Raw genomic sequence first — 144,179 nt, forward strand, 5'->3', positions numbered from 1 at the left:
AAGATGTTAAAGAGAAGCTATGAGCTATCAGCTGCATTCATTACTTTTAAGTTCATGTCTCACAAGTAATCACTCTCTCCTGCTGTGCATGCAGTGTGTGTTGGGAAAGGGCATAGGGTTGGACAAAGGGTTGTTTACTTTTGTTGTCTAAGTGTTTGCCTTCTATTATTTCTGTGGTGTATTTTTAAAGTTGTTATAGGGTGGTGTAAACACTTCAGCAGGAGGTAGCTGGTAAACATTACTGTTACAGTAGCCATTATTTGCTGAAAATGATAAATGAGATGGCCACTTTTATACCTGCTCAGTTGTAACAATAGTATCCTGTAATATAAAAGAGGAAGATGCAATGTTTTTGGTATCTTATATAGAGGCTTAGAAGGATGGGGGGAGAGGAGTGGCCTAGAGGTGGAATCAGGTCAGACCTCTTGGACCAATTTTGCATTAGACTTGGGCTAAACCGTAAATAGGGAAGTTACCATTGCTTTACATGCTGAAGTTTGCTCATGACAGTATATTTTATTCCGCTGTACATAGAAAAGGTCAACGCATGTTGAACCGGTAAGAGCCGCACATAGCGAGATGTGCCAGAGATCCAAAATCTGCTCTGACGTGTGGCAGGGGAAAGACCTGTTGCAAAATTGAGAGAATTGACTTAAAGCCACCTTTTCCCCTTTCCCCACCCCCAGCAAAGTTGTACCAAGTGTTTCTTGACTTTACCTTCAGGCAGTTTGTGTCCTTTATGCCATTCTTATGTAATTTTAATACGGATTTTTCTTGTTCCTCCTTCATGGGTTAGTGAGTATGCCCGGAGTGCTCCTATAACATTCCCTGCTTAAATGGGGAGTGGGGGGGAAGGGTGGTTATTAGCTCTGCTGTATCAGAAGAATTGGCATGCGCATCACTGAGTGGTGAAAACACAGCTGCACTCTTTTCAGCTGGAGAGTCTCTTTAGTTATTTATGTCAGCACACTTTCTTCTTAGGCACATTGCTTTAGTGAATCTCATTATTAAGGATACTTACCCTGCTTGCTTCAGGTAACTAACAGAATAGCTGGGGTTATTTTTGGTTTTGTTTCCTCCCTCTCCCCCATTCCCTTCCAATGAGTATTACAGCAGTTAAGTGAGCTGATAGCACAAAAGATTATTCTCTTGGAACAGGGCAGAGAAGACATAATGAGGGACATGGCTAGTTGTTGTTTTTTAAAGAAATAAACAAGTTAATTGTGTTCCTGTAGCTGACCAACACTTGCTGCATCCCCTCTGACTCCCTGGGTAGGGTGACCAGATGTTCCTGATTTTATAGGGACAGTCCCAATATTTGGACTTTGTCTTATATAGGCACCTATTACCCCCCACCCCCATCCCGATTTTTCACACTTGCTGTCTGGTCACCCTATCCCTGGGCCACTTCCTCTGTTCCCCGTGGCCCCAGCACCCTCTTTGCCCTTGCCTCATGGCCTCAGCCTGCAGATCCCTGCAGCCCACCAGGAGCTACCTTTAGCATCCCAGGTTTCTGCCTGCAGCACTGCTCTATCTCAGGGTGCTTGCTGTCATCAGCCTACAAGGCAGCCAGTCCCCCTCAAGCTCCAGGGAGTGATTAAAGCTAAGCTGCTCTGCTCTCCTCTACAGCCCTTTTTATATGGGCCAGCCGGTCCCTGACTGGCTGCTCCTCACAGCTCCTCTCTGATTGGCTGCCTCCTGCACAGGCTCGCAAGGGTTCTTAACCCCTTACAGCCCAGTGTGGCATAGGCATCCCATCACATGGATACTCAGAATAACCTACCCCAGAATGATCAAAAATCACATCTTTTTTTGTCTGTTTTTAAATCTGCTTTCTGATTTGAGTCTTTAGGGTTCACACTTTCAGGATTTTTTCCACAACCATGAAGGTTTGAAACTTCTATTTCAAATAAAAAATGCTGAAATTTTCATATATTCACATTACTTCAGGAATTGGGGCTTTAAGAAAAACACCAAATATTGTAAATCAGGGCAGAGTTAAGATGGTAGGGGCAACTTATCTTAATTGTTAATTTCCATGGGTCACTTGCAGGGTTAATCTTAACTCTTAAGTTCCTGGCTTTTTAATGGTGGTTGTACAGCTATCACCTCTCCTTAATAACCCCTGAAGTTAATGGTAGCATTATTTTGCCCAGTACAGGGAAAAAAGGGCCTCTCCATCTATAGTTCAGAAATAGGCATATTTTTCCATTAATTATTTAATCCATTTGTTTTCCTTCTTGTGTTTGGTAGCCTGCAATTTTACATGAAAGCTTTGGCATTTTACATACGTCAGTTGATTTTTGCCATACTTGACATTTTCTATTATCAGAACAATTTTTACCCTTTTAACAAAATTGGTACCATTTTCATTTTTCTAACAGGCTTGATTCATTAGAAAAATGCATTCCCAAGGAAAGAATGGTAATAATGGAAGTCTGAAAAGGAAATTGTGAAATCTGCTCTTGTAAAGTATTAACAGAACACACAAGACACACGAAAGAACATAAAGTATAACATAAGTAGGCCCATAATGGAGACTCATAAAATATGGGTCTCACAAAATATGGGGCTGCTTTCTTAGTTGATCTATAGATGGAAAAAGTACAATTCTGTCTGCCTTCACTCATAGATCTGATGAAGATGTTGCCTGTTCTCATTCCTACTAGAAGCCAACAAATCCAAAACTCATGCCAGTGTCATGTCATCTAGTCTTTGGGGCATTCAGCAGGTAGATAAGAGTAAGGATGTCCAATGTGATGAGGGACACTTGAAAGTGCCTTCTCAATGTACCTGGCATGAGATCCTGCCTAAGTGAGAGGGAGCTGTTTTAGGAATACTTGATGTAAGTTGGATGTGTCAAAAATAAAAAGTGGCCATAAGGGCAGCTTAGCTGTTGGAAGTGCAGTAAGATAGGAAGAATGCAATTTGTCATTTTCCTACATCTTCCTTAAGACAGAGAGCTCTAGTGAGTACTCACGGTTTTTATATTGGGAAGGTTAAAAAACAAACACCCTCTAATAAATGAGATATAACCTTGCAGTAAATTGCAGAGTACTTTGCATAAATAAAGGTAAAGATCTGTGAGTGAGTATGTGTATACACCTTAGTGTTTTAGTCTTGGCTGAGAAACTGTGTGACATCCAAGTAGTCCCAATCAAGTAAGTGCTGTTTATTAGACTGAGGAAAGGAGAACCCTTTCTACATGTGTTTTCATATTATATTAGTAGTTCTGATGGCCTAAGGAAGTGATTCCTGTAAGATAAGTGTCTGAGCCTGTACTGTAGCCCCATCTGCTGGGTGCTGTTAAAGCACAGCTCCTTACACCCTGAGGTTCAGGAAAAAATAAACAGTATACCAGTCAAAGTCACAGACACTTCACTACATGGAGAATGATTGATTCTGTGCTATCATATGTTGTGGAAACCGGCAGCTGTAAATCTTATAATGGAATGAATAGATGACAACTAAAAAGCAAAATACCAACATCTATACTATTATATAAAATATAACATTTACCTCATTAAAATCCAGATTTAACCCACACTGAGAGTAGCCTAGCATTTCTACAAAGATGTTAATTAATTCACTTTTTAGCTACTAAAGGATCACAACATTTTGTACTTTACTGCAGCTGAGCCAAAAGTTGTAGCATGAACTGTTGACTTGGGTGCTGTTAGAATCAGTATGACGTTCTGCCATGTCTCCACCATAGCTATGCCATATCTAGCTGTAAACGGGCTACTCACCGCCGCGGCGCCTCCCGCTGGTTTTTCCGGGGAATTAGCTCTTTTTCAGCCCAGAGCGCCCTCCGCTGGTCTGCCTGTTTTCCTCTCGGCCCCGGGTCCCTCCCAGGATCCCGGTGCCCCTTTAACTGGGTTTCCCCCTCCCCGGGGAACCCCCACCCTGCTTTCCCTGCTTCGCCTTAGAATGGCTACTGCCCAGTCGTGCTCTAGCCCCAGCTCCTGGGACAGACTGCAGTATCCGCCTTCTCATCACAGGCAAAGTTGGGTTTGGACCTGCTGCCTTGGCCTACCCCTAGGTTGCCCCCTGCAACCACCAGTACCTATTGGCCCATTTCTAGGCCGCAGCCTGGGGCTTTCTAGGCTGGAGCTCCCCAGCTCCTCAGCCTTCCCCAGCCCTGCTTCACTGAGGTACCTGGTCTCTGTTTCCCAGCAGCTAGGCCCATCTCTCTCTATAGCCAGAGAGAGACTGTCTGGGCTCTGGCTTCCCTGCCTTCTTATAAGCCCCAGGGCTTCAGTTTGGGGCATGGCCCCAGCTGCGGCCACTTCCTTACTCAGCCCAGCTTCCAGAGCCACCCCTCTCAAGCCCTGGCAGGCAGCTTTTCAAGCTCCTCTGGGCAGGAGCAGGGTCCACCCTGCTACACTAGCCTATAGGGTAGATGTACCTATAGTAACGGAAGGGGTATTTCTGTTGCTGTAGGAACACCACCTCCCTGGCAATGGTTACACTGGGGGTTAGGTTGGCATATCTACAACAGCGGCTCTCGATCTTTCCAAACTACCGTACCCCTTTCAGGAGTCTGAATTGTCTTGCGTACCCCCAAGTTAGCCTCACTTAAAAATGACTTGCTTAAAAATCAGACATAAAAATACAAAAGTATCACAACACAGTTACTGAAAATTGCTTACTTTCTCATTTTTGCCCAATAAAAATACAATAAATCAATTGGAATATAAATATTGTACTTACATTTCAGTGTATAGTATATAGACCAGTATAAACAAGTCATTGTCTGTATGAAATTTTAGTTTGTACTGACTTTGCTAGTGCTTTTTCTGTAGCCTGTTGTAAAACTAGGAGAATATCTAGATGAGTTGATGTACCCTATGGAAGACCTCTGCGTACCCCCAGGGATACGACACTCAGAGATGAGCAGCATAGCTAGGTTGATCTAAATTTTAAGTGTAGATCAGGCCTTATTTAATGCCTTCGCTCATGCTCATGAAAAAAGGGTTAGCTGTATATTGATGAAATTCAAAAGTTGGGCAACAATTCACAATTTGTTCAGTTAATTTAACCTTTTTTTTTTCTGTTTATGAACTATCCACGAGCCACTCATTCTCTCCTTGAATTTACTCAAGAGTCAAAATCAGTAACTCAGTAAACAAATTATACTTGGTCTTCCATTTCTATCCCAATCACACAGCCAGTTTCAGGGCCTGCTTGAGACTGAGAAGCCACCACCCTTCCCCCATCTCTGCACAGGAGTTCTTCTCCCTTCAACCCCTTTATTCCTTCTTCCTTGTTTTCTCTCCATGCTGGAGGTGGCATCCAGTCACTTTTGACACCCTGTCATTGCACAGTGCAGACAGCAGCATGGCACGCTGAGACACATGGTTGTTTGTGACAGAGGTAAGTGCTTTATTAGTAATAAACCAGAAGTGACACAGATATAGTTGATTAGATTTTTCTGACACACATGGGGGGAAAAAAAAGCTCAGAATTTTGCAAACATTTTCATGTTTTTTTTTCTTCATTTTCAAACTGACAGTGTTACAAGAGACCTCTCCATTGATACCCCCTTTTGACCCAAGTGGTTAGACTACAGTCAGTGTTTTAAGGGTTGTTTCCATTAAGAGGAGAAATTGATGATGGGGTCAGTATTTCTTTGATGCAATCCTGTTTATTTACAAAGAATGTATACAAAGTACTGTTTCACTGAACACAGCAGAAATCAAACAGCAGGAAACAGTTTCTTTGCTTAATATTCCAAGCCTCTTTTTCTAGCCAGTACTCTACCCAAAAAGCAATCTTAGCTTTCTCTCATGGTCATGCTACTAGTGTTTCTCTGTCTCTCCATGGTTTTCTGGTGACTTCTGTCTGCTTCTTTGGTGTTTCTGGCTGCATCTGGGTTCAAACATATACAGGTGCACCAAAACCAATGCCCAGCTAGCTCTCTGTGTTTGCATTCAGACCCAGTGAAACCACCTTGCATGTGGCCTGTGTTTTGGGTGATGGCTCCTATTGTTTCAGGTATCTAACTCCAAAAAGAGATGAACTGCTTCTTACATTTATCCTGAATGAAGAGTGGCTGTTATACCATTCAGCTTTATTGAGATTTCACTCCAACATAACTGTGTGTGTGTGTGTGTGTATGTATCTATCTAGTTATAGATAAGGTGCCAGTAAATGGTGCTCAAGCATATATAGAGTTCCTCGGTTCTGAAGGACCAATAAAACTTCTTGTGCACTACAAATGGCTTCCTTTGTACAGCACTTTACATCAGCACATAACAGTCAACACTTCATCTAGGTGTACTGAGACTTACAGCTTATTTTACTGGCCAGTTATATTAACCGAATCAAGGACATTGGACCCTGAGATCTTTTAGGATATCTATGCCATCCCCTGCCACAATTCACTGTCAGGAAGTTTATTTTATCTTAAGTTTCTTTCCATTATTGCCATCAAATGTATTTCCATTTTTTCTATGTAAATAATAGCGCTCCCTTCACCCCCGAACATCCGTAAATAAGTCCCTTCTGTCCTTAGTGTTTACACTGGCCCAGATTGTGTCAGGATCGGTGCAAAGGGACTAATGAGCACAACTGTCATACACTACACCAGACCACTGAGGTCAGTGAAGTGCAAGGATTTCTCCCTCCTAGCATCTTCAGAGGTGTAATGAATTCTTCGATGAAGGGCATGTTAAAAGATTTTAAAACACGAACGCCACATTAATGTGAAGTTCCATTTAATAGAGAGGCCCATGGATAAAACCCCCATCCAGAGGGCATGCAACATCATCAACCCCCAATCACTGCAAAATACTTTTTTGGAACTAGTGGTGCTTGTATGAAGAGGGGCAGGTTGGGAGGGGACAGAGTGGAGGAAATGCTACAGCGATGTTCTGCTCACAATTGATGATGACTAAGGCTATGATTTAATCATGGATATTTTTAGTAAAAGTCATAGACAGGTCACAGGCAAGAAACAAAAAATCACAGCCCCATGATCTGTCCATGACTTATACCGTAAATAACCTGATTGAATCTTAGGGGGTGGGGGCACGGCATCAGCAGCTGAAGGGGAGGAACTCCTGAGGGGGGCCAGTGGCAGCTCCAGCCACTGCTGTGGGGGTGGGGGGAGCCCCAGGGACAGCCACTGCTCCAGCCACCCTGGGACCCTGCCCAGGTGGTCCCCAGAGGCAATCTCATCAGCTGCTGCTTGGGTAGTCTCTACGGTCAGCTGCCCAGGGCTGCCAGAGGACAGACCAGTGTGGTGAGGGCAGGGTCACTCCAGCAGCGGCTGGTGCAGCTGGCTGCAGGGCCACCAGAGCAACTGGCTGTAGAGCCGCTTCAGCAGCAGCCTGTGTGGCTGTCCCCAGGGCTGCCTGAGCAGCTGGCCCCAGGGTCAACTGCTCGGGCAGCCCCGGTGTCAGCCAGACTGGCTGCTTCAGAAGTCACGGAGGTCGCACAGATGCCTAATAACATAGAGCCCTACTAATGACCCAATATTACCTTTTGCTTAGCCACCCTCTGAGCTGTGGAGTGTTCCCCAAAAAGAGTCAGTGGACGCACAGAGCTCAGGAGAACACACTTCCTGGTGCAAGAGTAGGGCCTAGAATCCCTTGGCAGATCCAGGAACAGCCTTTAGCCAGAAGAACATTCAGCCTGTTCCGAGATTTGAGATTTAGGCATGGTATATGTACTTTAAACATACCCATCTCTCAGGGGAGTGTGGAAGAAAAACATATCGGACTTTTAAAAAAGTCTAATTATAAAATTGGACAGGGAGAAGAGATAATTATATTCCATTTTCCAATTTAAAAAAATAAATTAAGTGGGAAAAAGTCCACATCCAGAATCATATTTTCTATTGCAGGGTACCAGTCAGAGCTGTGTAAAATTAAAGAAGGCACTTTGCCACTTGGCCTGAGTTCAGCAATTTTTGATGCAGTTTACTTTAAAAGAGAACTAACTGCCAAAAAAAAAAAGGTCTTGCTACAGCTACAGTCTTCAGAGTAAAAGAAAAAGGGCCTGTTTTAGACCTACAATTACTCTTCAGACTGCAAGAACAAGAGACTCTTGACTTTTCTCTAAGTTGCAGCCTCCTCTCTCAGATCTAGTTATTCTAGTTAGAATCTAGGAGGGGTTGGCTAACTGGTGAAATGGGGTTTAACCCCTTCCCTGTCAGAAACTGCTGGGGCTCCTTTCACCCCAACACATACATATATTATATAAACACTACAGTAACATCATCTTTATAAACAGACTTTATGCTACAGATTTAAATAATAAAGTTACAAAACTGAATCAAGCTTCTCTCCCACTTATTACTCTGGAATATTACAGGCCAGGGAGAAAAGAGGACATTTAAAACAGTGGAGAAATACATGCATGTATATTAGTACTGGATAGCTATCTACCATGCCTGGCTTCATTCCCTTGTCATGCTGCACTCAGTCACATTTACACAGAAAGGAGCCAAAACCAACATGAATTTAAACGCAAATGGAACTATCAATATTTAGACAAACTTTTCTAAATACAAACATTTAAAATATTTTTATTTGTATGTCAAAAAATAGTTGGGAAGCAGTCAGAACTGTGGTTTTCTTTCGCTAACAAAAATAATAAATAAGTGATGAACCATTTGTAAAACTCAATTTTCCTGTTTAGAGCTGACTGGAAATGTTTCATTGTATGCAATTTCTTTAACAACAAACAAATAGAAATTGCAAACATTTTCTGTAGCATTTCAACCAGCTTTAGTGCTGGTGGGAAAGTTTCTATCGTTTTGCTGAAGAGTGGACATTTATTTTTGCAAATATAAATGTGTATATTTTTTAAAAAGTCATTTTCTGACCAGCTCTATTCCTGTTAATGAAAGTAGGAATGTTACATACTTTAGGTCCTGATGCTGCAATGTGATCAGTGTGGATGCATCCCTTTGATCACTCACAGACCTTGTTAAGTTAATGGAGTTCTGGGTGGGCACAAGGGGTCCCATCCATGCAATCCCATTGTGGGTTCAGGCCAGATTTTTAAAAATTATAGTAGAATGCTTCTAAACTTGGGGTCACAATTCCAAAAGCACCCAAGTGACTGAGGAACCAAGTCCCATTGAAAGCCAATGGGACTTAGGCTTCTGCATTATTTAAGTGCTTTTGAAAGTTTTGCCCACTCTGTCAATCAGTTTTCGCTCCAGGGCTCTTTCATAACGTGCTTCTCTGCTCCACCCTTTCCACACAACACCCCCTCATGTGTGATGGGGGCCTCTGCCCAAAGCTGGTGCATCCCTTGCTGCTCCTTTGTCTCATCAGCATCCTAAAAATATAAATATTATTAAACTAACCAATAAAAGTTTTACAGTTCATGGTCATCACTTGTCAGTGCAGCAACCCAACCAGGCACCAACGTGGAGCCAGTCCAATTCCAGAAGAATTAGCTTAGCTGTAGGATTGCAATATACATGCAACCCTGTGTGAGGCCTTGTGGGGAAGGACTTAACGTGAATTAACAATAAATTGGAATAAGAAGGAGGACACCCCACTGGTGTAGTAACTGCTGAACTAGAGACTTAATAGTTAGTCCTTGTTTGATATTAACAATGTGGTCTTTAAAGCCACCTCTGTATAATTTATGGGAGAGAGAAAATTCCCAATGAACAATGCATTGTGGCTGAACTAGGATTCCAGTCAATGGGGCCTCTTTGATAGCTCTCTGCATTACCACAGGAAGGAATGACTTTTGTGGGGGAGCAAACCTCACTTGTCAGCAGCAGCAAACAGCGTCCATTTCTTCTAGAGCTGCACAGGTTAATGGCGCTGAAGAACTTATTGGGGCTGAGGTTTCCTTTCCTCTTCTGCATTTTGCATCAGGTCATTTTTATCAGAGCAAACCCATTTCAGTCAGGCCTTGCTACATTTTGTATCTAATCTACACTTTGTTTTAGAATGAAGTATAGTATAAATGGTACCTCATGCTATTATGAAATAGGCAGTCTGAATGACTGAAATTCTCAGATGTGTGTGTATAGAAGTCCTGCCATGGGTATCCAATGCTTAAAAGGCTGAATAACCACCAAGGCATATGAAAGATTCACAGGAGAACAGTGAATAAATGAGTATACTACTGTAAACCCCAAAGGATAGATTACATGATTTGTGTTATGGTGTTTTTTTATTATAAATGTACTTAGTGGTTAATGTTAGACTCTTCATAAAAAGGGAAATAGATAAACATATGATATATTTGCCTAGATGTGTGTAGTTCTAGTTCTTACTGAGAACTCTGTTTCAGGGACAGGCACATGTCGCATGAGGGCAGAGCATACAGCACAAAGCAAGTATCCAAACCCTTAATGGTAATCAGAGGAGGGTTATATCTTTTCTTAATCATTTTTCCTTTCCTTACATACCAAAAACATCTTAACACGTTACCTGTGATTTTCTGTTGAGTGTTTGCATGACTTCATCTGGAAGGTGGCTTTTCTCATCAGCATACGTTTTTTGGTCAGAATCTGGCCAGATTACAGTACAGTTACTATATGGTATAGTATATAGTATAGTATATACCTTTAGCAAATCAAAGCACATGGCCAGTGTTCAGCCAAGAGTTCTAAAATTCCATCCCCTCCTCCTCAACCATATTACTCTGCATAGGTGCAACATTTCACCCACATGCTGTTGCAGAATCAGGGAATAAGTGAGCTGAACGTTTTGGGGGGAATGCCATTGTGGTACTTCTCTGCTGGCCTCATCAGTTTCTCACCTTTGGAAGCAAAGGCAAGTTTCTGAATTCAAAGTGACACAAGACTTAAAGTCTTCCCATAGATAGTCCGAAATAGCAGTGCCAACAGAAGTGTGAATTTCCCCATCCATTCCCCCATTTATGGTATTAACTATCAAGTCAGATAATTATTTTGCAGCCTAATGACAATTTAAGGTTCTATCTCCCCTGTAAAAACTTCCATTTTTGAGGAACCTCATTACAATACTGTAGTGTCACAAGCACATTTGGGTCTTGAAAGTGTAAAAGACACAAACCAATGTTTTTACTGTGTTCCCAAATTATGCTATAGCCTTGAGTTTTACAGGCCGATTCAGGAACTGGGTTAAAATACATGTAACCTTGGTTGTTTCATGCTCCTAGTACCTTGCAGCATAATAAATCTTAAGTGTCTTGTTATAACCAAAAATATGCTAAATGCCTTTGGCTTCACTGATAAACATGTCATACGATCCCTAAAATTAATGGGCTCAGAACAGTTCAGTTCTTTTGAATTAAAAGGAAGCTTTCTCACCTGTCAAGGTTAAATATGGACAATGTTTGCTAATCCAGTCTGGGATTTCCCCCTTTTGGATGCAATCCAATGCAATCTTCTCTGTTTCAGCATATTCTAATTCAGACTTTGCATTCACAAGATTTCTGGAAAGCTTCACTGAAAACTGTTCCCTTTAAATTATTCAGAAAGTCAAGAGGTCATTAGGAATGGTTTACTTCTTTGTTGTGTTTCTAGTAGTCAGCACAGAGTGTACTGGAGGAAGGATTTTGGAAAAGAAGTGGCAGAAAAGTATTGGGAGGCTGTAGATTCCTTCCAGTTTATATTTCTATGAATATATAGCATGAACTAGCTAAATAGGCTTATTTCAGCAATGTTTGCTCTTTGTATATTTTAGGTTCTATAAAATACCAGATGAAAACTATTCAAGCCAGCTACCAAGCTGTGAGTCTATTTGCTGTATTTTTATTGCTGGTTCTTTGCTAAGCTCTCAGACCCACTTTTACATGAAACATCCAGGGAGATAGTCTCTACTTTTATTTTTCCATATTAAACTTGGAAGCTTATTTTGATCTGAGAAATAAACACCCCCTAAGCAAGGGCTGGACATGAAAAATCCATAGACAAGAATGTCTGGTCTTGACCTTATGGACCATAAAAAAGGCCCCTAAATACAGATTTAGAACACAATAAAGCACCCAATGAAACTATTGACATATCCACATTGGGTCTCCAAAACATATTTATAAAATATACGGTAATCATCTAATTCTTCCATGGTATCACATGGAATGTTATCAGTGTGAATTATGGTATGTATAGAGTATACATAATATACTATAATACCTAAGCATTCAGAGCAAGGGAAAGGACAGTTATCCTTAACATTGAATTACTTTGCTTTTGACAGTTTATAAAATATGACACAATACGTTCTATTTAAACTTCCTTTTTGTGTGTGTTAGTATGAAAACAACCCAGTATTCTCTATATTGTGTTTATGTCCTGCTTTACTAAATATCCCACATACCTTTTGTAATCCATAGGTTTATTTCCATAAATAACTTTATAGGACAGGATGTCAGCCTGCGCATTATTAAATTCTTCTTTCCGATCAGCCCTTTCAGCATCATTCTTCTCAATAAGCTGATTAATGCATTGTTGTGCCTCAGGTACATCACAATATATAGTGTGGACCTAGTATGGATTAAAAATTGGATTTTTTTCATATTTCCCTTAAATCTGGAGCACTTATTTGCCATTTGTGTGGTTCAGATGCATTTTTTTCTGCTCCTCCAATGTTATTTTTTCCATGCAGTTGATCTCTCATTTGACAAAATTGGCAATGAAAAGAATACCAATGAAAGGCTTTAACTGAATTCCTGATGCAATCAGTTTCCTTGGGAGTTACCATTTACCTCTGTATGGTGAATTTCCGTGGGGTTCAGGTGCTTTACTCCCTTGAAAATCCCAGCTGTAATCATTATATAGAACATAAATTTACAAACACACACATAAAATGAATATATAAAACCTACATGCAGTATAATATTTTTCTTGTTTTAATCTATAAAAATCTTGAATAAATTCATATATTTTCTAGTCTTAGAAAACCCCATCTTAGAAAACTCAACAAATATTTTCCACGGATCTAATTAAGATTTACCTTGCTCACAAGAGTTTTTAGTAATGTTGTAACTGTGAGTTGAGGTTTCATTGTTTCATTGTGTCCACTCTCACTTTGTAGAAGTTCAGCTACCTCTCTCTCTCGTTTGTATAAGGACTGCTTTGCCATTTCCAGCATGGCCTGTGCTTTCCACAGAAGTTCTTTTTGCAGCAAATGTTCATGTTCCTCCGTCTCGTCAATTACCTGAAATGTAACAAAGCATAAATCACATTCATATTCTGGGTGGAACTAGGATCTGGCCCAATAGTTGCAGAATCGCCATGATTTTAAAGGAAGAGATGGAGCAAAAATGGAAAAGAGCAGAAGAGGTCGTTAGAAATAGGAAACATTGGTTTTTATCATTGAGAACTTGGATTTGCAATTTAGGGGAGCAAACTTCAGGAGATTTTTGTACTTAGCCTTATGCTATCTAAAATTACAGAGTGGGCAAAATCAATAACACTGGGGGAGATGGCTTGTACTTTAGAAATCACAACAGGAAATCCAGGGAGTAAATGTTTATAAAGCCATAATAATGGAAAATACAGAGTGATTTCATTTAGTTTCATAAACAAATAGCTTAGAAAAGCAGCCATTATGGCATTTATAAGAATGTCTGCCTCTTTTATGCTTTATGTTATTTCACAATATAACTGAAGCATCAAACTTTTAGTGATTAATAAAAAAGATACAAAACCCAAAGCATACACAATTTAAAAAGAGCATAATGTAACTGAAAAATATGTTGAAGTACATGATTAGCAAGTTATAAATAAAGTAGGACTATAAAGTAAATTTGACAGTACTATCCTAAAAAGATTTCTGCATTAAAAATCCCCATATGCCTACATTAAGGAAATAGCGCATCTGGTATAAGAAACAGTTAAAACAAACCTTCTGCAATTGAGTCAAGCATGAAATGTTATAAATAAGTCTCAGTGTAGAGCTCAAATAATATTCAATTATGTACATTTCTCATTAATTGTAAACTAATAAATATGCATGGACAAAAACTCCATCAATAACATGAATGAACAAGATCTTTAAGTTGCCCTAATCTTTTAGAACACCTCTATATCTGTTATACAGCATTTTATAAAGTTGTAATTCACCCTAGGACACTGCTAAATGAAGCTGAATTAATCTATTCTCTGCTAACTGTGCAATAGACCATCTACATTCAAATGGAATTATCCTCAGAGATCACATGAATCAAGTATAAGGCACTGCAAAAAAAGTGAATTTTTAAAAACTTTAATTAAAGGTAAAATTGTTTCTCACCTTCAGAAAGACTTTAAATTGGGAATGAACATAATTTAAAAATAGTTAAATGTGGATAACTGAAAGGCTGAGGAATTTATAATAGTAAAAATCCTTTATTCCTAGGTCATTGATTCAAACCAACCCATGCTGGTTGTACATGAAAGCAGCTACCATTTATCCAGTGGCTATTCAGAGGCCTATATAAACTGGAACTGTGGTAACAGTGCAATTCCTAGTATATATTCACTGTACAATCTGTAATTTGCATTCCGTGGTCAGTCTTAGCAGATAGCAAGGATTGAATGGCCCATAAAGATTGAACTACCTTTTCTTTCCTAGAAGGGGTCTTCAGGCTAGTGTTGGGGTGGATGGGAAGCTTGCCCTGCTAATGCTTGTGCTGTAACTCTTCTGTGGATTTAGGGGACTATAGTCTCCAAGGGCAAAAAGCCAGCCAGCACTGAATTCATTTTTTGAACTTCCTAGGAGGAGTAAGTTGCATTGCAGGAAGCACCCTCTCTGTGATATTGTACAGCAGAATATACAGTAAATGCAGTTATAGGTCTGACTGAATAGCCCGATGTGATTTATAATAGAACATGCAAATATGAAAAAAAATCTTGTAAATATTCTGTCATCATTATGGTACTTTCCACAAAAGATTTGGAACTCAAAGCTGGTTCCGTACACTGTGATTCTTGTACTTTGACAGTAGCACAATATTTATTTACCTCCTCCACAAATCTATTTTCTACAGTTTTATCAAAGAAATAAAGCTGACTATGGCTTTTTGACATCTACTATTTCATTAAATAACAATAAAATCTATATTAACTGAACATTAGGTTGCAAGGTTCAATCACTCAAAAGTTAGGAAATCAGAGAATTGTTTGCCTATGCAACCTTTATTTACCCTCATATGTATATGCATTATGACAGTCTTTAATTACATGATCACATACTATTCTTTCCACATGACCCTGCCTCCTCATCCTCATTTTCCTCTCCTCTCTCCACCTCCCAGTCATTCCACTGGCTCCCATTTCCAGTTCCCCTCCTTGTACAGTCTCAGCCTCCCACCTATCCCTATCCTCCCCGACACCCAGTCTCCCCGCCACCAAGTTCTATGTCCTACTCCTTTGCCTGACCTTCCTCTCCCCAGCTCTGACTCTCTTCTCTACATTAGAGTCAGGTTGAATCCTCCTCCATCCTGCCCAGATGCCAGCAGCAGAAGTATAGAGACAGGGCCGGCTCCAGAGCCCAGCGGGGCAAGCACCCGCCTGGGGCAGCCCTTTCCCGGGGGGGCGGCAGGCTGGGCCGGCAGACCTGCCGCAGTCATGCCTGTGGGAGGTCCACCGGAGCCCCGGGAGCAGCGGACCTGCCGCAGGCATGACTGCGGAGGGGGCGCTCGTCTCGCGGCTCCAGTGGACCTGCCGCAGGCATGACTGCGGACGGTTCGCTGGTCCCGTGGCTCGGCTCGACCTCCCGCAGGCATGCCTGCGGCAGCTCAACCGGAGCCGCCAGACCAGCAAACCGCCCGCAGCTGCGGGAGTTCCAGCCGAGCCGCGCGACCAGCGGACCCTCCACAGTCATGCCCGCGGGAGGTCCGCTGCTCCCGCGGCTCGGGGGCACCTCCCGGGCATGACTGCTTGGGGCGGCCAAATTTGTAGAGCCGCCCCTGTATAGAGATCACAGGACAGAGTGTTTCCATGCTCTCATTTCTGGTGCCTGGCACCACAGTGACCCAGAGCAGCAACTGAAGGGTCTGTTCAGCCCCTGCAACCCTGGAATGGTGCATGCACTGTCCAATATTTAGGAGCTATGAAGTGATGGAGCATGCTCAGTGCAGACAGAATCTTCTGATAATGTAGCTGCCAAATCCTAACAAATCTCTATTGTGCATATGCAAAATGAAATTTTTCCAAGGCTTATCACCTGGCCAAATTTGGGTGAATTTTCATGGGGAAGGCAAATGGCACATCCCTGACACCATTACCAAATTTCAATCCCTGCTCCAAAGCATAGGGCACTAAACCTTCTCAATGAAACAGTTATAAGAATATTTTTAACACAAGGAAAAATGTGTTTTTCCTCAATCTCATTTTCAGAGATGGCAGAACCATTTTAGCTGAAAATTTCCAAAAAAAATTCAACCTAAGATCAGCAATTAGAGTTGAACATTTCAGCCCAAACAGTTAAAGTTTGGCAAAATTATAAACAACTGAAAAAGGAATCTTACAGTGGGAAGTGTTAGGCAACCTTAATATAGTCAATGCTACTAGCATCACATGAATAAAATTGTCCCATTATTATAGCTACTACTGTATTGGACACTAAAACCCCATATAAACATACTGCAACAATATTAGTGTAGTGCAGCGTTTGTACAGTACTTATTAGAACTGTGTGACTAGTTGGCAATGAATAATTAATCACATCAGTTTGGCCTCTTTTCTGCTCACTGAATATTCTTCAGCGGATTGTGAGTTGAACATATGCATTATTCAAAAGTATTCATTGATTTTTTTTCTTTTAAACTCAATGATGTATAGGTCATAATGGGAAGAAGCACTTGACTGTCATGTCCTTAAAGCGAGCAGTTCAGAGAGGGCATGTTTCAGTTTTCTACCTTGAAATGATGGGGTGCTGCTGGCCTACTCACACCCGAATGCCCTACTCAAAGACATGGGTCTGAGAAGCATCTTTACTCCAGGCTTAGTCTGGAGCACACTTGTTGAAAACAGCTTGTTCTTCTCCTTGCAAGGAGAAGATCAGTTAGAACATAACAGGTTTCAACTAGCAAGCACCAGTGAGGAGCTAAGGCAGAAAAGAAGGTGACAGCCACATTTTCAGAGAAGTGGAATTTCTATAGCAACAATAACATTTCCAAAAATAAATTTTGCACCTCTTTCAATAGTCATGGAACCACAACGTTCATGGAATCTAGATTACAGCTTTATTTCAACTAGTGCCCACCAATCTGTCATTCTCAAACTACACACATATTTGCATGACAACACAAGTGTAGTAAGATGAGGCCCTGAGACATGAACCCTTGGTATCAGAGGCCCGGTATGAAGCCTGAGGCCGAACTGAAGTAATGGCCAAAACATTGCTAACATAAAGCAAAGTTAGGCTGTGAGCCAGAGGCAGGCCCTGCTCACGGAAGTTGGCAAGAGGAAGGCTGCCAAAAGCACGAATGAAAAAAGCACAGGAAAGCACTAATAAAATGAATGTATGCCAGGATGGCACCAGAACAGCCTGGTACAAACACATCCCACACAGATAACAAGGACAGGCAGACCCAGCCTAAAGACAGTATAAAAGGACAATATGATGGATAGACAACATGAAAGAACAATACAATGGATAGACAATATGATGAAGAGATAATATGAAAGGACAATACGATAGATAGATAGTATGATGGATAAACTTATTTGTTTGAACCAATCTGCACCAGAAGAAAGGCAACACCCTAATGCATAGAGGGGCTGTATCTCAGTACGTTCAATGATGCGTAACCTGTTTGTACCTGTGTATAAGAATGCATCCCTGAGTGGACGTCTTTGTCTGGCCTAGGGGGCAGTGGAAAGTCCTGCCACTGACTGAGCCAGTCCATTGCCAGGGAGCACATATGTACTAGCAGAACTGTAGATATCTAATCCGGGGAGCTAGAGACTGTGTTTCTCTTTGACAATAAACCTGGTCAGGTGCCTTTGTATTTTATCAGAGTCTGTGATCATTGAGGCTTCCCTCGGGGGTCTGCTGTGTCAGCTATCTGCGCAGAGTCGGGGCAGCACACAGAGGGAACACATGCACGCAGCCAACTGATATCAGCTGGACACCTTGTTTATTTCAACATTTACCAGACTGACTGCCTTTGAAACAGCTTGAACAATTGTAAAGATGATGCTATCAGAAAACCAATTACATTTTCATTCTTCCATTTTGTGTTCAATTGTTCTGCCATAGCCTCTAGTACCCCTGAAATATCTACCTTTTCTGCTGTAACTAAGGCTTTTTGCTGAGGAAAATCCATGCATAAATTCACAATCTCTTGCACTTTTTCCATATTCAGTCTGATTCTCTGAAGTTTCTGCAGTGCTGAATTGGGGAGGAAAACAAGAAAGAAAAAATCCTAAGCATTTGCAATTCATTTCCTAATTAATAACTAATTTTAAAAGCTGTCCTTTAGTGCCAGGGTGGGGATCAGAATAAACCTTGATTTATAGGAGAAATGTGATTTTTATTCAAAAATAATTTGTTTGTAAATTTATGAAATGCTCTCTAGAAAAACACATTGTAATATGTATTTTTTAAACTTATTTTGAGACAAATATTATGGCTGGATTTGTAAAGGGTCAGCATAGTTGTATGACCCTTTCAGATGTGTAGCTTTCCATGATATAATAAGGATAATCATGCTTATCCTTGCATCAGGGAGGCATGCAAGGAATTCTCTACAACTTCAACTGCATTTATAGCCTGATCCAAAGCCCACTGCAGCCAATGGTAAGTCTCCTTGTTAACTCTGGATTAGGACATAATAAAGCTAATTAGAAGTGAGGCTACACTAACCACTGAGAGTAAAGATTAGATTAAGTATATCTATCCCATCTAAACAATCATGTGTCTGAATTATGAAACTTACTCAAAGAGTGCTGAGCATACAGATGATCTAGTTTTTGAAAGAAACTTTCTAGAATCCAAGTCTGCAAAACATGATAGAACACCAGTTAGGAACACCAGTTATTCCCAATGAAATAATAAATAATAATCAGAGTAATAAATCACAACTTAGTTTTGTTCAGATAAACAATATTACTATAAAGACTATAAAGCAATATTACATCATTATAAATAACAACAGTTAAAAACAGAATGCCAGAGCTACAATCAAGATCTTTTCTGTAGCATCTGTCTTCATCAACAGTCACGTTATACAGTATCCTTTTTATACAATAGTTGGGATACATGTACTGTATATTACAAATTATGGGCTTCTTTTGTTATTACTATTTGTAGTATTATAGCAGCACCCAGATTCTCCAAACAGGAATGGGGTCCCATTGTGTTAAACACTGTACAATCATATAGTAGGAGAAAGCCCCTGCCCCAAAATATCTTCAAACCCTTACTCACACAAGTAATCATGGAATCACTTCTTTTCTTGAAATATGATGTTACCTTTCTAGTCTTTTTATTTATGGTTGATTCTCACTGTGCATTGCTTACGGGCTGGTAGGTCTAGTGCTGACGTATTTTTATTCATCATGTATTAAATGTACATTAATTGGAGCTCTCTGCTTCACCCCTCTGAAGTTGCCCCAATTGATATGTACAGAAAAGGCACTTTTTCAGCACATTAAAAATACTAATACTCATAAAAACCAAAGAAAATCGAGCAACTTCTCTTAACCAGGAAGGAAAACAAAACCAAATTCTCCTCAATGCACAAACCCCAGCATTCAACACATCCTCCCTCCCCAAATACCTGGGGAGCAAGGTGTGGGAAGGGGAGGAATAGGCTTTGCAGTGTGCCTGGAAGATTAGCAGATATGGGCTATCGCCGACCAGGATTGTGAGGGAATGAATTTCAGAGTTTGGGGCTCCTTAAAGGGAATGTTCTCTCCAGTAGCTTGCTGACTTTTAATTGAGAAGGCTCCAGTTTGCATATCTCCCTGACAGTATTACATGGCATTTAGGTCCCAAGCAGGGCCGGCTCCAGAGCCCAGCGGGGCAAGCACCCGCCTGGGGCGGCCCTTTCCCGGGGGGGCGGCAGGCTGGGACGGCGGACCTGCCGCAGTCATGCCTGCGGGAGGTCCACCGGAGCCCCGGGAGCAGCGGACCTGCCACAGGCATGACTGCGGAGGGGGCGCTCGTCCCGCGGCTCCAGTGGACCTGCCGCAGGCATGACTGCGGACGGTTTGCTGGTCCCGCGGCTCGGCTCAACCTCCCACAGGCATGCCTGCGGCAGCTCAACCAGAGCTGCCGGACCAGCGAACCGCCCGCAGCTGCGGGAGGTCCAGCCGAGCTGCGCGACCAGCGGACCCTCCGCAGTCATGCCCGCGGGAGGTCCGCTGCTCCCGCGGCTCGGGGGCGCCTCCCGGGCATGACTGCTTGGGGCGGCCAAATTTGTAGATCCGCCCCTGGTCCCAAGCCATTTAGGGCTTCATACACCAAACGCCACACATTAAACTATCCACAAGAAGAGTTTTTGTAGTTACTTGATATAAAAAAAAAGACCAAAAATCTAATACCAAATTCTTATGAGGGAGACTGGTTGAGATGCCTGGTCTACTTATCTGAAAATTTGAATTCTTCTGAATAAATACTCATTATAGCATGGCTAGACAGCTACCTGTTCCACTATGTAGCCTCAACAGACTGTCATGTTTATTATGTCATGTACCAGACTGTACCAGATTATGTCCTGCAAGAGTAGGAAGTACTGCCCTTAAGCACTTACTGATCAGTTCATCCCTCCACCTGGCATGGCTCTTTAAGAGATTAAAGGTCCAGTTACAGAAACACAGACCTGGGAGATATGGGACAGAGGAAGCAGCCCAATGAGTAAGTTGAGCTTGGGAGAAAACCCTGCTACTGTTTCTTTAGGGGTCCCAGGCCAGGAGCCTTGCAGGAGGCAAAGCTCTGCATCTCTCCCGGGAAGGGTTGGGAGAAGGGGACCAGCATAAATGCTGCCTCCTCCCTCATGGCAGGGCAGATGGCTGCAGATGCTGAAGGAAGTAATAAGATGCCGGGGTGGAGGCTGAGTTAACAGGGAGGAGACACCAGCAGGAGAAGGCTGCCAAACTCTCTGAGCCTGAGGACTAAGTGGGGCCAGCTGAGGGATAATAATTGCTTGAATTACTCAACTCCACAAAGAAGTGGGGCTCCTGCGATGAAGAAAGGCATAAAGACCGAACCCTGTGGGGGCTGAGAACACAGCTTAGAGGTAGAGGGAAGACCTCAGAGGAACCCTGAAAGCCAAAAGCACCTTTTGTTTATTTGTTACAGTTCCTTTTGTATGAGGTTTAGTAATAAACATACCCTAAAGGGGAGTGTATCATTGAGTCAAGTATGCCTGAAGTGAAATGATTGGCTTCCTGGGAAGGTAAACTGAGGTAGGGAGCACATACAGTGTCACTTACTCACTCAGCCAGAGGTGCTACAGGGCAGGGAGGCCCATACTAAAACACAGGCATATTGGCCCAAATTTTCCCTTCTTAGGAAACTGCTTAGGGCTGCTCCTGTGCTATGGTGCCACTGCAAAGACCTAAACATGGTGAGTAAATTCCTGACTCCATTAAAGTCAATGGAGTTTTGCCATTGACTTCAGTGTGACCAGGATTTCACCCCATGTATCCAGCCACAAGCTACATCACTACCTCCCCATGGCTAACATATAGGGTACAGAGCAATGCTGGAGTTGACAATACTCTCGAGCTGCCAGTATGGCCCCAAAGGGCCATTGTCAGCTGGTGTAAATTTATAGCAGACTTCAGGTTGCTCTAATTAATAGCAAGGAATTAATCAGGTGCATATCCAGCCCAGGTTCAGGGAAGCATAAACACGGCTTAAAACAACATTTTCATCAGCTCCTTGGTCACAACTGCCTATCTGGGCTATTGTCTCCAAAGGTGTTGCAGTGGAGTATGACATTACAGCACAGCAGCTGCTGATTTCCTTGACAGTGTAAAAGCATTATCAATTCACTTCTGGGCATGACATGATAACAAATTATCTGTGTTTGCTCAAAGGAATTCTGGACACTAGACAATGGGAGATATCCTGCCTCCATTGTAGTAAGTGACAAGGCTCCAATTGACTTGAATGAAGCCAGGATTCCACTCAATATTTTGTGCCACAATTCTGTTAAATAAAATTGTGGGTATTAAAATACCCCTACTTTCTCTGTGTGGTCTGATGACTCCTGTGTTTGTGGAGTCCTGAATATTTTCTGAAAACATCCAGAGAGCCATAATTACTAGTCATATTAAATGACAAAAATATTCATGCAACTTCCCTAAAAATACATATGAAAAGATTTCTATGCAGAACAAAACCAAAAGGTGGCACTAGATCATTAACTGATCATTGATTCCTAAAACTACTTCTTGAAACATCTTGTGACATCTTACTATGGATGTTCAGTATTTTATAGACAGATACAGTAGAATTCAGTTTCAATCATTTTTTGTTGTTAGCCAAATATCCACTAACTGTATCCACAAAACTGTGAAATTCAAAATAAACTCATTGGCACAAGACAACACTGAGTCTTGGCAGCATTCCAGAAAGGACTGAGGCAGTTACCTGGATAATGAGAATATCCAGAGTTATAATAGTGTGGATTTAAAAATCAAACAAGACCATGGGTGAAATCCTGGCCCTATTATTGAAATCAATGGGAATTTCCCCACTGACTTCAGTGAGGGGTAGGCTTTCATCCCAGTAGGTTCAGAAAGGATACATGTCCTCATGTTTCAGAGCTGGAGACACCAGAAGGAGCGGACTACAGGAATTGTGAGGAGTGCGGTGCACCCAAGTCATATACGGTGCCTATGCAAAGAGATAAGTGATCTGAAGAACAGGGGACATCTATGAGCCAGGAGACCCAATACCCAAAGAAATCCTGCAGAGATAGAGCTAATCATAAAACGGAGAGGCAAAGAGTCATCTGGAGGCCAGCCCCACAGGAAGAGAGGAGACTCTGCACAGAGATAGTTTGTTAGATTTAGAGGCAGGTGATAGGGACACAGAAGGGTCATTTCCGGTGTGGTCACGTGTTAAGGAGGCCAAACTACCTCTGACTGATGGGATATGGGGTGGGGCCCTGGGCATCAATTATTTGTTTTTAATGTTTATATTAAAATGTCTGTAAATTAGGGGAAATGTATCATGATCAGTGGAACTGCAATTAGAGAGCCAATGTTTCCTGAAGGAACAGAGAATGCGAAGAGTTAGGCTGGAACCAGCTGAGCCACATGGAAAGAGCATTTCACAGGGTATAATAAAGTTCCACTTGTTCAACTTAACCTTTATTCAGCTTCACTCTTTGCTAATGAGACATGTTCCAGTCTGGAAATTCTTGTGTTTTCAGTGTAAAATGTGAACAGAAGCAAAATCTCCCCCATGCCAAAGAGAACGAGTCCTGTCATGTATTTTAGTGACAGTTCATGCTGAGAAAGCCATAATTGTCTCTGAAAGGGACTCTAAGTACTTGTCTGCAGTAAGAATTTTGGGAAAAAAATTCCCACCATTGGTAACAGTGCAGCTCCACCCATTGTAGAAATGGTGGAAGCACTAATTGTTAGAACTGTTGATACACGTTAGATGACTAGGTTTCAAAAATGCTCATGGCCACCACCAATGGAGTTGCATCTGTGTCGGTAATAGTTGGTAGTTTTTTTTGGAGAAAAAAAAAGCATAGTTTATTAGACCTGGTTGGAACATTTCTACAAAATGAAATTTCATCTAAATGTTTTGTGGAGACATATCAGGTCAGGAAGTTTTGCAAGTGAGATTCTCTGTAGTGGTGCTTAAGTCACGGCTTTGGGATATGGAAGACCACGGTTCAAACCTTTGCTCTCCCTGAATCAGTGTAATCTAGGATGAAAAAGGATAGTAGGGATTTGAACCTAGATCTCTCACATTCCAGGCTATATGCACCCATAAAACATTCCTGAATAAGAAAGTTCCAATAAAAGGCAGTCCAACAAGATTCTGTTTTTACTGAAATGTTTGCTTTCATTCTGCGTTGAAACAAAAATTTTGAAACCTTGAAAGCTGTGGAAAAACTGAATGGTTTTTCTCCAGTCAGCTCTAGAAATTGTAATGCTCTTTATCTGCAGCCCAAGTGTAACTGAAAGTACACCTTTTTTGTGTGTGCTTCTGCAATTAAACAAAACCAAAGAAAGCTAAGCCTCATTATTCTCTCACTTACACCTGTTTTTCACTGATTCAGACAACCTTGATGTTCACTGATCAATATTAGTGTTATTCAAAGACAGAAGTGGAAATGCAGTTAACTTTTTTTTATTTTAAACTATCATAATTTAGGGAATGCCATTATGACAGTGGGCATGTTTCTTTCATTGCTTTGTATGTCAGCCAATGCTTCCATACCGTGGAACACTGTAGTAATAATAATTTGGTATATAGATGTCTGAATATCCCTTTAAACATGTAGTTGCTCACTCTGCATATAAAATTGCAATAATTACTCAAGAACTTCCCCCCGCAGACCTCAAAGTCTTGGAACAAGCCATTACTCTGCATACTTTAGTAAGGGCCTGTCACGGAGTTCCCGGGCGATGCTCTGGAACTTCTCCCTACAAAGCCTGTCAGGACTCTGGTGAAGTCTCCTCTCTGTGGGCAGACTGTCTTTGGGGCAAGAAGCTCACATGGCTTCCACCTTCCTCAGCATCCTCTGCCCCTCTATGTGCTTCCCACAGCGAGTCCACCCTGGCTGGGTCCTGGGGAAGCCAGAGGGTCCTGCACCCCCACTTCGCAGTCAGATGTGACTCTTAGCCAGCCAGTAAAACAGAGGTTTATTAGATGACAGGAACACAGTCTAAAACAGAGCTTGTAGGTACAGAGAACAGGACCCCTCGGCTGGGTCCATCCTGGGGGCAGCGAGCCAGACACCCACGTCTGCACTCACTCCTCGTCCCCAGCTAGTTCCAAACTGACTCACCCTCCAGCCCCTCCTCCTTTGTTCCTTTCCTGGGCCAGGAGGTCACCTGATCTCTTTGTTCTCCAACACCTTTAGCTATCTCCTTGCTGGGGGGAAGCGCCTCGGCCATTAGTTGCCAGGAGACAGAGTGTCGGCCATTTATGTGCACTAGCCTTTTGCTCTGCAATACTCTCACCCCCTAGAGACTTAAGAAATGCATAGGGGAAACTGAGGCACCCACACACTATTCAGAGGAAACATTAAGAACAGTCCCACTTTGTCACAGGGCCAAATTGTGATATCCTCACCCATGGCAGTTAATACTTTACTTCACAAGTCCTATTGAAGTCAATGAGACTTCTTGTCAATAAGGAACTACTCAGTGTGAGTAAATGCATCATGATGTGGCTGTGAATGTTTTCATATGCTTCCATGATAAGTTGGGTTTTGGGCCTTTTTTTAAATCTACAGTCACAGTTATTATTTTGGGATTATAAAGGGTATTTGAGAAATACTGTCCCTTTAACATCTTTATATGAAATATTAATACTGGTACATTTCAAAATCTACTTTAAAACACAGAAAACTATAAAACAAAACACATTTTAGAAAATTAATGTAGTAAGAGGAGGCCCTAAGATATAAACCTTGGTATCAGAGGCCCGGTATGAGGCCTGAGGCCTGAACTAAAGTAATGGTCAAGACTTTGCTAACATAAAGTAAAGTGAAGCTGTGAGCCAGAGGCAGGCCCTGCTCACAGAAACTGGCAAGGAAAGAGCTGATACGTACCTAAAAGGTACTGAACATTCACATACTTATACATTCCACACAGATAATAAAGAACAGGTTGGCCCATCCCAATGACAGGGGCAAAAGGGTAATATGATGGATAGAGTTGTTTTGATCGAACCAACATGTGCAAGGTAGAAGGCGGTACCTTAATACGTAGAAAGGTTGTAACTTGCTACGTAGAGAGGTTGCACCTCAATACGTCAGGTGTGATGTGTAACTTGTTTGTATCTGTGTATAAGAATGCATCCCTGGGGTGGTGTCTTTGTCCGGCCGAAGGGGGAGTGGAAAGTCCCGCCACTGAGCCGGGTCCATTGCCAAGAGGCACTTTCTCATAGTATGCCCTGAATTAGGCTAAGAAACCTACAGGGAACTGCCATTGTGTCCGAGGTCGCAATAAACGTAGTCGACGTGACTTTGCATCTTACTGGACTCTGTGGTTATTGGGGGTTCTCGTCGGGTCTGCTGTGTCAGCTATCTGCGCAGAGCTGGGGCAGCACACAGAGGGAACTCACGCATGCAGCCGAGTGATATCAACATTGGAGAGAGCAGAGCACCACACCGGTACAGCTCTGACAACAATTAAGGGTCAGCTTCTGCTTTTGGCTACCTAGATGTAAATTTGGTGTAACTGAGAGCAGAATCTGTCAGTGTGTGTAATACATAGTAACATTCTGTCTTTTTCCTACAGAGCACAAGTAAATTCAGAACTAAGGCTGAAACTCCCACAGTTACAGCTGTCCTCAAAAGGCAAATGCTATTTGTGAATCAAAATGTACCTCAGCATTTATAAAGGAGAGACGAATTTTGGCTGTCCATTCATTACAATGATTGTTATGAAACTGGCACCTCAGAGTGAGCAAAATAATGTATGTGCACCAACTGAAAGAAATTTCACTACAGCATTAAATCGTGTCCAAGAGGTAAATTCATTATGAGATAACCAGGGGCGGCTCTAGGTATTTTGCCGCCCCAAGCACGGAAGGCAGGCTGCCTTCGGCGGCTTGCCTGCAGGAAGTTCCCGGTCCCGCGGACTTGGTGGCACACCTGTGGGAGGTCTGCCGAAGTCGTGGGACCAGCGGACCCTCCGCAGGCATGCTGCCGAAGGTAACCTGCCTGCCGCCCTCGCGGCGACCGGCAGAGCGCCCCCCGTGGCTTGCCGCCCCAGGCACATGCTTTGGTGTGCTGGTGCCTGGAGCCGCCCCTGGAGATAACTGAATCCATAAAGAAATAAAGATACATAGCTGTCATATTTAATTACTTTTCCTAATCACAGCATGGCTGTGCCCTGGAAAAAACAGAATAGGTAATGCCTTTTTAAGTTCACGTATTGAGCCAAACTTAGCAATGACTAACATTCAGTGCAAATTCCAGTGAGGTGGGATTGCACTGGGGGCATGCCAACGCTGAAATTGGTCTATTATTACTAAGGTTGTGAGTCTGTCATGGAGGTCACGAAAGTCACGGATTCCATGACCGCCGTGACTTTTGCAGCGGCCAATGCTGGCTCAGGGGCTTCCTGAGCTGGGCAGCTTCTGGGCCAGCAGCAGCAGTTTGGGTGTGTGGGAGGGGGCTAAGGACTGGGGAAGAGGGTTGGTACATCTGGGGCAGTGCTTACCTCGGGGTCGGGGGCTCCCTGGCTCCCACTAGCATGGTCCAGGGTGGAGGGTCCAGGGGATTCTGTGCACTGCCTGTGCCCACAGGCCCCACCTCCGCAGCTCCCATTGGCTGCGGTTCCTGGACAATGGGAGCTGCGCAGCCGGCGCTTGTGGTGGGAGCAGCATGCGGAGCCCCCTGGCTCCTCCGCCACCTAGGAGCTACAAGGACACGTGGAGTCGGATAGGGAGCTCTTGCCAGTCCCGCCAATGCCCCCCGCCAGTACCAGCAGGGGTCCTGGGATGTGGGCCGCCCTCCCTCCAGCACCATCTAACGAGGATCCCGCACCAGCCCCCACCCTGGGCACCCATGGCCCCCCACCCAAGTTTTAGTTAGGGGTATATAGTAAAAGTCATGGACAGGTCATGGGCTGTGAATTTTTGTTTGCCCCCCATGACCTGTCCATGACTTTTACTAAAAATATCCGTGAGTAAAATGTAGCCTTAATTATTATGTAACTTAGAGAGAAGCGTAAGTAGTGAAGTAATTTGAAATAAATGGATTTACACGGGTGTAAGTGCAAGAAGAATCAGGCCCATATACAATATGCATTTTCAGTAGGGTGCTCAGAGAATGATATGTGAAAATTCAGGTCACCCCATTAAAGACAATTTACATAAATCCCAGTGCTCTATTTTGAAAATAAACCTGTTGGTGGACCTTACTCTGTTCACAGTTGCATTGGTGTAAATAAGGGCTGACTCCATTGAAGTCAATGCATTTATCTCAGTATATAATTGGCGTGAAGGAAAAGAACCAGGCCCAGGGCTGTATCGCGACCTTTTGATACACTGTAATGCATTGTATTACGTTCCGAGGCTGACGTCCTTATAAACAAGATCTCCCAATAACAGAATGTAATGGAGTTGTTTCAGTCTTACAAAATACTGTGCGACTGAAGTACTTTTACCTCATGCAAACAGAGAACAATCTGATGATGACTCAGTGCAGAATAAAGTTTTAGAAAATCAAAATGGGCTGGATAATCACCTATGTCCAAGTGATGCTTGGCACAATTGAGGAGAGGTAGGAATAAAAGCATCTTTCTGCCACTTTTGTGGCTGCCCAATCCTGGCAGGTGCTAGATTTCTAGGCTCTTGGTGTAACTTGGAGCAGCCTCAGGGCTTCTTTAAATTATGTCCAGCTGTCCACAGACCCAAGGGGTTGTTCCATCAATGAGAGATTGTCCAAGCTCAGGGATGCTACAACACCTTTTCCCTGGGAACCCCCTCACCCCAAGTTGTAGGAATCCTTAGCTGGGCAGGTTTGGCAGGTTTCTGGATGCTTTGCCGCACTAGAGCAGTCCTGATCAAGTGCAATGGGCATGAAGGATCTGGTCCAATTTGTTTAATAAAAGTTATTTATGTTAATTTTTAAGGGCAATTATTGGATAAAAATCAGCATGTTTTGTGGTTTCTTATCTCTCCTGAGCAAGGGAACAGGAACAGGCAATAGTATGGCTTTATAACCAGGTACAAGAAAAAGGAAATAATGTAAGTAAAGGTATGGAATTTGCAAAAGTACCTAAGTGACTTAGGTGCACAGACTGTTTCAAAAGCCAACGAGACTCACGTTCCTGCAAATCACTTAGGCTCTTTTGAACATCCCACCCAAAAACTTGAAATAAGAAAAAAAAACTTGTTTCAGTTACCTTTTCTTCTGCCCATTTCTCATTTTGTTGCTTTATCTGGTAAAGAAGATCTTTATTATCTTGGCTCAGTTGCCTGTTTTTCTCCCTCAGACTCTGGATGCATTGGAATAGGGCAATAAGGTAGAAAGTCAAACCTTTTGTAACAGATCTTCATTTTGTAAAACAGATATTCATTTATTCCTATCCATATATTTCAATGAAATGTAAAGTGTATTGCAGACTCCTAACCTCTGTGGAACAGACACACAGGGGGACACAGGCACCTTGCAAATTTGCTATAAACACAAATAAAATGGACAGATTACTCTAAAGATACACCCTGCTTACCTAAAGCAAATATCATGCATGAACTTATTTCTTAATGGGAGAGAAGAGACAGCTCAATAACCCTGGCTATCTATCTACTGCCAACAGGAATTATACAATTTATATTAGCTGAATATCTTGGTAAGTTAGGTCTTGCTTAATAATATTAATGACTAACAGTACCTATTACCAGGTGTGTAGTTCATAAGATGTGCAATTGTGGCTAGCATGGGAGAACCATGCTCAGGGAATCCATCCCTTAAATTGGAGTGAAGATAAGCTCAGGTATGAACAAAGCCTTGGAAAATGTACAACATAAAGAACAATCCTGCTCTGGCAGGGGGATGGCCACAATGTTATGCTAGGTCTTCTCCATCACTACATTTCATGACTGGATTATTTCCATTTGATTTCCCTTCCCCTGAGAAGAACTGATGACCTAGTCTGGGAATCAGCTCCCTCCTGGTTCTGCTCCACCATGTAGGAAGCCGCTTTTTAAGCAGCTTTGTGGCTCCTAAGTTGGGGCAGATCTTATGAAGTGATAGCAAAGGCTAATCAAGACTGCATATTTAGGACAAAATAAAAAATAAAATTGAAGGGTGAAATCCTCAGTTGACATAAATCAGAATAGATACATTGACATCAAATCTATGATTCTTTACACCACCTGAGGATTAGGCTCCGAATAGCATGATTTTCTGCAATGAAAATGTACAAAAATAGGTGAAAGTATTTTGAATGAATGTCTATGAAGTTCCATGTGCTTCACTTTACAGTTGTGTCACAAACTGCCCAGTGAGCATGTCTGCAATTTTCATCCCTGTGATGAAGTTTGAAGTTCTCAGTTACCTTAGCTGTATTTTGCCATTGCTTATTTTTCTTGTCTACCAACTCTTGGTAGGCTTCTAACTGGGCTTTCAGGATCTTCATTTTTCCACTGTGATGATTCTTTAGAACAATTATGGCCTGTTCCTATACAAAGAAGGTTGATGAGAAAATAAAAAAGCTGGCCTCAAAAAGCAACTGAAAAAGAAAATCCTGAACTTTCCAAAAGTTACATTAAAAACAACACCTTGGCACCCTATTCTCATCTCTCTGTCACCCAGCAGTTTTCCCTGTGCATCATACTGACTTCTGTCAATCTTTGGATACCATCATTGGGATAAAACCTTTGAACAAGTGCTTCAGGTTTGGTGCCTTTTGTTCCTTTCTCCTTCTCAGCAGCTATCAGAAGTATATTTGTCTTTGAGAACAGATCAGAGCGAATTATGCTAAGAAGCGCACTGAGATCAAAGTACCTTAAACAAATATAGTTTTACTAGAAAATCTACAAGAGAGACTAAAATAAGTACAATCAGGAAAAAACATAGCTAGGTTTCAGTCTACATCCAGACTCACCTAAGTTGGAAAAACAAAACAACCCCCCACTCCCGCCACCCCCACACTTTTACTAGCAATAAAGGTATCAGATAATAAAGTAGCTATACAACTTTAGGGCCTCTGGGCATGATTCTGATCTCACTGGTGTAAATTAAAAGCAATCCTCTTAAAATCAGGGCAGTTATTACTGCTGTGAAACTAATGAAATTATCAGGTGCCCTGTGTTTGTATTAATCTCTTTTGGTCTATCTGTCTGTCAAAGCATGGCCACTTTCCTTTCATTGGCTGTGTCTCGGACTTGCCATCTGCCAGAGGGATACTCCCAGCTTTCTGTTTTCCTGCCCCGCTCCCACCTTCTTCACCATCTCTGTTTATACTCCTAAGAATCTATGAAGTCTCTTGAAAGTGGTAGGTGTGAGTGTTTCAATTAGATGTGAAATCATACGTGGTATTTGCATAGCTATCTGGTGTATTAAGTTAAGTAAATTCCATTCTTTACCCAGGAACAATAGTCATTTTCTGAACTCTCTCAACACTAGATCTGTAATCTTTGTTTCTTTAATTCCATTTCCCCTGGATGTTTCCAAAGCCTTTTTGAACCTGCATACGTGTCAATTTTTTTCTTTGTATACACTTTGGATAGAATAAAGTTAATTTGCATGTTAACAGTCCCATCTGTCTAGGAATTGGTTGGCTGTCTTTCCCTGGACCAGCTAGAGACTGCAAGAAAGATAGTGACCATAGTGAAGAGATATGGCTAAGGCAAAAGGTCCCAGCATGTGCTTACAGGACGGCTTACACTGGTATGGATACATGTGCATCCACATGGTCATTGTGCTAATAGAACTGTATCGGCAAGGGGTTTATGCTGCTTTGAAAAGGGAATAACAGTGCTGGCAAAAGTAGAGGCTTTTATTGGTAAGGGACAAAATTAAGTGTGGACACATGCTTAACTAAGCTGAAAAAAAGTATTGAGCTGGTAGAACTTTTTACTGTAGATCAGACCAAAGTGTCAGACAGAAGGCATCTCCTTTACAGTCCCAGTTATAATAGAAAAATGATTATGTTTCCTGATTTTACAGTAATACTATTTTGTATCAGACACGATGTCTTCAGGGATCACATCCCCTCCATCACAGTAACCATAGCAAATTCAGCTATCAAAAGAACACATCCATGCACTCCAAACAGAAGCAGGACGGGATCAGTGCACAAGGTAGAGATTGAGATGTCTATACCCCATAAAGGTGAATGCCAGGAAGTTCTTGGAGCCAAAATGCTTTTCAGTGCTCCCCGTGTGGCAGTGCAACTCGACACTACCCCTTGCATAGGGCACAATCTAGCTCAATATATATATTCTCTGACATAATTTCAGGACTTTTAGTAATAAAGTCAGTCACTAGAGGGAGGCCGCATCTGCTAAGAATGCCTGAAGCAAGTTTATAAACAAGGAAGTTGAGAAAGTTCCTGTGTATATACTGCTGCACTTAACAGTCAAATAAGAAAAAGGAAAGGAAATAAATATAGCAAATCAAGACGTGTACTCACATGATAAAAACTAAGAGCAGACTTCACTGCACCAGAGAATAAGAGTTTTTTTGTTTGTTTGTTTTTGTTTAAGGAGTTACAGGTGATATTTCTGGAGACTTAGATTGTGGAGGTGAATGAATGTAAATAAGGCAGAATTTGGCCCTTCATAGCATATTGTTGGTAAAAAAACACTAATAATCTCACCGAACACTGATGTTAATCTTACAAGAGAATTACCTGGCTATCTTTTCTTATACAGTCCAATTCTTTGATTACCTTCATGTGTCTGATTTTCATTTGTTGCATATCTTTTACAATCTGTGGAACATGGAAAAGGAGACAATCAACTCAGTGCACTCTTAACTAAGCTCAACTGCATATGAACCATCAAATAAAGAGTGTGCTACTTATAAAATGCTAATTATAGCTTTAGTACATGGGTCTAAGAGTCTGATTTTGCAAACACTTACATATGAGTAACTTGACTCAGAGAAACAGTCCATTAAATTGCAGAACTAAGCCTTAAGATGAGAACAATTATTGTTTAATATTTGAGTGCAAATGATTACATTTATTGGTTTAAAAATGGCATTTTTCTGTTCCAGCACTGGACCGCTATGATCTTTCTTTCCATTGTAACAGTACAAGTCAACTCCTTTTGGGGTTCAGACAACATGACTCAATTGGTTGAGTGGCAAGTGGCTTTATTTTAACAATATTCTCTCTGTTTCTTCAATCTTTTCCCTTTTGAATTTGGCCTAAATAGAGCAATTTCGAACAGGATCCTGAAGTAAATAGGAAGCCAGCAAAGCAGTCTGAGGCTGGAGGTGAAGTAGTTGCACTTCTTTGTACATGTGAGATGGTGACAGTGGCACTTTGCACATACTGAAGTCTGGAAAGCCAGGATTCTAACTAATGGTGGAGTTGATTGCAGAGTAAAGTTGGTGCCAAGGTTAAGAGCAAAAGAGGCAAATGGAAGGTTTGAGTGGAGAAACTGATGGAAGAGATTACAAGATGGAAGAGAAGCACTTTTGACTTTCATATATCTAGCGGAAGGAAGATGAGACAAAACCACAAGTATATCTGGTTGTGGTAAGCAAGAATGATGGATAGTGAGAGGTCATTAATGACATTAAAAGATATTTACAATACAGTATCAGCAGTGCAAATGTGTTTGTTAGGGTAGAGATAAGATGATGAAAAAGGAAAACAGAAATGAATGATCAAAGAGCAGATGGACATTTTGAGTAATGCAACTAAAGTCTGACCTCATTGCAGAGGTAGAGCCATCACCAGAAGAGGGAAAGAGCAATTTGCTAGGCAAGACTGGAACAGTGTAAGAAAGTGACTAAGAGGGATACCTGCATAGTCATAGTGGTGTTCCGAGAGAAAGACATTGTCTATGTTTAGAGCTGTACGGAGGTCCAAGGGAGTGAGGACAGAGGTAGCCAACAGCATGGAAGTGGGAAAAAAAGGAGGACAGAAGTGGCTATCATCAGTATAAGGCTGCTTTTGTTCAATGGAGGAAAATTATTTCTGTGTTAGAGGCTACATGGATACCCAGATTCAAAATGGACAAGGGCATTGTTATGTGAAAGTGATTAGAAAGTTAAGGACCAGTTAGAGTTGGCAGGAAAGTCATCCCTTAGATACAGAGATAATTGGCACTATAGCAAATCCTGTTACACCAAGTGAGTACTGTGGTGGTAGTTACTGGGAGTAAAAGGAAAAAGAATGGATAGTGCAGATGCCTATGCTCAGCTGTCCACATTGCTGGACCATGGCCACTGCAGGCTAGGATGGCACTAGCCAGCTATTGCTGTGTAGTGCAGACTGCAGTCTTACTTTCATCGTGAATTTGGAAAAAAAATGAAATGCCTCAAAATAGATATGAACACAAGGCTCTCCTTAGGCATTTGTCAGATTTGGATAAAAAACAGATGCAAACATGAAGGACTGGTGAAGTTATCTTTTTTGCTACAAAATAGTGAGTGGTTTCAGTGCAGAATAGCCCTGAACCCTCAGTAACTCAGGCTCACCCACCATACAGACACTTATGTGCTATGTCAACAACAACAGTTACAAAAGGAAAATTCCACTGACACTCTCCCATCCCAGCCCTGCTGTGTTCTCCTATTTGCTTTTTTGAGTGCCAGTTTTTAGGCACAATGCCAAATTACACAATACATTTTGTGTATTTTTATCTCATGGTGAAATGTAGCAAATAGAAAAACTGTTTAATTATACTAATAACAAGCAGAAGCAACAGAAATGTGCAGATCCCAAAGATCTGGAGCTCTCCTGCAGATTTCCTTGGTTGCAAGTTTCCATTTAAATTTAATGGAATGCAGATTCTCATATGAGTGAGCAGCTGATCCAAACTCTCTAACTAAACCTGTTGTTAGACTTGCAAACATTTGGACAACTTTGTAAAATATATTATCATTTTTACTTGCCTCAACCCTTCCTAGTTTCACCTGGGACTGGAACCAGTGTCACCTGATAACTAGGTGAAAAGCTATTTTCCTAAGGGGAGGTAACAGCAATCTTGAGAGAGAGGTCACTCTTGTGAAATTACCAGTCCAGCAACAATGAGAAATGGTCAAACCTCAAAAGCAGAGCTGTAACTAGCTATTTTTGCGCCCGAGGCAAGAATATAAAATTGCACCCTCCCCCTCCATATAATTTCATAGTAGTTACTTTGAAAAAAAAAGAAGAGAAAGGTGTCATATCTGAAGCACCTAGGGCTGGCCTCTGCCTGTGTGTGATCCACCAACCTCAGCGATCCGGCTGCTCTGCCCAGAGGTGGCCCCTGCTCTTGGTGCCCTCGCTGTGAAGGCAGGGAGAGGCAGCCTTCTCTCCAGCCATCACCCGTACCAAATCCCAGGGCCGGGGCTTGTCAGCCTGCAGCGGGTGGCTTAGCTGCTGGAAAAGGGGCCCAGACATGTGGGGGGCACCTTGTGACCAGCGACACAGACCCAGGCCACCCACCCCAGACTGGGACAGCTTGACCCTTGAGCCTCAGGCCACCCCGCTTAGGCTCCTGCTTGGAGGGTCCTGAACCCCCCCAGGCCCTGGGGGAGAGGCTGGAGGGCTCCTGGCCCCTGTGCCCCCCAACTCTGCATGGCCCTCTCCCTACACAGCAGGAATAGGAGCTCCGGCCGCTGCTATTTTCACTTTCCAGGGCAGCCCAGTGGGAGGGGCCCTGGCCCCGGCTGGGCAAACCCCACACCTGCCCCCGACTTGGGCAGATGCAGACGGCAGCGCTCAGCTGCCGAATTGGGGGGGTGGAATTGGGCCCTTTCCCACTGCCAGGCTGTGGTCCAGGCCAGCACCAGGGGCAGCACGGAGGAACCAAAAGCCACATCCTCCCAGAGGCACCCCAGGAGGAGCGCTCCAGGCAGAGGGGTCCCCTGCGCCAGGTGACAAAGGGATGCAGGCAGGGGCCATACCTGCAGGAGAAGCCGACCATGTGGCGCTCACCCATGGTGCTAGCCGGGCGGCGCAGGGCTCAGGCAGGAAACCCAGCCGCAGATAGGGGTCCGCAGCGGCGGCTCCGCTTTTCTGCCCCATGGCACTTGCTGGTTGCCTGGAGCGCAGGACCCTCCTGCAATGGGGCAAAGAGCAGCAGCGCTGGGGGGAGAGTGGGGGAGGAGCCTGAAGCGGCCTTGGGTGCAGACAGCGGGGGGCTCAGCCCAGCCGAGTGCTTGGGGCTGCCGCGCCCAGCACCTGTTCCCTGTTAATTAAAACTTAATTTGTCTTTTTCTGTGCCCCTCAGATTTGTATGCCCGAGGCAAGTGCCTCACTCACCTCGCCCTTGTTACGGCACTGCTCAAAAGGTTTAGAATTTGAGCTAAATCCTGCTCTCTGTTGAACTAGGCCACTAGAGGGAGGGGGAAATAGTGCATACAAACCCTCACCCTAATCCCTTCTTGTGGAAACCCAAGGATCATGCAGTGCACTCCCTCAGGGGCATAGTCTTAGAGGGTATATTCATCCCCCAAAGCAGGCAAGTGCATATGCTGCAGTCATCATCAAGTGCTACTCAATAATATGGCAGCTCATAGTGCTTCTGCTCAAAGGAAGGTGTATTTCATCCACTCCTTGCCTTTGAATCCTATTCTGAACAACCAAAGTTCATTAGTAGATAGAAAGGTGAGTGCTCCTTCTCACTATCTCATCATGGACAGGGTTAACTCTTAAGAATCAGTGTAGATCGGGGTAGTCAACAGGCAGGCCGCATGCCAAATCCAGACCACTAGTTGCTTCTGAATGGACCCCGAAATCTTTTTATTTACTTATTTTTTTGTATTATTTTCTCTGGAGTCTGGACCTTGACTATACCTTGACCAAGAAATTTGGACCTTGACAAAAGATAATTGACTACACCTGGTGTAGATGCATAATTAGAGACAGGGCTGCCCAGAGGATTCAGGGGGCCTGGGGCAAAGCAATTTTTGGGGCCACTTTCATAAAAAAAGTTGCAATACTATAGAATACTGTATTCTTGTGGGGGTCCCTGCGGGGCCTGGGGCAAATTGCCCCACTTGCCTCCCCTCTCTGGGTGGCCGGGCCCTAACCAAAACCAAAGATCCAAAGAGCCTCAAACTTCAGAGAGTGTGGAGAATCCAAACCTGGATACTGCATTTAGATTTAATAGATGGGCCATATGTCTGTAAGAATTGTAAATGTTTGATTTTATTACATCTGGCAATAAATGGTGCTTTCCTTAAAGCCCTGTGTCCTGGAGGCATGTAATTAGGAGAGATTCTTAGCTTTCATTTCTTTTTTTTTTTAAAGTACATTTCTAGCCCTTATGACTGCAGAATAAAGCTTAAAAATGTGATGCAAATGCACCCTACAGGCTCAATAAATAAATACATAAATAAATAAACCCAACCAGAGGACAAAGAACCCAACATTTAAACAAAAAAACTCATGATTTTTTGTGGGGGAGCGGGAGACTTGACTCTTGATTTTTAAATGCTTAGCATTAGCACTACTGCTGTAATAGGACAAGTCACACTGCAAGTATTTGCAACTGAATATTTGCACTTGTCTAATCAGGGAACAGAAATATTACCATTTGACTAATCTGACTGATCCTGGCTATCCTGAAATCGTATGGAAAATGTTACAATGTCTTTATATAAGCCATAGGCCTTCACCTAGAAAACTGCATGCAGTACTGGTTACCTCATGTCAAAAAGGATATTGCAGAATTAGCAGGAGTTCAGAGAAGAGCGACAAGTATGAATAGGGGCATGAAAAATTCCTCATATGAAGAGATTGAAAAGATAGAGTATTTACCTAAGAAAGGAAATGAATAAGAGGGGACACGATGAAAGTATGTAAAACAATGAATGGTAGAGAGAAAGACGATTAGGAGCCTCTGTTCTCCCTGTTTCATAACACTAGAACAAGGGGTAATTCAATGCAATTGGAAAGAGAGCAAATTGGAAACCGATAAAGGGAAATATTTTTTCCCACAGACATGAGGTTATATTGTGAAACTCATTGCCACAGTATGTCTGTGAGGTTAAGAACTTAGCAAGAATCAAAGAGGGATGGGTCATTTATATGGATAGAAAGAATCTCCTGAGTTACAATAGTTGATACTAACAAAAATAAAACCTAACGGTTCAGGTAAACAAATCTCTAAGTATTAGAATGAGACCTTTAAGGGGAGAAGGATCAGTATTTTCCTCACCTGTCACTGGGGCATTTCTTGCACCATTCTCTGAAGCATCTGGTAGTGGACACTGTCAGAGGCAGGATATAGTACTAAATGGAATACAGGTCGGAGCCAGTAGCTCATTCCCTACCTTAAATTTTGAGTGTTAAATATTGAAAAACTAATTAAAGTGTTTCAGCCCAAACTCTGGAGGAAAAAGTTTTTAAAAAGTCATAATAAAATTAGCTGAATAAAATTAAAATATTAGGGAAACTGCAATTTTCCTGTGATAGCCTATGAGTATAGACATACTAAATTCATTTGATAATTTCTTGTATTGTGAATTATTCATTCAACTCAACTAATATTTGAATGCTTTCTGATTTTTTTTACCTTGGTAATATATAATTTAGCTAACTTGTATGGAATATATGGTTGTTCTTCTTTTGCCATGCATCCATCCAGCTCATGCGGTCTGTGGTTGTCAGGAGAGCAAATTCCAGGAGCATTTGGAGAATCTACTGTATATTAAAAAAAACTTTAATAAGTTGAAATGCAGGACAAAAGTGTACAAATACCTAAACTCTAGCTATAGACAAGTTATGTTTTACAATTTTCATCCCAGACAAAGTACAATGTTTTAAACTCGATATTTTTGTTTTTGATAAATAAAGGAAGTTATCACCCAGGGGCTAATTTTTAGAAGTATGACTTTGAATTGCAGGCTCTGGTACAGGCAGCTAGTCAGATGTAAAACAAACTGACATGCCATTACTCAGATTGTTCCTGGAATCCATTTAATGGACCCCAAAATGCAGTTGGAAATCATGCAGGTAAAAGTGCCCTCATGTGCTGGGAAGCTGGATTTTAGCCCAACTGAAAATATGTGCCTTTAAAGTATGTTCCAGAACTACCTTTCATGGGTGTTTTATTTGTTTAAGGATTTATTTTGTTTCATCTAAATGCATTATGGAAGCATGATTGTTATTTTACCAACTTATTTGTTTTGTTCCTGACATTGCAATTCATAAGATTTTGAAGGCCAAAAGCGACCAATAAGATCATCTAGTCTGACATCCTGAATAACACATAATACAGCTTCACCCAGATGGGTAGTTCATGAAATGTGCTTGAAAGGAAAAAAGAAAAATTGCATGAGGAAGGTAACCATGTTCAGCTGTAGTTGTGTAGCGTAATATTTGTTCTGCATGACAATGTAACTCTATTTGTGTCAAAATACCTTTTTTCACTGCTGTTTTGTTTCCTTTCCACCCAATCAGGCACTTCAAAAATGCCAACTTGTTCCTGTTGATTCTAAATTTGTTCAGCCAAGATTCTCCTTGCCCAATTTCAACTGTTAACAAAAGGCAAGCACTGAAATCAGCTGAAAACCCAACACAGTAATGTATTTGCATAGTATTATAATTTAATGTCCAATATGTTCTTAAACAGAAGGATCCTGCAGTTTTAGGCATGCACTACTTCTGTTGAAACCAATGGGAGTTTTGCAAAAGTAAGGATGGCATTAAGGAGAGACAGGTTAATGGGAGTTCTGCACATGGCACAAGAGCATAATATTCAGTTGGGATCTAAATTCTTCAATCTGAATCCTAGGCCTTGTCTACACTACAAGACTATTTCGAATCAACTTAGTTCGAATTTGTGGATTCGACCTTATGAAGTCGAATTTGTGTATCCATACTAAATACACTAATTCGAATTTCTGAGTCCACATTCACGGGGCCAGCGTCGACTTTGGAAGCGGTGCACTGTGGGAAGCTATCCCACAGTTCCCGCACTCCCCGCTGCCCATTGGAATGCTGGGTAGAGCCCCCAATGCCTGCTGGGGGGAGAAATGTGTCGAGGGTGGTTTTGGGTAAGTGTCGTCATTGAACCGTCAATCACAACCTCCCTCCCTCCCTCCTTGAAAGCGCCTGCGGGCAATCTGTTCGTGCACTTTTCTGGTCAGTGACAGCGCGGACGCCACAGCACTGCAAGCATGGAGCCCGCTGCGATCATCGCCGTTTTCTCCTCCTCGCACTTTATCGTCCACCTCTTCCACAGTCAGCTGCTGAGAAATTGGGCTACTTTTCAATGGTGCTGCAAGCACTGGGGGACCATAGGGGACGTTTTACAAACATCAACGTCGGGTGGCCGGGCAAGGTTCATGATGCGTGTGTTTTCAGGAACTGTGGGCTGTTCAGACGCCTGCAGGAAGGTAGTTTCTTCCCGGACCACGAAATAACTGTTGTGGATGTGCAGATGCCTATAGTCATCCTCGGGGACCCAGCCTGCCCGCTAATGCACTTGCTCATGAAGCCCTATACAGGCGCCTGGGAAAGCGACAAGGAACTCTTCAAATACCAGCGAGCAGCGAGCAGCGTGACCTGTGACTGTTCAGTTTCTTTACAGAGAAGCTGAACCTGCCCCTGTTTCTTTACCCAGTTACTGTTGACTCTCCTCTTCGGTTACATACCCCGTTACCCCCACTTCCAGCACACGTGTAAAAATAAAATACATGTCCCATTATTACTTAACAAAGGTTTCTTTATTCATGACTTTTCGTGAAAGAGTTGAAACTGGGACGCAGACTGTGCTGGCTAGGGTGTGCGGTGATGTAAAGACCGCCTCTAAACTCAAGGAATGACAGGCTCCTGCTCCTAGAGTGGTCCGCAGTGCCGGAATGCTTCTTTCAACGGAGCCTGCCATCCCTCTTTATGTAATTCTGTGTGCGGGCGGATATGTGACCTTGTGGTGGAGGAGGACGGATACAGATTCCTCAGCTGCGTGACTCAGCGGTCCAGGACAAGGACCGCTGTATAAGATCTGTAACCGCCCTCCCCCGCTGCAAAGTCACATCTCTCCCGCCCACACAGATACTGGAAACCACCTCCCATACCGACCAGGGTGCCTACTGACTGCACCGTGTGTGTGACCCGCTGCTGATCGTACCCCTGTGTCTGTACCCTGGGAAAGGTGACTGTCCTATGCAATTAACAACCCCCTTCCCCACGCCCCCCATTCAAACACAGTCTTCTTTGAAAAAACATAACGGAAACAGTAATTAACAGCAAAGCATTTTTATTAATTAAGTAGACAGTTAGGGGATGGGACTGGGATTGGGACTACTGTGAGTCTGGAAGTGAAGGACTTCGGCAAATGTAGGGTATGAGAGCTTTTGGGTACTTGAGCACTGTGCTGTGGTGCAGTGACAGTATTCACGTCCCCGGCCGCCCCTCCTCCTGATTATTTTCGGTGAGGGGGGTATGGGACTTTGTGGCGGGGGAGTGCGGTTGCAGATCCACAAGGTGCCTGAGCGTGTCCATTTGCTCCCTCACTAGTCCAAGCAGCGTTTCAGTCGCCTGCTTCTCTTCCTCACGCCACCTCCCCTCCCGTTCGCTGTGTGAGCGCTGGCACAGAGAGACGGTCTTCCTCCACTGGCTCTGCTGGTCCGCCTCTGCTAGGTAGCAGCCCATACGTTCCTCGAACATCTTATCCCTTGTCTTTTTCTTTCGCCGCCTAATCTTCGCCAGCCTCTGCGAGGGGGATGCTGTGGCAGGTCTGGAGACAGTGGAAGCTGTGAGATGGGAAACAGGGAGTGAATTCCTTGCAAAGATACATTTTTGCGAACAATTAACTGAGTCTAGGCTGTCTCTGTGAATTCTGGGTTGAGACCCCTGTGCCTGCTGGGGCACAAATCATTTTCGCGGTGGATTCTGGGTAAATGTCGCCAGTCATTACTTCCTCCGGGAAAGCAACGGCAGACAATCATTTCAAGCCCGTTTTCCCAGAATTACCCTGGCATACGCCATAGCGTGGCAACCATGGACACTGTTTTGCCTTTTGTGTATGTCACCGTATGTGTACTAGATGCCGCTGACAGAGGCGGGCCAGCAGCGCTACACAGCAGCATGCTTTTGCTTTTGCATGACAGCAGAGATGGTTACCAGCCATATTGTACCATCTACCATACCATAAATTGGTAATAAGATGGTAATAAGATGGGCATGGTTACCTGTCCTTTTGCACTGCACCATTTGGTGCTGTCATAAGTGCCCCTGGCCGAGCAGCCAGGGGCGCAAAAGCAAAAATTGGGAATGACTCCCTGAGTCAATCCCTCCTTTTTGGTATCTAAAAATAGAATCAGTCCTGCCTAGATTATGGGCAAGTGTACTAGAGAACCACTGTATCATAGAACCAGAGAGCACAGCAGCTCTGTGTCCGATCCTGCATAAATTTGGAGCTGTATGCTATTCACAGGGGGTGCTCCTGCAACAACACCACCTGTTCATTCCGGCCTTCCCACAGCCTTCCTGGGCTACCATACCATTGTCCCACCACTTGTGTGATGAAGTAATAAAGAATGCAGGAATAAGACACAGTGACTTGTTTGTGAGAAATGAGTGGAAGGAAGCCTCCAGCTGCAATGATAGTCCAGGCAGGACATTAATTACTGTGGATGAAGGAGCCCATCATCCCTCTGCTAGTCCAGGGGCAATTCAATCTTTTCTTTACACAGGAAGGGTGGGGGCTGATGGAGCTCAGCCCCCTGTTGCAATGATGAGGACGGTTACCAGCCATACTGCACCATCTACCATGAAAAATTAGGGCCAGGCGCCCTTGATCGACCTCACAGATGCTAGTACGCATGGTTACCAGTCCTTTTGCACTGCCCCATGTGCCAATAGGCTGATGATGAGGACGGATACCAGTCTTTTTGTACCATCAGCCATCCATAGCGTGGGGGGAGCAAGGATGTTGGTGTTGAGTGCTGCACCATCGCGTCTATCTGCAGCATTCAGTAAAGATAGGGTGACATGTAAAAGAGTCAACAGAGGATTGTTTTCACTTCTGGTGGTGGGTGGGGTGTGTGCGCAAATTGCCGAACTATGCCCTGACCCACCGCAGACACTGTGTTTGACCCTAGAAGCATTTGGAGCTCATCCAAGAATGCAAATACTTTTCGGAGACAGCAGGAACTGTGGGATACCTTGCGTCCTCATTCCCCCCTCCCTCCATGAGCATCCATTATATTCTTTGGCTTTCCGTTACGCTCGTCACGCAGCTGCGTGCTGAGTCTGTGCTATGCCGTCTGTCCGTAGATTTTTTAAAAATACTTTGGACCAGGCGTAAAATTACAGTAATTACCCTAATTAGATGCAGGAGTCTCCGAGCGAGATCACCCTGAGGACGGTCACTGAAGGAGATAGAGAGCGCATGCTGCGTGAAAGCTAGCACGAACCAGGGCCCGATGCAGCCGTGCTCGGGGAGGCAGTGCTCCCTGAGTACCTCATGAAAGCCTTGCGCGGAAAAGTGTGCTACCACGGAGCACCCAATAAGGCAGCTCTCCCCAGGAACCTCCTGCTGATACTTTTCGATTAACGCAAGGAGAGCTTCGTGGAGATCTCCAAGGATGATTTCTGTTCTATCCCCATATATAGAGAGCCCTCCTTTTCACACAGTTAAGATTCCTGTTCCATTAATAATAAAAGTTTACATGGTTAAAGCACTTACCGACTGCTCCTTCCCCTGATTCAGGATCCGGGTTCATGGCCGGGGAGGGTTGGTAGGGGATCTCCGTGACGGTGATGAATAGATCCTGGCTGTCGGGGAAACCAGCGTTGTAAGCGCTCTCGCCTGCCTCGTCCTCCACAAACCTTTCCTCATCTTCCCCGTCCGCGAACATCGCCGAGGAACTGTCCGTCGACACTGTCCCATCGTCAGAGTCCACGGTCACTGGTGGGGCAGTGGTGGCAGGCTCCGTAGCGTCCGTTTGCCGCTTTGATTTTTTGGTAGCCTTGTCTGGGGTCCTTGATTTTCACGCGGCGCTGCGTTGCATCCCAGCTGTATCCTCTGTCTCTCATGGCTTTGGAGACCTTCTCGTAGGTCTTCGCATTCCCTGTTTTGGAGCGCAGCTCCGAAAGCACAGACTCCTCACCCCATACACCGATCAGATCGAAGAGTTCCCGGTCAGTCTATGCCGGGTCCCTCTTTCTATTCAGAGATTACATGAACTCCTCTGCTGGAGAGCTCTGCATCGTTGCAGGTGCTGCGGAGCTCGCCCCGATGTCCAGCCAGGACGTCAGATTCAAAGTGCCCAGACAGGAAAATGAATTCAAATTTTCCCGGGTCATTTCCTGTGTGGCTGGTCAGAGAATCCAAGCTCCGACTGCTGCCCAGAGCGTCAACAGAGTGGTGCACTGTGGGATAGCTCCCGGAGCTACTAAGTTCGATTTGCATCCACACCTAGCCTAATTCGAGCTAGCCATGTCGAATTTAGCGTTACTCCACCTGTCGGGGTGGAGTACCGAATTCGAACTAACGAGCCCTCTAGTTCGAATTAAATGGCTTCCTGGTGTGGACGGTTGAGCGGTTAGTTCGAATTAACGCTGCTAAATTCGAATTAAAGTCCTAGTGTAGACCAGGCCCTAGAGTAGAATTTTGCTGAAACTGTGGGGATTCCCCCACAGCTTTGGTTCCCCCATGGTCCATCTTGACTCCTGTCATTTCTGGATAATGTTATCAACATACCCAGAGGCTTCTAAACCAATTTTTGAAACTGCAAATGCATTTTAATCTGTTTTCCATTACAATCTCTTTTCTTTTTATTTATTTATTTAATAAGCCATGTAGAAGAAAAGATATTGGGTGAAATTCTGGCTCTACTGAAGTGGCTGGCAAAGCTCCCATTTACTTCAGTGGGGCCAGGGTGTCATCCATTATGTTCAAAAGGGGGGAAAAAATCTTGTTGCTACCCCAGATGTGTTTGATTTGTTTTTTGTCCGCAGGCACTGCGTTGTGCAGTGTTTTCTTCACGTGAATCCAAAACAAAATCAGAGCTGAGCACCACACCCAAATCTTTGGGTATGATACTAAATTTGGATCAATATCAAAACTGCACAGTTGGCTTATATGTCTGTAATGGGTCAAACCAAGTCCCATGTACACTAAAAAACTATGGTCTTTGGGAAATTTTGGATCTAGAACCAACTCTGCAGTTCAGTCCCATTTCTACATTAGAAATTCTCCCATCCCTTGTATGTGAGGCAAATACCAATAACCTAACAGTTCTAAAATATCTGAGACCAGATCCTCAGCAGGTGTTTATTGGTATAGCTTTATTGATGTCCCCAGAACTGAGCTGACTTACAGCTGAAGATCTGGCCCATAAATAATTACATTGGTTTTTATCTGGGCTATTAAAATGGAGTGCTATTTAACGAGCTACTTAGTTATATATTGGAGCCTTCACACTTCTATTCATATATCACCATGTGTCTTGTTTTCTAATAGCCAAGTTCTGGTGACAGATTTTTAAGGGATGAAAGGATTTTTTAGGGTAAAGACCAAACTTAGTTCAAATGGTTATTCTCCTAAACCATATTCTATTCTGACTTGGGGAACACTGTGATTGAATAATAACCTGGATGTAATTATGTGATTGAGGGATGCATGCAGAACTGTATGGAGCGTGAAAAATCACATTTCATGAAGGATTTCAAAATTTAAGCTTCATTTTGAATCAGAAGAAAACCCAACCACATTGAAATTTTCTGCAAAGGAAAACCTCAAAAAGTGTTTTGGAATGATCAGAACATTTTGATTTTGATTTTTTACAATTATAATGTAAATTGAAAAATATCAAAGCAAAAATTCATTCCAAAGCTAAATATCAAAACATTTTGTTCCAAAATTATTGAAATAGAACATTTTGGTGTTGTTTTTCTCCTAATACAATTTTGGCAAAATTGACACTGTTTTGTGAAGTGTTTAGAGTTTGACAGAATTGCATTTGCCAAGTGAAAATGGTTCTGTCAAAGTTTTTCTGACCAACTACAGAAGTATGGATGTAAGAGAGGGCAGAATATAGCACTAAAATCACAAAGGGATACATTTTGCCTTCACTTCTACCATGATGGAAATTCCCTTGATGTAGGACTCAATGACTGACTAATAAGCCCACTATAGTGTACTTTATACCTGGTAACATGTGGTATGTCACAGCAACCAACTGGTCAGCTAGAAATCTCTGTAAAATTTCTTTCTTGTATATTTTAAGCAGGGAATATGTAATAGTGTATAGTCTATGTGGAAATATTTTTCTGACGCTCTCTATATCATAACTACATGTCCACTCATAAGAAAGAAATTACTACAATGCATATGTAGGTCAATGGGACTTTGAAAATATACAGATGAATAATGCTTATGTAATATTTTTCTACATTGAGTTTTGATTCGAAATACATTGCTTGCACTCTGCCATTCTGTTACGTGTTATTATATGTAATCTCCTCTATGCTTGCTTGACATGGTATTTATTCTGAAGTGTATAAGAAAAGCTCAGTACAAATTTAGAAATAATCATGGCTTTACTATTTGATCATCATGATAACAAAATACCCCTTTTTCCCCATTTCTAAAACATCTCTTTCTGACACAGCTAAACTCAACCACCAGAGGAAGGTGGTAATAAATCTGCCTCCTCAAAGACAAAGTATGAAATCTTCCTAAGTAGCAGCTGTGGTTTGAGCATTGGCCTGCTAAACCCAGGGTTGTGAGTTCAATCCTTAAGGGGGCCACTTAGGGATCTGGGGCAAAATCAGTACTTGGTCCTGCTAGTGAAGGCAGGGGGCTGGACTTGATGACCTTTCAGGGTCCCTTCCAGTTCTAGGAGATTGGTATAGCTCCATATTTTTCTTTTCTCAAACTAAGAACAAAAAATGACAAAACCAAACGGTTTTCACTTTTATAACATAAAATTGCAAAGCAGCCATTGCCCTACAATGCAGCCTGGGATCTCCTCTCATCTGACTCTCATTCTCTCTCTTTCTTCATTCTTCCTGACCTCTGTGCTGCTTTTCATGCTGTCAACCATGACATCCTTCCCAACAGCTGGGGACCATTTGTTGGAGTCTCAGAGAACTGGCCTTCTTGGTTTTGCTCCCATCTATCAAAATCCTCTTTTTCTGCAGCAAGCAGCAGAGAGAAAGGCTGGCCTAGTGGATAGGGTGCTAACCCTGAATGACCTGGATTCATTTCCCTACTTCTCCCACAGACTTCCAGTATGACCTCAGACCGGTGCTGTACGGACAGAGTTTCAAAGGTTTTTATGCACCCAAAAATGCAGCTGGACATCTAGTGGGGTTTACAAAGCACCTAACCTTCTAGGCACTTTTGAACATCCCTCTAGGTGCCTAAATACTTTTGAAAATCTGGACCTTAGTCTCTCTGTGACTCAGTGCCCCTACTGTGCAATGAGGATTACAGCACTGCTTTACCTTACGGGGGGGCTGTGAGGAGAAATAGGTTAGACAATAGGTTGTGAGGCATTCAGATACTATGGTGATGGGTAACACTTCTCTTCCCTTGATTTTGGATCCTTCTTTTCATCTATCCTTCCTCTCATCTCATCTCCCTTGGCTATATTTCTTCTATGCTGATAATACTACTGTGGTGTCTCATCAACACCCCTGTGCAGAAAGATTCCTGTTTTACAGATCTAGGAACTGGAGTTCCTGGAATGCTTAAAGGCTCATTTTACAACTTCCAGATCCCTAATTTAATTTAATTTAATGTAATTATCAGTCCTTTCTAATCTTAATCACCCTGTTTATAAATAAAATACTGACTCCTTGCCCCAGGGAGACAAGCTGGGAGCAGCTGCTCTCCTCTGCAGAACTCATTACACTCAGGGCTTGTCTACACTAGCAATTTACAACACTGCAACTTTCTCGCTCAGGGGTGTGAAAAACCCCCCTGAGCACAGCAAGCTTCAGCGCTGTAAAGCACCAGTGTAGGCAGTGCACCAGCACTGGTAGCTGTGCCCATCGTGGAGGTGGTTTTTTGAGAGTGCTGGGAGAGAGCTCTGGCGCGACCACACAAGCCACGTTTAGCATTGCCAGTGTGGACTAGCCCTCAGACTGCTCATCGCCTTTGCCAGATGTCTGCAGCAAAAGCCACTCAAGCTGGGAGCCAGCCCCATCCTCCTAGTGGAGGAAACTGACCATGGGCAGGAGCCATAACTGGAGAGCCCTGGCTCCTGGAGGAGGGGCCTAGCCGTGCTGCATTGCAGTTAAGAGCTCTGCCTGGAGATGGGACATGCATGGCAAGCAGACCTCCGACACGAAACTTGCAGGGGGAGGAGAGGTGCCCCCTCGCCCTCTCTAAATGGTGCCCCCACTCTCAGGTGAGTACCTAACCACTAGGCTTTGGGATATTCTGAAGTGGGGCTCTCTCAATCTCTTCAATTGAAGCTGTTGTATGTTGGATTATTAATTAAAGAGTCACATCAGACTATTTCACATCCCAGGTGAATGCCCTGACTACTAGGCTAAAAGCCATGCCAAGCATACCTACTGGATCGGGCCTTGCACGCGAGTTAGGCAGCCAAAGGCAGCCAAACACTGGTTTGTGATTCACTCTGGGACTTAGGTAGGAGAGAGGCATCCAGGAACCCAGAATGAGGCAGCAATGTGCTTGTTCAGAGGCAGGAACATAGGCTCTTTTGGGACCTTTACTGCAAAAACGTCGGCACTGAGCGAGTTTAGGCCCCTAGAAGCACCACTGTTTCATCGTGAGTTTTGTGAATTTCAATAGATTCTAAAGTTGGGATTTAGGCACCTAAACACAGATTAGGTGTCTAAGAGTGGGGTTTAGGACTTAAATACTTTTGTGAATCTAGGCCTGACTTGCCCAGAGTCACACAGGAAACCTTTGGTGGAGCAGGCTCTTGAATCATAGAATTGTAGGGGACCTTGAGAGGTCATCTAGTCCAGTCCCCTGCACTCATGGCAGGACTAAGTATTATCTAGACCAGGGGTGGGCAAACTTTTTGGGGCGAGGGCCACATCTGGGTGAGGAAATTGTATGCAGGGCCGGGGCAGGGGGTGTGGAGTGCGGGATGTGGAGGAAGGGGCTCAGGACAAGGGATTGGGGGAGAGAAGGGGTGCAGAGTGTAAGAGGGGGCTCAGGGAAGGGGGTTGGGGTACAGGAGGGGTGCGGAGTGCAGGATGGGGCTCAGGGCAGGGAGTTGGGGTGCACGGGGTGCAGGGTGCAGCAGGGAGCTCAGGGCAGGTGGTTGGAATGCACAGGAGTGCAGAAAGGGGCTCAGGGCAGGGAGTTGAGTGCAGGAGGGGTGCGAGGTACAGGCAGAGGGCTTAGGGCAGGAAGTTGGGGGGCGGGGGGCAGGAGGGGTTTGAGCTCCAGCCCGGTGCCGCTTACCTAAAGTGGCTCCGGGGTGGCAGTGGCGCACACCAGGGCCAGGGCAGGCTCCCTGCATGCCTGCCCTGTCCCCACGCCACTCCAGGAAGTGCTGCGGCCCCTGGGGGCGGGGGGCAGAGGGCTCTGTGTGCGCACATGGAGCCCTTTGCCTCCCGGCCCGGGGGCTGCTTCTGAGAGCAGCGCCGGGCCCGCAGCACCACCAGGGGTAATCCCGCGGGCCGGATCCAAAGCCCTGAAGGGCCGGATCCGGCCCGCGGGCCATAGTTTGCCCATCCCTGATCTAGACCATCCCTGACAGGTGTTAGTCTAACCTGCTCTTAAAAACCTCCAATGATGGAGATTCCACAACCTCCCCAGGCAATTTATTCCAGTGCTTAACCACCCTGACAACCTAAATCTCCCTTGCTGCAATTTAAGCCCATTGCTTCTTGTCCTATCCTCAGAGGCAAACAATTTGCCTCCCTCCTCCTTGTAACAACTTTTTATGTACTTGAAAACTGTTCAAGGTCTCCCTAGGTCTCCATGTCTTAGGCTAGCACCCTAACTACTGGACCATCCTTCCTCTTACTTTGCTGCCTCAGGAGAGTAGCTCACCAAATGTACTAAAATAGACACAATATTTTGCAATTCAATCCTTTCCAGTGTTAAATCTTGTCCAAATCAAATCTTGTCTTCCTCTTTTCAGGATACAAACGGGCAATACAATCAAGGTTCTTCCATTTGTAGTAGTGCCATCTTCCCCTAGAATGAAACCAGATTTTTCCTCCACTACTAGCCACTCCTTTACGTCCATGGCAGTTGGGCCCTGTACTTTAATAATAAGCACCAACTGCATCAATTCTCCTGTTATTTATTCCTCTGATGGTCTAGTTCCATTTCTTGCAGACCTAGTAACAAAATTGGGTGAGAGTTTTGCTATACCTGGATAACTGAAGCCAAGCTTCTGAGGGTTCCCTAGGAGTCAGACAGGTTATATACCCTGTCACAGAAGGGAAGAGTACAGAAAACGTATTTGGCCTGGTTCTCCTCTTACACTTACTTTGTGTTTTTGTATCGCCATTGGTTTCATGGCATGGGACTTTCCATTGGAATTCATGTACAAATCTGCATAAACACGGATGGCAGAAAATAAATCTTACTGATTCTGGTAGCACTGGTACAGAGAAGCTACCCTGTTGTCATTCTGCCTTCTTTTGTGTGCACAATAATGTACAAATCCAAAGCTAGTTAGTAGTTTCTAAAACACTGGCTTACTCTGTCCAGTTTCTTCATCAATCATAATACTTTTAATAGCACATGAAGGATGGACTTGCATTTCATCCAAGTAGGCAGTAATGCTGCCCGGTAGAGGAACAGATGAGGTAATGGCTGCCTTTGATTTAGGTTCCATATCACTCCTCAGTGAATCTTCAGTTACTTGAGAGCTTGAAGGGATAACCGTTTGCACCCAAACCTCTGAAACAATAAGATTAAAGAACAACTTGTAAAGTAACAGAAGAAAATGCTCCAGGAAGATATTTCGGTCAAGGCTTAATGTCATGGGAAACTTTTGTAAAGAAACATGAAAACAGACTAAGAACCCACCCAAAACAGAGTTCTGGTTTGCTGAAAGTTTTATAAAAGTTCCCAAACATTATGGTGAACGTCAACCAAGTTTTGAGAGAACCTAGACCAAATTTTAAGCAGACTTGGGCTGAATTCAGATGTCAAGTGGCCTATGGTTTTGTGTGGAAGTCATATGGGACTCAGCAGCTTTGCATGCTTTTGCATGCAGAACTTGGTAGTTTCAGCTGGGTTTTGCTTTGACTTTTCAGGTTTATTTGAACCTGAACAAAAAGCTAAATTCAAAGAAACCCAAACAAACATTCACAATAACCCCACAAACAAAAACTGCTGAGTTTCACACAGGTCTCATCAAAACATCATTGCAATATCCCAAATACATTCATCAATGAATATTTGTTGGCCAAATTACGGCTTCCGTTACAGTAAAGGAGTATAGTTTCCATTCAGTGGCAGGCACTGACTATTTTACAAGTTCTCTCTTTTTCCAAAGCATTTCAAATAAGTTAAATGGTCTGTTCCTTGTAACTTTCAAATACTGTTATTTTTTGCCTGGCCAGGTTCACACCTTATCTGGAGAAAGACACTGCTTGATTAGTTCATCATGGTAAAGAGAGAAACCATGCATGAACAGATGCTATTAAACAAGACACATAAGAAAAACATAAAGGCCAGATTTTCAAACAATTTATGCATGTGCAAAATGTGCATGAAATTTCAGGCCTAATTTATGATGGCAATTAATGTGAATGCCTATGCAATTCTGATAAAGTGAACTCACAAATGTGCCTAATTAATTGTTTGCACTAGTTTTAAAGCGCAACAGTGATAATCATGCATGGAAATTAGCATACCTAAACTGTTTGAATATCTTGCCTTAAATACACAGATAAATACACATTACAAATGAACACATACTAGGAAGAACTAGGACCTATGCAAGATATTATTGAAAATAACATGGGTTGTTTACAACTACCAAACAAAGAAGCCATTGTATATACCACACGATGCAGTGATAATATTTTCTCATCAGTCTGAGCAAAATACAGCTTGTTTTCAATTTAATTCTGAATTAAGTGAGACCAAATTAAGCAAGTCACATGCTGTATAAGTTATGATCAAATTGAATTATTCAGTTATGTACTTTCATGTCCTGTCCAAACTGTAGAAATATTCATGTTGCAGGAACTTAGTTGCAACACAGAAGCCCTCTGATGCATTTCATAAATAGTTCACTTGTAAATAGGACAAATTGTGTGTTAACAATGATCCTGAACTGTGCTATTGCCCTACTAAGTCAGAGAGCGTAGAATGTGTTTAAAATATGATACACTGAAAGACTGAACTATGTTTTAGCTGTGCAGTGGGTTTATCCTTTTGTAATTGAGCTTCCCTACATATTGGTTTTTCACAATCTGTCCACTGGAATCAATCCATTTCACCATTAGGAAGGTATATTCATGTTGCTAATTGACCAAAAAAAATAAATCTTCACCATCGAATACATTACTTCTCTGCTTCTTAGAGAATGTTCCTTGTACCAAGTATGGGCACCATTTAGGGACAGCTTGTGACTAGCTTGTGTAGGTACTTGGCTCCACCAGCAGCCCCCCTATCGGCGCCGCCTCCTGCCTGCCAGTGGCTCCACTGATCAGCGCCTTCCCCTCCCCGCTCACCACAATCAGCTGTTCCATGGCATGCAGGAGGTGCTGGGGGGAAGGGAGGAGGAGCAAGGGCAGGGCATTCTGGGGGAGGGAGCACAACATGGCGGGGAAGAGACAGAGTGGAGTGGCACCTTGGGGAATGGGTGGTGTGGGACCGGAGAAAGTCTGTGCCTATGCTTGGGGGAGAAAGCTGCAAGAAGATTTTCCCTCCCTTGCATATTCTGCTCAAAGTTCCCTTTGTGTTCCCCCAAGATGCACACTGTCCCAAAAGGGAATGGGAGGAGGTGGGGCCATATCCCTCACCCTCCATGCCCTGGGCTACTCAAGGAGAGATTTTGCTTTCTGAGGTGCAGTCTTTGCCCTTGTGTCCCCTGAGCTACTGAGGCTCCATAATACCCACAATGGACTGTGATGGAGTGTCCACCCCACATAGGACTGGAAGGGTTAAGGTGGCCAGGTAGGCCTATTAACTTCACAGGCTGCACCTGGAGGAAGAGTCATGGAGCAGGGAACTGACTGCAAGCAAGTTCAGCTGTGCAGGAATATGTGGGGCCTATAAAGGCAGGTAGTTGGAAACAGACAGGGAGTGCTGGGAAAGAGCAGTCACTTGTTGGGAAGGAGGAGGATTGTTTGGAGGCTGTAGAAATGTGAAGGCACCAGTCACTCTGTTGGAGGAGGGTTTGGAGCTGGGAGAGAACTGGGGCTGGGAGAGGAAGTGGGGCTTGGAGAGGAAAACCCAGAACTGCTGGGTTGAAGGTCCTTTGACTGGAACCTGGAGTAGAGGGTGGGCCTGGGTTCCCCTACCAGCCACTGAAGGAGTGACACCTAAGGCAGCGAAAGGGAAGTCCGCCTAAGACTGCTGAAGGAAAGATGTTGATATACCCCGAAAGCGGAGGAAACACTGAGTGACCTGGCTGGAGGGCTGAGTCATGAAGAGGATGCTGTGGTTCCTGGAGTGAGAGAGGGGCTGCAGACCAGAGAGAGTGATGGTGTGCAACTGCGGGAATCAGTGTTGACCTGATGAGCTAATCCCCTGAGCGACCAGGAGGAGGTGCCAAACAAGCAGTGAGCGGTGTGCCACTTGACACACATGTCTAAATGACTCTGTTTTGCCTTATTAATACTTTATTAAAAGCAGCACTTTTCCCTGATGACCTCATGAGGTATTGGATTCCCTTCTACTCTTTCACTCTTCTATTTGTTTCTCTGGGCACTTTCCTCTCCACAGAATAGTCATCTGGGATGTTATCTGAAACACAGGGCACCACAGCAGCCATTAAAATACCCTGTATTTGTTATGCCAAATATCAAGGAAGTTGTCTCTTTCCTATTTTAGATATAACTAGTTGTGACTACAATTCTCCGTCATAATACAGCCTGATCCAGACAGTGAAGTCCGACTTCAATTTGAACGTGGATTTATGTTGTATTCCTGCCCTATCATGGCAGAGGCTGCAAATTTCATTTAGCTGGGCAAAATAATATATAACCTCAGTTTTGGTTATCCAAGCTGCATTGTTAGGCTATGACATTTCTGATGCCACACTTTCAGTGGAAACAAAGAACACAATAGAATAGCCAGGTTATAAAATGGAAACACACCTAAAAGTTTACCACATAAAGAAACTGAATTACATAAGTTATTGTTTCACCCATTGTCCTCCTTTTGCAGATTTGCATGAATATTTCTTTGTTATTGTAAGTGGAAGAAATCAGCCTTTTGCAAGAACTTGCTAATAATCTGTTATTGTATGCCAAAATTCCTAGTGCAAGATTTTTTCGCAATCAGGGCATCAGCACAAGATTGCATCACTGCCTTCAAAAAGACTCAGCCATGCAGTTAAATGGCTATTTTTCTCGTTCATTCTTTCAGAGCCCTTAAAGAATCACACAAAATAATCAATGAAGCATGCTTTGTTGCTCCAGTACTGTTAGAGGTCATCTTTACTGTTAATATTATTAGACTGACAGGCTCATCATAGTTTTAGCACCCTTCAGCTGACACAAGATGCTATAAAAAAAAGGTCAGAGATGTGTACCACCCCCTTCTCCAAATCTCTGAAGATTTCAAATGTTTCTTTAGGGATCTATGAATTTGTCCCCAAATTAAATTGTTCCACAGCACATACTGAACACGCAAAGCGATGATCTGTTCATTTTGAGATGATAGACCAGCCTGCAATCTTGAGTGAAAACTCATTGAAAATGGTGGGCAGAACAGCCACTTTACAGTCAGGATAAACATAAGCAGCAGTTAAGGTCTTTTTGGAGTAAGCTCAAATACTAGGAGGTGCCACCCAAAACACAGCACACATGCAAGGCTGATCACAAGCTGAGCTGCGTGGGCAGAGGGTTTTCATTGGGGGCTGAAGGCAAACCTAGGGGGCTGTGTATTTGCTTGATGGAGCTGTCTGTGTCAGAGAGGGAAGCAGCAGAAATATCACAGAAGCAGACAGAGAAAGCAGCAAGGAAGCCTGAAGCCAGCCAAAGAAATATGTATAGTGTGACCATGAGAAAAACTAAGGCCTGGTCTACACTGGTGGGGGGAAGGGGAATCGATCTAAGTTACACAACTTCAGCTGTGAATAACGTAGCTGAAGTCAACAGTCTTAGATCGACTTACCGTGGTGTCTTCACCTCAGTGAGTCGACTGCTGCCACTCCCCGTTGACTCCGCCTGAGCCTCTCGTGGAGGTGGAGTACAGGAGTTGACGGGAGAGTACTCGGGGTCGATCTGGCGGGTAGTGTAGACATATGTGGATGTATGCGATCGTCGGGTGGGGGTCGATGTATGCGGATGGTGGGCAGCAGTCGATCCAGCGGGAGTCGATTTATCGCATCTCTCCCCTTGAGTCCTGTACTCCACCTCCATGAGAGGCACAGGCAGAGTTGATGGTGGAGCGGCAGCAGTCGACTCACCGTGGCGAAGACGCCACGGTAAGTTGATCTAAGTATGTCGACTTCAGCTACCTTTTTCACGTAACTGAAGTTGCGTAACTTAGATCGATTCCCCTCCCCCTGCCTCCCAGTGTAGACCAGGCCTAAGAGAGAAAGCTGTTGGGTAGAATGTGGCTGGAAAGAGGCCTGGAACAGTGAGAAATGAATCGGTTTCCTGTCTGATTCCTACTGTGTTCAGGGATAAAGAACTTTATGTACATTCTTTGTAAATGAATAGACTGCATCAAAGAAATACTTGACTATCATCATTTTCTCTTCTTAACAAAACCAATCCACAAGATCCTGAATATTGGCTTACCATTTACGACAAAAGGGATAACAATAAGAAGCTTTGTTCATCTTGTCCAATGGTTCAGACATCTTCACTCTTGCACTCTCCTCCAATCCAAACACCTCCCATATTTATTAGGATTCAGTCTGGCTGGAAGTCAATTATGGTTGTGCCAACTAGGATGCAGTCGAGTAGCTCATAGAAAAGATCCCCTCTGTCTCATGACTGGAGATGAAACTAAATGAAAGAACCCTAGTAGTTCAAGGAATGTCTTTTCAGATTGTTAACACTTGAAGGTAGACACCGAGTCTTCTGTAAAAGAAATGCCTATGCTTGATCTTATACTCTTACAGGTTTATTGTTATTTCTGAAGAATGATCATTCAGTAAAACAGAGGGAAGACCACATTGTGGGTACTTATAGTAAACCCAGAAGAATATTTTGTTCCCCAAGTTCTTTGGGGTTTTATTTATCCTCTTAATTTCTCTATACAGTGTTTCATGCATATTAACACAGCTGCCCTTGGTATTTTTTGGATAGGCTTGCAAACTAGACCTTGCCCAGCTCACTGTCCACAAACAAACTCAATTCCTGTCCACTATTATCTAACCCCTATGCATAGTGTAGGCCTAAGGATCTAGGTAAGTCATAGTAATATGATTCTTTGGGATGCACCTCAAACTTAACAGACTTATTTATTTTACATTAAAAATGTGAAGGATTAAGTCCCCTCCCTCTCTACCCCACCCAGTCTCCTGATATAGAAGTGGATCTCAGCAGCTAGGGTTGAAGAGAACAAGCAATCAGTATATAGTGCTTTACATTATTCAGGCTGTCTATGCAAGGTAAAGGGCTAGAATGTGGGATTTTTTTTAAATGAAAGTTGGGATTTCCCTTTACAGTTTTAGTTCTTCATCATCAGAGGGGCCTGCAGTTCTGGGCTTCAGGGGATAAAAGATCTATTCAGCAAGTTTAGCATGTGGTTTTCTTTTCTCCATTCTTTCTTCTGAGTGTTAATTGGCTTTTGTACAGTAGGCAAAACTGCTGATAAATGCTTGGTAAAGAACATAACATGTATGTCAATTGCGTGACAAAGGACAATGTCTGCTCATGATGAATTATCTTTGTTCTCAGAACTGAAAGGCCAACGTGGAGCTTGAGTAGAGACCGTGGAAGTATTGAGGAAAAATTGGCTGTAAAGAGATGGGACTGTCTGACTGCAGCTTATCCTTTGTTGCTTCCATTTAATCACAACTAAGAACAGAACTAACGATGATAAAGATACAAACATATTGAGTCTGGCCTGTTTCCATGCCTCTTTGTCAGGGGCGGCTCCAGGCACGAGCACGCCAAACGCGTGCCTGGTGTGGCAAGCCATGGGGGGGGGGGCGCTCTGCTGGTCGCCGCGAGGGCAGCAGGCAGGTTGCCTTCGGCGGCATGCCTGCGGAGGGTCCGCTGGTCCCGTGGCTTTGGCGGACCTCCCACAGGTGTGCCGCCGAATCCGCGGGACCAGGGACCTCCCGCAGGCAAGCCGCCAAAGGCAGCCTGCCTGCCGTGCTTGGGGCGGCAAAATACCTAGAGCTGCCCTTGCTCTTTGTATATATGAGATAACTAATTTGGGGTTGTGTGGACATTTTGTGGGGCTCTGGGAAAGTGCTGAAGCTGCTCACTGTGTTCTTTGACTACAGTTCCTCATGTTCTTTCTCAGGCTTCTATTCTTCTGTCTTTTGCCACTATTTGTTTTGTGGAAGCACGGGACCAGCACACACAATAACTCCAAACACACATAGCCCTTCACTACAGAACAACCCCTCCTATTTGCCTCCTACACCACTCCACGCAACTCTCCCAGAACAACATAAGTCACACAGAAATCAACACAACCGCCCACACAACAACAATGAAAGGCTCACTCTGACGCCTAGAATGTCTGCTGAGTAAGTGTGACATGATGGAAACAGCTACAAGCATTTAGAATATCCCACGATTCAATCATCTCTGGTATTCATGGTCTGTTACTATTGGATTTTTAAATTCTCAGCTATTTCAGGGCCGGCTCCAGGCACCAGCTAAGGAATCAGGTGCTTGGGGCGGCCAATACAAAGGGGCGGCACTCCGTCCGCTATTGGGGTGGCACGTCTGGGTTCGGCGGGAATTTGGCGGTGGGTCCCTCAGTCCCTCTCTTCCTCTTTGAGCAGCTGCTGAAGTGGAAGAGAGGGAGTGAAGGACCCATCGCTGAACTGCCGCTGAAGAATGGAGCGGTGCGATTATTGAGCTGCCGCCGAAGTGCCGCCAATCGGCTTTTTTTTTTTTTTTTGCCGCTTGGGGCGGCAGAAAACCTGGAGCTGGCCCTAAGCCATTTTCAGCTTTTCTTACACACTACATTATAAATTATACCCATATGACAGCACAGGCATTCAACTACTGGTCTTGGACTATATCCCCAGTACCAGCACTGGTGGGCATCACAAATTCCAAAGGGTCCTGACTCCATGCCTTGAAGGTATTGTTCCAATGGGATCTGACAGCATCACCACTGGGTCTCTGCTCAGCTCATGGGGTCGTGCAATGATATCCTGCTTCTTACACACAGCTCATGACAGTTCCAAGTTGCAGTATTTGAACAACACTGAACATGAAATGAGTGATCTGTGTGCTGCAGGAATTAAAAAAAAAAGAAAAATAGGAGAGTTGCCAGGATCAAAGGATCTCAATATGATTAAAATCTATGATTTGGAAATAATGATGATTTATCATAATAAAATTGCACCACATGACTCAAAGCATAGAAACATTAAAACAATGACTGTATTACATGGGGAAAGTACATGATATCAACCACAAATAGATCAGCTGAGCATGCCAGGCTCACATGAACAGAAAAAAAATGTACAGAACAAACTGCTACTGAGCCCATAAACAACAATTCTACTTAAAACAGGTGGCGCAGTCTATTTAATAGCTAGATATGAATTTAATTTTAAGGATCCCAATTTATGTCACTCCTGGATGTTGATAGAACCTTTGCTACAGTCAGAGGCAATTATTTTTTCCTCTAAGTTTCATTGAGTTGGATACGCAAGTTGTGTAAAATCACACTTCCTAAATTATCCTATTGACTTCAGTGGGTCTATTCATATTATAAATATCAGTGGAATATAAATTAGTGAAGAGACCCAAAGCTTGAAGTGCTCTGTTTTTAAATCAGGCCACTCCCATAAATATCATGAGGAAGCTTGTCTGAGTAAGGACTGAGTAAAAATAAAGACCTCTGAACTTAGATATAGCAGCAGAAAATATGTGCAAATACTTTCTCATGAGGGTAACCTACCCACAAAATTTTCCTATCATCAAACTACTTCTGTGTAGCTTCTTCCTGTGACTTGCCTATCACAATGAAAACTTTTAGGATGCGCTTTCTAGGGGTTAAGCAGCATAAGTTCTGAGGTTTTTGTCTTGCAGCTTTATCACAGGCCACCAGGCAAAAACATTATTATCTCTCTCTGTCCCAAACCAGTGCCATGGTACAACTTCCAGTTGAACACAGAAGCAGGGGCTGCTTCAAAATACTGCTTCTTCAGGCAAATAGACAGTAGGGACTGCCTCTTCTTGGAGATGAAAGTTTCACCTTCATTGTGCTACTACCTCTTGCCATCCCAGTGAAGGAAAAATCAAAGATCTCAGAAGAATATCATCTTTTAGTCAGGTATGCCCCCCAACCCTCAAAGCCATTAGGCAAGCTATGGTGAATTTATCTGGCCAAACAGCTTAAAGAAAGACTATAGCTCCAAATGCCAAGGCAATTTACATGTAGCAAAAAAGATATTTTTTACCAATGTGAACAACAGTGAATGCAGTTAAAAGTGCCCGTAGGCAAGATATTAATAATGATTCCCTGTACCATAGTTACAAAGTAAATAATCCTAGAACTGGTAATACCTCATCTGTTGGAAAGAAGATAAAAGAAAACTTTAATTGTGCTCTCTGTAGTGAATATTTAGGGTACGTCCAGACTACCCACCCTATCGGTGGGTAGCGATCGATTTATCGGGGATCAATATATAGTGTCTCATCTAGACGCGATATATCGATCCCCGAACGCGCTCCCCATCGACTCTGGAACTCCACTGGAGCGAACGGCGGTAGCGGAGTCGACGGGGGAGCCACGGACATTAATCCCACGCCATGAGGACCCGAGGTAAATCGATCTAAGATACTTCGACTTCAGCTATGCTATTCACATAGCTGAAGTTGTGTATCTTAGATCGACACCCCGCCCCACCCAGTGTAGACCAGCCCTTAGATCCTCTCCCTCGCTTGTATTTATCCCTCTGATGTATTTATACAGAGCAATCATATCTCCCCTCAGCCTTCTATTGGTTAGGCTAAACAAGCCAAGCTCTTTGAGTCTCTCTCATAAGATAGGTTTTCCATTCCATGGATCATCCTAGTAGCCCTTCTCTGCACCTGTTCCAGTTTGAATTCATCTTTCTTAAACATGGGTGACCAGATGATGTCTCAACCAGTGTCTTATATAATGGTACTAACACTTCCCTGTCTCTATTGGAAATATCTCGCCTGATGCATCCTAGGACTGCATTAACCTTTTTCATGGCCATATCACACTGATGGCTCATAGTCATCCTGTGATCAACCAATACATCTAGGTCTTTCTCCTCCTCTCACTTCCAACTGATAGTCCCTAGCTTATAGCAAAAATTATTGTTGTTCATCCCTAAATGCATGACCTTGCACTATTAAATTTCATCCCATTTCTATTACTTCAATTTACAAGGTCATTCAGATCTTCTTGTATGATATTCCGGATCTCCTCTGTATTGACTATTCCTCCAAACTTTGTGTCATCCACACATTTTATTAGCACACACTCACTTTTTGTGCCAAGGTTAGTAATGAGGATGTTCAGCTTTTTGCAGCATCTGAGCTCTTAGATATTCATGCATACATGAACTTTAGTGGTACATTATTTCAGCTGAATAGAGCAAAAGGTGCACCCCCTGGCAGCCCAGGAAAATTTCCCTACCCTGTCTTTGAAAGTCACAGGAGGCTATGTCTTTAGGGAATAAAATATCCCTTCCTGTTGATCCCTGGTACCTCAGTACATTTTCTGCAGCTGAGATCACTGAAGTATTATGTCTCAGGGCAACCTCAAAGGGAGGGCAGGGACATATGCATTTAAATAATAAGAGCCCTTATGGCTACAAGGTTACTACAATGTTATTACTGATATTTTGCATGTTTGCATATGCTGTGTGAGTATATTCATATTCTGTACAAACACTACCAGTTAGTAGGGACCCATCTTGTTCGCCAGTAGCAACAAGTTCAACATTTGCTCTGAGTTTAGGAATGCAGCCTTACTCACTGATTCTTGTTCTCACAAGACTATAACCTTTTGTGTACGTTGCTATTATGATTGAAAGTTGCTTACAAACCGTGGGCTGGATCCTCAGCTAAAGCTGTACTGTGTGCAGCACTGGTCAGAGGGCACAGAACTGCACACTAGTACAATGGGGCTAACATGGTTGTGGCCTTTAAAGGCTACATCACTTGAAATGTTAAATAAGAACAGGTGGATTTGGTGGAACAAAAAGTAGCATAAAGTTAATATTGGTGCTAGGGCAGGTGTGGAAAAATATAATTTCATTTCATGAAACATTTTGAGGTTTTGACACTTTTATTCTGCACCAGAACAGAATCAAGACCTTTCCAATTTTTTACACAATAAAAAGTGAGAGACCCATGCTAGTATAGCCAATTGCCTGGTGGTCAGGTGACTCACCTGGGATATGGGAGAACCAGGTTAGTACCCTAACCACTGGGCTGTTAGGTTTTGAGGGGTTTGTTCTCTCACTCTCTCTCTCCTTCCCCATAGACATGAGGAAACCTTCCCAACATAAGTTGCACTCCCCTGATCTTACTGGTGCTGTTTGCAATGCTGATACCCCAGGGCATAATTAAAATAGACATGGGACTGAGTATGAAACTGGGAATTAGCATGGCATAGGGGCATGTTGGCCATGATGATCTCTCTTTTTTTCCAATCATACTTCCTTTTTTCTCCTACACACTGACAACAGAGAGCCAGCTACTCCACCTGCAATATGACACCAGAACACCCCACCTACCCTGTGGTGATCATTCTAGGACTGAACAGACCAGCCTTAGAGTCAGATTGCACCAGCAGTGCAGTGCAAAGTAGTCACACCACATGGGGGGATGCTGAATCTATATTTATACACTAGATAGGGCTAGAACCAAAATACCTGCAATCTGCTATTCCTTCCTGATGATCAGAGAACAAAGTAAAAATGGGTGAATGTTTTCACAACTCTTCATTTCTGTTTTACATCAAAATTTTCCAGTCAGATGGAACCAATACCCCCCGGCAGCTTACATACTGTACCTGCAGTTAGAACAAGCAGCCATAAGGCACTATGGAAAATAGAGCTGCCATTCAGTGTGTCAGCCAAGCAGGATTGCAACACTCAGTTGCTCCTAGAAGTTTTTATTTCCCAGGCTGTACTTTCAGGAATGTCGTTAAAGCTATGGTTGGTGCATTTAATTGGTGTTTGGAAAGAAAGAAGGTTAATGTTACCTGCTTTGCTCTGGCTTTCAGCTTCAGGAAAGACAGAATTTCTTTTCTTTTTCCAGAGCCAAGATCGTGATGCCAGTGGGATATTTTCTTCAGAAGCAAGACACAATGCTAGGCGAAAAAGAAAATGTCAAACTCTGGGGTTTTTATTTAAAGTTATAGTAAGATTTTATTTTATTTTATTGTAAAATAAGACTAGGGTTAGTTAATGTGCAAAGGAATAGAGTAAAAAGAGAGAAGTCAGAGGCATAGCATGTAATATACCTAAGATCACCTGGGCACTCCTATTTTTACAATATGTCATACTAAAAAAGCAAGGGGAACTCAGTGAAATTTAAGAAATACATTTTAAAGGTTCTTTTTATCTTTTTTACACAGCATATAATTACCTATGTAACTCACTGACAGAGAGATAGGGGAATGGTCTGAGCACAAGATGGGGAAGGAGCAACTCCTGAGTTTCAAATACAGCTTTGCCATTGCCTTCCTCTGCGGTCTTGGGCAAGTGTCTTATGTTCTCTGCCTCAAATTCTAATCTGTAACCTGGGGATAATATTTAATTCCACAGAGAGGTGACAATGTTAATTTGTTATAGTCTTTAAAATGTTTTACAGATGAAAATCACTCTAGAGTGATCATGAACAAGTCATCAGTTATCACACCGTGGCATGTATCATTTTCAGATATCACTCTAAGGTAACTCTTGGTCATTGCTGACATTTTAATACCCTTTATAAATGCTGTATATTGCTTACACTTCACAGAAATTTGAGGCAAACAGTTTGGTAAGATTGATAACAGAATAAGGGTCAAATCCCTGTCAGGTGCATGACCCAGTTAGGTGGAGAAGGGAATGTGGCCTAAAGCCAACAGATGCTCCCTGGGCTGGTTCATCCCCCTGTGTGAATTAGACCAATTTATATGGTGCTCTAATCTATGTCAGATGGTAACAGCCCCCTTACACAGCCAGGGATTGCTGGAACACAAGATGCTCTGCCTTTTTACATTGACATGCACCTAACATTTGAAGGAAGAAGTGTGTGGCAGGGAGGGAGAGGGGGTTACTTCATTCAGTCTTGATTCTGCATGTACATTGTTTAAGCTAGTTATGCACAAAACTAAATTTGTATATGAAGAGAAGCACTAGAGATGATAAACTCTAATCAGTTTCACCTCCTCTGCCAACTATGTGGATATTTAATCTGCATTGCCAAAGAAGGGAAAGGCAAACACAACTCGTTACATTTGTGTCTGTTTCCTGTTGGCATTATGTGACATCTATTGTGAGTCAATCTATAGTAGGATGAAACTTCATTAAAGTGTTTTCATGTGCATCACTGTCAAAAGTACAAACAGATATTAGTCTCTCAAACTTAACCAATCTCCTTATCTGGCAAATATTTAGTAAATCAGGAATTTGCTGAAAACAGGTCATTTCAGTTTTCTATGGGGAGAACAATTTAGGCGGGGCTGAATTAAGACAGCACAGGGCCCTAGCCACACCCCAACATCTGGGTCTTTGTAAATATTCCTCATTACCCTGCCCCACAGAAGTAGCACCATCCCCCACAAGGTGTGGTGGTGGGAGAGGCCCACAGAAACTGTCTGCAATCATGGCAGGAAATTAATCTTTGGGCAGGCTGAAGCCTCTTTCCAGTTCTGTATATGGGGCCTACAACACCACTCAATCCTATGGAAGGATGCCTCCCTCTGTTCCAAACGAGAGTTCTACAGGGAGGCCCCTCTTGCCACACGAGCAGATGGCTCTGTGTGTGTGTGTGTGTGTGTGTAGGGGGGCTCCTGTGTGCCAACTCACCAGAGAGCATATGTATGTGTGGGCTTCTGTCCTACCAACTGAACAAAGGGCTCTGCTGTGGTGGAAGTGGCAGAGCCCCCCCACCCCGAGGGCTTTGTCAGAGTAGTAGAAATGCCCCTCTCATCAAACCCTGTATTGTTTGGAGTGTTGACACAGTCCCTTGGCTGCACGAGGTGGAGACACCCAAAGCTCTTTGCTCCAGTGGTAGGACACCCACTACGCACACAGGGCCCTCCTCTCCGATGCCGAGTGGCAGCCCTGCCTCCCACAGAGGTGCTGCAGAAAATGAGGGTGGTGGGTCCCCAGCCTCAGGGTCTGCTCTGGGGGGCCTCAAAGAATGGCAGAAGTGTCCCTTAACATTGACTTGGTAGAACCACCACACTGTGACAGCAGCAGTGGCAGTGGGCTTGTCTCCTCCTCCTTGACTGCCTGAAAAATGGGGAGTCGCAGTGGCAGCTGAGGAGATTGGAGATGCTTAGTTTCTTGAGTAGAAACAGCAACAGCTGCAGTCAGTGGCTTCCTATCCCATTCCCCATTCACCCGAACAGAGGTGGCACCAGTAACCAGAGCCACATTGCTCCTCCCCCACGTGAGAAGTAAAGGAAGTGGCATTTGGTTTCCCCTACTACCATCAGCCATGATGGTTCCTCCAGCTAGTTCTCTCCATGAATGGAGTCCCAATGTGTTGTAATATGCAGCCTGGTGTGAGGAGGATTGAGCAGGGAAAGACATTTTCCCTCCTTCTTGGCTCTGGATGGAGCAGCTACTATAGTTCCTGTCTCTTGTGGAGTAGACAGCCTCATGCAGCTAGTCTGCTCCTCTGTGGTCCAGGCTGTGCATTAGCAAGCCATCAGATTAGGGTGTTAAGACATAGGGTTATTGTGCCTAGCATTTACCCAAGCCCTGACCTCTTTAGGGCATATATATATGTGCCCTAAAGAGGTCCCCACTCTCTCTGGGAACGAATGGCTGTAGATATGCCATCCTTCATCTCTTTCTTTTATACCTTGAAGTCATTTGATGATTTCCCTAATAATTCTTTCAACTGGGGGTTTGCCTCAGGGTGGATAAAAAATAGTGCTTAAAAACAAATCTGATTTATTTACATAAAAATAAACTCATTTAAAATTAAATTTGAAATTATGACAACCTATGTTCCTGCCCTACACTTACTGTAATCTATTACAATCATTTAAATTAAAGATAAATATTAAGCAGGACTTATTTGCTGCCAAAGTTTTAAAAAAAGTCAAACTGAACTGGTAGAAGTCACTGGCTAACCATCTGGAGAAACTGTTGAAGAGCTAAACCAGTTTTTGACAGCAATAGCCTCTTTTGCAAGTGCAGAGAAAATATTTTATTCATTTTATATTATTCAACTAGTTTAGTTCAATGACTAGATCATTCAAAATTGCGAAACTAGTGGGAGTAGAAGAAGCAGAAAAGCTTGTTTTCCTTTTCCAAGCTATGAATAAAAACTAGGTGTGAAAGGAAGAGATTTGTTAGTTCTAAAATCTTAAAGGACATGGTGACCAGAAATCAGTTGAATTCACTAACTGCAAATATTTGCTTTGTTTAATAAATTATTTTTAATACACAAAATACATTTTGATAAACTTGTCTCTTATATATCTAGCACATTAGGATAGTTTTATTTAACTAATAATAAAAATAAAATGCTGTTTTTGAGCATTTTAATTGAACTGAAATTTCCATCCAAATAGAGCTTGACACAAATCACAAGTAAAAACTTAATCAGCTAGTAAATAAGAAATTATCATTCACTGTTTTCTAACACAATGAAAATGTAAAAATTCAGAATCTGAATAAATGTATCTTAAGCTATATAATTGCTTATATAAATGCGTATAGATATAGCATATTCTTCTGGTTAGCAAAAAGAAGCACCAATGTAAGGATAAAAGTTGTATTTAGTTGTGATTCAACATGTTTTAATGGTTCCCAATCAATGAGAATCAGCCTTTCTTCAGGAAAATAATTAAAGTACCAATGCCAAACGTGATTAAAATCAGTTATTTAAATAAAAGTTTCCTCTTTTTGGTGGCTTAAGTCATATTAAAATTGGTGATTTAAATCACTGTGATTTCAGTCCATCCAACATGACTTGCTTACATTATCACAAACTGATCTTCACAGCTTTTTCTGGAAGGAATATTAATATATGAGAAGATCTTTGAACATAGATGTCACAATGTTCTTTCACATATCCTTTCCCCCTCACCCTCTTTCACTTTGGTCAAACCATATTTCTTCGTTGACAGTTCCTGAGCAACTCAGCCTTGAGCAACTGCCTTGCCCAACAGCTTTGCCTAATGGAATTGACTAACAATGTTGCTAACCTCATTCTTCTTAATGGCTCCTAGTCGCTGAGATTTTTCTGAGACAAATATGAGCCATTAGAGCTGACTGACTTCTTAGCCCTGTGATATTAAAACTCATTCAAGTTACAGGATCTCCCTAAATTCTCTTATAATGAGAAAGATACACAAATATAGCTAAAGTATCAATCAAAAGCCTAGTATCTACAAATAATCCTTCAGGCCATTACCTTCTCCTACTTACTTCACTTTGGCAGGGAGATGCACATAGTACTTAGCTCCAGGGAATCAAATTAAAGTTATACATATTTCTGCTGTAAACAGCAGAACCACCATAGCAGTGATGGGAAATACACAGCTCCAAACAACTTTCCTGGAAATTATATGTAGTAGTGTAATGTTATTTGGGGAATGAAAAAAACTGACTCCATTAAGATTATAACAATGCTTCACATTTATATAGTACTTTACATATTCAAAGCACTCTGAAGGCATTGAGAGCTTAATCCTCACAACCACCCTGTAAGAGAGGTGAGCAAATATTATTAATCCCAAACTTCTCATGCCTGTCTTATTTAGGTTCAGCTGCCTGAGAGTTCAAGCATGAAATAATGCATTAATACCCCGAGTGCCACTTATCTGCAATCTTTGACACATTTAGTGATATAGATACTTCTAAGCAAATTGCGTGCTCACGGATCAGTGGTATGTATCATTTTTAAAATGTTTTATTGATAGAAATGGGGAACATGTGGGTGTTGGGGTGATACAGTGTATTCACAATCTGATCTGTCTATTAGGATGGAGCAGATTGTTCCCCTCTGCGTCAGCTCACAGAGCTGGTCTGACGAACCATGGGGGAGTGGTATCATGCTTCTTCCTCCTCTTCCCTGTTCAGGATCCTGCTCCCTGGAGTGGAGCAGGTGTGAACAGACCTGCTATTGTTATAGGCTGTGGTGCAGCAATAGAAGGGAAGGGAAGGCTTCTTCCTTGGCCCTATGTGCCTGCATGCCTGTGGAAGACTCTCTGAGTCTGATTCTTTTACTTATATATTATCTTTTCCCTCAGCAACATTTGCATAAACATACACACTCAAATTTTCAAAAGTGACTAGTGATTTTGAGTGACACAGGACATATTCACGCTGCCCCACAGTTCAGTCTACGGGGTGGAAATAGAAGTGCACACCAAAATGGTGCACTGTAAGTCTCCTGTGTGGGTGCTGAGGGCACAAACTAAAACGTTCCTAGTTTGTATTAATGTAATCGTGCACTTTGGGAAGCACTGCTAATCACAGCCCAGAGTCCAAACTGTGGGGCAGTGTAGAATTGTCCTCAATTGTTGGGTGCTCAAATTGAGCCACCTTAAGTCTAGATCTTCAGAAAGTGCTGAGCACGTGCCATCTGACAAATAAGTCCCCTTTAAGGCCTCAAGATGGTCATCCAAAATCTGAAGCCCCCCCAAATTACTAGTTGCTTTTGAAAATTTGGTCAAGAACCTTTTATTTTTAAGTGTTCATATGTTGCAGAGCAAAATTTATTTAAAGAAAGTATATTTGTGAGCAGAACAAGAGCAAAGCTATGCAAACAACTGATTTTTCAGTTCACTGGCCAAACCAAAAGCATTTGTTTCAGGGCTACCTGAAAAGATTTTTTTCCCCCTAACTTTTCAGCAAAATTTTTAAAATGAAATTGAAGTTTATTTCAAACTAGAAAGTTGTTTATAATAAAAAACTGAAATATTTCATTTCCAAAATGTCAAAATGAAATTTTTCCAGAATACGTTTTGACAAAAACAAAATTCATCATGAATTCATGAAATCTTTTGATCAGCTGAAATCTATATTTTTCAGCAAAAAATTGTCTGAAAACGTTTGACCACCTCTAGACAAGATTCTTGTTTAAACCAAATATTTTTCCTACATTTTGAAGTTAATGTTTTGCATTTTTGTGTGATACATGAGCCACGTGTTATATGCTTTATGTGGAATGTTATGACGACAAGTTATAGCTTGCTAAAGGGAAACCCAGTAAAAATAACGTTTATTAAAATCAATAGAAACGTTTTTCTGCTCCTACTTCATATTCTCCTCCTGATGTCAGACCCCTCTGATAACAAAATTACTTGCCTTGCGAAAGATTATGATGTTACAAACAAGTTAATAACTTCAGGTGAGATGTACGCAGCAGCAACATAAGAACTAGTGAACAAAGCTCTAGCTTTCATGCAAATATCCCTAATAATAAAATGCATGGGAGAGATCAAGCATGGAATGTATAATATATACGCGGAATTGTTTGTAAACATAATGGGCTTCTGAAGATTTTGATGGGACATCAAGTGACACCTTGTATAGGCTTCCCAAAATCTGCACTTAAGAGCTAGGTTTTTTGTTTTATTAATTATTATTTATTAGTCTCTTCCTGCAAAGCAGAACTGCACCAGCTCCACTGCATCTTGCTTCTCCACAGACACAGAAATAGGGGACAGGATTTGCACCACACTGAAAAGTAAATGGGCTTAATTCTCCTCTTGCTTACACCTGGTGTAAATCAGGAGTAACTACACTGCTGTCATCACTGAGATCAAAATCAGGCCCAACTTTGTTTTTCTTTTATTATTCCTGCTTATTTTTTGGTTGTGTTCCTTCTTTTACCTTCCATATTCTTATTTGTTCCGTTCCTTAGTCTAATAGATGGATTTATAATTTCACTCACAAGGAGGTTTATTTTATTAGTTTATTTAAACATTTCTGTTTTCATAGACCCAGTTAGGGCATGTCTACATGGAGATTTACTGCATGGCAAGGCGGGGTGTAAATAATTCTACAGCACTCTAACTTGCTGTGTGAATCCTGCTACAATGCACTTAAAGTACTGTACTGCACTCTGATGTATCGCTGCAGAGGTCAAAGTGCACTATGAAATTTTTAGTGTAAAACAGCAGGGAACACACAATGACTTAGTGCCTAGCAGGCTAGTGCACGGCAGATTCACATCTTGTCTTGCCGTACAGAAGTTCCCATGTAGACAAGCCCTTACTCTAAATGAACAGGCCAAATTAATTCCTAACGTAAGTCTGCTTAAGTCAGTGGAGTTAGAAACCAAGGATGCCTATGTCCCATTGCGTTTAATTAATTTTTGTTACTTTTGAAAGCCTATTCTGAGCTGGGTAAAACCTTGTTATAAATTGCCTTAAAACCCGTGAGGTTCATGGCAGTGAACGCACCCTTCAATTAATATAACTGTAAACATAAGCCTTGCCTAAGACAAAAGGTGTAAACCCACCCTCTTTTTGGATGAGTATTGTTTTGGGTGTGGGTGTGTGGGGGAGAGAACACACACAGACTGAGGTCACAGACAAGAACAGGGAGAGGCAGAGGAAAAGTGGGGAAAAAGCCAAGCAGGAGCCTGTAAACACAATCTGATCCTGGAAAAAACTAGAGAGCTTTTGGGTCTGGTGTTGGCTAAAAAGGCTTGAGGCAGTAAACTAAGACACTGCTCCTTTTGTTCTTCGTCCGTTTGTGTTCAGGGACACAGGACTTTGTAAATTCTCTGTAAATAAACAAAACTGCATCAGAAAAATACCTCATTATCACCAGTTAATACTTCCAACTGGAGCATCCTCTGGACCCCAAACTTTGGCTAGTTGCTAGGTTCAAAGGAGGCATTACCTACATTTTTTTGGTAGTGCCAATTAAAAAAAAAGTCCATTAAAAGATTGTTTTCTTGTGAATGACATTGTTTTACAAATTTCTAAAGCAAACAATTAATGTTAGCTGGGGTTTTATCACTGTAACATTCAGAATATTTACCCTACATTTCCTAACCTCTCTTTTTGCAGATGTTAACAATTTGCAATTGTTAAACCACACTTTAAATATAACAGGCTTGTCTCATGGTGTGACATTGGAGTGTAGATTTCAGCATGGACTGAATAAGGAAGATGCACAATATATACTGTTATCTTTAATAAAGTCATAAAATATTTGCAAATCAAGTAGTGGCTTTATAATGGGAAATTTGAAGTAGTCATGAGATCTGGCTCTGTTTTTGTGATCTTCTCACTAGCTCGAGCTTTCTGAAAACAACACTCAACCTCTCCTCTTCCATAAGTAAAACTGTGAGCCACCAGGACAGTTATAAAAGATTAAAAACAAACATTCTTACTCTAGCAAGATTATTAGGTTTGTTGGTTCTTTCACATCTCTATCAGCAGAAACAGTTTTCAGTGCATATTTTTTTTTTTTTTGCTACACTGACAACTTATCTCTTTCTGAACCTTCCTTAAACAGCTATGAAATCTGGATCATTTTAGCTTTACTAAACTTCATTTGTAGCTGTATAGCCTAAGAAGCGAAGAGTAGGTAGTAAGTCAATTTTCAAGCTCTGCACTCAGCTTCCATGTGCAAGCAACCAAATATGTTAAATAACATTTCCTTTGCACACCCCTTGTGCTCCCAGGAAGCTGTGTACTGTAATTCTACTGAGCAAACACTTTACCACCTTTCATTAGAGAATACCCGAAAGCAAATTTACCTTCATCCATGGTAAACAATCTGCAGATTAGAGACTGGCTCCACACAAGTGAAAATTAAATCGACTATATGTCAGACTCCTGCATTAGGCACATATTGATCTAAAAAAAATGCAGGAGCCTTTCCAGGGAACAGGATACTGTTTTCAGTGGAAAGTAAGACGTGCTTTTGATGGGGATCAGGTTTCTTGTTCTGCCAATAATCACGCCATTATGGAAATGAGTGCTGATGGTTTGTCTTACCTACATTTATTTGTATAGCTACTTACACTGAAAGCTACAAATGTCTGCTTTTTCAGGGAAGTTAGTTTAACAATCAAATACAGCTCAAACCTGCTGTGCCACAGACCAGGCTAAAAGTCAAGAATACACAAGCAAACATTATATACTTCAAAGCATGTAAATCCATATAAAGGCCTAGAGTGGGGTGATTTACACACAGCTTTGTATATGGGGCAGCATATAGCACCATTGCCCTGAGGGATCAATTACAGAGACTGAGCCTTTTCCCCCAATTTCATTGGCCTACAAAAGAGGTGAACACCATTCAGATGGTGTAGATTACGCTCCTCTCCCATGTTCTGGCCCTAGTCTGGAAGTTTGTTGGAGGGGTGTGTGGAGCCATATCCTGCCCTCTTCCTGCATCCTTTCAGGCAATTTTCTCACCGACGAAAGGAGGAGTGAGCAGTCCTTGCTTATAGGAATTGCTATTGTGATTGGCCCTGTGTGGGCCATGCAAGAGTTTTTTTTAATCGCAGTTAATTTTTTTAATTAATCACTTGAGTTAACTGTGATTAGTTAGGGAGGCATCTAACATGACCACCAACCCCATGTACCTGAGGGCAGGTCTACACTAAGGGCGGGGGTCGATCTAGGGTACGCAAGTTCAGCTACGTGAATAGCGTAGCTGAACTCGAAGTACCCTAGTTCGAACTACTTACCCGTCCAGACACCGCGGGATCGAAGTCCGCGGCTCCAAGGTCGACTCCGCCACCGCCTTTTGCAGAGGTGGAGTACCGGAGTCGACCGCGGCGCTTCCGGAGTTCGAACTATCGCGTCTAGATCAGACGCGATAGTTCGAACTCCGAGAAGTCGAACTCACCGCGTCGACCCGGACGGTAAGTGTAGACTAGCCCTGAGAATGGCATATCACAATCCGGCCCTAAGAAAAGTAACAACTGAGTTGAGAATTATTTCTTTTATGTTCTTTTCTTTCTCACTTGTATATGTAGCTCTCACCCTGCCCAGATGCCAGTATACAACGCAGAGCTCTAAAGTGTGTGAAAACAATGCAAAATAAAGGATGCTCCCTAAATTCTTAGAGAAGAGGAAATTTAAACTATCAGATATTGATGAACTGTTTTGGATGCAATCAATGCAAACTGCAACCTTCACTTAAAATCAAACTCAAATCTTTTTGAGGTTTAGAAATGTTCAGCTTGCAAATATCTTCTGCAGGTCTGAGCGATCTAATTTCTGTTGAAAGAATGTGAAATATGATATTTTTGCTACAGTTCCACACCTGATGAAACCAGGAAGCATTGAATATTTCATGAGACAGCTTGTTTTCAGGTGACTTCAGGTCCAAATTTCAGATACAAAAACGTTCAGATAAATGTACAAGCTTGCACATGTTTATCTGAAATGACTTTTGAGTTTGATGTTTTTGTAATGTGTGAAATCGGTATTACATTTAGAGCAAATATCTTCCCTGTGTTGCAAAAGTGCTCTGTGTGGAAAGCGTGTACAGAGGCCTCTTGCCCTTCCCCCCAACCCCATGCATTTGACAAAGATCAGGGCAGAACGCAGACTTAGCATACTCACAAGCATCATGGTCCCAGCTAATGCACCTGACAGTGTGGTACTATGGGGGGGGGGGCATATTCAGTCATCTTGGGAAAAGACCAGGCCCAGATACTCTTTCCCTCTATATTCATACTGCTGTCCAGTAACAAGCACTGGGGCAAGCATGCATGAATTAATCCCTTCTGGAACAGCGGTAAGGAGAACTGTAAAATGTGCTGCTCCCAGCCTTTTGTGAACCATCCTAAGGCAGGGCAGGCAGAATGGCTCAAGCATCCCTAGATAGCTGCTATTGTTCTGCTGCCCCACCTTTGTGACTCAGAGGAACAAAAGCAGAAGTTTGACTTTATAACGTAATCTGAAAGAGGGTGTCTTTTTTATTGTTGAAACTGATTCATTACCATTAATTAACAGAAGAAACTTTTGATTGGAGTCTACTTACAAGTTAATACACGATACAACTCACAAGACCATTCCATTAGCACAATGGCCTATTTCAAGTAATATCTTGTAACATCTGAATTGGGTGTGAATTGAAGGAGATATTACAATATAGGATCTGTTTGAATTTTTTCAAATGAAAACTTTTTTTTCAAACCAAAAAACAATTCTCTAAACAAATCTCTCAAACAATTTTTTCACGCATTTCACTTTTTGAAAATATCTGTGTTTTATTTTTACAAAAAAAAGTTTTCAGGTATTGATTTTCTTTTCTCCTTCCCCCTCCCCCATTTTAAGAGGCAAAATGGAAGGAAAAAGAGGGTAGGGAGGAAAAAAGGAGGGGGGAAAAAGCAGAATCAGTGAAAATTGAGTATTTGAGTAAATCAGGTCCTTTTGAAAACTACAAAACAAATATTTCTGAAATTGTCTCATTATTTTCATCTCCCCCCACCCCGAATTCTATATAACACAAGCTATTAGAGTCTTCAATCCAGTATATTTTGTAAACATTTAAGGCTCCAAAGAAAGTCACTACTGATAGGTTTTCTGGAATAATGGGCTACGCATCTCCAACTTTCCCGTTCACTCCTTTTATCTCACTTCGATTATTCTTATTGTGGTAGTGACAAACAGCCCCAGTCAGGGACCAGGCCCCCATTGTGCTAGCCACTCTCAAAACAAAATAAAAAGACTGTGCATGATAGACCTTACAAACAACTCCGTTTGTATTCTGTCCTTCCTCTCTTTCTCTTCTTCTTTGTGCTGGCCCTTATATTTGGAACAGTCTCCTTCTTTTTGTTTACCAAAAAACAAAAATCTTTCCTGAAAACGCTCCCTCTTTCATAAAGTTTTTCATTAATAATCACTTAGGTATGTTTTAAAAAATGAAAAATCAACACCAATTTGAGATTGGACATTATACTGTTTGATATATTTTGTGTCCAAACTGCACTATTCGTGTCAATTAGAAGAATGCAACCATCTTGGGTCAAGGACCTTGTCTTACTTTTGGTACAATGTTAATCACAATGATGATGTTAAAATATTAATAACAGTTCCGATAATATTTTTGAGCCCCTGGATAAATAATCCCTGGAGGGTTGATTAAGTCTAAAGTTCAGTCTGATCTGAAATACCACATTTGAACCTTTCTCCTTTGAGGAAATTAAGATCTTATTCCTGATTTGGATCTGAACTGCATGCCTTAGGCAATCTCTATTATGGGAGAAATTCCAATGCCAAATCCAAATGTGCCTGTACTATTGAGAAAATTAGATTTGGAGTTAAATCCAGATTCAAACGACCCATCTCTAGTTAAATACCCTGGTCATTTTCTCTCTTCTACATGAAATCAGTGCAACTCCTTTAATTTTTTTCTCATGAAAGACTCATATTTTTGAACCCTGGTATCACCTTTAGTGCCTTTCTTCAAAGCAAAAATATCCTTCAAGTATTCCAGTCTGGAGTAAGGATTATAAAATTATAAAACAGGAGATTTTTCTGTTATCTTGGTTGGCCTAACAACAAGCAAATTCTGTTCAATACATGAATCAAGATACATGGCAAAAGTATTCTTGATCTAACTTCTTTACTGAAGGTCAGAAGAGACCTGATATCTTAAAATTTCAAATGAGGAACAGACACTTAACCTAACATGGAGGCAGGCTGAAAATGCTGTAGTTCTACTTGTGGAATCTCTGTCTGTCTCAATTTTTATATGTCAGTCATTTTGGTGGCGTTATTGAGGGAAGTCTCCATCAAAGAAACAGGTTGTATGTTTTGTTGTGAGGTTTGAGGTTATGCTGACCTCTTCACGAAGTAAGTCCCACAATTGTGCGCTAGTTCTTGAGAAAGCTTTGTTTCCTGTGCACAAGATTTTCACTCTTGATTTTGACATTTCTGTTGCTCCAGCGGAATGTAGCTGTCACAAGAGGTCTCTTGTTTCCCAAAAGAGCCCAGTCCAGATTAGTGCCCAGTAGCAATTATTATTAGTTTTCTCTTGAAGTTTTATAAACTTGGTGTGCCTACCTGTCTAGACCCCATTTTTCAGCTGTTTCTAGAATACCTTCAGAGCAGACAATTACAAAGAAAAATGGATTGAAAACATCTGCTATAAAAAATATCCCACCTCTTCCGTTGTTTAAAGCCAGGCTCTGCTATCAATATTTCTTTTTGTCTTTGTCAGTTCTACCACTTCATATAATATTTGCTAGGGTTCCAGCAAATCATCACTCTGATTGGCAGAGTAGGCATATAATATAGTAGCATGAATAGACCTGTACATTCTGTAAATCCAGTACCTCCCTCAGTATCCAATTCTGACACCCTTATACATACTGAATGTATACATACTTACTCGTCAAGTAGTTCCATTGATTTCAAGTTCAAGGGAGAAGAACTGGGCCATACAGTGTCTGCACACCTGATCTAGAACCTCCCTCTTCTCTGGGTTGCAGTCCAGGGACCCTGTAACTGGCAGCCAAAATCTACTCCCTCAGACTCCTTGTTGCTTCCCTGGACCACTTCCTACCTCTTCTATCCCCCAGAGAGTGACTGCAGATTCTCTCCCTGCAGCACTCTTTCTTTGTCTTTGTTTACTGGTGCAGCAGCCTCCTCATATGCCTGCCACTCTCTTCATTTTTAGCCAAGAAACAGCCCCACAGCATGAGCCCGTGTCTGCTGGCATAGGCCAGCCGCAGGTTTTTCTTTGCTGTGTAGACGTACCCCAAGAGTTGTTTTTGAGGTTGATCCAAAAGTTTGGCATCCATAGTCTAAAACTGGTCTGCTCAATGCTCTATACATCATCATCATCATCACCTTTTTATCTGCACCCTGTTTCCAGCTACACTTTTATGTAAGTTCATCCTATCTTTACAGTTTTGTATGATATTGATGTGATCTTTCCAAGTTCAGTTTCCCACAGAAATTTCTCCAACTTTCTTTTTTTGGTCTTTTTGACAATTCTTTGTGCCACCATCTTATATCTTTTATAATTATTTCCGTCTTTACTATTCATTGTGTGTTTTGCATGTTGTATGTCTCATTTCTTTCCTTGTGTAGTAGAAAGAGAGAGCCTGAGACATGAGGCCTGGTGTAAGGGGCTGGCCTAAGGCCCGAAAATCAGGCCCTGCTGATATAATGCAAAGTTAGCAAGAGTTAGGCTCTGAGCAAAAGGCAGGCCCTGTTACAAAACACGCCTGCATGCAGGTTCACTGTCTGGAATATGAACTTGGCAAGAACATGGCTGGTGTTGTAAAAACACAAACATTCCTAAGAAGTGCTAGGCACTGGACATTTGCATAAGCACATTCCAGAAGGATTGTGCTGAACACCCCAGTAGTAAGTTATGGTTATAAACACACTCCCCAACGGTGGTACCGGGACCCACAGAGCCCTTTTAAAGGTAAGGTCAGGATGACAGGGTGATGGACAGAGATGTTTTGATCCAACCAACAGTACAAGGTAAAGCGTGCTGAGAAACCATATCAGAGGGGTCATCGTAACTTGTTTGTATCAGTGTATAAAAGAAGGGTCACAGAGGGGGTATCTTTGGCTGAGGGGAGAGCGGAAAGTCCTTGCTGAGCTGGTCCATTGTAATGAGGTTACATGTGTTAGTGTATCTGTAACCATTGAGCTAGGTCACTAGGATTGTGCTTCGTTAACAATAAATCTAGCCAAGCGCCTTTGCTACTGAACCAAGTCTTCTTGGGCAGTTTGATCAAGGGCTGCTGCACCTGCAGAGCTGGCACAGCGCACAGAGAGAACACACATGCAGCCAACAACAACTGACAACACCTTCATTGCTTATTTGCAATCCTTATTCCACCTGGGACCCGGATTTCTAAACTGGGGGCAGTGTGATGTTTTGTAGATGGTCAGAGCCGCTGCTGCTGTAATTCCTTTTATGATGTCGTTCTAGAATTCTCCTAGGTGGTCACTTGTGCAGTTACTACATAAACATTCATCACATTTAAAGTTGAAAAGGCCCCAATCAGCTTTTTGAAAATTCCAGCCAGGAACTCTTTTTGTGTTTTTGACATTTCCTTGGCCTTGGTACTCAATAAGCATAGGGACGTGATCGCTTCCCATTCTGTCTTCTTTATGAATTTCCCAGCTGCACTTATTAGCTATATTATTTGTTGCAATTCCCAAATCAAAAAGAACCCTTTGTGCTAGAAATTTCCTGGCTTTATAATCAGCCCCTTCTTAGCTGGGCTTCATTACAGTACTGCCAGGTATGTTAACTGGCCTATCAGGCCCACATTAACCCTTTCGGGGCATGTGTGGTGTACACACCCCATCACAATCCCACTGACTTAAACTGGGCTAGGATTTCACCTCTAGTTTCTAAGAAGATGATTGTCAATCATGTCATAGCCCATACTGTTATGGAAATGGGTGATTTTAGCTAATCATTATTAATAATTATTTATTCCTTTTAATACATGAAATTTCACTAGCATTTTGTGTGATCCTCAATGGCAAAATTATGCTTTACCATGAGACTTAGAGAACACCTTCATAGTCTTAGAAATCTAAGGTCCAGTATATATTGAATGCAACCAAGTGAATCATGAGGATTAGTGTTAATTACTGTTGTAGTGCAGTGGTTCCTTGCCCTTTTAAATAATACAGTAGTGCTGGAATATAGACAGATGAGTAAGGGGCAGTTATTCCTCTCATAAACCTGGGATAACACCTCTTTTCCATTTCACAATAACAAAGGTAGAAAGAGAAGGCATTTTTCCTCATCTCTTTGGAACTCTCACTCTTTCCCCCCTACACTCTAGTCCCACAGAAATGATTATGCATGCCAGGCAGGAGTATAGTTCCACAGAAGTTTGGTTAGAGTGAAAGATTAGCCTGCAGAGAGTAACCTATAGTTAGGATGACACCCCCTCCGCCCCCCATAATAAACGTTAAGGACTAAATTCTAACTTGGACTATATGCCTATGCAGAGTGAGAATCTCCCTCAAGTCCCTGCGAGGGCTACCTGGACCTTGGGTCTGGATATAAAATACTGAGTGTGCTGTGAACCTGCTTACTTTCTGCCCACCCCTACCTTGGAATACGTAGGCAGGAAATGGGTAGAGAGTGGGCAAGGCTGGGTGGAAAATGAATGGAACCAAGCCCCTGTCCTCCTCAACATGCTGGCCAGCAAAGATTTAGCTAGCATAGGGATGCTATAATTTGCTGCTGATATAGGCCAACAGCAACGGATCCGGCCTGTGGGCCGTAGTTTGCCCACCCCGGTCTAAAGGCACAAACTAGCAGTAGATGTGATGGAGACCTGATGTGCTATCTAGTCTTCTGTTTTCTTGTCTATAGTTACACCTGGTATCAGACGAATTTATTATTTCTAGCTACGAAGCTACCAAATTAAAGGGGCTATCTATTGCTGATTTAATTACTTACTGTGTGGAAAGTCAGCTGAATCCTGTAACCTGGGACTAATGTTCTTATTTTAAGGTTTCAGTTTATGGCTAAAACTTCTGTTTTCCAGCCTCTCCACTAGGAATGCTTTCATTGTATATTAATTATCATGGCACGTAGAGTCATTTTCAAAAGCTGAAAATCTATGTGTATCTTCTGTGTTCCCGGACCACTTTATTCTGTATTATTGAAATAAGCCAGGAATAAAACTGAATAGGCCCAGAGACACTCTGTTTATTGCTGCCATTTGATGATTAATGGAAACAATGGAGAAATATTTACTACAGGGCTGTAAGAACAGGAACTAATAGATGGGGAATATTTGATGAGGCATAAACAGGCATTTTACCAAGGCCACAATTTTTCTTTTGCTGTCAGTAATTTCATGAGTTTTTCACTTTTCCACCCAACATTTATTCCTCTTTTTTACTATAATGTCCCATCACCTTGTGTTCCTTTTTGCAGAAAGTACTGAAATCAATACAGTGGCATTTTCCTGGGCTTTTCTCTCAGTAGCTGTTTGCAATTACATCTTTTTTGTGGGTGGAGCTGTCTGACTCATCGTCTTCCTGAAATTGGAGCTGTGAGTCACCATCCCAGAACTGTACTGTACAGTCAGCACGGCCATGAAAAAATGCAATAATTTGTCTTACAGATTACTTGTTGGTTGGTTAACTGTATCATCACTCTTTTCTAGAATGAAGATGTTATAGCATGTGCAAAAGACTCCTTTTCTAGGATTGTTCATAAATTGCAATATACAGAATGAGGCATTATTGTCATGGTACAAGTTATAGAGGGAGAAACACAAATGTTCTCCCTCTCTTGTAATTTTTATCCTCATCTACTACACACACTATTCTCACGGATAATATTGGCATACAACCAAATACACAGCATTCAAAATTACACTCATTTGTGTCTAAGCTGGTGCTAAGTGATTATGATACTGAGGATTCAGTTTTGCTGCCCCACCCGGAGAAATGGGACTCCTGGAAGGGAACCAGAGCTATCTGGCATGAGTGGAATTTTCCCAAACCCTTCTGCCTACATAGTGCAGATAGGAGCAGAATGATTCACAAAAGCTCTAGGGCATTCAGTGGCAGACTTTATTTCTGCTTCAGAAATGTTGTGTTCCCTGTAGTGCCTGCTGCTGCTGCTGGAAGTCGGTATGTATACTGGGAAGAAACTCACTGAAACCTCCACTCATGGGTCCTGCCATGAAGGATTAGCAGAATTTACTCCTAAGAGTGGGCCTTTTTTGTATTCCGATACCAAAGAGTAGCCACTGGTACAATGTTTGAGATCTCTTGGGGAGGGACCGTACTGCAGCTAGCCTATGGGGACTCCAGTCATGATTGAGACTGCTGGGTCCCACTGTAACATAAATACTAAGGACTAAATTGTTGCATGAATGAACTCGCATTGCTGCTGCAGGAGCATTCTTGGTACATTGGGGTGCAGGAGTGTAATCTGTGACATCTTCATTTCTTGCCTTCTTTTGGGCAAGTTGCTCCTCAATGGGAGGAACTTGGTAGCAGCCTCTGCACTTTCCTGAGCACTGGACTGTGATTCTGTCTGGCCCTTACACAGGCCCCATAAACTGAGTGGCGGCTTTTTACTCCCTCCCCCTTCCAAGTGCACAGCCACAAAAAGGCCATTTACAGTTTTGTCCTTAGTTTTAATGACACATATAGCTCAGGATATTGCAAGCGTCTGCGATACAGAGGCAAGAATTTCCAGATGGAAATGTTTTTGCCTCCACCAATATAATACACTAAGTAGAGAAGGTCTCAAATGTTGCAGTGTTAACTTCAGAGAGACCCATGGAGAGCTCAGCAACTACTGTTGTTGCTGAAACCAGAATGCTGGGATTCCATTACATTTTTAAACCTGGAACTGCACATTGTGTGTGTGATTCCTCTATGGGTGGTCACATTTTCTTCCTTTGTTTTTAGACTGAACATGTCTCTTTCAGTAGCTCTGAAATCTTGCTCTCCTGGCTTTTCAGTGGCATGATGAAATAGAGGGGAAAAGGAAGTGGAAAAACTGACTAAACCAGTCAGTGATTATTGGGTTAGAAAAGATGTTTGCTACAAAATAGGGTTGCTGCTTTGAATTTTGAGACATTTAAAAATACCAAGGGTAGAACGTGATCACTTCCCATTCTGTCTAGAACTCGAGAAAGTAGAAATGGGACAGTCATTCACTTGCAGTAGAATGGTCTAGATGACATCTTCAATGACTGAATTTTTGATTCCTTCACCCTACATCACAGTATAAACTCTTGTTTTAGCAAATATATCCCTGTTGATTTAGTCAGAAAATCTTTGCTCCTTTCTGAAGGGTAATGCCTTCACCAAGCATATCCAGATCTTTCTTGCCACCTCTAGCACCAAAGAAAATCATGCTTCAATGGATCTCATTCAGAAGAAAACTGCACTTCACTCTAACCAACAGTTTATATTTTTATATCTCATATGCACGAGGCATTATGGATGTGGCCTGGTTTATGAGAATACAACCTAATTTTACTAACTGTTCACCTGTGTGGTTTAAAGCGTCCAATCAAGATGGAAGGCAGAAATTTATTCTTTTATTCTTAAAAAAAGAAATAAATAACGGGGGTAATCTGAACATTCCATATTAGCTTTTCTAGCTTCTGTTTTAAATTTAATTACAGTACATCTCATTTAGTTCACACCTCAGCTATCGAACCTGTTTGCCTCATTTCAGATATGAGCAAGAACTACCAATATGCAAATTGTAGATCTGGTTGCATTTCACACTTTTCCATACATTTCTTTAGGGAACATTTCAAACCGAGTCCCACTGTATTTATTTTTGCATTGCATAAATTTTTCCATTGGCTTATGTCTCCTTCTCTCTGATTGACTTACTATTAGGTAATATTTTGCTAGTGCCTTATAAAAACATTGAATCATTGTGGGTTCTATCGGAACAAAATCCCTACCCTTCCATCCTTCATGCACTTTCTTACTAAAGATGGACCCCAAAACAGAACACACCCAAATATGAAAACATTCAAACTCTTGCAAATCTGTGAAAGGGATTTGAGGTCAAAATCCAAACTTGTATATGGATTTCAAATGCATTATTATCAAGTATTTGTATTGCAGTAGGGTATAGGAGCCCCAGTCATGGACTAAGACTTGTGTTAGGTGCTGTGCAAACACAGAAAAAAAAAAGCTGGTTCCTGCATCCAAAGAGCTTATAAATAAATATAAACAAGAAACAAGTGGATACAGACAGACAGGGGATCATAAGAACATGATGAGACACTACAGGTCAGCATGATAAGCAGTAGGCACAGCACACCAATTGCCTATCAGTTGTAGCTGGTCCCTCTGTCTGTGTGCAGAACCAAATCCTTCATGCTTTGAAGTCCAGAGCTAAATCTGAATGTTACAGCTCAGGCCCATTTGTCTGTTTAAAAATACCACCTATGGCACATCTATTAAACCTGTCTGTTATCACATCTTGGTTCTCTAAAATGACCACATGCAATATTGTCACTTTTGCACCTAAGAAGATGTGAGATTGAAAAAAAATCACTATGAATACTGGCCCATTTCTGCTCTAAGATCAACCCCAGTGAAGGCAAGGTCGATGGCCACCAGTTCGCATTAAAGACATCTGCTGTTTTTATCCCTTTCTCAGACTCCCTGCTAGTTGCACTCCTCAGACTAAAGTGCTGCTGCTTTCTGTTTTGATTTTTTAGCTGTACAATCAGATGTGTCAAAACGCGAAAGGATTACGATTTTATTCAGCATTGAACTTTATTTTTCTCACACTGGTTTGAAATCTATTGACTTCAATGAACCGATCTCAGTTTACACCAGCAGAGGATCTGACCTCAGAAGTGTAAAAAAAAAATTACAGTACCAAAACATTTGTTGTTCTTTCTTTCACTCTGAAATCTGCTTTTAGTTAACTCCAGTGAATGGTTTTGCAAGGCATTTGTGTGTGTGTGTTTTGGATAGAGCCCATATTTAGCGTTCAAACAACCATCAGCCAATCATTAGAGTCCTAGAAATATTCTCTGGTTGCTAGGTGTGGTCACCCAACGTCTTTATAAAAATCACAAGCCTTAGGCTTTCCTCTTCTAGACTGCAGCTTCCAGAGAAGTAACACTTTTTTAGCTGTGTGAAGCAAAAGGTATGCATTTTTTAGTTCTTTGTGGGTCTGTGTTGATTTAGCAAACTTTAATACATATGTACTACATTTAACAAATGATTTTGTGCAGTTTTCTGCAGATTGTTTTGGTTGGCACAGGCACAATGGGTGTGGTCATTTCTTAAAGTATTGCATTTACATTCAGGGGTTGGAACTGTCACTATTTTTCTTTACTTGAGGTGCACAAGAAATCTTGAATAAATATTAAGGATTGGAGAGCACATTTGCTTGGAATTAGCTGGTTTCTGTTTTTTAATGGGTTACCATGGAAAGCTATTTTTACAGCAAAACTATGAATAACAGGAAACTAATACCTTATATGGAAATGATTTTTTAAAACTGCTTTTACTGTGACAATAGTTAGCTGCTTAAAAATAGTATTAATTGTTTCAGAAAGTTCAGTTGTAAGTGAAAAAGAAACCTTAGTCATAGTCTTAATGAGGTAGCTACGAAAATAATCTGCTTTTATAATTAAACACTAATGTAAGAGCAATTCAGTATGAGTAAGTGCTGCAGAATCTGGTTCTTGGTCTGCTCAGACTTTCCATTAATTTTTTCTCCAAGGGTGAGGCTGTTTCTCTCCTCTCTGTAGTTCTTTTGTGTCCTGAGGACAGGTTTTTCAAGCTTTTGGTACATAAGAGTGAAGCACTATTTCCTGGGTGTTGGCAGGATTGTACAGGAGGCATGGACAATAGGTACAAAACCACTTTTGATGTCTACACTAGCAAAACTTTTTGCTAATGGGGTTTAACAATGTTAATAGATTCTCTTTCAAGACCAACTTAGTGTGTCTATAAAATCTGTCATGCTGGTCCATCTAATATAGTTCCTGGAGAGGCAAACCCCCATATGAAATGTGGTATGCAAAGGTTTGGCTTGATTCCAATCTCACAGCTGTGTAAATCACAAGAAATCGCACTGAAGTCAATGGAGTGTAAAAAACAATGTAAGATCAAATTCAATCTCATTTTGTTTCCAAAGACAAAAATTAAAAAGTATTTAGCTGTTGTTTAATGTTACTACAGAGATTCAGCTTTTGGATAGTGGGACAAATTCTTGCCAGACTTCTGATAATCAGCCAAATAACTTTTCAAGTACTTATTAGAAGCAGGAAGAAATGTCTCTCTCCCCCTATGGTACCTGCAGCTTGGCCACTTTTTCCTCTCTTTCCATCTTGGTCATTTCTAGATGGTGTCCCAGGCTGAGCGTGGGAGTGGAGGGAAGTTTAGGAAAAGGCACCTCTCCTTAGTGATCCTGGCAAGAGTCCAGCCAGCTTCTCCTTTTCTCTTCATAGCAAATTCAAATCCTCTCTTACCCACTTCTCCTGCTAAATTAGGCTTCTCACTCTCAAGAGTGTGCTCAGAGACCCTGGAAGTATCTTCCTGCACTCTTGCAATCTTTTATTATCGCTTATAGTAAGCTATCATGTTGCACCAATCAATATACGTTGTTTAAACTGGGCCGATAAGGAATTTCATCATGTAGACTCACTTATTTCTTAACCCTCTGAATCAACAGATCAAACCAAAGAGCAATCAGAGTAAGGTATTTAACCCTGCCAGAGTGCTATTTACCTTGTAGAATTAAAAAAACAAACAAACCCAAAACCGCTAGTAGTTTTCTAGAACAAAATGGATGGATTTATTTGCCAAAATGTCTGTATGGAAAAGGGAAATGAGGGACTAGACTTCCTCCTGCACCAAGATCAGGCTGACAAAGGAGGGAGGGACCATAAAGGGAATCAATTAGTTATGGCTACCTGAATCTCATGCCGTGTCTACTCAGCCTCGATGGAAATTAGAGCAGCCTAGGGGTTTATAGCAACTGCCTATGGTCCTGAGTGGACCTTACACTGGCTAAAAATTTGAAGAGCAGAGCTGCACTCTAACTGTCCCCTCCTTACCTGCATCACAACCTCTAGACCAGGGTATGTGTGTATGTGTGTGTGAGGGGGGAGTGGTTGGTGTAGAAGCCATCTCCACTAGCTTTATGCCAGCTAGGAGTTCTCCTGCACTCTGAGATTTCTCAGTTGGGCAGCTGTGGCCAGATTCCAGTCCCTTTGTGCATTCAATGTTTGATACATTCCCATTTCATTTAGGGTACAGTAGAGATTACGGCTCATATCTGGGAGCACAGAGTGCAACCCAGGCAGGGCCGGCTCCAGACCCCAGCGCGCCAAGCGTGCGCTTGGGGCGGCGTCCCACGGGAGGGCGGCAGGCGGCTCCGGTGGACCTCCTGCAGACGTGCCTGCGGAGGGTCTGCTGGTCCCATGGCTTCGGTGGAGCATCCGCAGGCATGCCTGCGGGAGGTCCACCGGAGCCGCGGGACCAGCGGACCCTCTGCAGGCACGTCTGCAGGAGGTTCACCGGAGCCGTGGGACCGGCGACCGCCAGAGCGCCCCCCGCGGTGTGCCGCCCTGCTTGGGGCGGTGCAAATCCTAGAGCCACCCCTGAACCCAGGAGTGGTATTGCAAAAGTGGTTTTAAGTTACCATTGCACTTTCTTGATCATGGGCTTGCTGTGCACAGGGCAGTCACCCGAGGGACTGAGAAAGCAGCTGGGAACCACCAGCCACGCTTCTTCCCTGACCACTCCCCATATTTGAGTGACCAGGATGGGGGATGGCATAAGAGCCACTGCAGCCACTCTATTTATTATTGGTCCGGTCCTTAATTAATACCAACATTAGTGTTGCTCTACTGGCCCTCAACTCGGGTGAGGGGTGAATAAATGTGAAAGCTGTTCAGCTAGAACTGAGGCTGGGGATCATCATCTTTTTCAACCACACAAGATTTTTATGATTAAAAATTGTTTCCTTTTAGATTATTTATCCAATCAGGTATTCAGGCATTGAAATGGGCCTATGTTTTTTTTAATTGAACCATAGGACATGAATAGGACAAAAGTGTGTGTCCTACTTTCACCAACTGTAGGGTGGCATTATGCTTGTCCCATGGCCCAAGATTCCTACTGGAATAAAAGTGAGTCATGCAGGCGTCCGTAGCAAGAATGTGGCCCTAGGTTTGACACAGGATGCTAAAGCTATGAGATAATGTCGAAAAAGAAAATATTCCAAATGCAAAGCTAATAAACTATCCTTAACCTACTAGTTATTATAAATGCTTAAAATTAGCTCTGCTCGGGAATATTCTGCTCTGGTCAGGATGTGAAGGCAAAGACCATAACAGAGTTAAAAAAGAACTATAAATTTGTGGAGGATAGGTCCATCAATGGCTATTAGCCAGGATGGACATGGATGGTGTCCCTAATCTCTGTTTGCCAGAAGCTAGGAATATTGACAGGGAATGTATCACTTGATGATTACATGTTCTGTTCATTCCCTCTGGGGCACCTGACTTTGGCCACTGTTGGAAGACAAGATCCTGGGCTAGATGGACCTTTGGTCTGACGCAGTATGGCCATTACGTTCTATTCTGTAGAAATGTTTTTTTAATGGAAAATGGAACTGCTGCAAAATCAGTAATGTAGTCTGGCCAGGGAGTGAGCCCAGCCCATAGAGGAGGACAGATGTCTGAGGCACCCAAACTACTATTCCTATGATGTATCATGGCAGCTCAGGCAAACACATTTCAATATCGAATAAGGCTAGAATAAAATGTGTTGACATTGCCAAATAGAATTTTTTCTGAACTTTGTCCGTTTCATAAATATTTTTTATTTTTTTAATTGAAAATTCAAAATTTTAGAATTCTCACAAGATGGAAATTCCAACTTTTGACCAGCTCTCTTAGAATTCCTTACCTCCCAAAATCCCACATTGCTTTTCAGTCCTTTCAGTATTATACATCAATCTTAGAGCCTCGTTATACCCAAGAGATGCAATGACACAAATGTGATCCAGGTGATGGAGTTTTTAGCAAAAATCAAATCTTCAGCTTCAACAACATTATACGTTCTGTCAAAAGTTCAATTTTCAGACATCCTCTAGTCTGATTTGTTTTCCTAACATAAGTCTATAGGATACTTTATTTAGATACTATTTCTTACTGTGCTGCAGTAGGATCTGATCAAACCCTTTATTTAATATCAACAATCTGAGCTAAAATGAAGCTAGGTGTGGCTTACATACCCATCTATCCCCTCTTTTATAATATATCTGTGTTTCAAGTGCTGTGTTTTATAGTGAGTACCACCAGGGCCGCCCAGAGGGGGGGGCAAAGGGGGCAATTTGCCCCAGGCCCCGGGCTCCGCAGGGGCCCCCAAGAGAAGAGCGGAGGCTCCCGCCTCCGCCCCTCTCCTGGAGCCTCAGCGCATCAAGCGCCGAGTCTCCGGCCGAGCCCCTGAGCTCCGCCCCGATCCGAGCTGCGTGGTGAGGGGGCGGGGCTGGGAGCTCCAACAGGGCCTGAGCCCCACCCCACTCAGAGCGGCGTGGGGAGGGGGCGGGGCAGCTGCCTCCGCTCGGTGTGGAGCTCACAGCCCCGCCCCCTCACCACGTGGCTCTGAGCGGGGCGGGGCTCAGGCCCCGCCGGAGATGCACTCGGGTAAGAGGCTGAGGCGGGGGGGAAGCGGGACCCGCCTAAGCCGAAGCGCAGCCCGGTCTTCGGCGGCGGGGGGCCCCTTCTGTTCCGGGACCCGCCGCCAAAGTGCCCCGAAGGCCCGCGGCGGGGACCCCTCCCCCCGCCACCGAATTACCGCCGAAGACCGGGCTGCGCTTTGGCGGCGGGTCCCGCTTCGACGGTAATTCGGCAGCGGGGGGCTCCCGCCGCGGGTCTTCGGGGCACTTTGGCGGCAGGTCCCGGAACGGAAGGGCCCCCCGCCGCCGAAGACCCCGGGCCCCCGGAATCCTCTGGGCGGCCCTGAGTACCACACATTAATTACTCTTTGAATGTAAGCTGATCCTGAAATGGTCATTTGTCTCTATTTACTTAAAAGCAGGATTCAACCAAGCCCCATTAATGAATCCCTTATAGGCGCAATAAGGTAGGATAAGGATGGAGCCGCAGCCTTTAATTCTATTGTTTTTGTGGGTGGGAGGCTGAGAACACTAATTGTATCTTTTCCCAGTGGTTTAATACTCTCTAGCATGCTTATCTGAAATCCTGTCCATTAGTTTGTAAGACATATTACACACACACACACACACACACACACACACAGTGGAAAGTGCTCCCTCATTGAGGCACTCATGGTGCCACACAGTTAAAATCTGATAAACAACAATTCAAATCACACACAATATATAATAAAAAATCCAGTTCTAATGTACTAAAAAGCCAAACAAAAGTGAATCATGAATGTACTGCACCTCTACCCTGATATAATATGACCCAATATAACACGAATTTGGATATAACGAGGTAAAGCAGCGCTCCGGAGGGTGGGGGGGCCTGCACGCTCTGGTGGATCAAAGCAAGTTCAATATAACGCGGTTTCACCTATAACGCGGTAAGATTTTTTGGCTCCCGAGGACAGCGTTATATCGGGGTAGAGGTGTATAAAATACCACACATTCATTCTGGCCCAATACATTTTCCATTGGGAAAAAGAATAGATGAGATTTACTATTTTCCATTTTCTTCTTCTGTTGTAGAAAATACTCCCTTGTCTCAATTAAAAACTGGAGGGGATGAATAAGAGCGGTCATTACCGAATTACAGAATTAGATGTTTATATGGCTATGAAGAACCCAGCATTATAAAAGTACTTTTGAAAGGCTACAAACCCTCGAAGCCAACTTCTAACTAAATGGGGAGGTCAAGGAAGACATTTTTCTGTGGGTTTCTTGCTCTTTCCTTTGGAACTGCTGATATTGACCACTACTGGAAACAGGATGCCAAACTAGTTGGAACACTGGTCTGAGCTCTTCTGTTTCTAAAACATGTTCCAATAGCTAAGGCTGTGTGTGAGCAATTGCTTAATGCCATAAGGGCTGCCACATATACCTTACACATTCACTCACAACTCATTGTGCCTGAATTTGCAGACATTACTCAGCCTCCCACTGTAGTCAACAGGAGTATAGTGACTCCAGGATTGGGTCTCTTGCTTGCAAAATCCTTTGGGATGCCATAAGTATAAAGGTGATGAAAAACAAATGTTGTTTTCTAATAGTTCATTTTCTCTCTCCAGAAACTTGGGTCAACATGTCGATAGTGCAAGCATTTCTTAAGCAGGCCTGGTTTATGGACAATGAGGAGCAGGAGTGCATTGTAAGTACTGCAAGCTCCCAAGAGCATAACTTTCACATACAAATGATTTTAGAAACACAGTTAAAAACATCAGCACAGATTGCCAAAATGTTGGAATCAATCTGTATTTTGTTATATACTTAAGGGATGAAATCATTCTTTTTTTAAGACAATGGCAAACGTCTCATTAACTTCATTTGGGCCAGGATTTTACACTAGGTACTACTAGCATATGTCTGTGATGGCAAGTCCAGTATCAGATAACAGATATTATTCTTATTTACACACAGTAACATCTAGTTACCAGTTTGTATCCAACACCCATTTGGGACAACCATTTCAGTTACTGTAATGAAATGTCATTCTCTGTAGCCAGCCATTGATACTATAAAGAAGCAAAGCTAAAATGAGTCCATCTGCCACACAAGGGAATATGGACATCTAAGACTATCAGGATGAAATGACATTTAAAGAGGACACAGGGACTCCTAGTGCCATGAAAATTTCAAAACAAATGAACATAGGAAACCCAGAGTCTGAGACTAGTAATGTGAAGGAGGAACTGATTCAATCAAAATAAGTTCTTTGTTCTCATGCAGATATGGTATGATCTGGATAAAAAATGATTAGGGTGGGATCTCTAACAATGAGTACTGGGACCTAGTCTCATCAGTGATACCAGAAAGATTTACAAAATGGAACTGTTCTGCATCATTTAAAAAAATTCTGATGATACAGAGATATGAAACATTGTTGATACAACAAGGAGGATTCTGATAACCTAATGGATGTCAGTGTCAGTAAAAAATAAAGTGATACACCAGTGAGAAGTCACAGTATAATGGAAAGTAACATTCGGGGCAGATGGCTAAGGTGGCTTTAAACCATTTTGTGGAACCCCAGTCCTGCAGCCTTTCCATCCAGGGACTGCCTGAGCACAGCAGCCTTCTGGCCAGACTCCCTTTTCACCAGCATGGCTGCCCAGTTGCACCATTACAGCCTGGAATTCTTTTCATGAGCAGCTGCTTTGGCTCAAAAGATTCGCCATGGCAGCCAACGTAAAAATTAAATCATAGGGCATGTCTGAGACCTGGGGGCACTGAATTAGGCAGTGCCTCCTCTTAATGTGCCACATCTACCAACAATTATTGTAGAGCACATTTAATAGTATTAAGTACATGCGACTCTCTCTAGTCTAGCTTTGCCAAGTTACATGTGTATGTTAATAAACACAGATAATGATATAATTATGGAAGTAGGCCATCCACACAGTTGCTTAGTCAGATATCAGCACTTCAAGTATATTAAGTAGTTCATTTTGCCCTATGCATCACAATGTATCCGGTGCATGTACACCTTGCTTCTTGTATCGTCTTCCTTAATCATTCACTTCTGAAGTTCTTTAAAATATATCCAATAAAGAGAGAAAAGGCAGGAGATAAGACTGAAGACACAGAGAACAGATGATTAATTCTATGAAAGTTCAGATATTAGCATTTGACCCAACTAATGTAGTAGTACAGTGCGCTATCAGACCTCACACCCAAACAGATTTGAATACCAATAGTTTGCACTTATATATTTTATTTCATCCTAGGATTTCAAAGCATTTTACACATTAATTAATAAAGCTTCACAACACCTCTGTGAGCTGGGTAATTATTAATCTCACACTGACGTCAGTGGTGTTGTTCCTGGTGCACCGGCGTTGTTGGACCAAAAACAGATCCTACGTGACTTGCCCAAGGTCACACAGCAAGTCAGTGGTAGGGCTGGTAATTATATAACTAAATAGCCTTGTGCTCTACTCTTTCCCTTCTTTAATAATGGGGTTACAAAGGGATAACATTCCCTTCCTTGATAATAGTACAGAGTAGTAAGTTCTCCCAATTAGGAAACTCACATGAGCTGCTTGTTGGCATAAAATGAGTCTCTGTGAAATGACCAAATTCTGTTTCTTTTAGAAAAATTCAAAAGGTGGATCCGCAGTCCATACCTACCCTAGCTTCAATCCATCATCTGATGCTGCCGCATTGGACAAAGCTATAACTGCTAAGGGTAAGAAGAGTAAAAATATGACACACCATTATAGAATTAGGATTTTTCCCCAGGGAAATTGAGAATGAATAACCTTAAATAAAATGACAGAACCAGAGGTAACAGCATTCAGCAGAGAAAACTCATACATATCTAAAAGACTAGCAAGTTATCAGAACTACTGCATTCTGAATGTGGCACATGGGAAAAAGTGGAACGTTTTGATTTCTTAACTTTGTGTTTCAATTTCAGACTGTAACGCTGCATTAACAGTTCGTGCATTTTTTGCACAAAGGGTAGCAATATTATAAATTTAATCTTTAAAGAACTGAAGGAGAATTATTACATGCCAAGTTAATGATTTTGATTTGATTTCCATAAAATGTCCCCAAGATGAAGATGTGAATTTGCTGATACTGTGCTATGTACTCTTTCAATTACCCTTTTGTCTTTAATGAATCTCACATTGGGCAGAATATGACGTCTTTTTCAATTAGACTTACTGAAATTAAACATGAGCATGATAGCTAATAATATTTATTCTGTTTAGCTACGGCCTAGTGTGGGTACTTCACTCAGAACATTTCAGTGACTTTGTATATGACACCATAGCAAAAACGGATTTCAACAACCTTTAAGGAATCTATTTATCTGCTTTCTTGGCTATAATCACAATTTAGTAAATTAATTACTAAATTTTCTCCTTGGATAAATGTAAATGTGTCTAGCAGTGTAAACAAGACAAATTTCAGAGAATATAATATACAAATCATGATTTGTACACATAACTTAGAGATACTGGCAAGCAAAATGGAAGGATGATGAAAATGATTTACAAAGATTTGTTTTCCATCACTTTCAGGTGTGGATGAAGCAACCATCATTGATATCTTGACTAAAAGAACTAATGGACAACGCCAGCAGATCAAAGCTGCATACCAGCAGTCTAAAGGAAAGGTACAGTAAGAACAAGGCTGCTGTTAATATGCAGCTTGAGTTTTTCAATTTTTGCAGCTAGTCCTGACAGTCCATGCAGCTTTAGCTTCCCAAAACATAATATGACAGGGAATCTTCTCTATGTAGTTGCTGAAGGCTGTGGCCGGGAATGATAATGTTGTACTGCAATTACATTGCACCCTCAGATGTGCAAAGGCTATTAATCTTTTAACTTAATGGCCATCATCATCCTGAGGTAAAGTTCAAGGCTCTAATCCTGCAAATCACCAAGCACCTTAAAGCCCCAGTGGACTCATTGAGAGTCATTGGGAGTTGAGAGCTCTCACTAATATTTTGGAGGCATTTAGTACTTGGCAGGATTATGCTCCAACAAAGCATGAGAAGAGCTGATGTGTTCACTTGTTATCCTGGGTATCTATATGAATTGCCAATCTAATGGTATATAGAAAAGCAAACGTAAAGGGCAGGCTGCGGCTAGCCCTTGTGCAAGTGTACAGGGGGAAGGATGCAAGAAACCTTGTGCATCTTGCATAAGGATAAGGTTGCCAATTCTCAAGGATTGTCCTGGAGTTGCCAGGAGTTAAAGATTAATATTTAATTAAATATGTTGTGATGAAACCTCCAGGAATATGTCCAATCAAAATTGGCAACCTTACATAAGGGCCAATTCCAATCACAATATCTGTGCTTGGAGAACCAGGAGGAATTTCTCCATGTGTGCTCAGGAAGGGGTATCATTCCAAAAGGGGCAAGGAAGAGGCATGATCATGGCCCTGCCTCACTTCTACCCCAGCCCATTGAATGGGTCTGGTGCACAGTCTGCTCCATCCTAGTGGATGTTACAGACTGCACCCTTACTGCCCTCGGTGCTCAGGGGAGTTTGGGGATCATTGCATCTCCTTGAGAAGGTTGTAGCGCTGCACCTCCCTACAACAAACTCTCCAATCTAGCCCATAACTTTACTGAAATATTATTTAAACAATCGACATATCTAAATTATTGAACCTTTAAGTCACAAAGAAACCAGCAATCAAATTACTCACCCTGAAGTGGCTTGCAGGGAACCACTACGAAAACAGTTCTAAGAAAGTGCCTTTTTTTGTCTAGGTTTTCTGTCTTCCTGTTCAGCAAACCTCACTGTGGTTTACACAGCCTTACCCCGCCCCAGAGAGGAAGCCCCAGTTTTGCAATTCTTTTTTATTAAGGCCTACATTAAAACACAGTTTCAAAGTCACAAAGAGCTTTAGGATTCATCTCACCCCTTTTTAAAACTAAAATTTAATTTTCAATTTTGATAATATGAAAGATTTTTAAAATGCTAAGAGCATATTCTCTAGGGACCTATGTACTCTAGTGACTGGTGGAGTATAGGAAACTAAGCAGAATTCAGCAGATATTGACTACTGAATCTAGTGCTCCCTTAGCAACCCCACTGATTTAGGAGGTCCTAACTTGCAGAACAGAGTACCCCTGCTTGGTGTATCAGTAAAGAGGTGACAGGTTCTTAAAGCAATTATTACAGGCTTGTTTGGGGGGTGGGCATAGGGCTATAATTTTTGCACACACTGAAGTATCAAGAACTGCATTTAAGTAAGGAAGAGCTGATATATAGGATATGTGAAGATCCACTACTAATCCTAAACTTGCAATATCTCTCACATCACTTGCCAGTACTGAGCTTGTTTGAAAATCTCCATTTTAATAGGGTGGTTTCCAACTTCTTTATTCCTAACCAGGCAAACACAAAAGCCCTCGCCCCCCACCCAAATGCACTTGTAAGCAAGTCACAATCACAATAACAATATTAGCTACTTATAAGAACTGGAAAGTTTGCTTTGGTTTTATTTTTGTCTTCAGTGCAGTATGCAGGAGAGAGTACTTCTGAACACTTTGTAATAGCTAGTTAAAGAATCATCAACATGAATAAAAGGCAGACAAAGTACCCAAAGTTTAAAACATGATTCTCTATAATGGAAGGTGAATTTTTCTACCTAAGGGAGATAGAATAGGATTGCTCATTCATTTTCTGGGTGCTTCTGAACTGTGGGTCTTTAAAGCTTGCCAGCTTACAATTGTGTATCCTTCCTTGTAGTCTCTGGAAGAAGCTTTGAAAAAAGCCCTCAAAAGTCAGCTTGAAGAAGTTGTCCTGGCTCTGTTGAAAACTCCAGCCCAGCTTGATGCTGAGGAGCTCAGGGCCGCTATGAAGGTATGGCAATAAAATTTCAGCACAACTCCCAACTTAAAAAACTCTGCTGCTATCCTTGCTTATATTCTGCAATTATATTCAGATTCGAATATTGGTTGCAGTGCCAAATAAGAACACCATTAAATTCAAAGCGTCAGACAAGAGTAGACACCACCACAAAGCAGCAGAATGGACTAATTCTTCAAAGCTAAAGTTATAGTCAGGCCAAGTAAAAACTCTGATGGAGAAAATTTATTTAACACTAGACATGTGGAAATATAACCCATAAGCTAAAGTTCAGGTGGCAAATGCAGCCCTTGACAGGGGTTGAACAAATGGTGCTCTTTCACTTCTGTCATTTCCCTATAGCATTTATTAAATTACTATTTTTTTAAAAAAAGAATTTGATTTCCTTCCACCCAGTTTTCTCAGAGCAAGCCCTACCTATAAGCTGCTCAGTCTTTGTAATACCTCTCTCAGACATTAGTAGCATTAAGTATGATAAAGAGGAACTATAGTAAAAATAATTTATAGGATGGTGTGAAAAGCTTATTGTTTCTGATTTACTGGAAGGCTTGGCTTACTGTATACAGGCTCCCAGATGACATAACCTTCCAAAAACTTATGCATCTGTAATCAAGGACATTGATTTTATAGTTATCACATGTGGTTCTGTGCTTCTAGATGTTGTGTTTCCCTAGTTACATACGGTCAGACAAAATTTGCTCAACTATTTTCCAACAGGGGCTTGGAACTGATGAAGATACCTTAATTGAGATTCTGGCTTCAAGGAACAACAGGGAAATCAGAGAAATCAACAGAGTCTACAAGGAAGGTAATTCATAGGTTGTAAGATTACATGCATAGAACATATCATTGGGGAAGGAATAAAGGCATGGTCGGCCAAGCTATTTCTCTCCCTAGTGTTGGTGATTTTGAAGGATCCATGGCCAATGAGTCTGAGAAATTCCATTCCTGCCATAAAAAGTTTCACTCCAAAGCAGCGGAAGAGCCTTACTGTCCCCTGCTTCTTCTCATGTAAACCAGAATCCTTATGGAAAATGTGACTCAGGGAATTTATAAAAAGAGATGGACCTAAACCATCCTCCCCCTTCTATTCCCAAGGTTAGGTATTTGGATCAGACTCCAGACTTCACAGTTCATCTCAATTTATTAGTAAACAAATTAGAGAGGGCACATAAAAATTATTCAAATATAGCTTCCTACAAAGATAACAGTGGGACCCAAATCAAAATGACTAATTCTAATATTGATAAAAACACGTATTTAAGTAGGAGATTTGGAACTGGAAGGAATATTTCTGTAAATGAGATGAAAGAATTCTTTAAAATATCGTGGGAATTTTTTTTATTGTTTTCTTCTTTCATTGTAGAGCTTAAGAGAGATCTTTCAAAAGACATTGTCTCAGATACATCTGGAGACTTCCAAAAGGCTTTGCTTGCTCTAGCCAAGGTATGCTGTGTTCAAATACTTTCAATAAACTTTATTTTTAAGAAAGAGTTGAGTTAGATGACGTATGTACATCAGCCAGAGAAACCATGGGGGACTTGTTTGTTGCTTATTATTCTTTATTTAAAAATAAATAAATAAATAAATCTTACTATGTGGAGCAAAATTTCTCTTTAAACAAGTTGATGTTTAGAATAATATTTTCATCCTACTAGAAGTTACAAGAAAAATCCTGATTTTTACTGGCCTCTGTTTGCTTTTAAACTTTTTCACTTGATCAGAGTTTATAAGTATTTTGAAGGTAATAATAGAAGTCATAGAAATTATTGAATCTCAGATGATGGCAAGTTAAAAAGCAATGCCAAGAAATAGGAATGTAAAACTTTCCGCTATATAGCAGGAAATATTTCTTAACAGTAATATAGCTGGATAAAAGCAGAGTGAGTGGAAGGTGGACAAATTGCCCTATATGCAGATATTTAAAAGCAGATTAAATAAAACATTTATTTAGTGGGCATGGTCAGGGGCAGCTCTAGGAATTTGGCTGCCCCAAGCACGCCGGTCCCGCGGCTCCGGGGGACCTCTTGCAGTCATGCCTGCGGGAGGTCCCCCGGAGCCGCGGGACCAGCGGACCCGCCGCAGTCATGCCTGTGGCAGGTCCACCTGTCCCGTGGCTCCGGTGGACCTCCCGCAGGCATGACTGCGGAAGGTCCGCCGGAGCCACCTGCCGCCCTGCTGGCAAAATGCCGCCCCAAGCACGCGCTTGGTGGGCTGGGGTCTGGAGCTGGCCCTGGGCATGGTATATAAAATCTTTCTGTAAAGTCAACAGGTATCAGACTCCATGATTCAGGGATCTGAAGTTGTCACAATCTGAAATTTCTTGTCACAATCTGAAATTTCCCCCCGCAAAATGAAGGATTGAGATTTAAAATATCATCTTGAGATAAAATCCTTGATCAGAATGAAATGTATTAAGTCCATCTTAAAATGAGTTCAGTGTCTGAATTTCTACCTAATGGTTAGATTCTGACACCCGTTATTTTATGGCGAATAGAACCTTACTTGACAAGGAGTCTCAATGACGTTCATATGATTATTCGAGAAGTAAGGCACTACTCAGGTCTGGCCCTAAACAAAGGAAACCCAATTGGTTTGCATATGCTTTGATTTCATTCTTAGAGCAATCGATTTACCCATTGGAACTTCACCTTAGTGCTCTCAAACTTCATGCTAAAATGGCGTAATGGGAAATGGCAGTCATCCCAGGGTTATATAGACAAAATGGTAACGTGAGAAAATGAAATTTTTTAGGGTGACCGTAGTGAAGATGGCCGTGTGAATGAAGAGCTTGCTGACAATGATGCCAGGGTAAGAAAAGGCTCTGCACTCTATTTGAGAAATGTTGTGTCTTGTCTCTTTTCTTTCCATGCTCAATATAGATTGTAACAAGCACAATCACTCGAGCTGAGGACATTATATAATCTGCTGTACTGGTGTCCTCCCTAACCCACCCAAGATCCTTTATTAGTTTAGGGGTTGATGGAGTCTCTTTTCTTGGAGAAAGCTGTTAGTACATGAGCAAGTAGAGGTCAGTAGTGTGGTTGATAAGTTACCCATGATTGCTTCCTTTCATTTATAAAAACCAGTACATCTACCAATCTCTGAGAGGGGAAAGAAGCGTACATGGGTGAGAAGGACCATCTGCACCACCCTAGCCAAAGGAAACTTGTTAGCATTCCCCTTTTTAGCGGTAGCTTTAGCTTTGTAATCATAGGCCTTTCAAGATTCCATGATGCTTATTAGTATGTCATTACTTCAGATTTTAGAATCTTTTTAATGAAAGTTTAAATACCACAACCATTTCCCATAGTACAGCTTCTAGATTAGTGTGATTTTTATTATGGGCAAACACTCTGGTCAACCACACTGAAAGAGCAGCCTATCCTGACCTTTTATGCCTGTAGGTAAAATCACATCATCACTACTCTAATTCAGAGCTTCAAAATTGATATGAAGTCCAGCTGGTTGGCCTCATTGTAAAGCTCAATCCTGCAGTATGAGAGTTCAGTTTCCTAGCACATGTTTGCTTTCAGACACATATACATACACACACACACACACACACACATATGGCTGAGAGGACAGCACATTCATCTTTTAAAATGGAAGGAGTATATTACAGCATCAATAGAATCTCAATAGGTCAATTAAAGTGCATCGTTGTTGGGCTCTGAATGGAGTACTATTGGTAATTCCTTTGCTGAATGGATTTAGCCATGATAGGGGGTCCCACCCCACAGGTGATTATTGTGGGTGGAGGATGTCTGGAGAGCTGGGGAAAAGGAAGAAAGGGAAAGGGTTTAACTAATCATCATATTTGGGGTCGGGAAGGAATTTTCCTCCAGGGCAGATTGGCAGAGGCCCTGGAAGTTTTTCGCCTTCCTCTGCAGCATGGGGCATGGGTCACTCGCTGGAAAATTCTTTGCACCTTGAGGTCTTTAAACCACAATTTGAGGACTTCAATAACTCAGACATAGGTTAGGCATTTGTTACAGGAGTGGGTGGGTGAGATTCTGTGGCCTGCATTGTGCAGGAGGTCAGACTAGATGATCATAATGGTCCGTTCTGACCTTAAAGTCTATGAGTCTGAGTCTAAAATGAGTCTGGTTTTCCATTAATGGCCCTCATGGAAAGAAAAGGAAGATCTGGTGTGTAGTTTTCCCATAATTAATTTCTGTATAATTCTTATCTTCATTAATTATGCATTTGGGTCCAGCAATAGAAAGCCAGTCAGTCCTGTACTTTCCACACTGACAGCAGCATACTTCTCTCAGGAATGGTCATGTTAAAAAATGTTTGGAAATGCCAAGCACAGGTGTCTAGTGGCCTGTGAAACTATTATGACTTTAGCCAAGAATGCAGTAACAGTGGAAAAAGCTAAGAACAAAAATCGTCTGTACAAGTTTGTGACATGTGAGGCATTCTATATTATGCATGGAATGTCCTTAGTCCTTGAAGACAATGGTGCAAAGGCCTATGTTTGGTTGAGGATGAGAGCATTAGATGTGCAATATGCCAGGTCATCTCATTATAAGGATAATATATAAACTTCTGTGCTTTACAATAGGCCTTATATGAAGCAGGAGAGAAAAGAAAAGGAACAGATATCAATGTATTCATTACCATCCTCACTACGAGAAGCTTCCCACATCTTCGAAGGGGTAGGTTGAATGAAGCTTTCTGACTCAGGGAACTGTATTTTAAAAATGCACCTCTCATATATCTGAGTAACAGGTGCCAGAAGTATTGAAACAACTAAGGATGTGAACCAATGCTCACTGAAATCAAACAGTCTTTCCATTGACTTTAAAAGACATTGGACTGGGCCCCAGTTTCTAAAGTCAGATGCTATATCAGTATAAACAGATACTGTATATCCAATGAACAGAAACATGCACATGAGATGGTTATTTCAGCAAAGGCTTGAAATAAGTTATTCCTATGAAATATATTCCCAATACACACATTTTGGATGGTGGTATACAATAACCGGTGCATAAAGTTGACATTTCACATTATGGGTTGAACTGCATCCCATTTTGAGGATCTTCTAAAGTAAATGCAGTAGATGTGTATCTGTCTTAACTTGTTTTTTGGAGGACTGCTTGTGCTTCAGGGAACAATCCAATGCACTAACTGACTGAGGTTAGGAAGGCAATTCCCATATGGGCAGGTTTCATATAATTAACTATTATAGGTTTTTTTGTCACTCCCTCTGAAGTATCTGATACTAACCACTGTCAGAGACTGGCTATTGGGCTAAATGGGCCTGGTACATAACTACACTTTCTGTCATGTGATCTGGTACACCAGTTCCTGTGTCAGAAGTTGGAAACTCAAAGCTGCTGCAAGCTTTTCAAATTGTAGCTTATTTCCTACACTATATATTACTTGCTGATCTGATGACATCATCAAACTGTTAGCTGTCTACTCCAGATGGTGGACAGAGAACTTTTTAACATTAACAAAATAAAGAGAGCAAGAACATAGTATTTTCCCAGTTTTCACTAAGCTTGATATCCATGTTTAGTCTTTCAGAAATATACCAAATTCAGCCAACATGACATGACCAAGGCACTGGACCTGGAACTGAAAGGCGACATTGAGAACTGTCTGACAGCGATTGGTATGTAATCCCCCTTGCCAAGTAACTCATTGCTTCTAAACTGTGCTTCTTTCCATATTAACTATATGAATGTCAGAAGTAAACTATCTTTCATTGCCCCAGTGGGAAGGGATCCTGGTCTCCTATTGTGTTTCATTAAGAACTAGCATAGCTACTGTACATGACAGTTTGGTATCTGACACTTTGGAAAGTCTAACTGGAAAAAAATGGAGTAAACAGGAATTGTTTCAAATAAATAAAAAATATAAATTAATGTGTGAAAATGCACATTTCATAAACACATGTCTTTGTTGAAATCCACTTATAGACTCTGATTCTCATTTGTACTAAAGTCGCTTTAAAGTCGCCCTGGCTGTGTAAAAGGCCCAAAGAGCAAGCATAAAAGTAATTTTAACTCACTTTAAAGCTCTTTATTCTGCCAGAGTGGTATAAAGTTGCTCCAGTGTAAATAAAAATCAGGGCTGTAAAGTTTTTATTCTCCACACTGATTTACTTTATATTTTGATAAAATATTACAAATCATCCACCTAAGATGCGCTCAGGAGAATATCTTTGTAAAGACTCAGGGCAGATGTTTATTGTCACATGTCTGTTATGATGTCCTTTAAACTTTCTATTCACCATGCACAGTACAAATGATGGGAGACTGGGTGGAGCTACAATACTGGGAACTACCCTGTGGCTGAACAATCCTCACTTAAAACATCACACCTCAGTGGAATGAGCATGGGACTGGGAGTCAGGAGACCCGGATTCTATTTCTAACTTTGCCACTGACTCTTTGGGTGACTTTGGGCTAATTGCTGATAGACAAGGCTATCTCCTTTCTAACATCTCCTGGGCCCACATGCCACTTCAAAGGAGGGAGGGATGAGGCAGAACCATGTTCACGCCACACACACCAGCCAGTGGATCTGGCCAGTGATACAGAAGAGTTGCATTCTTACTAAGGTGTGATGAAGTGGGCGTGTCATTTGTGCACCAGAGAGCTCCAGGAGACATTGAGACTTATGGATGTAAACTGCTGCATAGGTGTGAAATATATTATTATTGTACTCCCAACCCAGCTCTCAGTGTTTGGTGCAAGCATAACACACCAATTAGTTTTATTCCTTTGCTAGATTTAGTTTGGGCAAGAAAAAAAATGGAAAAGTACTATCAGCACCCTCTAAAATACATCATGATATCAGGCATATGGTTGGTATAGTTAATTGCTCACTGCATAATGTTTCTAAGGTGGAAGAAAACTGCTTCACTTTGTCACCTGAGAACTGCAGCATATTTCTTAACCTCGTGCTTGCAAATCCCAACTCAGCACTGATGACAGTACCGTTTCCCCCACTTTGCATGTGTGCTTTACTTATGTGTCATATTTAACTCCATCACATTGTTTCATTGCAGTGAAATGTGCCACAAGCAAACCAGCTTTCTTTGCAGAAAAGCTCAACTTGGCAATGAAGGTAGAGTATGCTGAAAAACTTTTGTTTTGGGAGGGAGAACTTTTTAATATAAGATGACAAACTGGGCCAGAGCATCCTGCCATGAAAAGCCCCTCAAGAGGGAGCCAAAGGGGGGAAGAGAATTCAGTAAGTTTCCATACACTTTCCTGTCTGGTACAAGGGGCTTGGGGCTTTATCTCTATACAAACTCATCTGCATCTACCTATCTACAATGGACACAGTTAAAAAGTTAATTTGGTTTCAGTGATATTAACACTATATAAAATGGGGAATACTACTAGAACTGATAATGTCTCTACACCCAGAATGAACTTTAAGAGAATGCCAATGGACACTGTATTAATCTAGTAACTTACAAGGCCTCGTCACTGTAGAATTTTGGAGATCACATGAGACCATAAGGGCCACTATAATGAGCATGTTTCCCCATCCCAGTGGTTAGGAGTTACTCACATAACTCCCATTAGCATTAACAGGAGCTATGCATGTAAACCCAACTGTATCAAGATGAGAAGACACCTCCTCGTGTTTTTTTTTTAAAATATAAATAGAGAGCTTGTGCTTTCCCTGACATTGAAAACAAGCCAGATTTCACTTGTACCTCCACACACCAGAGGGAAATCTGCTTCTCTAGAGAACCCTCACTTTAAGGGGCAGTCGGCCAGCAGAAAGCAAAAGAGCCTTATCAGCATGTCTCCACACCGTCAGGAGGCTGAAAGGGAGGATCTGAGGGCATCAGAGGCAGTGCAGGTTCTGGGGCCTGAGACCCATGCTCATTCAGACGGGGGTGGTCAGATGAAATCACAGCTATTTTTGATTTATGTTGCAACAGTCCATTTCCCCCCAATTGTTTAACATGCAATTCCTTTTGATGTGAAAAATTATTCAGGCTGTCAAAATAAACACGTACCACTGTGATTTAAGAATAATGCTTTTTATGCCCAGGTAATCGTGATTTATTTTTAACAGGGCTCTGGGACACGCCACAAAATACTGAACAGAATCATGGTTTCACGTTCTGAGGTTGACATGAATGAGATCAAGGGCTATTATAAGAAGCTGTACGGCACACCTCTCTGCCAGGCCATCTTGGTATGTTTTTCCTTTCAGCTGAAGCTATATCAGTTACTGAATGTAAAATGTTATTGTAATTGGCTGGCTCAGGAGGCTGGTAATGGGCTTTATAGCCATCCTTTAAGTCACCAATTTTAATTTAGGCGGGGTTGAAAAATAATTACTATCTGATGTTTCTTCAGTGACTCACATGAAAATGGTGGTAGGGCTGAGTCCTTTTCTGGTGGATAAGCATGTGTCACAAAAGCCATTGCAAATGGCGATATACAGCACTTTTTGGCAGTTTCAGCCCGGTGGCCAAAAGATTGAGTGAACATAGAGACGGAACTACTCTCTCCTCCTTTTATCTGTGGCTCCACATGAGACACAGTGGGAGGGCAGGGTAGGAATGCTTACACTGCCCCATCCTTGCTGTAAGGATTCTGGGGATAGACACAGGTCTTCAGGGCTGCCAGTCTGGCACTTTTCCATTACCAATTCTACTTCTGTATGCCATGTAGATGCAGCTGTGCTGGTCCCAGGATATTAGAGAGACAAGACGAGTGAAGTAATATCTTTTATTGGACCAACTTCTGTTGAGGAGAGGGACAAGCTTTCTAGCCACAGAGTTCTGACCCGAAGAAGAGATTTGTGTGGCTAGAAAGCTTGTCCCCCTCACCAACAGAAGTTGGTCCAAGAACAGATATTACCTCATCCAACTTGTCTCTGTAAATCAGCTACTGAAATTTAAATTAAATATATACCTGTACATAGGACAAATTAATATAACATTGACAAAAGCTACATTTCCAGAGCAGTAAGTCATCCTCAGCAGAACTGAGAAGGTGACACCCTTAGCTGGTGTAAATCACTAAGCAATGCCAGCTACAGATCTGTCCCTGTGTCTCTAGGCTTACCTTTTTTAAGGCAAAACCAGACTGCACTTATGGAAAATTTAAACAATCTCCTTCTGGTAGCTCACTGATTTAAATGTACCACTGTCAAATAGCTTTTTGAGAGCTACTGAATACTCTCAATAACAAGCACAGTGATTGTAGAGGAAACTTACAGTACATGGACTAAAACACTCACATTAATCTTTGTCAGTATCTGCCATTTCACAAATAAAATACTGCAGACAGTACAATTATGCAATTTACTAGTATTCTTAAGTGTGTGTGTATATATGCATATATACACACACACACACAATTCTTTGTCTCACATGCTATCGCACTGCATCCTATCTCGATGCAAAATTACATGGCTGCATTAGAAAACTGAATCTGATATAGTACATGTCCTCTGAATCAGGCAAGGCATAGTCACCCTTGAGAAATCATGGAGCTTAATAAATTAGATGCTCATGGAAATCATTCCAAATTGTTGAATTCTGTGAGCAATTAAATATCATGACATCTAAAATTACTTCAAAAGAACCCTATGCTAATAAAAGTTAGTAATAGCCCAATCTTAATATGTATTAATTATAGTTTAAATAAACAATTCATGTTCACTGGTAAAGGGTGACTTTCCGTTTCACCCATGGTAGGAAGGTTAAGGCACTCGATCGGGACTCAGGATAGTCTCAGCTCTGCCACAGACCTACTGTATCAACTTAGGCAAATCACCTAATGACTTTGTGCTTCAGTGCCCCATCTGTAAAATGAATCCTTTCTGGCTCCCACCATTGTCTATCTTGTCTGTGTATGCTGTGATCCTGAAGACTCTCTCATGTGTTTAGTTTTATGCACCCTGAATAGTCCCCTTAACTTAGTGGGACTGTACAGAGTTGATTGAGTTAATCTTGTGTGGCCTTACTTTGGGGAAGGGACTGTCTCTCTTACATGGTGTATATCCAGTGTCCACCACAATGTGGTCTTGATCTTAGTCAGAATCTTTAGTCAGAACTGTAATAATAATTTTAGTGTTCTTAAATTGACAGGATGAAACCAAAGGAGATTACGAAACCATTCTGGTGGCTTTGTGTGGTGGTGACAACTAAGCTTCATGATGATCTGATGCATTCCAGCCTTGTCACCGAGGTTATCATTCCCTTTGTCTCAGCTGTTTACAAAATATAACATAGGCTTTAAACAGAGATGATCTCTGGTTTAGACTGTGGTCCAGACATGTGCTATCTGGAAAATGTGTAGCCTGGAAAATGTATTTTGATATTACTATGCTGTGTGGCATTATTAATCCCTTTTTTCTATTTACCCAAAGCCAAAGAGTGTACTTAAAAGTTCTTTTTGCTTTAAAAAGATTAAGCATATACAAGGTACAGTTTTTCTCTGAGCTACGCAAGTGTAACTTTACAAATAAAATTAACCTGTGAAGAGGTCTAATGTGTCCTTTATGGCTTCTCTACATTTTATGCCTGCTGTTGTTGCATATAGCATATGATAATGAACGAGAATTTAAAACAAGGAAGTGAATTCAACAGCTTCCAGCAGCATAATTAAATTCACAACTTAGGTAAAACAGAACTGAATGGGATTATATAAGTCAGCCTCAGAAGCAGAACAGAAGGTTAACTAGCAATGCAATGTATTTTTCTTAAAATGAGAGATATCAGCATCATGAAAACTAATGCTACTTCTGTCTTCCTGTCACTAATGGTGAAGGCTTTGCATGGGGAATGCTATTCAGATTCTTTTTCAAAATTCAGAATAAACATAAAATTGTGCACTGAGCAAAATTTTCACATATAAATAACTACAGTAGAATCTCAGAGTTATGAACACCAGATTACGAGCTGACTAGTCAACCACACAGCTCATTTGGAACCAGACATATGCAATCAGGCAGCAGCAGAGACAAAAAATGAACAAACACAAAAAAGAGTACAGTACTGTGTTAAATGTAAACTACTAAAAAAAAGGGAAAGCAGCATTTGTCATCTGCACAGTAAAGTTTTGAAGCTGTATTAAGTCAATGTTCAGTTGTAAACTTTTGAAAGAACAACCATTATGTTTTGTTCAGAGTTACGAACAACTGCCATTCCCGAGGTGTTCATAACTCTGAGGTACTACTGTATGTAACTCACAAAGCTGAACACAAACCCCATGAATGGCCTGATGGTTCAGTGTTAAACCAGTTTTACATTGGTATAACTCTGCAGTGGTGAAATATTTTATTTATTATTATTATTTGTATTGCAGTAGTGCTTAGGGCCATTGCCTTAGGCACTTTACAAACATAAGAAATATATAGCCGTAGATCCACAAAGGTATTTACATGTCTAACACAGACAAATCAATGGGAGGTAGACACCTAAATATCTTTGAGGATGTGGGCTTTACACTCTAAATAATAAATCCAAAGTTTTAATTGGTGGGCTTGATAGCGTCTCTCATCACCATCCCCAACGTGCACACTCAGTGCGGGTCCCGCTTTCCACCTAGAGGCCCTCAAGTCTACCAGTGGCTTAGCACAACTGGCTGTGCAGGAAAGATTTGACACTACTTTAGATATTTGTCAGTATGAAAACATTTGATGAAACTGGCCTCAGTGAGACACTGTGCCGCAACAAAGGAGCTTTTCGGACTGCTAGAAGTCATTTAGGTAATAGCCTCTGGAAGTCAGAGCTTTCCCTTCCATAAATACAGTGGTGGGGGGAGGGCATGATGCTGGGTTTTTTTTTCATTTTTAGCTTCGGGACCAAGCCTGAAAGGCCCTACTGAGATACCAGAAAGATAAGGAATTTGGGGCCTTCCAAAAACAATGGAGGAATAAACTACTAAGACTGGATCCTCCAGTCTGGTCAAGCTGCACTCATTGTGGCATTGGAGGTGGGGACAAAGGTGGCTTTCACCTGCTTTAGAGAACCCCAATTCTGGACCTGAGAAAATCCACAGGTAGCAGTTTAAGACAGAATCATGGCCCCTTTTTGGTTGCCAGTCTGGTTTCCATTAATATCTCACCACTATATAATCATAGCTTTACTGATTCTGTCCACAAAGCATCACCACCTGGACATTGTGACTGCAAGGGAACTAATATAAAAACAATGCAAATCCCAGCACTAACAGGGTCAAACTACATCTATAAAATTAAAGTACAATGTAAACGAGTATCACCATAGCTAAAGGTAAAATTCAAACAGACTAGCAATGCTATAGCTAAACTATGTGTAAAATCAACTACAGATCAGCCTGAACATAACTAACCTCCATATAAACTTAGTCATGGGTAACTTCAAATGGTTCAGAGACTGAATAATAACCCAAAACCTACTGAAGAACCCATCAAGTTCTGCAGCCCTTTGTGTGACTAGGACAATGACCCTTCAAACCCATCTGATGTTATATTTTGTAGAGGGAAGACTGGCCTGCTTGAGTCTTCCAAAATCTTTGGAGGGCATACTGTTCTCACATCTGGTGATGGTGGGTTACCTATCTAATACATTGGATGTCTGACAGGAGGTGTAGGCAGCCTTCCTTTCTTAACTACAGGAAGCAGCAATCTAAAGGTAACTCCTTGTTGCTGCTACTCTGACTGACAATTAGTCCAAATTGCTTCTCCTAGCCCTCCAGGTCACATGGAGTAGGATCAGCCAATCTGGAAACCAGAACTGATACCCTGTGACCAATCTCAGCTGACCAATGTGAAACTCAAATGTGAAGAAAATAAATGCAAAATGTAGTGGGCATGTGTGTGTGTACGTGCACACGCACGCCTTCAGTGTCCCCAGTAGCAAAACATTTTTATATGCATTTTTTGGTGAAAAAACACAACACTTCAAATATTTGCTTCCATTTGGGCAATATTTGTGCAACTTTGGAAATAAGATTAATCTAAAAAGCTTTACAGTTATTTTGCCCATCTCTAGTCCCCAGTTCCTAAGAGCCTTTTGTCATATGTTAAAGTACAGCATGACCATGGGCATGTAACAGGCACCTTTGAATCCCTCTCTTAGCTGTACTAAGTACGCCAAGACTGTAGCTGAGCTCTGGCCCAATCTCTTAAAAATGTCAGGACTAGAATAGCAGGCAGAAAAAGTGTTAAGGAAAGATGATAAATGAAGCAATGATACTCCAGAGTTTTCCCAACATGCAAAATATAGAGCTCCTAGTTTGTCCTAACTAAGCCCTTTTTGTGAACAAAATCTAGCCATGAATCCATTCCGGGTTCTCTTGCGTAAGGGGATCAGACCGAGCCAGGTATTGAGGGCAATGATTGCTGACCTCACAGAAGATCAGCTGCTGCTGACAGTAGTGCAAAGCCACAATGTCCCAGAGAGAACTCTGCGGACAGTGCCTCAGGAGGAACAAGCCTTTCCAGAGTGCTCTGGGAGGCAGGATGAGTGCACCAGCCAGCTCCACAGGCCAGTGTAAAGAAAGAGAAAAGACAACACACCTTTCCCATCCCCACTTCCTTTGTGTCCCTCCCTGCCAATGGTAGGAGGCATAGGCACTGACTCCGTGGGTGCTCTGGGGCTGGAGCAATCACAGGGAAAAATTGTTGGGTGCTCCACACCCACCGGCAGCACTCCCTCCCCCGCATCTCCCCTCCTCTGCCTCCTTTCCTGAATGCAGCATCCCCGCTACTCCTCCCAATGCTTCCCACCGTGAAACAGCTGTTTCACAGCGTAACAAGCTGTGGGAGGGATGGGGGAGGAGGGAGAATGTGGCACACTCAGGGAAGGAGGCCAGGAAAAGGCGGGGCTGGGGTGGGGATTTGGGGAAGAGGTTGGAATGGGGGCAGGGCAGGGGTGGAGTCAGGGTGGGGCATCCACTGGTGCCAGCAGAAGTTGGTGCCTATGGTAGGAGGGAGAGTCCATACAATCCCCCCACATGTAAGGACCCTGACATTGTTTGGGGGAGCAGGAGGAAGAAGTGCCCTCTCTCCCACTTGGCACCCACACAATGGTCAGCAATAACCTACTGGTCCTAAGCAATGCCGGGTTTACAATGGCACCACTGGCGCCATGGAGCGAGGCCCATGCTCAGAAGGGGGCCCGGGCCTGCTCTCTTTGCACTGTGCCCTGAGACCCCGCCAGCCTGCTGGCTCCCCCTGCTCACTCACCACTTGCTCCTCTCAGCCAGCCTGCCGGCCAGCCGAGGGCTCCTCTCCACCCCCTGCCACCACCCACTTCTCTCTGCCTCCTGGCCGGACCCCAGTGCACCTCCGGCTCCTGGCAGTCTCTGCTTCCCACCACCTGTCTCCCTGGACTGAGCTGCCTGGGACTGGTGCAGAAGCCTGGCAACTCTCAGCCAGTTGTGCGGGGTGGGAGGCTTGGCTGGGCCCTTCCAGGCAAGTGGGCCCTGAGGGAGCCTGGCTGATCGCACCACTTCCAAGGGGCTGGAGTGATTCCCTGCCCTGGGACCAGCCCTGACTGCACTGGTGGCTTAGCCTGGCAGACACAGTTGCCTCCCAGAGGGCCAGTGAGTGCGGCCGGGAGGCAGGGCATGAGGGAGTGGGTCTCTGGAGGGCCTGGGGGTGGTGCTGGGCTGTGATGGGGCAGGTAAGATATGTCTGTGTTGGGGCACCAGGGAGTGGGGCGCTGGGCAGGTGTGGTGGGGCTGTGGGCAGAGGGGCACTGGGTAGGGGTGGTGGTGTGCAGGGCACTGTGCATTTGTGACAGGGTTGGGGGGGGGCACTGGGCATAGCAGGTCCAGGGGGGCTCTGTCCATAGGGAATCAGGGGTGAGTTTTGGTGGTGGGTGGGGGAGGGATGTGTGGTGCGGCCTGGGCCCACCCCTGAGGGGAAAGGGCATGATGGCAGCACAGGCCCAGGTGGGCGATTGTGTGTCTGGTGACTGCCTGTTTGTAAATAGTGCCCTCCCCCAGGCTGGGTGGAGTGGGGCCCCTGGCCAGCCCCTTGCTCTGGAGATCGCCCCCCTCCTCCATTGCACCCATGGGAGCCCACAAAAAGGTTAATCTGGCCATGCTCCTAAGTGTTTGAGAACACTATGCTCATTTTTACAGTTTATACACACCCTGTTTAAAGTGTTGATATTTAGTTGTGAGTAGCTACAGCTCTGTTTTCATTTTCAAGTCTGTGCTTGCTAACCTGAGTAATCTAAGTGCTTGTGTCTGAATTGTCATAGCAATTAGTACTCATTACAGTGCTGCTATTATGAATTTGGGCGTGGAACTATAGACATTGCCTCTAACAAGCTGATGTTGGCTCCTTGTGATGCAGAGGGGGCACTTCCTGTCATGGTTTAGAAAACATACAATTAGTACTGTAAATAAAAAAAACAGTCATGGTGAGTCATTCCTTCTGTGCAATGTTTCAAAGTCACTGTTGCAAGCATATTCGTATTCTACTGGAATTAAATTGTATAATGGAACTGGATTTCAGCAAAGTGTGAACTGCATGTAAACAGAAACATATGGGATGAAATCCTGGCCTCATCAAAGTCAATGGCAAAACTCCAATTGACTTCAGTGGTGCCAAGAATTCCACCACATCAATTTGTGTCTGTCAGAGTGAGCACTCACCCCCTGTAACTCAGTGTGAAACCACAGTTAAATTGCTGCCTCAGGTTCCCTTAGTGCAGGGGTTCTCAAACTGGAGGTGGGGACACCTAAGGGGGGGTCACAAGGTTAGTACATGGAGGGGAGGGGAGGGGAGGTCACAAGCTGTCAGCCTCCATCCCAAACCCTGCTTTGCCTTCAGCATTTATAATGGTTTTAAATATATAAAGAGGTGTTTTTAACTGGGGGGGGGGGGCAGCAGAGGGTCACACGCAGAGGCTTGCTATATGAGAGTGGTCACCAATTCAAAAGTTTTAGAACCACTGCCTTAGTGGGCATTCAATACATTCAGTGAGGTTGTATAAAGTGAAAAATACCCCTCCCAGGATCTAGTTTATTTAATCAATCATCCAGTATGATATGTAAACAAATCTTCTTATGCTATTCTGCAGTGAATTCCCAGGCTTCTCCACTGCCTGGAGCTCTGCAGTCTCTTCCCCTGTTGAAGGAGAGAATCTCTCTCTGTCTGGACAGCTCTGCTAACTCAAAGTATCTCTTGCCCTACCTGCCTGGAAACCTTCAGTCTCTCTGGGTTCTGGGGGTAGTTCCTCTCTCCAGGATCCTCTGTTTTCCAAAGAGCAAAACTGGGAGTGGCTTCCTACCCACCTCTCAGGTAAGCTTCCTCCCTGGGTTGCAGGCCCCCTGCCTGAGCTATCATTACCCATTATAAGGTCCAGGTGTTCATTAACTAACACAGAGCCACTTAGCTATTTACTATCCACAGGTGAATCTGGGATTGCACATGTTCCTTAGCAGAGCCTGTCACAGGAAGGCTGGGTGTTTGAGCCCTCAGAGGGCTAGCCTTTGTGACACTGTCCAAAAAAATTTATTTGAAAGTGATTTATTTCCTAGGCTGCAGAGAAGCCAATATTTTGCTCTGCTGGTGAACCTTACCCTTTTCTGTAAGGTACGTAGAAGACTTTGGACTGAAATAGTTTGGGGAACAGATACAGAATATTCCTCAACATATATTCACACACACCTTGTATATATAGGGGATGGAAGCTACACATGAAAATCCCATTTGAACAAGTGGAAGTCTCCCCAAAAAGTCTGTGCACACATAAGTGTGTGTTTGCAAAGTTGCCTGATAAGTAGAAGATACCATCTTTCAAATATCAACTGCACAAATTCTTCAGGGACACATTTTGAATGTAACAGCAAACAATAGATTTATGAGTAGGAAATGTTTTGCTTAATGGACATGAAGAAATAAAGGTGGCGTTCTGGTTTTTTTCTTTTTGTTAGGCTCCTCCCACTTCCTCTCTTGCCAAACAAAATGTGTAATTTACAGTGAGCTAAGGTAGTATGATTTGTTGCCTGTTACTCAGTACTCATGTTTTGGTACATGGTCCCAAAACACCCTTGGGCACAACCATCCATACAATAAGATACAGAGGCTTAAACCAATGCAATGTATTCAGAGTTGAAACCTATATTGTCCCTTGATGCTTGAAAAGTGAAATTACACCCAATTAGACCCACATTTTGGAAACCAAGGCACAACTCAGTCTAAATACTGCGCTGGTGAAGTCTGGGGAAAGAAACCCGATTTCAACATTTGTGGTCACTTTGAAATCTCGAGGTGCAGCATTGAACAAAAATTAACAAAACAATTGTTTCAGATTAGGCTCAAGGACTGGCACAAGGGTTAGGTCTTGTTTTTATTTTATCCAGATTGGTTTCTCTATCAATAACTACTGTTGTATGCTCATATGTCAAAATAAATGTTACTTTATCTAGCTCAGCAGGGCTCAACTGTTAACAGCCCCAAAGTCTCTTTTTCATTGAGAGACACCTAAGGATTCAACTTTGAAACATAAAAAATCCAAGTAAAAACAGGTTTATTGTAAAGCAAAATTATATGAAGATGGCTTGTGAAGTCAATAGGGCTAGTGATATGAATAAGGATTTCTCACATGAGTGAGGGTTTTGCAAATGTGGAGACCAGTAGAGTAGATAATAAACATAATTACTGTGCACTAAAACAACTTTCCTAAATTTAAGACATCGTGGCAGAATTTTGCACTTACACTACTCAGTGAACAGAGTAGATGAACATAGAGTTAACCCTATTTGTGTCTGTTTTCTTCTTTCTTTCAAATTGCTGTTTTTGCTTTTGGCAGTTGTCACCTCATTATCAAGATATCACATAAGGCCTTTGCTCAAAGCCCTAAAGAAGTGATATTTATGAAGGGTTATATAGACACAGATGGCTGAAAAGTCCTGGGTTGACTGTTGGTAGTCTTCAGTTATTCCTACCAACCTTTCACTTCTATCATACAGCAGCAGATTCTGAGAAGAGGAAAATGCACATATTAGGCAAGAGCTAACTAGAACTACTGATGTATGTCTCAATAACAATACTTATTGTTAAAATAGAAAAATATACTAGTGTCAAGTTCCCAATCCCAATCCTCAATCAGACAGAGGCCAGGGAAGGGCAAAGCAAGACAGAATTTTCTGTACAAATTAACAAAACAAAATCCACCCCTAGCAGCATGATCTAGGTGGATTTTTTAAAAGGACTCTTTTTCTAAGGCGATCATTGTTGCGGGGGAATCTTTAACCCGAAGCAAACAAAAGTAATTTCAAATCCCATTCACTCCCATCTTTCCATCTGCCAATGATTTTGTAATGCTAACATCTTAAGTCTTTGCTGCAGTAGAGGGCAATTGCACCTGCATTTCCCCTCAGTGGTCCAGCAAAGGCACCAGGTTCCTGGCTTCCAGCTCCCTAGCAGTTGCTTTTCTGGATAGAGATCCATGTCTCTCTCCCTTCTGACTGAGGTATTCCCAGGCTGCACAGTTCCCTGCCTTCACTGTGTATTTTCCCAGCACAGATGGGTTACCCAAGGACATCTCCTTGCTTTCTCTTCAGAGATTGATAACAGAATGACTGTCAACAGTTATAAGTTACCATGCAGCACTTCCTATGCCAGCCTACTTTATTCTTAAGGTAAAAATCATTACAGACAAAAATATATTAAAAACAGTAACACGACCTGCATGCTAGAATTAACCCCAACCCAAACATGGATTCTGGTAATCCCAGTCCCGTCCAATACTACTTGAAGGATTGGGGCCCTTCATGGACCATGGTTCCTGTCCATTTGTTGGATCAGGAAGAAGGCAAGAGAGAGTTTAAAACCAGAGTATTTATCCAAAAACTGTTTCTTTGTCTGTCAGTCCCTGAAGAATTTAGTCTGAACTAGTATATGCAAACCTTTCCAAGAGGGTGGGTTCTCTGGAGATGTTACAACCTGAGTGAATACACCTAATCACTCCCAGCCATTGTCCTGTTTACCCTTCCCATGGAAATACATACAGTTCCACAATTACATTTTTTACCCCAAAGTATTCACCTAGTTCAATAAAGTTTAATTTAATTCAATAAAGTTCATTAAAGATATTGCAGGAAATTGTCAGACTGTCACACAGCCCTGATCCAGCAAGATGTTCAAATGTGTACTTTAACTTTAAGTATGTGTACTTCCCATAAGTCAACGTGCGAGCACGTTTTCTGCAAATAGTTTTCCCATCAATGTTATGATATTACTCTACTCTGCTATAGAAAGATTATAGCACTAAAATCAGCAAGAAGAGGAAAGCTGTTATAAAATGTCACTAGAATAAACTGTACATATTTTCTTATCTCCCTTAGGCTCAGGCAGTGAAAAAAATATGTCAATCTATGTGTTGGTGTCATGTTTACAGAGAGTCAAGAGCTAGCTAAGCCATCTGGATCAAGGTTTCGTTATTTTTGGCTGGCCTTATGGAAAGACATCTTCAGCTTCCTCTCCTCCCTTCCAATGGCATGATGTGGTGGCAAGTCTTTCATAACAGAATGAAAAAATGGAAATCAAACTTATACTAATTTTATTGAACTTTAAACCCAGGCCTGGATGTGAGGAGGGGAGGGAGGTTGAGGGGGTAGGAAGAGAATAAATCCTGGTTTAAAGTGGTCTTTCTCTCTTGAAAGTGTGTATGTACGATAAAATATACTGAGACTGAGGGCTTAATCATGGCTTTGCCAAAAACCCTGAGCAAGGGGCAGCATGACGTCCTTGGAGAAGATTGGAAGGCAAATTGTAACTCTGAGGGATCCAGAAAAGAAGTGAAACTGCCATTGGCATTTGAGAGTTAAAAGGAGGTGAATGAGGAGAGCAGAGGGGAAAAAATGGAAAGAATATGAGGCAACAAAGATAATGATGAGTTTTATGAGAATGAACTAAGGAAATTAACCACTAGCAAGTGGGGGGGGGGGGGAGGGAAGAAGGGAGCAAAAGAAACAAAGGTATCTCAATCTGTATTTATTCGTCAGTGTAAATTTCCCATCTAAAAGGGAAAGATGCATCAGGACAGCCCCAGCTTCAAAATAACCATATAAATGAAGGAAGGTAACTATTCTGTCTCAGATCACTGCAGGACAAGGAGAACTATGTTCAGGAAATGGATTTTTTAACTAAATAGAATAAAAAAGTTATTAATTGATACAGTGGGTGAAGAAATGTGTCTTGGAATAGCACTAATTAATTCATTATTAATTGACCAACAGCAGTGGTAATGAAACGCACGTTCCTATTTAATTTGTTCTTAGGTTCAGCTAAGTTATTTTATGGAGTTGATGGGCCTGATTCCCCACTGTCTTGCACCCCGAGCAGTCATTTTCAGCAGCACACAGTAAGCACAAAACACTACCGTACCGGAATGGTAGCACTCACTTTACACTGGGCACGGGGCAGAGCAATGCCAACAGATAACCAGGCTCTGTGTTCCAAATAGGTGTTCCCCATTTTCTGCACTGTACTGCCACCCAGTGGGGTGTCTTCACAGCAAGAATAGAAAAGACTATTACAGCAGAGATTTAAATACAAGCGTTCTAAAAGTCAAAAGAGCTGATGGAGATTTGAATGTCCGATTCAGACACTGATTGTTTTCTATACAATCTGAATGATAAACAACTAAAATATTTAGCTTATTGTAGAAATTGTGACTGGTAATTTCTATTATTTTCAATACTTTTGCTTATAGTCACATACTTTAATAGGAAAGAAGAAAAAGAAATGTGAACTAGTACTAGATAAATAAAACATAGCCAGCATCCAATTATCGGTGCAAAGAAAAATAACTGCTGTGAAAATTGCAGATAAATTATTGTGGAACAAAATATGCCCTGGAGTATCTGTACTAGCTTAGTAGAGCTGTGCTCACACCAGGGCTGAATTTGGCTGTAACTAAATGGGGAGTATCCTCAGTCACATGGGACACTGAACATATGAGAGATGGAGATGTGGTGAGTGTGTGTTTGAGAGATAAGTTATTATGGGATGGGGCTTATTATTTGGTGGATTTTAGGGAGTGATATGCAGATAGCTGTCACTAGAGTTTTGGGGTAATAGGAATAAGCGGAAGAGAGTTAATTTTGAATAATTAACATAATAGAAAGTTGAATGCCAAAATGATGACAAAGTACACCTAAATAGTCGTGTGCGTGTGTATCTGTGCCAAGTGCATGAATGGAGATACTCCTTTCTAGAAACTAAACCATTTTTTCCTCCCTGCCTCAGAAATAGAATTGTGAAAAAAAAAATTCTGCTGTTGTTACTTTTTTGCATGCACCAGGTGCCATACACTTCCAAAATCTTTTTCTGGGGGAGATATAACTAGATCCATGCCATCTTAAAAGGGCCTATTCTTCTCCTCTGCAAATTCCCTACCCTGCATGAGCATTATTTCATATGCAACCATTGGAAATCATTCATTGTGGTGTGGGCAGGCTAAATGATATTACTCAGGACACTTTGCACCTGCCAGCCTGGTCTTGTGTATAAAATGGAAAATGTGTTCAGCTAAGTAAACCATATTTTGCTGTACCACCCAGTGTTGTGCTTACTGTTCAAATAGGATGACTTGTCAGGAAAAAGGAAAATAGTTTGGGAAAAGTGGTTATGTAATGACAAAACCCAGTGTAAACGTATCCTGGCTCAGGAGAATTTTCACTATGAGAAGCCAGAATCTGGCCACAAGGGAAAAGACATAGTCCTGCTTTGCTCACTTTGTGCTGCTCAGGAAGTGCAAAAAGAGCATAAACTGTCTGCATCTCCCCAGCTGGGGATTCCCCAATCAGGAGGAGTCTCCAATAGGTGGAGCTTCTATACCACCAGCCTCCACAGCAGAGGCCAGCTGTGAGGAAGTTGATTAATGCTCCCTGGTTCTCTGCCAGGCTCCCCCAGAGCTCTAGTCCCTAGCAAAGAGCTGCCTAGGGATCATGTGCCAGCTGGAGCTGTGCACTCAGGTGACATGGTGTTTGGTTTATATGGTGAAAAACTGAATAGCTTTATGGGTTTAAAAGATGAGTGACAGTCACATTATTATGAAATTGTGATGCAGACATGTCTAATGAGTGGGGGAACAGCATAGGTATCTAGGAACACAGTGACTTCCAGACTAGGTCAGACCAGTTGTCCCTCTAGACCAGTATTCTGTCTCTGACAGCAGCCAATACCAGAACCTTTACAAGAAAACATGAGAAACCATGCAGTGAGATGTGTATAGAATAATTTGTGTATTGGTAAAGTTCCTGTCTAAACCTTAGCAACTAATGGTAGCCTATGACCTGCACCAGCATGACGATTTATATACATGCTAACTCTTTTCTCCTGTTTACTATAGCTGTGGGTGGTCTTGTTTCTCATGTAAATATCTAATCTTTTTTTTTCTGAATCCTATTAAACTCTTGTTCTCAGAAATATCTCATGACAATGAGTTCCACAATTTAATTATGTATTGTGTAAAAAAAGAATTTCCTATTATGCGTTTTAAAATTGTTGCCTTTCGCTTCTTCTCATATAATGGGAAAAGGTAAACAGAAAGTCTAATTTATATTCTCTTACTATTTTGTATACCTCTTTCATCTCCCCTCTTATTTATCCCCTCTCTAAACTAAACCATCCCAGCCTGTACTCATCTTAGTACCTTGAGGCCCTGATCCCTGATTGGGGTACGTAGGTACTATTTAATGCTAATATTAATGATAAATAACTATGTGAGAGTAATCAATGAATACAAAACAAATTTACATCCAAATCAATAAGCTTTTAGGAGTGATTCCACTTTTACAAGTAAACATTAGTTTACTGGTTGTAGTATTACACTCTACAAAATGGTTCCTTTATGTTAGCTTAATCCAGAGTTTATGTATTTACACTAATGCATGCTTATAAATCTAGGCCCCTAACCTGCAAAGAGATGTGTATGTGATTACTCTTGTATGCTGTTCCATTGAGTTTAGTGGTGCTTTGCATAGGAGCAAGGGTCAATCTTTAAGATCTGATTGCTGGACTGTGGCCTCAGTTAATACTTCCTGACTACAGATAAAATTTTCAAAAGCACTAAAGTGACTTAGAAGCCCAAATCATAAGTTAGGATCTGTAGGAGTCTAAGTTTCAGGAAGTGAGCTTTAGCTCACGAAAGCTCATGCTAAAATAAATTTGTTAGTCTTTAAGGTGCCACAAGTACTCCTGTTTTTTTTAAAGTCCCACTGACTTTCAGTGAGACTTAGGCTATGTCTACACTGGCATGGGAAGTTGAGCTACGCTACGCAACTCCAGCTATGTGAATAACGTAGCTGGAGTCAACATACCTTAGATCATGTTACCATGTGGTCTGCAGTGCAGGGGTCAATGGGAGAAACTCTCCCATCGATTTACCTTACTTTTCTCATTGGGGATAGAGTACAGGGGTCAACTGGAGAGCAATCTGCTGTCGATTTAGTGGGTCTTCACTAGACCCGCTAAATTGACTGCCGATGGATTGATCTCAGAGCGCTGATCCCAGCTGCAGTGTAGACCTGCCCTTAGGGTTCTGAGTGCCTAAATTACCTTTTTTTTTAAATCCTTAATCTGCAGGTTATAGCAGAGAAACAAACATAGCTAAACAACTCTCACATAAAAAGAAAGAAACCTAAGACATACAAGTCAGAGTTGCTTCATCTAATCTCGAATGGCTCGAATTTAAGTTTTAAAATTTGGAATTTATTATACCAAATTTTCTTTAATATATTATATTTAATGAAAGTTTTTAATACGAGAAATACATATGTACAAGTACAAGAAACACAAACGTACTAAGACAATAAGGCACCAAGCCAATAGAGCACTCAAGCTTATGCTTAAGCTTTTCAGCACATTGGTTGTTTCAGCGAAGCACCAAGGTAGTTTTTTCAGCCTAGGAAAATATTTCTAGCTTTCCTCTTAGCGTGGAATAAAAAGTGTGTTCCTAGACAAGGATTTGTTAAGAGCCAGTTGGTTCTGGAAGAGAAACTGAGTGTATAATCTATCCCCACTAGATGTAGCTGTTGATACTTGAGAGAGTCATTTTCTTACCAGAACAGATTTTTTTCCCCCAGCAAGGTTTCAGGGATTGTGTGAGGGGCTCCATTATGTTCCTAAGTAAACCACCCAACCTGCATTTACCAGTCTCCCCTCCCAGTAAAAAACAAAACAGGCTGTCAAAAAGTAAAGCGCAAAACTTAAGCCTGACGTGAGTTCTCATGAATTAATTATGAAGTCCAATGCAATGGTGTCCCAAAATAAATTAGGATATACGTTTCTAGCTATCAGCCTGACATTGTAACTACAGTAGTGTAGTGCAGGTTTCTGTTGCAGCATCAGTGCATTTTACATGGCTAGGATGCAGCAGTAATCCGATCAGCTGCAATTGCCACAATACCAGACGGATCCCTAAAAATAGAAGCCCTATGGTAATCCATCTAGATAACTGAATTCAATGACTATCTGGCAACAAATCAGGAGATGTTTGCAGAACTGGATTTAAGTATGTCATGAAATTTTGTTTGCATTATAGACATCCACAAATGATCCAAGGTTCAGTACCACTCTTTTAACGGGAAATACATTTCTAAAAAAGGCTGATTTTGCCATATCACCTTTCAAGTTTTTCCCCCAATTAAGTCAACTATAGCAAAGATTAAAAACCTAATAGTGGTCCTCTGCTTTTTTGAATATATTTTGTTACAATTGCTTAATTCTTAGAATACATTTAAAAGTGTGACATTTCTTAGCAACAAATATGTTGTGAAGTACCAGTCTCTTTTTGTATCATTTAGCTATCAACCTCTTGATTCCTATGATGAAGTATATTTATATGTACATACATCTAGACTCATATGCTGCAGTGATGGATGGCAATATAAAACTCTGAAATTCACATGGAGAGAGAGACAGAATGAATGAGATGGTGGATAAATAATGCACTTTTTTTTTCATATGTTAAGGATGACCTGAGAATGGCAGAGTGAACCAAAGCCATGAGTTGATTCTAACAGACAGACATAAGAACTGCTATAAAGTAAAAGCTAACATACATTGCATTAATGCTGGATCATTGACAAGTATATAGTTGCTGGCATATCTCCAAATGTTTACTGTTGCATATGTCTGAAGATTGGCAGTTTTAGTTCAGTGGAAATCTTTTTTCCAGTTTTATTAGCAAGAAGGTGTGGTGCATTGGAGTGCTCCTAAAAGTGAATGAAATTCATTTACTGAGCCCAGTCACCTGACCTGAGTCAGGGTTGCAATGATTAATACCCCATCACATGATAGGGACCAATATCTATTAACTCCGGTTACTGTTACACAAACCCTGGGGCCATATTCTGTTCTCAGTTACACTTTTGCAACGACTTCAGTGGAATTGCAGGGGTATAAATTAAAACAGACCTTGGTTCCCAGAGTTTTGCTATGACAAACTCCAGATCTCAAAGTAAAATTCATCTCCAGACCACCTATATTAAACATGAGTTACACAAGTCCATCCGCAATCTCCCACTCCCTCTGTGATGCAGCAACACTCTCCAGCTGCCTAGCCGGGGAGTCGTACCATTGCATCTTCATCACCCTCTTCAAATTCTGCTGTTTTATTTACTATCCCCCACAGTCAGGACCTTTTAACTATCCCTCACTGATATCTGCCTCTTCTGCTGAGTACCCAGCCCCATGCAATACCCTGTGTGACTGCTGATATTATCCAGCTCCTGCTTTCACTAAGCTACCCTCGAGCATCTCAGTACTTACTCCTCCCTCACCACGAGCTCAGTTACTCCCTGTATCTCCATTCATCACAGGTCTGTCTGCTGAGATAACTGACTCACCTCATAGCTCATTTGATTGATTGCATGTCAGCTCATTGCTATTGATTCCCATTTATTGCTCCATTGCTGAATTGTAAATCACATTTATCTGCCACTCAGCCAGGGCTCTTAAGAAACCCCTTTTCTGCATCATAGCATCAACCCTCCACCTCCATTCCCCCTTCTGCCCTCACTGGTTCCATCTCCCCTTCTTGTTACTCACATCCACTACAGTTCCCACCAACTATACCTGCTCCTCTTCCTATCTCCATCTCAGTCGCCTCTCTGTTCCCACCAGCACAAATCCAAGATTCACACCCCGCTCCTTTGGTGACATCTGTGCCAATCCTGGCATTCTCTCTGACTGCACACTCTTCACCTCCCACGCCATTTTCCATTCCCGTCTCCACATCTTTGTTGCCCCCATTTCTAACCTCAGATCCATCCTCCTTCTTCCCCCTCTTCCTTTCTCCTGCTGTCTCTTGAGAAATGAGATGGGTGTTCCAAAGATCACAGTCACCAACAACCTCTTCATATCTTGTTCCCTCCAAGCCCTGGCTTCCAGAGACCTGGTTTATTGCATCTGACATTGCCTCACAGGACCCCTCTCTTAGTCTCTTATGCAGGCATATCCTTCTCTCACACTTTCTGCCCTGGCTCATTCTGTGATGTGGGTGTTGTGGTTCTCTTCCCCTACTCCTGTCTTCTAATAGATACTTACTTCTCCTTTCTTCTGTTTTGAACAGCACTGAAGCATCCAACCCTTCTCTCTTCTCCCCCTCCATACTGCTGTCATCTACCACTACACTCAGGTTCTCCCGCAGCCTTCCTCTCTAATCTTGACTCCTGGATCTCTCTCTTCCCTTCATCACAATCTCCCACACTTATCTTTGATGACTTCAGCTTCCATGCTGATGACATTCCAATTTCTTAGCCACAAGCCTCCTCTGTCTCATCGCCTCATTCAACCTGCAGCTCTGGTGAAGTTCACCTACTCACCCAAAAGGCTGTTCACTTGATGTGGTCTTCACCAATCTTTCTGACCTGTCCTTTGCTGAGTTCTCCTGCTCTGACCGTCCCTTGCTCTCTCTCAGCATCACCCATCTTCCCTCTTGCCCTGTGACCCAGCTCTTCTATGACTTTCAGTCCATCAATACTGATGACTTCTTTTCTGATCTCAGCCCCTTCCTCTCTTCCTTTCCTTCCACTGATATGGTTGTTGATTTTCTCCATGTTTCACCTCTACCTTAGATTCTTTGGCCCTTCTGATTCATTGCAATGTTGCCCATGCCAATCCTGAGGACACCCCTAATATCCACTTCTTTGTTCCTGCTTTCAAGCTGTACAATCTCTCTGGCAGAAGCCTCTCAGGCTGACTTCCTCTGCTACAAATTCATTCTCTTCTCCTTCAGTTCTGCCAGCTTCCTAGCTAAACAACTCTATTTCTCCATGTAACAGTGGCGAGACTCACCCCTGTGTCATCTCCTGCTGGTATCCTGGGAATTAGCTCTTTTTCCAGCCTTGGAGCACCCTCTACAGGCCAACATCTCACTGCCGCTGGGCCCCCGTGTCCCTCCCAGACCCCAGTGTCCCATTATCTTGGGTGCTGCCCCCAGCAGTAACCCTTCACTCTCAGGGTCTCCCCTCCCTGGGGAACCCCAACCCCCTAATCCCACCTTGCCTCAGCCAGTGGTTACTGCCAGTCAGCAATGAGCCCCTGCTCCCTGGGGCAGACTTCAGTATAAGAACCAGTCATCACAGGCAAGGGTGTAGGATCTGCTGTCTTCCTCTACCACCCAGTACCTCAGGGATGGGCCTAGGGCCAGGCCCTGCGGCCTGGGGAGTCAGCAGCCTGGAGCTCCCCTGCTCCTCTGACCTTTCCCCCAGCCCTGTTTCCCATAGACAGCCAGGCCCTGCTCCCTCCAAGACTGGAGAGAGAAGCTATCTAGTGCTAAGCTAGTAGCCCTTTTATAAGGACTTGCTGTGCTCTGTTTGGGGCATGGCCCCAGCTGTGCCTGCTTTCCTAATCAGCCTGGATTGTTCCTTACAGCCCCAGCCCTCTTCCAGGGCTGGCCTTAACCCTGTCAGGGCCAGAGCAGGTAACCACCCCGCTACACTCCACTTAACGCCTTCGAGGAGCAGTGGGCGCTGTCCGGGGTTCTCTGCTCGGTGTTTTCCCCGTCAGGCTCCCTTCTTTTGACCATCTGACCACACTCCTGTCCCTGTTCTTTTATTAGTTGTCCCCCAAACTCAGTTGGGTTTTGAGGTCCTGTAGATCCTCCCCTTAGGCTGAGGGGAGGATCCTTTAGCAGTGGGCGGGCTTCCTTCCGCCCACTTCCTGGAACCCAATAGGTACACTCCACTTAACTGTTTCTATGCCCCAATTCCAGTTACCATTTTGCCAGCTCTGACTTATTCCTCAAACCTCTCACCTCCACTTCTGTCTGCACAGGATCTTGCCAATCTATTCAAAGAGAAAAGTTACCAAAGATGATATAACCTTCCTTCTCCCCTCAGCTTGCATACCCTTCCCCAACTCCCTGCCTTCCTTAACAGATACAGAAGTTTCTCATCTGCTCTCCTTTAGTCCCAGTGACCTCCATCCCTTTTGTTATGTCCATTCTCATCCCCTCCTTTACCTTCCTCCTTAACCTCTCACTCTTTTCATGCTCTTTCCTCTCCCAGTACAAACTTGATTTATTCTCTCCCATTTTAACAAAATCCCACCCTGATCGCACTTGTCTCTCCAACTACTGACACAGCTCCCTTCTGTCTCTTGAACATGCTCCTTACAGTTGTTCTCTGGAGTTCTTCTACTCCAATTCCCACCCCCATCTTCTCCAATATGGCTCCCATCTGGTTAGAAAATTAAATACTAAGATGGGTGAACCAGAGTATCTGGCATTAAATGAGGGTATTGAATTCACAGGCATCACAGAAACTTGGTGGAATAAGGACAAGGGTGGAGTAATACCAGGGTACAAAATATATAGGAATGACAGAGTAGGTCACACTGATGGAGGAGTGGCACTAAATGTGAAAGAATGCATAGACTCAAATAAAGTCAAAATCTTAAATGAATCTAACTGTACCATAGAATCTGTCTGGATAGAAATTCCACACTTGAACAATGAAAGTATAGCAGTTGGAATATACTATTGACAACCTGACCAGGGTGGCGACTTTGATTGTGGAATGCTCAGAAGGATTAAAGAGACTACAAAAGCTGAAAATGCAATAATAATGGGAGATTTCAACTATCCTCATATTGACTGAGGGATGCAGAGATAAAATTTCTAGACACATTAAATGCTTGGAGCAGCTTGTCCTGGAACCCACAAGGGGAGAGGTAATTCCTGACTTAGTAGAACAGAGGATCTGGTGCAACAGATGAATATAGCTGAACCGGTTGGTAATAGTGACTATAATGAAATTAAATTTAACATCTTTGTATGGGGTAAAATGGCAAAGAAACCCACCACAATAACATTTAACTTAAAAAGGTGGAACTAGACAAAAATGAAGCAGCTAGTTAAATGGAAATGAAAAGGAATACTCACAAGGGTAAAATGCCTGCAAGCTATTTACAGATTATTTAAAAACATCATAAAAGAGGCTCAAAGTAAATGTATACACCAAACTATATATATATATATATATATATATATATATATATATATATATATATAGGAAGAGGACCAAAAATGACACCATAGCTAAAAAGCAGAGTAAAAAGTTGTTAGGGGCAAAAAAGCATCCTTTAAAAATTGAAATCAAATCCTAGTTAGGAAAATAGAAAATAAAATAAACTCAGCAAGTCAAATGTAAAAGTAAAATAAGGCAGGCCAAGAAAGAATTTGTAAAGCAACTAGTGAAGGACACAAGAACTAAGAGCAATTTTTTTTAAGTACATCAGAAACAGGAAGTCTGCAAAACAGTTAGTGGGGCCACTGGACAATCAAGGTGCTAAATGAGCACTCAAGGAAGACAAGGCCATTGCAGAGAAGCTAAATGAATTCTTTGCATAAGTCATCTCTGCAGAGGATGTGAAGACGGTTCCCATACCGGAGCCATTTTTTTTTAGGCGACAAATCTGAGGAACTGTCCCAAGTTGAGGTATTAATAGAGGAGATTTTGGATCAAATTAATAAATTAAACAGTAATAAAACACCAGGACCAGCTGGTATCCACCCAAGAGTTCTGAAGGAACTCAAATATGAAATTGCAGAACTACTAAGTATGGTATGTATCACTTAAATCACCCTCTCAACCAGAAGACTGAGGGTAGCTAAAGAAAGCCTTTTTGCCTCTTCTTGCCTACTTTTAAAAAAAGGCTCAAGAGGTGATCTTGGCAATTACAGGTTAGTAAGCCTAACTTCAGTACAAGACAAACTGTTTGAAACTATAATGAAGAACAAAATTATCAGACACCAATTAATACAATATGTTGGGGAAGAGTCAGCATAACTGTTATAAAGGTGAGGGTGTCAACAAACGTGGAAAAGGGTGATCCAGTCAATAGAATGTACTTAGACTTTCAGAAAGCCTTTGACATGGTTCCTCACCAAAGGCTCTGAAGCAAAGTAAGCAGTCATGGGATAAGAAGGAAGGTCCTCTCATGGATCAGTAACTGGTTAAGAAATATGATACAAAGGGTAGGAATAAATGGTCAGTTTTCACAGTTGAGAGAGGTAAATAGTGGAGTCACCCAAGGATCTCTACTGGAGCTGTGTTCATCATATTCATAAATGATCTAAAAGGAATGAAAGGTGAGGTGGGAAAATTTTCGGACAATACTAAATTATTCAAGATAGTTAAATCCAAAGCTGACTGCAAAGACTTACAAAGGAATCTCAGTAAATTGGGTGACTGGGAGACAAAATGGCAGGTGAAATTCAATGTTGATAAGTGCAAAATGCACCTTGGCAAACATGATCCCAACTATAGATACAAATTGATAGGGTCTAAATTAGCTGTTACCACTCAAGGAAGAGAACTTGGAGTCATCATAGATAGTTCCCTGAAAACATTTGCTCAATATGCAGTGGCAGACAAAAAAGCTAACAGAATGTTAGGAACCCTTAGGAAAGGGAGAGATAATAAGATAGAAACTATCATAATGCCATTATATAAATCCCTGGTATGCCCACATCTTGAAGACTGTGCAGTTCTGCTCACCTCATCTCAAAACAGATATATTATAATTGGAAGAGGTGCAGAGAAGAGCAACAAAAATGATTAAGGGTATGAAGTACCTACCATATGAGGAGTGATTAAAAAGACTGGGACTTTTCACCTTAGAAAAGAGATGATTAAGGCTGGATCTGATAGAGGTCTAGAAAATCATGAATGGTGTGGAGAAACTGAATAGGGAAATATTATTCACCCCTTCACATACCACAAGAACTAGAGGTCTGATGAACTTCATAGGCAGGAAGTTTAAAACAAAGAAAAGGAAGTGCTTCAAAGAACCACAAGCTAAATATGAGTCAACAGTGTGATGCTGTTGCAAAAAAAGCAAACGTGATTCTGGGATGCATTAACAGGTGTGTTGTGAGCAAGACACAAGATGTCATTCTTCCACTCTACTCTGCGCTAATTAGGCATCAACTGGAGTATTGTGTCCAGTTCTGGGCACCGCATTTCAAGAAAGTTGTGGAGAAATTGGATAGGGTCCAGAGAAGAGCAACAAGAATGATTAAAGGTCTTGAGAACATGACCTATGAAGGAAGGCTGAAAGAAAGGGTCCTACTGATTCCCTCATCTAACTTTCTGTGAGTTCCACAGGGCTTCTTGCTTGGTCCCTTTCTCTTCTCTCTTTGTCACTGTTCAATCTCATTTACAAATATACCTTACATGTCATCTCTGTAGTGACAGCTAATAATTTCCCTACTTAATCTGTACCTGTCTCCTTCAGTCCAAACTAAAATCTCAGTCTGTCTCTCTGATATCTTTTTGGGAATGTCCAGCCCTCAGCTTAACCTTAAATCTTAACTTTTCCCTCCAAACCCTCCCGTCTCACCTTTCTCAATCACCGTGGACACCATCACTGTCCTCCCTGTCACTGAGGCATCATTTTGGACTCAGTCTTGCCCATTCTTTCTGCACAACATCTCTAAAATGCAGCCTGTCCTGCCCATCCACACAGCTAAAACTCTTGCCCATTCACATATCATCTCGCTGCAACATCCTCTGCACTGACTTTGACAAATGCTGTCTTGCCCCAGTCACATCCATTCAGAATGCTACTACAGAGGTAATATTCCTAATTCATTGCTTTGACCATGTCATTCCTTCTTTGTATCCTTTTGCTGGATCCCCTTTCTCCATTGCATCAGGCATAAGCTACTTGTCTTCACTTTCAAGACCCTTCATGTCCTACCTGTCATCTCTCATTCACCATCAAGATGTTGATTCCAAGTGGCCAACCATGGCAGCCTTCTTTACCCACTTGTTATATTTTCACCCAAGCACTTCCATGCTTTCTTCCACACTGCCCTCCCTGCTTGGGAGGAGTTCCCTCTAAATATTCACAAAGATACCTCACTGTCTTCTTTCAAATCTCTCCTTACAATTCTCCTTTGCTATGATGCCTACAAAAAAAAACCCTGACAATGGTTAGACAGCTGGTGCGCTGAGAGTCCCCAGACTATCATGCTGACTAATATTGTCTCATTGTTTCCTTGCACTCTCCCTCCAGTCAGTCTGTATCCATCTGTTGTCTCATAGATTTTGTGGTAATACTTAGATTGCAGGTTCTTTGGGGCAATGACCATCATTTTGTTCTATGTCTGTGCAGCACCTAGCACCATGGGGTGCTAGTCCATGACTGGGGCTCCTATACACTACTACAATACAAATAATAATCCACAGTGTCTGTCTACAATCATCAATTGACAAAGATTCCTAAAAAAACTTGGTTCAGGTTTGCAACAAACTATGAGCAGTGAGTTTTGTTTGATTTCAGGTTTTGTTATGAAAAATGTACACAGCTAACACTTGCGTGGTACCCATGACAGACAGACAGATAGGAATGATACTGCATACATAAGCTTGCATGCATTTGAATTTTTATTCTTTAAATCATTTTATCTTGCTTTACTTTTATTTTTTCCTCTTGCTGATTTCTGCCTTGGATTGGCATATTCCTTCTTCTAAGGCACATTCAGGATGAGTGAGCCACACAAAAGAAGTAACCAGAGCTGACTAAACAAGATGTAATGTATCAGAAACAGGGATTTGGCTCTATTTTTCTAAAACATTTTTTGTGTAGGGGCAAATACAGTGAGGGGTGCATTTTCAAAGAGTGACCTCCATTTCTGGGCAAGCAATCCCCAGTGGGTTTGGAGTGATATGAATCCTTGAGTCCAATGTGTTTTTATGCAGGCAAATTCTAACTCCCCACAGATGTTAAATTAAACACATACAATTGGAATGTTTAGCAGATATTTGCACCTGAAAAGTGTGGGTACAGTTATGTGCATGAACAATTTTGCATCTGCACACATGGAGGCCTGGTTGAAAATTGCCCTTGAAACATGCTAGATTGTCAACTTTTGAACCATTCTGGAAGCTGGGATCCCTGCGATGTATGAATGCCACAGCCATACCTTTCTCCCAGTCACAGTCCCTGTTCAGGTGGGGCAGAGTGGGTAACATTTTCTCTACTATTTCCTTTGCTGTATCAGATTTGTGGACGAACTGAGGCCTACATTTTTGACACCTTTTATTGACACTAAATTCATTTTCAAATATTTAAATGGAAAAGTTGATGAGCTTACATTAAGGAATAGTCATTTGTGGTGAAATCTGGTCCTATGCAGCAGTCAAGTACTAGGCTTCCTGCACTACATTTTGTAAATGGCCTGCTCAGTGCAACAAAAATAAGTCTACCCACAGGACTTCCGGCTGGGAACTCGCTATTTTATTTAACTGCATCACAACAGAATGAGGGGGGAACTCCCACTAACTAAACAGGAGGTAAGGGAGGGGCTGGAGCATGGCTCCTTCCCATAATACTCTGAGTAATCCAGTTTACTCTGTCATGACCACTTTATTACGCTACTTAAGTCTCATTAAATCTTTATGGAGTGAGCTACAGTGGTAGTAAAAAAAAAAAGAGAAGAAAACATGCACCACTGACATGATGTGAATTTGAGGCTCCTTCAGAGCAGGTACCATCTATTCAGATTTAGTTGGGATTTGTGTCTGCTCCTTTTGTAAAGGAGGGCTTAACTGGGACTTCCTGTGTATACACAGGGTTTATGTGAAACTTAAGTGGTGCATAGTCCTTATGCTGGACCTCTAAACAGGAATGAAATTTACCCTTGCAGATCTCCATTGGAAAAAAAAATATTTTTTTCTTAATATCAATAAAATTATTTCAGGTTCTTCTGGCTTTTTCAAGAAACTTGTTTCACTGAAACGTGTTTATTCAATCTTTTAACAGCACAGTAGCTTTGCTTCTTGAGCTGGTTGAGTAACGAAAAACAGATTCTTGTGATTTGTAAATAAACAACTCAAATTCAGTTTGCTGCTCTTTGGGAGGTCACACACTATTTATTCTTTGTGATTATTCAGAGAATAGTGTTTGCACTGGCAAATGTAATGAATTTGTACTGGAAATGTGTACTTGCTTGTTGATTGCACTATTATCACTTATTCATCATTCACCATTCGCAATTCTCCTGTTAAAATTCAGTCATGCAATCTGGGAACAGAAGTAATAATAGATGATCAGTCATAGACCTTGAATATTGAATAAGTGTGGTTAAAAGTTTGTGAATCATCTGCATCATGAAAATTATTTGCCTAACTATTCAGTGCATACTTAAAAAAAAAGATTACATTAGCAGAAATCTGGAGTGGCCTATGAATAATTTGTGAGCCAAAAAAAAATCTAAATTCGTCAATTTTTTGACAAATATTATTTAACCAGGTTAATTTATTTCCCACGTTCAGTTCTCCCAACTCTCACACTGAGCGCGCTGATCTTCCTTTCCTTTCCTTTTGTTCTCCAATCCCTTATTTGCCCTTCTTTTATTCTCTGATGCAACCTTGGTCTTTAGTGTCATCAGTGCTTAACTAACCCCATTGACCCAACTTTCTCTTTCAGAGACAGCCACATGAGCTAGGATATTAAAAGGAGCCTAAGAGCTTGACACCCAGCTCCCACTGAATTGAAGTGGGAATGGGGCGCTTAATGTCTTTAGATTCTTTTGTAAAGCCTAGCTGTGGGGCAGAAGCTCCTATCACCACCGAGGTCTAGAGTCTGATCTCTGGGAGGAAACACAGACTTTCAGATGGCTGCTGCAGTAGCAGCAGCAGATAGGAGGAATTCACCACATGCTCACCCCCAAGTATCCAAGATGAGACTCCAGCAGCCACCCAATCCCTCCAAGTCAGACAGGTGGGGCAGCAACTTCCTCCATTTTGCAAGGGTCCAATGCCTGGGAGGTGAAACACTCTCTGGTGGCACATCCTCATAACCCCCATTGCCTTTCAGACATCGGCTCATTTCTGCAGGATGAGGGAATGAGCATTTGGACTGAGGGATATAGAAGATCCTTTAAAAGACACTATGGGGTTGCTGGGTGAAGGGAGGTCAGGCATGGGAGCTTTTATACATTCCCTTGTCTCCTCACTTCTTTTTTTGTACTTTGGTTTGCTCCTATTGTACCAGTATTATCCATCAACTATAACATACTAATATTTGGAAATAGCACCACACCCTGCCATCCTTATCCAGTTTTTGCATAGGAAAACTTAAATTGAAATCAGTGTAGACTAAGTAAAAGCTGACTGGTTTGGTAACTATGAGCTTGGACCATGAAGTTTCAAAAGAGAAATAATTTGGGTGTTATATTAAAAAAAATCTGACAGACTCTTAAATGCAATAGAGCTGCTGAACACTGTGTGATTAAATGCTTCACTGTGCTTAGGCAATTGTCCACAACCCTTTCTTTCCACAATCTTTCTTTCAATGGGCCCTGGTCCTAAGGCCTGAGCACTCGCAGCTTCCCTTAAAGTCAATGAAAGTTGTGGGAGCAAACTGCCCCTTTGAATCAGGCCCTGATGTCACAATCCATTGACAATCCAATAACTGACAAAATACAAAGAAAACAAACTATTCCTTAGCTAGCAAGTCTTTATGGTGGGATCCTCACCCCTGCTCCACCCACTTTATGCTAGGCAAAAGAGCCAGAGCGGGGTAAAGTGTTCAAAAAACCCTACTTCCATGTTGGGGAGGATGCCCTAGTGCAGGAATTGAGGTAGACAGCCATAAGGCTGTTTTCCAAGGACCCCCTCATAAGCCCTGGGAGAGGGATGTGTCAGAGGTAAGGCTGCAGCAATTCCTGTCAGTGCTGCAGCCCATTGGGCAGCCTGGGGGGAGGCTGTTGTAATTTAGACATCCTCTTAGGACTGTATAATTACACTGGAGGCTTCTTCAGGATGCGGAACAGCCTAGAATTGGGAAAGCACAGGCATGGCTTAAAGCCATCAAAGCCCCTGCTTCCCTTGAGCTGTGAGTTTGGAGTGGCATAGAATGTCATTTTATATGTTTGTTGTATAGTGAGTGGGGTATAAAGACAAGTACAATAGATGCTTACAAGTTTGCTATATAATTTCAATAAAGTCTTAATTGGCTGATTTGCACGTTTTCATCAGATTCTTGCAAATGCAGTCAAACCAAGCCACTACAACTTGAAAGTTTTAGCAATGACTCAGTCACTTTATTTAAAAAACAAAGTCATCCACTTTATGCTAAGTGGACTTTAACTTAATCGAAGCTCATTCAAATCCCCATTTTTGCTTGGTGAAGTGCATTTTGGAATCCAAAAAGCATTGTCAGTTGTTATGATAAAACAATTCTGAAGTTAAATCAGTTGCTGCAAGACACCTGCACTTACTTCAGAAGAGAAATGTGAATATAACACATTAACATTCTTGCATTGTTTTAAACTTGGTCTGTTTTCACTCTGACTGGAAAGGGAGCAAAAACGACCATGTCTTCTTGTCTACTGTCTTTAGGTAGAACAAGATGGTTCTGACCCAGTTCAATACAAGTATTTTTCTGCTTTCTTTTTCCTGTCTTCTTCAGTAAGGGTGGAATTAATTTAAAACCTAGGTAATTTTGTTTTGGGATTCTAGCTATTACAATAAGACATATAAATACATAAATAATAATAAATGTTATTAATAACATGGATAAGCCTGAAACCCTGCTCTAACCCAATGGTTGTTAATTCAGCCTGTGTAATGGAGTAGTGGTCACATCCCCTCCAGAGTGCTTGCAAGGTGGGTTAGGATTCTTGGATGCATATAAATGGATCAAAGTCAACACCTTGAATTGCAACTGGAAACAAATAGGAAGCATGGAAAGACACTGGAGAATTACTATGATAGGCTCCCTGTTGCTACTGCTGCTCAACAGAAGGGTAGCTACATTCAGCATTATAGCTTTCAAATGGTCTTTGAGAATATCTCCACGTAGAAGTGCATTGCAATGATTCACTCTAAAAGTCACAAAGACATACATACCATGATGAGGTCTAATCCCAAAGAAGAGCTAGAAAACACCTTGTCAGACACAGATAAATAAAGGTGTTCTTGATCGTCAACACCAGTTGGGATTCTTCAAAGAGTCACAAATGGTGAGGCTGGTCTAAACTCTTCAAGAAAGGTGGTAGGAATTTACCCTGACATACACTCAAGATCCTTCAATGATGTGGACTTCTCTGCATGGATCCAGCTGCATATACACATCTAGTATAAGTAGTTTACATCCCACAGAAGACAGTGAAAGTTAAATAAAATGAAGAATATTTGCATCTTTTAATTCTAGTTTGTTTTATTATGCTTTGAACATTCCAAAATGAAGACTACTACCCAATATCACAACTCTTACAGATGAAACTACTGTATATATGAATGAGTTTAATAATCCATTCCTGGGTTCATAGACCCAAGATCCTTACAGAAGGGTCACATAAATGGACCTGATCTTCAGTGCATTCAGTCTCCTGTGAATAGGGTTGCCAACTTTCTAATCACACAAAACCAAACACCCCTGCCCTGATCCTGCCCCCCCTTCTCCAGGGGGTTGGGGTGTGGGAGGGGGTATGGGCTCTGGGGTGGGGCCGGGGATAAGGGGGTTGGGGTGTGGGAGGGGACTCCGGGATGTGGCAGGGGTTGGGGTGCAGGGAGGTGAGGGCTCCAGCTGGGGGTGAGGCCAGGGATGAGGGGTTTGGAGTGTAGGAGGGGTCTCCGGGCTGGGCCAGGGGGTTGGGATTTGGCGGGGGGTGCAGGTTCCCGGAGGCACTTACCACGGCTCTGAGGAAGCGGATGCCTGGTCCCTGTAGACGTTGTGGTGCATGCTGCCTTTGTGTCCATAGGCATCGCCCCCTGCAGCTCCCATTGGTCACAGTTCCCAGCCAGTGTGTGCTGCAGAGCCGGTACTCAGGGCAGGGGCAGTGTGAGGAGCCTCCCAGTCCCTGGGGTCGCCCCAGCACCTAGGAGATGCAGTGACCTGGCGGCTGCTTCCGGGAACAGCGCAGAGCCAAGGCAGGAAGGGAGCCTGTCTTAGCCCCAGGCCCCTACTGCGCTGCTGACCGGACTTTTAATGTCCCTTTCGGTGGTGCCGACAATAGCCACCAGGGTATCTTTTCAATCAGGCATTCTAGCTGAAAACTGGATGCTTGGCAACCCTACCTGTGCACCGAGTTCCACTGATAAGTGATTCTAAAGGCAGCATAACCAGTTGTAGGAGGATCACTTTAACATAGACAGACCCTTCAATGGCACACAGCTGGTGTAACGGCTCCTACGTTACCCTCTTTCTCAATTCCAATGTAAGGGTCATAGCTGGGAAGTCAGACATGGCCAGAGCTTCCCTGCGCCCTGATAATCTTCGGCACGGTGGGACCATTAGCAGTCAGCATAATTTATAGCAGCAATTAGGCACAGCAAACCCAGGATTAGGGGAGCACAAAGGTGGCTAATGTCCTCCTGGGCTGCACTATGTATTTGTTGGCCATTGTTGAGGACTAGGTCTAGTTCTTATGGGAAATAGAGTTGCCATTTATTTTTGTACACTAGTTAGAACATGAGCACAGGTACACTGTATGGAGACACATCGTTCCCTACTGAAAACATATTTCATGAGTTTCATGCACATTGTTTATTCCAATAAATAATAATAATAATACCAAGCTCTACAGTATAAATTGCACTCAAGAAATTTATTCCTGATGTACACATTTAACAGTCAGACCATGTCCTCTTTAGAGCATTCTCAAGGGCATTTCATGTCCAAGTCATACACAGATCTCCTAATGCATTTTTTTTAGAAGTTGGCATTCTCCTGGTGAAGTGACGCTTTACCATGCAGTTGTGCCTTCAACCATATATTATTTCATGTATTTTGATGGAGACGTATGTATGACAATCTGAGAGTAGAACCAGGCCCATCAAAATTACAAGATCACCATTGTATGCTGTTGTCTAGGACGGTTAGGGCTAGACTGAGTTGTTAAGGCACAGCCCTGCAGTAGGGATGATGCCAGATGAAAGAACAGTTCCTCTGGAGGAACAGAAGCCAGAGCAGCCCCTTTTGACCACAAGTGCTCACCCCACCCCTGAGTATGGTTCCAGCTCTGCTGTCCAGTTTGGAGGATGTGCTAAAACAATGGAGTTGACAGTCATTACTTATGAAATCTATCTGAGGAGGTTGATTTCGCTTTGCAGAAAAAGAAGTGACCTTCTGGAGATAAGCACTGCCAAGGGGGATATCTTTCTTCTTAGTACTTCCCTGCATGTTCCTGCAGTCGGGTTTTAAGACAGATGCCAATTAAGCCCACAGGAAACTGCATCTAGGTAAGAAACCTATCAGAAAGATCCTCTTGTTTATTGTCTCTTCTTCTAAATATTCAATAATCCCCCTCCAAAAGGACACTGAAGTAATGTGGTCCGTTAAAACAAAACACCTCTAGAAAGATACCAGGCAGCATGTATTTGAATTTCAATTATTTGTATCAAGGTCTTCTCTGAGTTTCGCACTGAGTAAGAGATGTATAGGAATCAGCTTTTTTACTCCTCTAAGTTCAAATACTGTGTTGTGTCATGTTTGATTGGTATGTGTGCCTGTGATGCAAAGTATTTATATATCAGGAGTCAGGCTGAAAAAAATATTGGGATGTTCTATTCAAATTCTGTCTCTGATATAAATTCCATCAACACTACTAAAATAGCTAGATGTTTCTTCTAAAATGACCAGAAGTGATACAAGTGCCAGCACTGACATTTAAACTGCAGCCAATAGGCTTCAGAGATAACACATTGTGGTGATGAATGTGGAGGTTGAGCAAATTACATTTCTTTTAAAGCCAAAGGTCCAAATTCTCCTCTCACTTACCCTTATAGAAGCCAGGAGTAACTCCACTGAAGTCAAGAGAATTACATTAGTGTAAAACTGTTGTTTCTGACACGAAAATTAGACCCATTGTTTCTCATTTTCTTTTTATAGAGTTATGAAGATAACACAACATTGATTCATTATTTGGAATATTTTCTTCACAATTATAAAGGCTAAAACCCTTGTATATAAATGAAACTCTAAAGTCTGCAGAAGCTGTTACCGGTACAGCATACAAGCCAGTAGCAGCTCAATCTGACTCCAATGTGTATTTTCAGATACAACAGAATTGTTTGGAAATAGACAGAGGGGGTGTCAAGGTTTCCTCCCCCACTTTGAACTTTAGAGTACAAATGTGGGGACCTGCATGGACATTTCTAAGCTTAATTTACTAGCTTAGATCTGGTAAAGCTGCCACCAGCCAGAAGTCAGTGTCTGGCACACTTTCTGTCCCACCAAAACCTTCCCTGGGGAACACAGACCCAAACCCCTTGGATCCTAACACAAGGAGAAATTAACCATTCCCCCCTCCTTTCCCCCACCAACTCCTGGTGAGTCCAGACCCAATTCCCTGGATCTTAAAACAAAGAAAAATCAATTAGGTTTTTAAAAAAGAAAGTTTTTAATTAAAGAAAAAGAAAGGTAAAAATCATCTCTGTAAAATCAGGATGGAAAATACTTTACAGGGTACTTAGATTTATATAGCCCAGAGAAAACCCCCTCTAGCCTCAGGTTCAAAGTTACAGCAAACAGAGGTAAAAATCCTTCCAGCAAAAAAGGAACATTTGCAGGTTGAGAACACAAACATAAGACTAACATGCCTTGCCTGGCTAGTTACTTACAAGTTTTAAACATGAGAGACTGATTCAGAAAGATTTGGAGAGCCTGAATTGATGTCTGGTCCCTCTCAGTCCCGAGAACGAACAACCCCCAAAACAAAGAGCACAAAACAAAGAACTCCCTCCACCAAGATTTGAAAGTATCTTGTCCCCCTATTGGTCCTCTGGTCAGGTGTCAGCCAGGTTTACTGAGCTTCTTAACCCTTTACAGGTAAAAGAGACATTAACCCTTAACTATCTGTTTATGACAGTGGGCAACAAGTCGTAATGAGACAATGAGATATTTTGTGCGTGCATGTGTGTAAAACCATTGCCTCTGTCTTTTTCAGGGTGTGGCTGTCCCTTTTCAATTTGCAATTACAGTGGAAAAAGAGAAAATAATTTACAAGACAAACACCCCGCAAAATGGCTATGCCTCCTGGGCATCTTTCATCTGTGTTCTTGACATGCTAGTAAAATCCTGGATGTCTGGAACAATGAGAATAACAAAACCTGCAACAACAAAGAATTATTTTGTTATTCTTGTGTATCAAATCAGGGTCCTGGTTACAGTAAGAGATAGTCTAATCAGTGGTAAAAAATAGTCTGAGGTCTGCTTCAGTGAATGATAAGCTGGAAGAAAAGTCATTCAAGGATCTTCCCTCGATTTCATGCAGTTGATTGCGATGATTGTTGATTGTAATGATTGCTTGAGCCATTTCATATTATAAGAAATGTCAAAATTTGTATTGTCCAAGTGCTCACAGGTTTATGAAAACACTGGTTTGGAGCTGCAGCTAATACAATCTACAGCCTTCTTAAATGTTAGACTGAAACAGCATTTCACCATGCTCTCACCGCCCCCCCCGCATGCTTCTGTCCATACACCCTACTGTCATATTGATTATTTGCTTGTATGATTTTATTTTATGGCAAGTTTTGCGCTTTCTAGTATTATCCTTTACTAATGCTTGCACTAACCCCAATGTCTCCCAGGCAGATTAGGGACTTCAGCCTGGCTCTCCAAGATGCCAGGTGAGTACCCTGACTAGCAGACTATTCTGGAGTGGGTCTCTTTCTCTCTCTGGTTTTGACCAAATATTCCATCCTGGATATCAGAAACCTTTCCTATGAAAGTTTTGTCAAAACAAGTATGTTCCTGTGACAAATTTTGGTACTGACAAGGAGTGAACAGGTGAGCCTGCACCCTGATCTCTTAGATGCCAATTAGTTCACTCGAGAAAGCTAATTGAGGTAAATAGATAATCATGCTGGTGGGCTGGGTGGGATAATGAGCCAATTAGCTCATCAGCCCAAACATGATAAAGAGGCACAGAAATGGGGAATAAGGAATGGGGCTAGCTGAGCCCAGTCACATAGATTGCTTAGGAAAGGGAGACCTTTGTTCCCCTCAGGTCCTGATGAGAAGGCCAAAAGCATCAAGTAAATAAACTGTTGCATAGGGAGTGTAGTGGTATTGGTGGAGGGAACTCAAAATAAATGACACTGTGAATGTAAAACTAGTGGAGTCTGGGCAGTTTCTGCAGGGCAGGAGGACAGGAGTGAAAGTGTGTCCTTTTACCCACCACAACACAAGAATTCATACTCAGCTCTGGCATCAGCACAACCAGAACTCTTATTCTGTCCCACTTTGTTCTTATGGCCAATCCTCACAGCTCTTGCTACGTGAACTCACACTTCTGTCTCTCGGCTCCAAGTCCAAATACAGTCAGGGTTTCCCACAGGAGCCTCTGACTCACTTGGCTCTGTCCTCTAAACTCCCCTGATGTCAGGGTCTTTCCTGCTGGATCCTTTCTCACTCCCTACAGTTTCCTGAGCTTCCTCCCTCTTCATGGAGCTTCCTGTTGCTCCTTGTAGGGAAAACATCTAATCATGCTGAGGGCTGGCTAGCCAGAAGGCTTCCAGTATTTAAGGAAAGCCACCATGTTATGTTGATAGTGATAAGTCTAGAGAACTGGGAATAACATCAAAGATCAGGCCATGGAGCCTAAGAAACCTGTGTGAACCCTGATTAATATTATAAAGTATTAATTAGCAAGTAGATGTTATAATATAACAGGGCTTTGGGATCTTTTCTCTATACAACTCCTATTTTAGGTTTGTCCAACAATTTCCCCCCAATTTTGTTTTCGAAGAACTCTGACACATCTATGGTTTGCAGAGAAGAGACATATTCATGGTGGAGCTGGCCAGCCAAACAGAGAAATAAATGTTATACCCCATTAAGTGGAATTAGTCAAAAAACAGTCCCACAATTTCATGAAAATTTGTGAAATCTCAACATTGTTTCAGTTTTTCAGGCCTTAAAATGGAACCGTTTTTCATGTTTTCAATATTTTTTTCAGAAAATATTTGAGAAGTTTTGAATTTTCATTTCCCCCTTTCTTCCTTTTTTCAATACTTTAACTTTGGCAAAAATACAGTTTCATGTTTTAGTTTTGCTCCTCTCTCAAATTTGGAAATGTTAAAGGTTTATGGCAGTTAGAGTAGAAAAAGGGAAACCAAAAACCAAAAACACCCTGCCAGACATCACTAGTCTACTGAATTCAGGGACAAAAGGGGGAGAGAAGGGGGAAAAGGGGGAAAAGATAAAAATTGAAATGTTGACATTTCAATTTTTTCACTTTTCAAAAACCAAAATGATAAATTCACTTCAAAATTAAACACATTGAAAATTCCAGTAAAAATGTTCCAAAACATTGAATTGAATGACAATTTCCCCTATGAAAAAAAATGCTTTTGACAAAACCACACCAGAAACATTTTCAACCTATTCTACCATTAAGGGCTTTAAACAGTGGGCAGATTCTTCATCATGTGGAACATCTCTTGATTTTTTTGTATTGAACATCATCATTAAATGTTTCTGTGTTAGATTTAGTTCTGCAACAATTATTTCTAAAGATGTATATTAACACCTCCCATTCTGAGTTCACTGAACAATGTCAGCCACTGAGCTTTATATATGTGGGAACCAATAGGACTAATGAAACAAAATGTCCCTTTTAAGAACAAGAATATCACATCAGCACGAGCCCATTCTTGTCATTGTTATTGGTATTTTGATGTGGGAACATAGCAAGTTTGAGTCTATCATACTGATAATTGTCAAAGAGAGGGAGGGTGAACAAGCTCTATATAACAGAGGGGAATTATTTGTTCTAAAGGCATCCCATAATGCCAGTTAGAAAGGGATGGTGTGTGTCACTCTATTTAAGCGCATCAATCTCTTCACTGCTTTTTACACTAAATCACCCCATTTTCCTCCACTCTTTCTCTTCACTCAGCTTCCATGACCTTCCCTGGTTCTCTTCCTTCCTTTCACCAGCTACTCCTCCATGCTCTCATTTGGTCCCTCGTCTTCTGCTCTCCAACTCTCGTCAGGTACTTAAGGGTTCTAGCTTCAGTTTTTTACATTTATCCCTCTGTTCTATTTTTTACGTGGCTTCAACTACTACCCCCATGATGACAATGATTCACAAAATACCTTGCCACCAGTAACATCCTGTCCAGTCGTACATCAGCATTTATAGCTTATGTAACTGTGGGTGTCCTGCCACTGTTTCAAATTCAGTGTCAGAAACTGAGCTCCTTATCTTCCCTCCCAAATCCTTTCCTCTCCCCATACAGCTATATGTAATGTACCAATCATGGCTCTCCATACACTGCTACAATAAATTATAATTGAAGGCTAAAGCCCAAAACAAACTGTTTGTTTTTTGTTTTTGTTGTTGTTCAAGCCAGCACAAAATGGAGGAAGGAAATAAACACACAGGTAGAACAAAGACCAAAGGCCTTCTGTTAAAAAGCACTTACTGTAAGACTCTCTTAAAGGAAGGAACTCCAAATAATACTTTTCAGTGCTTTCTTCCTTCAAAAGTATGAGAAAAAAAAGGTTTTTTCCCCCTGTGCCAATATATATTTTGATCTGATCTAAGACCAGTGAAAGGCAAGAACAGAAGAAAAGGCCCTTTGATTCTGGGTCTACACCAAAGTTCAGTGACTAGGTGCGAAGAAGACATAAGATGCCTAAAAGGAAATCACAAAAAGAAAATTGGCTGCAGCCTGCATGTAAAAACCCACACAGTTTCTGTAACATCAAGCAAATCTGAAATAGAATTTGATCCCACTCCTTATGCTCCTGCTGCTCTTGCTGCTAAACCCAGTGTTACTGGGAAATTGCCTACCAAAAGCACAGCCCTCATGAAAACCAAGTGTCAGTCCTGACTGCCTGATTTTGAAAAATACTGATGGCTCCTGAGCATCAAGAAAGCTGAGAGGCCAGGCTGACTTCTCCCTCCACCCTCCTGAAGGGCTCTGAAAGGGAGAAAGCTGAGAATCAATCTGAAGTAAATATAGTTGGTACTTGGATCACCCCATTAGGAGGCATTTTGAAATCAATGAGATCTCTGGTGTAGTAAGGTACTAAACAAGTCTGGCAGAATCTGGCTCTAAAGGATTTTCACTATGTGGTATCGCCTGTGTTGATCAAATTCCAGGCAAAACAATCTCCATCTCAGATCCCACTCCTGCCCAAATCCTTAGGTGCACCTAATTTGGGCTTGATGCACTGGAGGGGTGGGGATACATGTGGCTTTCCACCTCTCTGATGCTAGAGGCAGTGGGGACTGGTTAAGCCCCTGGAAAAAAATAGTGCAATCGCAGGGTGATTCTAATAGTGCCGGATGGAACTGTCTCATGAAGACCTCTCTGCTGGCCCAGGATAGCCAGAGCAAAGCATTTTCCAGCCACACTCCTGGAATAGTCACTATGTTATATTGTTTACAGAAAACTCTTTGAAGCAATTTTCTCTTTTTCCTATTTCTTTTCATATATTTCCTGCTGTACATGCTGGTTTGTAGTTGTAGGACTGCTCAGCACAAGCACTTGAATGTTGATTTTAATTTTATTTAATTTTAGAAAAAAAGAATTGGAATATTTGTTTCAGTAACAAGCCACATATGAACAATTGCATGGATTGTGTGAATAAATAAGAAGGAAAAACAGGCCAAGTTTTGGGAACCTTGACAGTGTGCATTACGTTTTTGTTGATTAGGAGATTGAGGAGGAGTGGGGAATAATTCCACATGCAGGACTTGAGGAGGACAACAAACATCAGCAGAGGGCAAGTGAACGTCAACAAAAATGCTTCCTCTTTGGTGCTGTGACAGAGTATACCAAACCCCACACTGGACAACAAAGGATTAAGGAACAGCTCTGGGCTCAGGAAGCTGCACCCTGATACACCTGCAAGGCATACCCAAGATGGAGGAGGAGTTTAAAAGGGGAGCAGGGCAGCTCATTTGTTGGCAGATCAGGGGGGCGAACAGACCTTCAGGCCCTGATGCAAGGGCTGACTGAAGGCAGGAGCTTACCTGATGACCACTGCCTGCAGGCCTCCCCCTGTGGGGAGGTCCAGATTCTGATGCACTCTGAGAGGGAATAATTTCCCTCTATTTCTCATTACTTGACCTTATTTGCATTAATTCCCCTTGGTTTTTATTCATGAACTGCTCTGGAAGAGCAGAGGCTTTAAAGTGGCCAGATAGGAATCAAAGCAAAATGAAGATCACCCCAGAGGTGGAGCAGCTGTCAGCAGGAGATATCCAGTGGAGAGTCAGCTGCTACACCATGCCTAGCTACAGGGAGGTGCCAGCGGTAGGTCAACCCCTTCACAGTGCTAACGGGTTGGTGGGATGGCTCTTGTTCATTCATGTTTCAACATTGCCATTGCTATGGCTACAGTTCAGCTACATCACACACAATGAAAATGGGCTCCCACAACATGTGTTCTTTGAGATTGATTCAACGGTCTTTGAGGAGGGCTAGTTCAGGCAGTTTTGGAGGAGCCTATCTGGGCCATTCTACTAGCCCTCCTTTGAAATCACTGTAACCCACGGTATCTGGTTCATTTTGGATGTATTTTTGGATATTTCTGTGTGATGGGTGTTATTAGAAAGCTCAATTATAACCCTGTTGTCTCTATTTTAGGGTTTTATACTGCCACCCCTCACTGTATCAGAGGGGTAGCTGTGTTAGTCTGGATCTGTAAAAGTGGCAAAGAGTCCTGTGGCACCTTATAGACTAACAAACATATTGGAGCTTGAGCTTTCGTGGGTGAATACCCACTTTGTCAGTATTCATCCATGAAAGCTCATACTCCAATACGTTTGTTAGTCTATAAGGTGCCACAGAACTCTTTGCCCCTCACTATAGTATCTGAGCACCTTCCATGTAAAATCAATAGCAGCAACAAAGTCCCTAGTAGACTTCATGGAGTCTCTGGCCCTTCTCCCTTTTCAAGGTGAAAGTTCTTCTGGGGGTATGGTTTTAGTTTTGATTTAAAAAAAGATTTTATTTCTATTTTGGAGACTGGGACTGGTTAGGGATAGAAAAGAGTGTCAGTGTTGAGTTTCATTCTGAGAGTGGAAGGGCCAGCAAGGGTTTCAACCATATTATACAGATATAAAACTCCATTTCCTCAAGGTCTGTGCCAGCATTTGATAATGCAAGTCTTTCTAGAAAGCCCAGTGACGGAGAATCTGCCCAGTTCTAGGTAAGTATAAAATCCCTCTTATAGGGGGGGGTCTGCCGGCAACCAGTATCCCCTAAATGAACAACACTGGCTGAGGAGAGGCAGCCTGGGCATTTCTTCGGCAGTTCCACTGACAAGGTTTGAAAGGATTTTCATCAGGCACAAAGTGTTGGGCTACATCCTAAATTTAATATGTGATAGGCACACTATTCCTCTTAGCCAATTTCATTGCAATTATATTAGACCCCATGTAGTCTGTCATATGGCGACCACCCCAGTCTTGAGAGATTCAGGTGCACCTATTCATATTTCATAGATGATACACAATATTATAGAAAATTCAGGGTAAATGTCACAGTGAACTTAAAAATGTCAGACACAAATAGGGTGTCCACTTAAGGCTATAGACTTAATTATGCTGGAGGTTTTTGTGCCTCATTTGTTTCATCGGCTTTTATATGTACACCTACACATTCTCTTGGGTGTCAAATATTTTCTGTCCAGGATACTTTGGACATGCTAGACAATTCAAGGTATTTTAAGCATTTTCTCAGTTAAGGGCTGTATTTTTACTAATCAGTTTGCAGAGTCATGTTCCTGTTTATTGTTGATTGGAGGGGAAAATGCAGATCCTTATTACCATAAAGCTAATAGTCTAATAAACAGAAAGCTTGGTAATGATGCAGAGGAGTATTCTAAAACACATTCTTTTTTAATGCTACAGAGCAAGTGATACCAGTTTCTCAGCTGAACACCCTTCTTGTACTAGTAATGCACATGAAACTAAACCTACAGTATGTAATAGGAATCTTCTCCTTTACAATTAAACAGATTCAAGCATCTGCTTATTGCATTTCGTAGTTTCCCTCTACTTTTCTGTTGTAAAATTGTTCAGATCACATAAGATGTGCCCAGATCCAGTACAGTACAATACTTGCATTTCACTAAGGGGTCAGCTTCTGCTCTCAAATACACCAGTGTAAGTGCTGAGTAATTTCAATGAAGATAATGGTGTCACTCTGTATTTACAGTGGTGTAGCTGAAAGTAGTATTTGATCCCTATGTTCTTCATCTGTAAAAAAGAGGGCACAAATCCATACACTGTACCACTCTTCCATTCCCCTATGTGCTTGTGTTGTATTTGCCCTTCTTGTTACAGAAAAGTTACATGCTGTTTCCTCTTAAACAACAGTCATGAACAGCAACATGCAGAGGATTATTTAATCTTCTAAAGACTAAGAATTCCTGTCTTACAGTTTCACACACATGATAATGTTTACTTGAAACTCTGTCCATTCATCTTAACTTGCCCTCTACTCTAGATAGAGTTTCCTATTCATTTGTTAAGTTGCTTAAGTTTCATGCTGCTAAAAGCGAATTTGGATGCCGATCCAGCACAATTTGATATACTTGACCAGTCAACAACTGACCCCCCTCACAAAGCTCTTCCACCAAAATAGAATAGTTTAAATCTTGAATAGCTTTCCTGTTAGTGGCTGCTCTGTGCTTGTTTCCTGCATGTATTTTCCTCCTGTTTCTCACAATAGTTCCAGCCCTGAGATTAAAATATAGCTGTAGAAATACAGACAGCAAACACACAAAAATATTTTTTATCAGGAACTATTTTCATGAGCTTTGGAACAGTAACAAAAAGATACTTGAGGCACCCATTTTGCTACTAAATGGTACTTGATTAACTCATTTAAAGAAATGTTGGGCGAGACAGCTGCCTATGAAAATTTCCCCTGACAGATGGAGCAGTCAGCTTTACCAGGCATTGCCATTTTCTCTATATAGTTGGACTAAAAGTTTATTGGTGGTACTGAGTTTATATTGTTTTAACTTTTTATCCTTCGATTGGAAAGCTTTGAAGATTGGGTTTAATAAAAGTAACATATTTTGACAAAATAGTCCCAAGTTCTCAGAGTCAAGGATTTGTATTTAAATTTGTTTAAGACATCCTTTTTGGTAACACATTAAGTTACAGGGCAAGTAATCATCATTTAATATTCTTGTGTTGCAGTGTTAAGGCAGATTAAATGAAGTTGTCTTTGCTGAACTGCAGAGAGCAGAGCCAATGCACTGAAATGGAGATTTCAGCACCCTGACCTGCTGCAGAGAAGCTCTTTTAAGCAGTTTTAGTGGTAGCTATTGACCGTTTAATTCTGAGGAAATGAGACAGCAGGCTAGTCAAATAAAAATGACATTGACCCTGTTCATCCCTGTTAATGGAATGGGTGGGATGGGTTTGAGAAAGATATTTATACCATAGATCTGTAGCCTCTAAGAAATCTGACTTTATGATTCCTAACTCCACTGCTCATTTGAGTGCTTGAGCACCTTGCTGGTATTCCTGTCCTTTTTGGCTTCTTTCTTGGAGTTCCGTTGTCCCTTTGTTCTTCTGTATGTTGGCTTTCTTCTGTACATGTAACTGTCCTGCAGTTCTAGGGCATGATTGGGGTGGTTTCCTTGGCAGTACAGCCTCTAGTCCTTGATTTATTGCCACTGTGGGTGACTGCTGATGGCACATCCAAATATGCACCCTGCCAG

At 42.2% G+C, this 144,179-nt stretch overlaps 2 protein-coding genes across 2 annotated transcripts; one reads left to right on the forward strand and one right to left on the reverse strand.

The window, feature by feature from the left end:
• Nucleotides 1-8,452: 8,452 nt before the first annotated feature.
• On the reverse strand, nt 8,453-110,314 carry LOC123373224. The gene is made up of 15 exons (XM_045022092.1): nt 110,297-110,314; nt 62,145-62,252; nt 50,322-50,522; nt 39,085-39,198; nt 38,238-38,365; nt 32,408-32,488; nt 30,110-30,232; nt 28,955-29,047; nt 18,832-18,892; nt 18,178-18,284; nt 12,918-13,121; nt 12,282-12,448; nt 11,273-11,424; nt 10,410-10,489; nt 8,453-9,294 (listed from the first exon to the last, which is right to left on the reverse strand). The coding sequence occupies exons 3-15, from the start codon at nt 50,455-50,457 to the stop codon at nt 9,160-9,162; spliced, it is 1,581 nt and encodes a 526-aa protein (XP_044878027.1). The 5' UTR covers nt 50,458-50,522; nt 62,145-62,252; nt 110,297-110,314; the 3' UTR covers nt 8,453-9,159.
• On the forward strand, nt 82,564-104,547 carry ANXA1 (annexin A1). Its single transcript, XM_045022093.1, has 13 exons — nt 82,564-82,689; nt 88,797-88,876; nt 90,820-90,913; nt 91,755-91,849; nt 93,942-94,055; nt 94,779-94,869; nt 95,428-95,507; nt 96,816-96,872; nt 98,632-98,725; nt 99,595-99,690; nt 101,092-101,150; nt 102,120-102,242; nt 104,149-104,547. Exons 2-13 carry the CDS (start codon nt 88,811-88,813, stop codon nt 104,206-104,208), a joined length of 1,029 nt encoding a protein of 342 aa, XP_044878028.1. The 5' UTR covers nt 82,564-82,689; nt 88,797-88,810; the 3' UTR covers nt 104,209-104,547.
• Nucleotides 110,315-144,179: the final 33,865 nt, after the last annotated feature.

The sequence above is a fragment of the Mauremys mutica genome, chromosome 6 (assembly GCF_020497125.1).
Source record: "Mauremys mutica isolate MM-2020 ecotype Southern chromosome 6, ASM2049712v1, whole genome shotgun sequence".
NCBI classification, from domain to species: domain Eukaryota; kingdom Metazoa; phylum Chordata; order Testudines; family Geoemydidae; genus Mauremys; species Mauremys mutica.

Excerpts from the sequence above, each read along its gene's own strand:
- LOC123373224 (XM_045022092.1), bottom strand. The coding sequence starts at position 50,457 with ATGGAACCTAAATCAAAGGCAGCCATTACCTCATCTGTTCCTCTACCG. Across the intron at positions 39,199-50,321 it reads TGATGAAGAAACTGGACAGA|TTGAAATTGGGCAAGGAGAA; the intron begins GTAAGCCAGTGT and ends TTTTGTTAACAG. Across the intron at positions 32,489-38,237 it reads CTAAATTATATATTACCAAG|ATTGTAAAAGATATGCAACA; the intron begins GTAAAAAAAATC and ends CATGTTCCACAG.
- ANXA1 (XM_045022093.1), top strand. The coding sequence starts at position 88,811 with ATGTCGATAGTGCAAGCATTTCTTAAGCAGGCCTGGTTTATGGACAAT. Across the intron at positions 88,877-90,819 it reads ATGAGGAGCAGGAGTGCATT|AAAAATTCAAAAGGTGGATC; the intron begins GTAAGTACTGCA and ends TGTTTCTTTTAG. Across the intron at positions 90,914-91,754 it reads CAAAGCTATAACTGCTAAGG|GTGTGGATGAAGCAACCATC; the intron begins GTAAGAAGAGTA and ends CATCACTTTCAG.